This window comes from Sphaeramia orbicularis, chromosome 15 (genome assembly GCF_902148855.1).
Source record: "Sphaeramia orbicularis chromosome 15, fSphaOr1.1, whole genome shotgun sequence".
In the NCBI taxonomy this organism is placed as follows: domain Eukaryota; kingdom Metazoa; phylum Chordata; class Actinopteri; order Kurtiformes; family Apogonidae; genus Sphaeramia; species Sphaeramia orbicularis.
This window is the reverse complement of record NC_043971.1, coordinates 50993614-51137792: the sequence shown is the minus strand read 5'-3', so window position 1 is coordinate 51137792 and position 144179 is coordinate 50993614. Positions and strand designations below refer to the sequence as shown.

Sequence of the window (144179 nt, the reverse complement as noted above, 5' to 3'; positions counted from 1 at the left end):
TTGAGAAACCTGGACAAACAGAGACCGACTCCGTGTGGAAGGATTGAGCTGAAAAACATGGAAAAGGAAAAGTCCAACACAGTCCTAAACATATATAAGAGACTCTGGGATCGATCTGGTTTATGTTGAAGGTCATGAGTAAATCTGTGGAATCCACATCAGCTGTAAAGACAGAAGGTGGAGACATGATAACTACTGCACCTTTAGTGAGAAAGAAAAGAGTCAGCAGTGGATTTGACACCTGAGTCAAACAGATCAGACTGATTAAGAACCTCCTGGATCACAGAATGTTTAACAACGACCACATGATAAAACCCATGAGTAAATGTTCCATAGTGTGTTTTAGAGTAGTTTAGAGTACAGTACAGTACAGTACAGTACAGTACAGTATAGTACAGTAGAGTAGAATAGAGTACAGTACAGTAGAGTACAGTAGGGAAGAGTACAGTACAGTATAGTATAGTACAGTAGAGTAGAACAGAGTAGAGTACAGTACAGTAGAGTACAGTACAGTACAGTACAGTAGGGTAGAGTACAGTACAGTATAGTACAGTATAGTACAGTACAGTACAGTATAGTACAGTAGAGTAGAATAGAGTACAGTAGGGTAGAGTACAGTACAGTATAGTACAGTACAGTATAGTACAGTAGAGTAGAACAGAGTAGAGTACAGTACAGTAGAGTACAGTATAGTATAGTACAGTAGAGTAGAACAGAGTAGAGTACAGTACAGTAGAGTAGAATAGAGTACAGTACAGTAGAGTACAGTACAGTACAGTACAGTACAGTACAGTAGGGTAGAGTACAGTACAGTATAGTACAGTATAGTACAGTACAGTATAGTACAGTAGAGTAGAATAGAGTACAGTAGGGTAGAGTACAGTACAGTATAGTACAGTACAGTATAGTACAGTAGAGTAGAACAGAGTAGAGTACAGTACAGTAGAGTACAGTAGAGTATAGTACAGTAGAGAAGAACAGAGTAGAGTACAGTACAGTAGAGTAGAATAGAGTACAGTACAGTAGAGTACAGTACAGTACAGTAGGGTAGAGTACAGTACAGTATAGTACAGTACAGTACAGTATAGTACAGTAGAGTAGAATAGAGTACAGTAGGGTAGAGTACAGTACAGTATAGTACAGTACAGTATAGTACAGTACAGTATAGTACAGTAGAGTAGAACAGAGTAGAGTACAGTACAGTAGAGTACAGTAGAGTATAGTACAGTAGAGTAGAATAGAGTACAGTACAGTACAGTATAGTACAGTACAGTACAGTAGAGTAGACTAGAGTAGAGTTTTATTGATCCCTTGGGCAGAACCCTCAGGAAGTTCCAGTTCCAGTCGGAACATAAAGACTGAATGTACATATATGAGAAATATTACAAGAAAATAGAAATAACATTAACTAACAGGTAAAAACAGGCAGTTGCACATTACAAAGGACTAGTGGAAATAAGTAATAGAGTAGTAATAATAACAGATAATAATAAAGAAGTAATTATGTTTTAATATGCACAGTATACAGTATATATATATATATATATATATATATATATATATATATATATATATATATATATATATATATATATATATATATTTTAATAACAGCAGAACTACTAATGATAATTATAATACAGTAATAAAGTCATACTAATAATAATAATAATTTTACATATTGACTCTGCATCTGGTTAAACTGTGATTTATTGTAGAGACTAAAATAAATGAAACCAGAGTAAAGAAACATGGAGGATGAGTCCGTGTCTGTGGTTGATCAAGATTCAAGAATTTTATCGTCATATACACAGCAGTACTGAGTAATTAAATTCTTACTTTGCGACTTCCCTTCATATGACTAATGTAAACTAAAAGGAAATAAATGAAATAAACTGTATAGTTAAAACAAGTTAAACTAAACTAAAACACAATAAAGGAAATAAACTGTAAACTAAGCAAAGAAAAATAAAAATGTAAAATAAAATGAAGCGAGTACTCTGTGCAAAGAGTAAGAGTATCACGGTGCAAAAAAATAAAGATTGATGGATTGTGCAAGATACAAAATGCTGTCACAGTAGTAAAATAAAACATAACACACACTCCAAACACAATAAAAATATGAAGTCTTTAAGTCTGATGTGATTATTCTCTGCACTGATGCTCTTTACTACTGTTAAGGTTAAAAATATTAGAAAATGTCAAGGTTTGTTTTATAGGAAATGTCTCAGAACAACTCTGGGGTAACTTTTTTTCCGGAGTTTTGAGTGAGCACCTGAAGGCACCGTGTGTGTGTGTGTTTTGCCCTCATTCCTGCTGCATATGTGGAATTCCTCTCACACAACAAAAGAGTATCTTACATTAACATTTCCTGCTGATACTGTGACCTGATCAGTCGCTTTAAAGGAGCTTTATTCCACACATGGCTGCAGACCAGAGGGGCTGAGCTCATCTGTGACCTGGACAACATGTCCACTGTATGTTGTGGAGCACAAACCTCACATTAACCTGGTCCTCTGAGTTCCTCCTGCAGGTTCTGTCGGTGCAAAGGCCGGGTTTGAGTGACAGCCGTTGCTGTGTGGAGGCAAAGCTGAAGTTGGCACCAGTCGTATGGCACGTACACAGTCTGCAGGAGTCCCTGGAGGAGGGGTTACTGAAAGAGGACGTAATCTGATCAAGAAACCACGCATGAAACATACTTTAATAGCAACAAATGACACCAGACAAACTGAGAAGGCGTCTTTTCTGGCCCAGCTCTGCACATGGGCTGGCCTCAGCACTGATCTACAGTCACATATCCACAAAAACCAATCAGATTTATTATATTCAATGAGACAAACTCTTCTTAGAGTCTGCATTAAAGGTTGAAGAACAAATATGATCCTATTTATGCATTAATAATCATGTTTCAGTAAAAACCAGAGGTGGAAGTAACAGGAGACACAGGTAATTATCACAATAAAAGGTCAAGAAGTGAAGTTTAAAGGCTGATCAAGTAGAAAATGAGACTAAAATGACATAAATGAAAAATAGGACCAGTGGCCCTGTAGCTTACCGGCCAAATTAAAAGCTTTGGGAAATGTATCCAGGTGCCATTTATTATCACCCAGTTATTTGTATTTATTCTATTACAGAAATAGCCCATGTTTTGGTCATATTCCAATCAGATCTGTCAAAAATTCAAATTCCAACTTGATATCATTGATACTTACTGATTCAATCCACTTCCTATCTGTTATAATGGGAACATTTTTCAAAGTTGCACCAAATCCAGAATCAGATCCGGATCAAAATAATTTAAATACCTTGTGCTGACATCATCATACAGAAGCTGTATACCAAGTTTGAAGTCAATCAGAACTGGAGTTTTGGGGAAGAAGACGATTGAAATGTTTTCTCCAGAACAGCCCATGTAAAAGTTTCCATAAGTTCCCGGATCCAGAAGAAGATCCTGATCAGCATGTGGACATTATGTTTTGGTCATCTCCCCATCAGGGCTGGACTGTAGAAATTTACACTGGATATCATTTATATTTACTGAGTTATTGCATCCATCCACTTCCTATTTCTCATAATGGGGAAATTTTTCAAAGTCGCACCAAATCCAGAATCAGATCCGGATCCAAATAATTTCACTAACTTTTGTTGACATCATCATAAAGAAGCTGTGTACCAAGTTTGAAGTTAATTAGAATTGTAGTTTCGGAGAAGAAGACGATTGAAATTTTTGTAACGGACAACGACAGATGACGACAACAGATGACAACGACGACGACAGACGCTGCATGACGACAATAGCTTACAGCCTGTCGGCCGGTAAGCTAAAAACAAGACAAAAACAACTGAAAAGACAAAACTAGTCATTAACAATTTAAAATCTGTAAAAACACACAAAAAATGATGAAAAAGATGTATGAGGCATAAAACATAAGATGAAAACACATCTGTAGATTTTGATTGAATACCTCAAAATAACTAAACTTTAAAAAAATGTATTTGCCAATTTTAAGTTAAATAAAGCCTAATTGCTAAAATAAGGGTAATTACTGACATATAATTACATGGATTCAAATTGAAAGTTATACAATATGTTACAAATTGAAGTAACAATGTAATTACGTTACAAATTATACTTATACATATAATGAGTGGGTACAAAATGACTTTAGTGTGCTTTCCAATAGAATGAGTTACATTTTCTTTAAAAGAAACCTAAATCTGTATTCTTTTACCTTGTACTACATATCCCATGATGCACTTTTATATTCTCAAAGAGTGAACAAGTAAAACGTCAAACCTCCGAAGCTTTTTCGACACCAGTTGTCTGTCCAACATGGCGGAGATGTAACTCTGCTTATACACAATGGTTTAACCACAGAGCAGACAAACATCTTTCTTTTGTTATCACTACAGATTAAAGAGCAGTGACTAAGAGTCCAAACAGAGAGTTTAGAAATAGTGTCGAATCTGCGGCTCTTTTTGACAACCGCTTCCAATCCAAAATGGCGGACCTGTCGCGCTGTGTTGTGTAGCAGAGCGGCGGCTATTAGCTTCAGATGGTGCTAACATCCTCTACGACTAAACAGCGCAATAAACGCGGCGAGTGTTAGCCTGCGTTAATGCATGACACTAAAAATACAACTGTTGTCACCTTGTTGACTATTTACAGTTAACCTAGTAGTTCATTGTGTGTTAGACGCGTTACTGTTACAGTCAGACGAGCTACAGCTATTGAGCTAAGCTAAGCTAGCGTCTGCAGACGTTATCCAGCCGGCTAGCATCGGAGCTCATGTCAACACTGACTAACTGACCAAACGGCTGCTCGTAACCAGGTCTAAAACAGTTCAAGGTGGTTAAAGACATCTCCTCAGATCAGTCATGAATAGACGAGACGGTAGGTTCAGTGCTGAAGTCTCCGGTGTTGTCTGTTTAGATGTTAGCATGTCATTAACCCACTTTAATTAACACAGCATGGTTTACACATGAATCAACAGACGGGTAGATGTGTTCATTATTAGGCTTCTTTTCAAACCTGCACTCTCCTTTTCCTCCGTTATTTGGGCTAAAAATGATGCACGAAAGCTTCACATAATTATTCCCACAGTTCACCGTCAAAACACACCAAGATAAACAGAATAAGGTGTAATGCGACATTACAAGCTAAGAAAACCTTTTACCTCCAAAGTTAATGGGTTAATATCGATTAGTCAACACGTTTCTCTGATTCACCTTTTGAAGAAAGCCGTTGATGAAAAGTGTGAAGATAAAAACTCATATGGACAATTATCTCAATAAATGTCAATTTCAAGGCTCCTGAAGGAGAAACCAGGTGGTTATTTGTGTTTGCCAGTCACTTATAAAACATAAAACAAAAATAAAACAATCTAAATTGACTGTCATTATGAAAATATACCTAAAGTGCAGGAATGTTGTTGATTGAGAGCTTTTATGTCCATTTATATGTATTTAGATGAAATGCTTTACACATATTTTCACAGCATCACAATAAAATTTAAGAAATTAGTGCAATATGAGAGATGAAAGCTATGTAAAAGACATTTTCTTTTTTAGTGGTTTTAACTCGTCATGAGAATGATTATATAATAATTGTCAGTTCAACATTAGAATCAACAGGAGGACAATTAAAGAAAGGATGAGGAATAGATTTTTTTCCATATGTATTGGTGAAAGTATCTCACCCACTTCATATCAGATATTTGAACCTAAATATGATCATAAATATGTAAGGTTGTTTTCCCTGTGACTGCAGAAGTCGAGGTTGTGAGTTCTAACACCACTGTCTGACCCTCCATCAGGTGACGGAGGTTCTCGGAGGAACCATGACACCGTTCAGGACCATGATGCGAGCCAGACTTCACCCGTCATCGCTGCCTTTAAAGGTAACTGCATCCTCAGCAGAGGGAAGGGAGGAAGGGAAACACTTTTCAGCATCTTTAACTGATTTTTTATTTCCAGTTTTCCAGCAAGAACTTGACACCAAACATGACAAATATGAGCGTCTGGTGAAGATCAGTCGTGACGTCACCATCGAAAGCAAAAGGACCATTTTCCTTCTGCACAGAGTAACCAGGTACGGAGCATTTTATGGAAGAGTTCATGTCCTGTTAGGTGTTTTTGGTCGTTTTTCTTTTTTATTAAATGTTTCAATACTTGTGTTTTTTTTTTTATGTGATTCTCCTCTCATTCTGTCTGTTGTGTATTAACTATGTTTTTTGTAAATGCTGCAGATAGAGGGTCCTTCACTCTGACTCTGTTTTTTTACCTGTTGTCAGCGTCCCCGATGCTGAAGACATCCTGAACGAAGCAGACGTGAAGCTGGACGGAGTCAGGCAGAAGATCGGTCTCATCGCTGAGGAGCTGAGAGGAGAAGACATCCACCAGTTTCACAGAGCGTTCACTCCAGGTGAGTCAAACCTTCACCTGCTGGACAAACAGAGTTGAATGAAGGTAATGACACTTACTGTGGTTCTGTCATTTTCATGTAAGATGATGTTTCATTCAGTGACAGTGGGACAGCTGTTCATTTCCATCAATAAATGACTGAAACGACAACACACTCAGATTATTACTACAGACAATATTCCAATTTCTGTTTAAAATACACATATTACTGATAATTTTCTTTCTATTTTCAGCTCAAACAAACTTGAATAAGTATTAAAAAAAAATACAAAAACATAAGAAAAGATTGAGGTTTAGTGTTTTGTTTTGTTTTTTTTTCATATTATCTCCATCTGCTAAGTGTAATACTGCCATATTCTTCTGCTTTTATTAGTTTTTAAATATCTCTTTTCTTGTTTCTGTTTTGGTTTGTTTTACGGTGTTTATACATGAAAAATTGAAAAACACTGACAACTAGATACAGTATATAAATATTACATGTTACATTGTCTATTTCCATCAGTAAAACTAGAAGAATGAAACTAAAACACACTGCAATTATTATTATTATAGACAGTATTGTGATTTCTGTAAAAATACACGCATTACTGATCATTTTGTTTGTATTTTCAGCTCAGACAAAGTTGAATTAGTATAAAAATGCAAGTAAAGACTTAGATTTAGTGTTTTTTTTCTGTAGTATCCCTAAAATAACGAAAACTGAAATAATACCCTTGTCCAGACCCTTTATTTAAACTGCTGCTGTTGTTGGTTTTTTGTGATGGTCTAATGTTCAGTGTGGTTCAGTGGAGTTCTGCTGTGTTTTGTATAAACAGGAACTATGCGTCTGAGCCGTTGGACTTTGTCTCAGAGGTAAATAAAGCTCTGCGTGTGTTTTTCCAAACAGCCGGAGCTGTTTGTCCTTTTCGCTCTGCTCGTCTTATCTGTAATTGCGAGGTGACTGATTGTGTGAGAGCGTGACATCGATACGAGCCTGGATCCGACAGACACGCCCTCTGATAACGGCGTTTCCCCCCAGCGTCGGTATCAGTCTTAAATGTAGTCCAAATGTCTGCGGACTCGGAGGGAAACATTAGCGGAGCGAAGCAGCGCTGTTATCTGGTGGAAGTCGTTTTTAGATTGAGGTCACTCAGAAATCACCACTGCATCCTCCGACGTGACCACTGGCAGTTCCCACCAATTAGACCCTTCATTTTTATCAGCTTTATTAGATTTGGGTCTGAGTTCTGAGGCTGTCGGCTGGACCTGAAGACTCCAGTTCTGGACTGGCTCCGTCTGGTGTTTTTGTGATGTCGGGACCTTTTTAAAGCAGGGACGTTAAAGCAGCGCCTGCCTTTGATCCCAAATGTTTGTTCAAATGTGTCCAACTCCAGTCAGATCCTAATTATCTCTAATCCATTAGTCCAGTGTCAGACTCATTTTAGTTCAGGGGCCACATACAGCCTAATATGATCTGAAGTGGGCCGGACCTGTAAAATAATATAAATAACAGGATAAAAACTTCTAAATAATGTAAACTCTAAAGTATTCTCTGTTATTGAGTGAAAAAAAAGTCAAATTCCATAATGAAAATGTTTACCATCTACAAACTGTACTCAAATATAACATGAACAAATATGAATAACCTGAAAATTCTAAAGAAAAATAAGTGTAATTTTAACAATATTATGCCTCAGTTTATCATTTACACATGTACATTATAATTTATAGATCACAGTGTGCACAAATGCACCAAACATTTAAACAACAGCTAGAATATTATTAAAATTCCACATACTTCTCTTAAGACCTTTCTGGTTGTCCACATTTTTTATAAAAGGGCTCGTCTAAATGTAAACATTTTTGTGTATTTGACTTTTTTTACACTAAAAGAGAAAAAAATGTGATTTGCATTATTTAAAGGTTATTATGATAGTATTTTACTGGTTCTGACCCACTTTGGGTTGAATTGACCTAAAATGATTTTTACATCCTTGATCGTTAATATATTCAGTATAATTTTTGCATTTCACACATTCATCCCATGAGCTGGATTGGACCCTTTGGTGGGCCAGTTTTGGCCCCCGGGCCGCATGTTTGACACCTGTGCATTAGTCTGTCTGTGTTTCTGCACCTGAATCACTTCCTACACACTGAACAACTTCATACATGACTCCATCATAAACACAGTCTACTTGTTTACAGAACAAATCCAAACATCACTCAGGCCTTTTTGGAAATTTTGTCACAAAGTGCATTGTGGGAATATGAGTTCCCTGCAGGTTCAGTTTGTCTGTTGGTGAAGTTGAACCCACATGTGTCCTTTACCTCCATCCACCGACTAGACTCATTCTATAAAACAGCCCTGGTGGACTGAAGTTTACCTCAGAACCATTTGGATAATTTTCTACCAGAATCTGTGAGAAACCACTTTCGCATGGTCGTCATTCCTACAATGCACTTGGTAATATGATGTTTGGGTTTGTTCTGTAAACAAGTGGACTGTGTTTCTGATGGAGTCATCTCCGAAGGTGTTCACTGTGAAGTGATTCAGGTGCAGAGGCACAGACAGACTAATGCAGGGTTTTTCAACCTTGGGGTCAGGACCCCACGTGGGGTCGCGTGGAATTCAAATGAGGTCCTCTAGAATTTCAAGTAATTGATAAAAAAAATTACCAAAAAACATCTGTGTTGAGTGTACAGAGCCAATCCCAATCCATTTCAGACAAACTGTGGTTGTGAAACTGCAGCACTGTGGTTCTGTTTCTCTGTCAAATGTTCATTGTGGTCAGTTTCAGATGCTGCAGCTCTTTCAGAATTCATAGTTTCAGTTCGTGTTTGTTCAGTATTAAAGGTCCCGTATTATGCAAATCTCACTCTGTGACAGTTTTCTTATAGTAGTGTGTGTTGCAGTAGCCTCATTATGAGGTTCGAATTTGAAAACTGTCTGTTTCCTCCCTGCCTTGCTACACCACATTTAGTGAAAATGCTCAAACAGCCGAGTTTGAGTTGGGTCCACTTATGACGACATAAGCGGATTTAACTCCTCCCCCTGACTGTGCCCCCACCCTGGCAAAGCGAGCCCCGCCCTGGCGAAGTACCTCTTAGGCAACAAACATGGCGAAGGCGAGACACGCAAGTTGTGGTGTTGTTGGCTGCACATACCAACGCAAAAGTTTATTTTTGCTCCCCACTTCTGAGCCTCTCCGTAAAAAGTGGCTGGATTCTGTCTGTGATGGTCATGGACCAAACAACATTCCCAAACGCTTGTATGTGTGTGCCCGGCATTTCACGGACGAGTGTTTTTCGAACATGGGCCCATACAGCTCCGGCTTAGCACAAAGACTCCGAATCAAGAAGGACGCAGTACCAACGCTTCGTGACCCAAGTACAAGTGTGGGAGATGTAAGTTCTTATTATTTTTTTGTATCTTTACTGCATAACCCTACATTACGGATAAGCTGGTGGTTGTTGATGTGTGCGTCTAACGTTAGCATGGCAGCTAACATAGCTCGGTTACTGCTGCTAACGTTTGCGTCCCCGTTGACATGCAAGAGCTGATAATATCGAGAGACATTCAACAGAACTACTTTGAACACGGGCCTTTTGTGGTTGGCATCAGTAGAGTTAGCATCAAGCTTGTTAGTAGCTGCCTGCATTAGTGGCGGCAGGCGTCTTTCTGTGTCAGGTCCACGAACCCGACACAACACCGCCGTTTTCCGTCGGGGCTCAATCACGCCTCAAGGCAAAGAAAGCCAGTGTTTGGAAAGACGTTCTGTCTGAGACGTGTATTGTAGACGAGAGAGCCATGGCTTCACAGTCAACATTAGCGCGTAGTACCGCTAGCGGAAGCCGCGTCCTCTCCCAGAGAGGGGAGGGGGAGTGGGCGTGGACAGATGCGTTCATTTGCATACCCGGAAGCAGGCCCAGAAACAGCCTGTTCTGAGGAGGGCTGGTGAGAGGGACTTTTTCGACCGCTGAAACTCCAAAAAAAGGATGATTTTGGGGCGAACAAACTTAAATACTATGTTTTTGGGCTTCTGAGACCTATATGACGTGACTGAAAAATAGCATAATACGGGACCTTTAATTGTCAGCCTTGTAAATCCAAGATGGAGTGACTGTACATATCCTGACCAAAGAAAATCCAAGTCTCCCTTTGTGCAGTAATCTATACCTGGCTTTACTGCCTCCGTCCATAATAATATATATTATATAGACTAAATGTCCTCTAAAGTTGACCTGGATTTGAAACATAGGATAGAAAACTTTTACAGAATCAAAAACTAATCCCCCCCCCCAAAAAAAAAAAAAAAAAATCTCCATTTTCACTGTCTGGGGTCGCCAGAAATTTGTGATGTTAAAATGGGGTCAGGAGTAAAAAAAAAAGGCTGGGAACCACTGGATCTGACTGGGATTGGACACATTTGAACAAACATCTGAGATCAAAGTCAGAAACTGATTTAAATTCATTTAGTTCAGGTTCAACATTCGACTCAATATGATCTAAAATGAGTCAGACCAGGAGAAGAAGTAACATCGTAACCTATAAATAATGTCGACTCCAATCTTTTCTGTTTTAGAGTGAAAAAAGTCAAGTTACTTTATGAAAATGTTTCCATCTACAAACTATCCTTTAAAAATGTGAATGTTCACATTTTTTGTCATTTAAACATTACATCTTAGATTCACTGCAAAACAAAGCGACAATGCATTGGTTTCAGTAAAAACAGATAAAACTAGTCTGTATAAAAATATATAAACATTCATAAATGAATAATCCACATAATAAAATCTATGATGAAAACTATGCTATTTCAATGTTTAGAAAGTATTGAACTGAATATGACACAAATATTGTACAGACTTCAGGGTAAAGTTAGAGAAGCAACAAATTAATGAAAATGAACAAAATAATCAACAAAATGAAGAAAAAGAAAAGAAAACAAACAAATGAAGGAAAATGAACAAAATAATCAACAAAATGAAGAAAAATAAAAGAAAACAAACAACAAATGAATGAAAATGACCAAAATAATCAACAAAGTGAAGAAAAATGAAGAAAAATAAAAGAAAACAAACAACAAATGAATGAAAACAACCAAAATAATCAACAAAATGAAGAAAAATGAACAAAAAAATCAACAAAATGAAGAAAAATGAACAAAAAAATCAACAAAATGAAGAAAAATAAACAAAAATAAAAGAAAACAAACAACAAATGAACGAGAACGACCCAAATAATCAGTAAATGAAGAAAAATGAACAAAAATAAAAGAAAACAAACAACAAATGAATGTAAATGAATTCAATATTCAGTGAAATGTCCATAAATGATCCAAAATGAACCAAACTGATTCAAATGAAAGTGAAATCACTGTTGTGTTTGAGGTGCATTGGACTTTTCAGTGTCATAGATAGTCATGGTCTTCAGATCCAAACCCTGTGACATCCTGATCTGAACCGTCCTCGTCCACGCGTTGTCGTCTTCTCGCCGCCGTCCTCGTCCGACAGCGCTGACCCTCAGACGCAGGTGGACGCCGTCCTCCTCCCACCTCCTCCCGCCTCCTGGTCCGCATTCACGGAGGAGACGCTGCCTTTGAACGCCTCCTAAAGTAAACTCAGCAGAGTCCTTCCGTCCTGCCATTATTGGCTCATTGTTTACACAGGAGCAGAAAACAAACGAGGCTCATCGGCCAATCAGAAGACGCCACAGGAAGCACGCCTTATTCCACGTATCGCCTTCGTCTGTCACCGAGCAGATACGATGAGCGTTATAGACAATAAATGAAGAAAAACGGAAAAAAGACGCAAAGTCAGATGAAAATGAAGAACCACGACTTTACTGATAATTATCACCAGTTAAGACTCCTTTAATGGATGATTTAATTTAACCTGATTTAATCTGTAAAGGAAAATGAGCAGTAGTTTTAACAGACAACATCATATCACTCCTATCCTTGCATCCCTCCACTGGCTCCCTGTGTTTTAGAATTGATTTTAAGATTTTACTGATCACTTTTAAAGCTCGAATGGGCCTGGTCCCAAGTTATATAGAAGAAATGCTAGTTGACTACGAGCCAGCACGCAGCCTTAGATCCTCGGGGGGGCAGAGGGCTCCTGGCTGTTCCAAAGTCGAGGCTTAAATCAAAAGGTGACCGGGCCTTTTCCATCAGAGCCCCTCGACTTTGGAACGGCCTGCCCCAGGAGATAAGGCTTGCGGAATCAGTAACATCTTTTAAATTACTTCTTAAAACACATTTTTATAGACTTGCTTTTATGCGATGTCTGTCCCCTTTTTTGACCTTAATTTTTAATTTTAATTTTTAAATTTGATCCTGTTTGATTATTAACTTGTTCTTACATCTCTCTAATTGTGTTGCTTCTGTTTTAGTGTTTTTACTCGCTTCGTGTATCCTGCTGTTGTGCCCTCTGTCAAAGCACTTTGTAATCTTTGTTTTTAAAGGTGCTATACAAATAAAGTTATTATTTTATTTTTGTCTGATTTTAACCGAAAGATCTACTACTTTTAGATCAGATCAGATTATATTAGATTAGATTAAATCAGATTAGATTAGTGTATTAGTATATTAGCAAGGTCCTGGGTTTGATTCCAACACCAGTCGATGGGGGGTGGGACCTTTCTGGGTGGAGTTTGCATTTTTTCCCCGTGTCTGCGTGGGTTCTCTCCGGGTACTCCGGCTCCTCCCACCATCCAAACACATGCACTGATAGGTTAATTGGTTAATCTAAATCGCCCATAGGTGTAAATGTGAGAGTGATTGTCTTTATATGTTCAGCCCTGCGATGAACTGGAGGCATGTCCAGGGTGAACCCCGCCTTCGCCCATAGGTAGCTGGGATAGGCTCCAAGTGACCCCCCGTGACCCTAGTGAGGATAAAGCGGGTTCAGAAAATGAATGAATGATTCGATTTGATTCGATCACATTAGATCAGATCAGATTAGATTAGATTAGATCAGATTAATTATATTAGATTTTAATCAGATGTACTGAGGCGACGTGTAATAAACTCATTCAGTCAATTCTCTTTAATAGTTACCTCCGCCAAGGAGGTTATGTTTTTGCCAGGGTTTGTTTGTTTGTCTGTCTGTCTGTTTGTTTGTCTGTCTGTCTGTTTGTTTGTCTGTCCGTTAGTGTGCAACATAACTGAAAAAGTTATGGACAGATTTTGATGAAATTTTCAGGGTTTGTTGGAAATGGGATAAGGAAGAAATGATTAAATTTTGGTGGTGATCGGGGGGGGGGGGGGGGCAGACCAGAAAATTTCATCAAAATCTGTCCATAACTTTTTGAGTTATGTTGCACACTAACGGACAGACAGACAGACAAACAAACCCTGGCAAAAACATAACCTCCTTGGCGTGGGGGGGCCCACGGGGGGGGGCCACTGATCAGCCTTGGCGGAGGTCTGCGCTCTCCGAGTGCTTCTAGTTTTAAATACTTTTTCTGTGTTTCGTTAATTTATGTAGAATCTAAAATAAACTGAACTAAAGCTTGATCCTGAGTAAAAGTTGATGAAATCCTGTTGTTTGAACTGATCCATAAAAGATGAAACAAGCGCTGGACGTGAAAATACGACGCTGACATCTATGATTGTGTGAAGGTTCATTTCGTCAACTTCATTGACAACAGTGACTTTTTTGCCAAAAATCATCAAATGCTCGTTTTCTGATCAAGTTTTTTTGTGTTTCCTGAAAAACCTGACAAAGTGACTCAGCTGGTCATATGAAACAGTGTTCATGAACGCCGTGGTGTCAGACGCTCTTCTACTCACCTACAGCTCATCATCTACACAGTGTCGTCGTTATGTCAGAATGTTTTTCATACGTTTGTTTTGAACTTTTTTCCTTTTTTTTTGCATTTCATCAACTTTAGCCATTAACAAAAATACCAAATACACAGTAAGTGTCAGATTTTAACCCTTTAAAAACCAGGTTTACCACAAACTAACATGAGTTTGACGTCTGTTCAGGTCCAGGTTTGGGTCTATGGTTCTGGTTCTGGTTCTAACTCCTTTGGTCTAGTCCAGGTTCCCCTCGGCTCCAGCTCGGACCGTCTCTGACTCCTGATGAGTTGTGTTTGGTTTTTTTTTTTGTGGTTCAGGGATCCAGGAGTACGTGGAGGCCGTGTCCTTCCAACATTACATCCGCCACCACAGCCTAATCAGCCTGGAGGAGATCAATGCCAGACTGGTGTTCATGAGGACGGAGACGCACGAGCACAAGGTACGTCTGCACAACACCCACACTTCCAACAGAACCAGGGCCTTAGACCAGGACCGGCAGACTGGACCGGACCAGTCAAATATAGACATGATGACTTAGAAAGAGTAAGACCATCTTTTTGTCTTTATTTTAGTGTGAAAAAAACTAACATTAAATTAGAAAAAAATGTGAATAACATGAACAACCTGAACTTATTGAAGAAATATCAGTGTAATTTTAACAATATTATGTCTCGGTTTATTATGAACAGAATGTACAGACCCAGTGGATCCACAAATACACCAAACATTTAATAACAGACAGAATATTAGTAAAATTACACTGATTTATATGAAGACAGTTCAGTTTAGTCACATTTTACTGTTAAAGGATAGTTTGTACATGCAAATATTTGTGTCATTTAATTTTACTTTTTTCACATTGAATCAAGAAGAAAATTGGGCGTCATCATTATTTATAGGTTAATATTTATGCTTTTATTTCATCTAATATCACACTGGGGTGTTTGTGGGCCCTGAACTAAAACCAGTTTGACTCCTTTTATGTTTAACGTATACAGTGTCATTTTAGCACTTTGGGCCGGATTGGATCCTTTATGTATTTTAGCGCATTTTTTAATATATATTTTATCATATTTTTTGTATATTTTATCATATTTTTGGTGTATTTTAGTCTATTTTAGCATATTTGTTTTGTACTTTGGCTCATTTTAGTACATTTTGTGTATTTTAGGATATTTTTGTGCATTTAAATGTATTTTTTGTGCATTTTATTGTATTTTAGCATATTTTATTGTATTTTTTATGTATTTTAGGATATTTCCTTGTGTATTTCAGTGCATTTTAGAACATTTTACTGTATTTTAGGATATTTTTGTGTATTTAAGTGCATTTTTATGCATTTTATTGTATTTTAGTGTATTTTAGTGTATTTTTAAAAGTATTTTAGTGTATTTTAGCAAATTTTCTTTTGTATTTCAGTGGACTTGAAAACATTTTAGTGTATTTTAGGATATTTTAATGTATTTTTTGAAGTATTTTAGTGTATTGTCTTGTGTATTACAATGCACTTTAGTGTGTTTTAGGATATGTTAATGTGTGTTGTTGTTTTGTTTTTTTTAAGTATTTTAGCATGTTTCCTTGTGTATTTCAGTGCACTTTAGTACATTTTAGTGTATTTTAGGATATTTTGTTATATTTTAGCATACATTTTTTAAGTATTTTAGCATGTTTCTTTGTGTATTTCAGTGCACTTTAGTACATTTTAATGTATTTTAGGATATTTTAATGTATTTTTTTTAAGTATTTTTGTGTATTTTAGCATGCTTTCTTGTTTATTTCAGTGCACTTGAGTACATTTTAGTGTATTTTAGGATATTTTAATGTATTTTTTAAAAAGTATTTTAGTGTATTTTCTTGTGTATTACAGTGCACTTTAGTGTATTTTAGGATATTTTAATGTATTTTTTGAAGTAATTTAGTGTATTTTCTTGTGTATTACAGTGCACTTTAGTGTATTTTAGAATATTTTAATGTATTTTTTTTTACAGTATTTTAGCATGTTTCCTTGTGTATTTCAGTGTACTACATTTTAGTGTATTTTAGCATGTGTCCTTTTGTATTTCAGTGTATTTTAGTACATTTTAGCGTATTTTAGCATGTGTCCTTGTGTATTTCAATGCACTTTAGTACATTTTAGTGTATTTTAGCATGTGTCCTTGTGTATTTCAGTGCACTTTAGTACATTTTAGTGTATTTTAGCATGTGTCCTTGTGTATTTCAGTGCACTTTAGTACATTTTAGTGTATTTTAGCATGTTTCCTTGTGTATTTCAGTGCACTTTACTACATTTTAGTGTATTTTAGCATGTGTCCTTTTGTATTTCAGTGTATTTTAGTACATTTTAGTGTATTTTAGCATGTGTCCTTGTGTATTTCAGTGCACTTTAGTACATTTTAGTGTATTTTAGCATGTGTCCTTGTGTATTTCAGTGCACTTTAGTACATTTTAGTGTATTTTAGCATGTGTCCTTGTGTATTTCAGTGCACTTTAGTACATTTTAGTGTATTTTAGCATGTGTCCTTTTGTATTTCAGTGTATTTTAGTACATTTTAGTGTATTTTAGCATGTGTCCTTGTGTATTTCAGTGCACTTTAGTACATTTTAGTGTATTTTAGCATGTGTCCTTGTGTATTTCAGTGCACTTTAGTACATTTTGGTGTATTTTAGCATGTGTCCTTGTGTATTTCAGTGCACTTTAGTACATTTTAGTGTATTTTAGCATGTGTCCTTATGTATTTCAGTGCACTTTAGTACATTTTAGTGTATTTTAGCATGTGTCCTTGTGTATTTCAGTGCACTTTAGTACATTTTAGTGTATTTTAGCATGTGTCCTTGTGTATTTCAGTGCACTTTAGTACATTTTAGTGTATTTTAGCATGTTTCCTTGTGTATTTCAGTGACTTTAGTACATTTTAGTGTATTTTAGCATGTGTCCTTGTGTATTTCAGTGCACTTTAGTACATTTTGGTGTATTTTAGCATGTGTCCTTGTGTATTTCAGTGCACTTTAGTACATTTTGGTGTATTTTAGCATGTGTCCTTGTGTATTTCAGTGCACTTTAGTACATTTTAGTGTATTTTAGCATGTGTCCTTATGTATTTCAGTGCACTTTAGTACATTTTAGTGTATTTTAGCATGTTTCCTTGTGTATTTCAGTGACTTTAGTACATTTTAGTGTATTTGGTTTTGTGATTGGCTCGTTTCCAGACACAGGTAGAAACAGATTATTGTAAGTCGACCTGGCCCAGGCAGGTGGGCTGGTTTTACTCATGCGGTCTGTCCTCTGGTGGTTTACCTCTGGTCCAGGGTTCGTGTGAAGCCCCGCCTCTCAGTGCCCAGGTGCTGACCTTCCAGGTGACGCCCTCAGACTACCTGCTGGGCGTGGCCGACCTCACCGGGGAGCTGATGAGGATGTGCATCAGCAGCGTGGGCAACGGCGACATCGACACGCCGTTCCGCCTCAGCCAGTTCCTGCGGCAGATCCACGACGGCTTCTCGTACATCGGGAACACGGGTCCGTACGAGGTCTCCAAGAAGCTGCACACGCTCCGTCAGAGTCTGGGCAAAGTGGAGGACGCCTGCTACACCCTGCGCGTCCGCGGCTCCGAGATCCCCAAACACATGTTGGCCGACGTCTTCTCCAGTCGGACGACGCTCATCGACCCCGACGAGGGAGTGGTGTAGGTCCCGCCCACTCCAGGATCACCCTGGGTTACGCCCTCTGTACTGACACTGGAACCGGGTCTCTGTGGGCGGAGCGCCGGGTCGGACGACAGCCAATCAGGACCATTGAAGAGAAAAAAAATGGAGTAAAACATCCAGAGTCAAGATCATATGTGAATATTCTGTGAAGTTAAAGACGGACGTTTATGAGAATCTGCAGGAAAAATGACTGAGACTGACCTGAGATCAGTCTGAAAACCTCTGATATAAATTCACTTCCATGGTTCTGTTTTCTGATGTTAGTCTCATAGAATATTCATGGTTTTTTCTATAAATTATGACGTTAATCTGAATTTTTTGGTGAAATATTTCAGTGAAGCAGCTCTGAATATCTGAGATTAAAGTCATAATTCTACTGGAATATATGTTTACTGAGGTCATTTAATTTTACAAGAAAAAAGTCAAAACTGAGCTGATATTAGTGTCATTCAGTCTTAAATTTACTGTTAAAGAAAAAAGGATTATTCATTAAAAAAAAAAAAAAAACCTGCAGTTTGAGTTTAGAAACAAGTTTTATCTCCGAATATTCACGTTACTGACAGAAACTACATTTTTTTTCTTGTAAATGTTTCATTTTTTTCTTCAAAAATTTACTCGTTAATCAGATCATCAGTTTTTCTTCTACATTTTAATCTGATCAAATCTAAACTGAATTTTCTGATGATGGAAAAACATGAACCAAACCATAAAACCAGGATGTGTTTCATCTGCGAATGTTCACTTTGTTCCTCCTTAAACACTGATGTTAAGTTTTTTCTCCTTGTGTTTTTTTCCTTTCATTGAGCTGGTTCTGGTTCTAGTACTGGTCCTGGTTCTAGTCCTGGTTCTGGTTCTGGTTCTAGTCCTGGTCCTGGTTCTAGTTCTGGTTCTAGTCCTGGTCCTGGTTCTAGTCCTGGTTCTGGTTCTGGTTCTAGTCCTGGTCCTGGTTCTAGTACTGGTCCTCGTTCTAGTTCTGGTCCTGGTTCTAGTTCTGGTTCTAGTCCTGGTCCTGGTTCTAGTCCTGGTTCTGGTTCTGGTTCTAGTCCTGGTCCTGGTTCTAGTACTGGTCCTGGTTCTAGTTCTGGTCCTGGTTCTAGTTCTGGTTCTAGTACTGGTCCTGGTTCTAGTCCTGGTTCTAGTTCTGGTTCTAGTCCTGGTTCTAGTCCTGGTCCTGGTTGTATTCCTCCTCCAGATGGCGGTCCATTTTAGTTTACATATGTTCCATTTGTTCTGTTGCCGTTGGCAACGGCTCTGTGTCTTTTCTCTGATTTTCATCTGATGACTCCAGTTGTTTTCTTGAATAAAGGTTTTGTGCCAAATCTCCCATGATTCCTTGCGTTGATAATATCTGAGTGTGTGTTTTTACATCCGTCCTCTATTGTGCTCTGATCATCTCAGGTGAGGCCATCAGCTGCAACAGCCCCTCTAACCAAACAACAGCCCCTCTAACCAAACAACAGCCCCTCTAACCAAACATCAGCCCCTCTAACCAAACAACAGCCCCTCTAACCAAACATCAGCCCCTCTAACCAAACAACAGCCCCTCTAACCAAACAACAGCCCCTCTAACCAAACAACAGCCCCTCTAACCAAACAACAGCCCCTCTAACCAAACAACAGCCCCTCTAACAAAACAACAGCCCCTCTAACCAAACAACAGCCCCTCTAACCAAACAACAGCCCCACCAACCAAACAACAGCCCCTCTAACCAAACAACAGCCCCTCTAACCAAACAGCCCCTCTAACCAAACAACAGCCCCTCTAACCAAACAACAGGCCCACCAACCAAACAACAGCCCCTCTAACCAAACAACAGCCCCTCTAACCAAACAACAGCCCCTCTAACCAAACAACAGCCCCTCTAACCAAACAACAGGCCCACCAACCAAACAACAGCCCCACCAACCAAACAACAGGCCCACCAACCAAACAACAGCCCCTCTAACCAAACAACAGCCCCTCTAACCAAACAACAGCCCCTCTAACCAAACAACAGCCCCACCAACCAAACAACAGCCCCTCTAACCAAACAACAGCCCCTCTAACCAAACATCAGCCCCTCTAACCAAACATCAGCCCCTCTAACCAAACAGCCCCTCTAACCAAACATCAGCCCCTCTAACCAAACATCAGCCCCTCTAACCAAACAACAGCCCCTCTAACCAAACAACAGCCCCTCTAACCAAACAACAGGCCCACCAACCAAACAACAGCCCCACCAACCAAACAACAGGCCCACCAACCAAACAACAGCCCCACCAACCAAACAACAGCCCCTCTAACCAAACAACAGCCCCTCTAACCAAACAACAGCCCCACCAACCAAACAACAGCCCCTCTAACCAAACAACAGCCCCTCTAACCAAACATCAGCCCCTCTAACCAAACAGCCCCTCTAACCAAACATCAGCCCCTCTAACCAAACATCAGCCCCTCTAACCAAACAACAGGCCCACCAACCAAACAACAGCCCCACCAACCAAACAACAGCCCCTCTAACCAAACAACAGGCCCACCAACCAAACAACAGCCCCACCAACCAAACAACAGCCCCTCTAACCAAACAACAGCCCCACCAACCAAACAACAGCCCCACTAACCAAACAACAGCCCCACCAACCAAACAACAGCCCCTCTAACCAAACAACAGCCCCACCAACCAAACAACAGCCCCACCAACCAAACAACAGCCCCACCAACCAAACAACAGCCCCTCTAACCAAACAACAGCCCCTCTAACCAAACAACAGCCCCTCTAACCAAACAACAGCCCCTCTAACCAAACAACAGCCCCACCAACCAAACATCAGCCCCTCTAACCAAACAACAGCCCCTCTAACCAAACAACAGCCCCTCTAACCAAACAGCCCCTCTAACCAAACAGCCCCTCTAACCAAACAACAGCCCCACCAACCAAACATCAGCCCCTCTAACCAAACAACAGGCCCACCAACCAAACAACAGCCCCAACAACCAAACAACAGCCCCACCAACCAAACAACAGCCCCACCAACCAAACAACAGCCCCTCTAACCAAACAACAGCCCCTCCAACCAAACAACAGCCCCTCTAACCAAACAACAGCCCCTCCAACCAAACAACAGCCCCTCTAACCAAACAACAGCCCCTCTAACCAAACAACAGCCCCTCCAACCAAACAACAGCCCCACCAACCAAACAACAGCCCCTCTAACCAAACAACAGCCCCTCTAACCAAACAACAGCCCCTCCAACCAAACAACAGCCCCACCAACCAAACAACAGCCCCTCTAACCAAACAACAGCCCCAAAGCCGAGTTTGAATGAATGATTTACTCTTATTCTGTTACTGTTAAATTTGACTTATTTTGACTATTTCAGTATTTCTCTAACTTTTTACAGTGGAGTTTCCCCTGAAATAGACTTTTTACCCCCAACTCTCACTTCAGCATTTTTGATTGAAAAAAAATTAGGCAAAAAACATTTTTAACTGTAATATATAAAAAATAACACATTTTTAAATAAGTAAATTTTGTGCAAAATTTTAAGTGAAAAGTTCCCTCTTTCATTCATAAGGAAAATTAAAAAAAGGTCATTAATTAATGAATGAACCTTTCATCAACAAAAAAATAATTATCTACTCAAATAAGCTCATTTTGAATAATATCAAATGTAAATGTTCTTCAAATGTTACCAAAGTTAATAAAACTATCATATGAATGTATTTATTGTGTTTTATATTTCAGCATTAATTCTCATTATTTATTTTGTATTTAGTACATGATGACTTATTTAATGGATTTTTCCAAAAAAATGTCAAATACCCCCTGGGCTTCTTCCAAGTACCCCTGGGGGTACATGTACCCCACTTTGGGAACCCCTGGACTATTTTAATTAAATAATTATCAGTGTTTTGATAAATAAAGTATCTGAGTTTAGAAAAATTTGATGAAATGTTGAAACAGATTTTATTCAGTGTTTTGATTTCACATTTAATGGTAAAAGATTGACAGTAACATATGACTAAATAATAATCGTGTTCCATTTGGTTTATTCATTTGGAGCCACATTAGGGCCATGGACCACCAGTCGAACACCATTAATCAGCATTTTATGTCAAAATGTCTCTGCATTAAAATATAAATATAAAACCTGGGTTTAACTTCATATTTAAATAAATCTATACTTCATCACAAAAATCACTTATTAATCCAAGTTTTCTGATCATTAAACATCAGTTTTACTGTTTAAAAACTAAATACATGGATCATGAACCTGATAAAACCTGTATTTGATCCTAATGTTCATGTTTAATCTGTTTGATATTTTCTGTTTATGGTGAAGGTGCGACACCTGGTGGTGAATCTGAGAACTACAGGAACGTCTGGTTCTGGTTCTGACCCAGTTTTTCATCCAGGACTCGACAAAGTATCTAATTATTTTATATAAGTGATGAGTCATATTATAGAGGATTAAGTTCATCCTCAGTTTGACTGAATATTTCACTGGATCCAAGTAGAATTTAATCTGATTACTTTCAATAATGACTTCATTTAATCATTTAATAAAAATAAATAATCATATATATATATATATATATATATATATATATATATATATATATATATATATATATATATATATATATATATATATAGTCACTGAATCACATCAGTCAGACGTTCTTTAGTGAAAACACGTAAAAAAAAAAAAAAAAAAAAAAAAAAAAAAAAAATCAGTTTTCTTTCTGTTTTAGTTCAAATGTTACTGTTCATGATCTGATTATATCCATTGAAACTGGTTAAAATTTAAGCAAAACATGATTTAAATGTAAAAAATGTTGTTTAAACTACATTCAGTCTATTTTATGAACTAAATGTTCCTTTTATTTTTGTATTAATTTAACGTGGTCTCATTTTTCTACAGACAATAAACTTTGTATAAAAGGAAAAAACTGACTCTACTGCAGTATTTACATCCTACAGCCATAAATCAAACCTCATTATCTGTTTTTTATTTATTTATTTATTTTTCATTTAATTCCACTGTTATTTTTACTTTCTTGTTAAATGTGAATATAATGACGTCTCTGAGCATCATTTACCTGATGGATAATCAATAAAAAATAGAGTTAAACCAATAAATAAACCGATAACAGTCTGATATGAGTAGACACTGCTCCCTAGTGGTGAAAACGGGAAACTTCACCTGTCAATCAACCTCCTATTGTAACCACAGAAGAAGAATCTGACAGAAAATCAGAGACAGAAGAAGAACCGTCACAGACTCCGAACTAAACCCACAGTAGAGGGTTGTACTTTTACAGCAGTACTTCAGTGTATGAAGTATCTGTACTTCACTGGACTCCTTCTGGTCCAAACACTGATGAACTGAATAATGAAATATTTAATTTATAAAAACATTAGTTTCATTTCCTCGACTAAAAACCTCTTATTATTTTAGAATTTTTTGTTAATTGTATTAATTGTTTTAATATCTTTGTTCACTTTTCTTGATTTTGTTAATTTTTTCACTTTATTACCTTTTATTTTACAGATTGTTTTATTTTTTTCTTTATTTTCTTGCTTCCTTCGTTCATTTCTGTTCATTTTGCTGATTTTTTTTTTTTTTTTATGATTTCTCTTCATTTGGATGCAGTGATGCTACAAACGACAAATTGATCATTTATTGATGATCTGAATATGATCCTTTAATCCCAAATATGATATTTTATGTCTTTTCGGTTCAGATTCATGTGGAGGTTGTTGTTGATCAGGATGAAGATGAAATGGAATAAATGTTCATTTCTGTTTATTGTTTCATCATTTTTTTATATTTTGTTCTTTTTGTTGCTTATTCTGTAGATGAAGTGAATAAATTTAATTCAGTGATAGACATATGATGGTTAGGATTAGTGGTACTAGTTAGCAGTGGCGGCTGCTCGTCTTTCAGACAGGGGGAGCTCATTGTCGGCTTACATCAAAAAAACGGTAAAGTTGTTTAAACATAAATTCGTCCTTCGTTCCTTTTTAAGAAACTGGTCAGTGACCTTATCGTACCAAGTAAACAAGAATAAGTTGAAATTATGTTAAATTGAAACAAGGAAGTACAATGAGTGTGTTTTATTTACAGTGCAAGAAATGAACAAGTAATTTGGTAGTGGTTTCTCTGATTTCACAGCAGAATGTGTGACGGTATTAAACTGAACTGTGTCAGTGAAGGAGGAGATCTGAAAACAGCTGTCAATCAAACCGGATTCAGCCTTTCGACCGATCCTCCAATCAGCACGTGGAAGCTCACTGTCCAGCCCGGCCGAGCTCCGCCCACAGCTCCATTCACCCCCAGAGACGCAGAGCGTCCGGGGGCGGGACAACATCATGGCATTTATTCAATTAGCGTCCAGTTTAGAGTCAATGAAAAAACCAGTTCCACTCAGTCCCACTGAAGTGCATGGACGCTGAGCGTCTACGGACAAATGCACTGAGCAGAGATGGAGGAGAAAACAGAGACACGAGAATGGAGAACTGAACAACATCTAGTCCACTGATCTGGGATCAAACTGATTCTGAACCAACTGGTCTGAGAGATGAACATGTTCCAACACATTTGGAGTCAATGAAATGAAAACAACTGAACAGATGTGAGCATTTAATTTCCGTAATTTTAGGGGAAGCTCAGCTTCCACTGCAGTCTGACAGAAACACCTCTGCCAGGTAGTACTAGTATTATTATTATCTCTGTGTTAATGTTTTGTCTGTTTTCATTTTCTGTTTTGTTCTGATTTTTCTTTCTTTCTCACATTCAGACCTTCTTCTCATATATACATACATATATATATATATATATATATATATATATATATATATATATATATATATATATTCAGGGTGGGGAAGCAAAATTTACAATGAACATTTAGTTGTTTTTTCTCAGCAGGCACTACGGCAATTGTTTTGAACCCAAACATATTGATGTCATAATCATACCTAACACTATTATCCATACCTTTTCAGAAACGTTTGCCCATATGAGTAATCAGGAAAGCAAACGTCAAAGAGTGTGTGATTTGCTGAATGCACTCGTCACACCAAAGGAGATTTCAAAAATAGTTGGAGTGTCCATAAAGACTGTTTATAATGGAAAGAAGAGAATGACTATGAGCAAAACTATTATGAGAAAGTCTGGAAGATACTATTAAAGAAGAATGGGAGAAGTTGTCACCCCAATATTTGAGGAACACTTGCGCAAGTTTCAGGAAGCGTGTGAAGGCAGTTATTGAGAAAGAAGGAGGACACATAGAATAAAAACATTTTCTATTATGGACATTTTCTTGTGGCAAATAAATTCTCATGACTTTCAATAAACTAATTGGTCATACACTGTCTTTCAATCCCTGCCTCAAAATATTGTACATTTTGCTTCCCCACCCTGTGTGTATATATATATATATATATATATATATATATATATATATATATATATATATATATATATATATATATATATATATATATATATATATATATAAAATTTATTTATTTATTTTTTTTACTGACTACTTTATCCATTTTTGGTCATCTTCTATATTATCAAATTCATTTTCTCATTTTTGTTCATTTTACATATTGTTATTTATTTATTTTTTAAATTTTACTCCTTATCCATGTTAATTAATATTACTAATTATTTTATACATTTTGTTCAGATTTGCACATATTATCTACTTTTCCCATTTTTGTTCATTTTATTAATTTAACACTTTTTTTTTCATTTTACATATTACTTTGTTCTGTTTTTTTCATTTTCTTATCTTATTCAGTTTAGCTCATGTCACTGATTATTTGATACAGTTTTTATTCATTTTACGCATTATTTAGCTTTTTTATTCACTTTTTTTTTGCATTATTAGTCCTTTTTTTGTTCTCCCTTCTACAGATGTTTGTTCTTTTATTTTCAGTCTTTTTTTTTTTTTTTTATCAGACACATGTTGAACTGTTTTTCTGTTTCAGATTTAACTCCTCCTGTTTGACTTTTTCAAATTCATGGAAAAAAAAAACAGAAACTGGTTTAAAAAATATAACGGACTCAGAGGAGGAGGACCAGGTCTAAGGAAGACCCGGTCTGGAGGAGGTCCTGGTCTGGAGGAGGACCAGGTCTAAGGAGGACCAGGTCTAAGGAGGACCCGGTCTGGAGGAGGACCCGGTCTGGAGGAGGTCCTGGTCTGGAGGAGGACCAGGTCTAAGGAGGACCAGGTCTAAGGAGGACCCGGTCTGGAGGAGGTCCCGGTCTGGAGGAGGTCCCGGTCTGGAGGAGGTCCCGGTCTGGAGTGGAATTCCTGCCCACATCGCGGCTCCGTGACGCACGACGCGCAGACGGATGTGGACCTGGACCTGGATGTGGACCTGGACCTGGATCTGGATCTGGATTAACGCATCAGGCCGATGAGCGGGTTTACCGACACCGACTCCGGACCACACAGCCTGGTTCTGACCCAGAAGGACCCAGCTGGACCCCAGCAGGACCGGGACCCGCTCCAGTGGACTACTTTCGGGTCTGGGGGGTTTGTTTGGGACTAAACCGGCTCCTGGTTCGGGCTCCACGGCGGAAATGAGCCCAGCGGTTCGGACCCGGACTCCTCTGGGTCCCGGGTCGGTCTGAGTCTGTGTGGGACCGGGTTCTGACGGACCGGGGGTCTGGACCGGGTCGGGGACATGTTCTCCGGACTCATGGGGCTGGAGGGTCCGAGGATCCGGATCGAACCCAAAGAAGGTAAAAAGCAGAGGTTTATGGTCCAGTAGAGTCCGGACCGGGACCGGACCAGGACCCGGGTCTGTACTGGACCAGTCCACATCCAGAACCAGGACTAAGGTCAGATCTGATCCTTTTCTTTAAGTTTAGAGGCTGGTTTGAGTCCAAAGTCAAAGAAAAGAGGATTTCATGAGTTCAACTTTGAACAGGTTCGGTTCGGAAAAAAGTTTAACAATAAACCGGAAGTAAAAGAACAAAACAGCTGACTCTGATGAGTTTTATTAGAATCTAATGATAATAAAGTGGAATAAAACACACAGACCACCAGGACCAGATCCTGCTGGTCTAGAACTTACTCAGGTCCTGGTTCTGATGGTTCTGGATCTTGGTCCAGTTCGGTCCAAACCTGCAGAACTTCTGCATCACAGGTTGGATGAGTTTGGAAAAGACAGAATCAACAGCAAATGGAACACATTTAACTTTAAATGAGCCCATTTTCCAGGTAAAAGATTCATGTATGGGTTTAATTTGAACTCAGTTACAGAGGTTTGAGTCAGTTTCACAACTTTATAAAAACAAAACAAAAAACAAATGAATGTTTCTGAAATAATAGAACAATGTGATATTTTCACTCAACAGTGTTTTAATGCAAAAAAGCAGAAACGTGTTCAGTTCTGGTTCTGAGAAGAATAACAGAAAACATCAGGTCCAAGTACCAAACCAGGTCCAGGTCCAGGTTCTGGTTCTGGACCTTCACTGATCACCAACTGTCCTCAAAACAAAACCATTAAAACCAACACAATGGTTCTACGATAAAACCTATAAAGAAAACGTTAAGTAACAAACCTACAGCAGAACCAGAACCAGTAAAACCACCAGAGTGTCCCCTAAAAAAACAGTGTTTTATAAAGATGATGTTCTGTGTCTGCTGATAGTTTACATTATAGCCCTGTTAGCTTAGCCTTGTTAACGTAGCTCTGTTAGCTTAGCTCTGTTAGCTTAGCCTTGTTAACATAGCTCTGTTAGCTCAGCTCTGTTAGCTTAGCCTTGTTAACGTAGCTCTGTTAGCTTAGCTCTGTTAGCTCTGCTCTGTTAGCTTAGCATTGTTAGCTTAGCCGTGTGTTTAAATTGAACTCCCCTCTGTTTTCTGTTGGTTTGTGTCAATCTCTGAACTACAGATCAGTTTGAATCCAACAAACATGGTCAGAACTGTCAGTTTAGTCTGAACCACGGATCAACAAACAGAAACTTAGTAAAGATAAGAACATCCCATAATAACTGTGTGTCCGTTCATAAGCCTCAGAGTCAAACTCACCTGTGTGGAGTCGACTTTTATCACGTCTTTTCTTTTCCTCTGACGTTTGTCTCTTAATGGTTCTCATCCCATCTCATAAAAGTGACTCCAACCAATACGTCGGCATTTTTGGCAGAACTTCATGGATCTTTAATATAAAGACAATGAGGAGGATTTTATCTAATTTTTAAAAAATGTTTGACAGTATAAATCGTATGTATAGACACTTTCATTCTGTGGTTCATCTACAGGTGTGATGAAGCTAAATACTTTATGATTATTACAATTAATTACAGTTGGTAGCGACGCCCCTGGGAAAAAAACACAATTTATTAGTGTTTAAATGTTCAGGTTCTGTATGTAACACCAGTGGACACGATGGGTTCCACACCAAACCTGAAATGAGTCTGAGACTGATGAAAACCCTACATGTGTGGATTAGAAAAAACACTGGGATCCACACATTGAACACAGTGTCTTTATTTAGAAGAGCATTTACACACGTTTACACATCTAATGCACTGAGATTTAATGTCCATATTTGGGTCCTATTTTTGGACCCATTATTTGATTAAATACTCATTAATTATGGGACGACTCAGAGCATGAGGATAATTTGTTTTGCATTTATATGAGGTCATCATTACGTCCATCCTGGAGTAAATCTGTCTACATTTACCTTTTATTATTGGGTCTACAAAGATGGAAAAGTGACAGATACTAAAATAAACCCAGTTTCATGGACAGACCCACATGTATCCGTAGAAATAGAACACATAGATGCCTTAAAGCTGTTTTCAGACATTATCACATCTACCTCCTGCTCTTGAATTTGATGTTTATTGTCGTAACGTCCTGTTTGCTGTGGTTCTGGTCTTGGTTTGGGTCTGGACTAAACTCCAGTTCTTCAGTTGGTACTAACCTCTGGATCTGGTTCCATCGATGTAGACTCTTGAATCCAGTTCCAGGTCTGGGTTTTTCCTCCTGGACCAGTGATAATTAGGGCTGTTAGAAAATACCAGTTCTGCAATATATCACAATATTTCATTTCACAATACTGTATCGATATTAAAAAAGTACTGTATCAATATTTTTAGGTATTTATTCAAATGCAGATATTGGAGGTTCATTTTTGTTTTTTGTTTATATTTTATTTGTTAGTTAACACTGTTTTATTAAATAATGGTTATTTCAATCATCCTAAAAGCACTTTTTACTGTCTGAGAGGCAGATGGTAGTTCCTTCGTTGGGACAAAAATACTGTTCTGATGTTAGTTGTGAACTAATAGAATATGAACATTTGAACAGGATCTGAAACTGTAACGTCTGAAAAACAGAATTTCAGTTTGAACACAGGAACATTTTGGGATATAACATTAGATCCTGTTGTGATCAAATAAAAATGTCTTTAGTATTTGTGCAGATTTCTGGTGGAATTCAATTCTTCCAGGAAATAATCATTTAAAAAAAGAAACAAACAAAAAATTACCTCTTTAACAGTATCATGATATATTGTGATATATCCTATCGTGATCCTAGTATTGTGATTTGTATCGTATCACCAGATTCTTGCCAATACACAGCCCTAGTGGTGATGCTGAGTCCTGTTGTGTTGCCGTCATGGATGATTTGCATATTTTACATTTGTTCGGCGTCTGTGGTGCAGATTTTTCTGGTTTAGGACGACGTCTGTACACGTTACATTAAACTCATGACAGTCTGAGAGTAGGAATATATTCACCTGTACTGAAGCCCTCAGGTCCTCAGGACATGGTTCCAACAGACAAACTGAAGGTGACGTGTGGGTTTTATTTGTGTTGGATCAAACATCCAACAGGTAGAAGTGGACCACAATTCTGAAGGGTCTCCTGTCGAAAAACCAGTTTAAGTCAATGATCTTAATGGAGCTGTGTTAAAGTTCAGACGACGAGGAAGAAGACGATCAGTCACAAAAAAAGAGCAGATATAGATAATGACTGGATTAAACGTCTGATCAGAGTCTGTTTATATCAGATGTTTTTACAACGAAACAGGAACAGAAACAACAGGACGAGTTTTACAGTAAAACCAAGAATAAACCCAGGTCACATATGGACTACTAACAGGATTCATGTTAATTAAGTGTGATAAAAGGATAATATTCAGTTTAATGTCAGCTGTACCAGTTTAATAAAGTGAGGAACTAGTTCTAAACATGTGAATCATTTTAGTGACGAATTAGAAAAACGGATGTGAAAAGGAAAAGTTTACATCATAACAGGGCGTTAGTGTCTGTCTGTTTATAGATTATATTAACATTAACCATTTTGCAGAGTTTGCTGTTTGACTGTGTAGCTAATGTTAGCTAATGCTACTTTCAATATGAGCTGTTTTTAAGCTAATGAAAAAGTTTTATGTCGACATCCAACAGTGACATTAATGTAAATTTAAGCATATTTGAGTATATTCATCTTGATTTTCAGAGTTTGTAACTCTTAGTTAATGTGTGGGTTTTATTTTTATTTTTTCAGTCAAATTTGTGTGAATGTATATGAAGACAAGAGGCTAATTTAGCTAGTTAGCCTATCTATCTATCTATCTATCTATCTATCTATCTATCTATCTATCTATCTATCTATCTATCTATCTATCTATCTATCTATCTATCTATCTATCTATCTATCTATCTATCTTATTGTCATATTTTCAGATATTAACATTAACCATCTTGCAGATTTTAACTGTTTCAGTGACTGTATAGCTAATGTTGGCTAATGCTAATTTCAATACTAACTGTTTTCAAGCTAATGAAAATGTTTTGTTGACATCCAACTGTGTCAAAGTAATTTTAAGCATATTTAAGTATTATTTTTTTAATCCGTTTTCTTGCCCGTTTTTATTAATTTTGTCTTATTTTTCACTAATTTTGCTGCTTATTTTTTGTCTTTACACATTTTGCTGCTTATGTTTGTTCATTTTGTCCCTTTTTTTAAAAAAATTCATTTTGTGAATTATCATCCATGAATTTGTTGTTTTTCCCTCTATCTACCCACCCATCTGTCTCTCCTTTTCTCTAAGTGTCTTTTTGTAGTTTTTATTCCAGTTGAATCCAGCCTCAGTCTGGTTTGTTCTTCTGTTTAAAGGACGTTGTTGTGCATTAACAGTTTCATCATGTTGTGGTTGAATCCTTCGCCGTCATGGGGTCAGGCTTTATTTGTGCGTTTCCTGTCAGATCAGTGGACGCTGCGGTCACCACTTCATCCTCATGGTGTTTCTTCCTCTTCCTGTTTCGTCCTCCTGCCTCTCGCGGATCTGCTGATGAGTGTTTGCTTTCGCTCAGTTTGTTCCTCAAACGTTTGTGTTTTTACGAGCTGGTGTACATTCCTCTGCTCTGGAGGCCTCAGGAAACACTCCCCTCCTCTGGGTCTGGACTCCGCTTCTCAGACGCTTTATCTGGATTTAAGGTTTTATCTGTAAGAACTCAACCTGGTCTGACCTTTGACCCAGAGCTGGACAAACATCAGACACCAGTTCAAGCTGAGTTCATCCTTAAACCGTCGCATCTTTGATATTTTTCTGTTGTTGTGTCTTTTACAGTTAATTCACCTCCTCCAGTCACTGTCAGCACGACCAAAGATCAGCCTCCAACTGTCTGAGTTTTGGTCCTGAATGACTGTGATTTATGGGTTTTATGAATTATAAAAGACACAACAGATGAACAAATATGAAAATGAAGTAACGACCGGCAGCTGTCCACTCAGATTTACAGCTTATTTTAAGGAAACTGTCCAACTGTACATGAACGACTTTACATTTACTGCATCGACTCCATTAAACCAGAAAAAAGTCACAAAGTTAAAGAGTCAAACTGGACCCAAAATGAAAAGAGTTTTAATGGATGTAAATGTTGTTTTGGATTTTATACAAGAGATCCAGACTGTTTTTATTAATTTCACTGCCGATAAAACTCATCTGGGTTTTTGTGTTAGGGTTAAAAGTCTTGTTCAGATGGGTCTGGATCGGCTCAGATGGGTCTGGATGGGTTCACATGGTCCGGATCAGATCATATGGGTCTGGATCAGTTCAGATGGGTCTGAATTGGCTCAGATAGGTCTGGATGGGTTCAGATGGGTCTGGATCGGTTCAGTTTGGTCTGAATTGGCTCAGATGGGTCTGGATGATAGTGATAGTGTTTATTCTATACTTCCATAAATGTTCTAGTTCAGTTTTCTGTGCATCAGTTCCATCCATGCGTCTCCCCCTACTTCCCCCCTTCTCCCCCAGTCTCTCTCTCTCTATTGCTCTCTCTTTTTCTCCTCCTTTACCCTCTCTCTCTAACCCCAACTGGTCCTGTCACTCGTCCATCCTCCTCAGTCTGGCTCTGCTCCAGGTTTCTGCTGTTAAAGGTACTTTGTGCTTCCTCTGTCTCCACTCACTAGTGTTTGCTCCTGGAGGATTCTGTTGGTTTCTGTAAACTGGCTTAGAGTCTGGTTTCAACCAACTCAATATGTAAAGTGTCATGAGATAACTTTTGTTATGATTTGGTGCTATATAAATAAAATTTGATTGATGGGTTCACATGGTCCGGATCAGATCAGATGAGCCTGGATCAGTTCAGATTGGTCTGGATCAGTTCAGTTTGGTCCATATTGGTTCAGATTGGGTCTGAATTGGCTCAGATAGGTCTGGATCGGTTCAGATGAGTCCAGATTGGTTCAGTTTGGTCTGAATTGGCTCAGATGGGTCTGGATGGGTTCACATGCTCTGGATCGGATCAGATGGGTCTGGATCAGTTCAGATTGGTCCAGATTGGTTCAGATGGGTCTGAATTGGCTCAGATGGGTCTGGATTGGTTCAGTTTGGTCCAAATCGGTTCAGATGGTCTGTGAGGGTTTAGTTCATGGGTCGGTATCCTTTAGGCTACTATCTCTAACAGCCACTTTTGGACAGAAATAGATTTAAAAAACTGTCTGGAGCTAAAACATATCCTTATATGTTTAACCTCAAAATGGCGACTGTTTACAAATCTCTTTGGTATTAGTTTATACTGAATATATGGATGTGAGTTTTGGTGCATTTACAGAACTACACTGAAGTAAACGGTGACATTTGTCATTATTCTAACTACTAACAGGTATGTGAAGGTTTTCTTTGTGTTGAAGTGAACAGATGAAAACCTTCACATTCTACTTTTACTCTTGTTATTTTTATCCATTTGGTGTCATTTACTTTTTAACACCTGCATAAACATCAGAACCACTTTATGGTTGGAACAATAACAGCAGAATGAGTGAAAACAAGTGTTATTCATTTCCAAATGTTTTTGGACGAAACCACATGGAGCCTCTTGAAAAGGGCCTCAGATCCAAAAGTGGTCCCGGAGCCACAGGTTGAAACCCCCCCCTCCCGGTTCAGGGAGAAAGTCGTCTGAGTGTTTCCTGTTTCTTGTGAATTCCTGGCGGACAGTTTTAGCTCAGATCCTGACAGGAAGTGGATCAAACCGACTGGGCCACGGTGTCGATGACCTCATGACCATGTGACCATGTGACGACACAATGGACCCAAGGCTTTTCCTTGTGCAATTGAAGTATGGTGAAGCTCCGCCCCCTCTCCATGCAGAGTTTTGACCGCAGCAGATGGCCAATGGTGGCGTTGGGTTTCTGATGGTTCTGGAACAACGACCACATCTGCACAAAAATGTTAATGGAGCAGAATGAAACCTGAGCGGTGGTCCCAGCAGACCCTCAACACCATCCTGTTACAGACCCCCCCCTACCACACACACACACGCACACACACACACACACACACACACACACACACACACACACACACACACACACACACACACACACACACAGACTCTAAATCCTTCAAAACGTCCCCACGTCCATCCATTCGCTCCATCTTCCTCCATGGTCACATGGGATGGTTTCATGGTTTCAGGCTGACATCACCAGGGGTCACGGGGGGTCGATGGCGGGGTTTAGGGGGTCTTTATGTCGGTCATAGGCTGTTTGATGTTTTACATTCCAACCAAAACCAGAGGAAATAAAAGCATCTGACAAATACAAGGTTATTTTTTATAAACATGAGATTATTCACCAGGTGTATATGAAACAAGCACAAGAAAAACAAGAAAAACATCAGATTCACAGATGATAAAAGGATTAAAACTGTTCAAAATGAAATGATGAATTAAATCAGAAAGAGCGAAGACACGTCAACAGAAAATGCAAACTCCTGGATTCAGTTCAAAGACAGAAATGACAAAAAGACAAAATAAAACATGAAATAAAAATGAGTTGAAAACATTGTACAAGATGCAATGACACAAAAATTACATTAAACATGACAAACATAACATGCGTGCAACCCTCAGCCTGACTTATCAGGTGCACTACTGCCCCCTGTGGACTGACTTATCAGTACATGCCAAAGTTTTTGGACAGATGGACGGACGACCAACTGATGACAGTACCCTGCAGCCATTGTGGCCGAGGGTAAAAATTAGATAAAAAACATAATAAACAAAATTATATTAAAGACAAAAATCCCACATAATAGAAAAGACACACAAAAAAATTACATAAAAGATGCAACAAAATTTATGTAAAAGACGTAACAGGACAAAAATGACATAAAGGGGACTAAAATGTCACAAAAGACATAGTAAGACAAAAACAAACAAACAAAAAAGACGTAACAGGATAAAAATGATGTTGAAGACAAAACATTTCATTACAGCTCCCAAAAATGGTGTCAAAGAAAATGTAAAAAGACGGTAATTTGTTATTTTTATCGATAGAACTCGACAAACATTGACTAATCTCAGAGGAAGAACATTCAGTTCTGATCATCATGAAAGAAAACCCTCAAATATTTAGTTTTATTTGACGTCGTGTCCTTTTCCATCCTGAAGATTAAAGGAGATGTTATTAAAATCAGATAAAAGGAAAAAGATCAGGAGATGTAATTAAAACTACTGTGATATGATAGAATATTGTATGGCATTAATCCTCATTATTCCATTGATCCAGTTTGATGCAGAATCTGAGGGGTTTGTGTCATTTATCTGTGGTTTTATCGTGTGTTAAATAATGTTAAAACATCTACGATCGTCTTTTCCAGGACACAGTTCCTCCACAGTTTTAGTCTGAGCCTCGAATAAAGATCCCACTGTTTCCACCACAAAAGTTGATCTGTCAGAGTATCTGTGTGTGTGTGTCTGTCTGTGTGTGTACTGTGTCTGTGTGTATACTGTGTGTGTGTCTGTGTACTGTGTGTGTGTCTGTGTGTGTTGCAGTGTGTGCAGTCAAAGTGCAGCTGTCCACAAAGCCTCTGTTGAGTCCTAACCTTTCAGCTCTTCTCCTCCGTCCTCCACATTATTTCTATTGAACCTTGAGACGCTGCAGCAGGTGTTCATGTCTCAACACAAACTACACTTTATCATCCTCGTTTTAGACTCAAACGCTTGTTTTTTGACTCATTTTATTATATCTGGTTAAAGCCGTTATAGTGAATCCTTCATGTGAACTGATGCTAATGTTTCTGTTACTGAAACTGAACCCACATATAAAACACATGATTATCTGCTGTAATTAAAGACACATTATCCAGACTCCACACTACACTGTGTTTATTCTAACACTAAGTCGTGAGTTATGAGCAGCGCTAGCGATGGGGCTAAACATTTGCATAACAACACAACCCAAAACTGGTGAAAACAAACATAGAATACACTGTTCAAACAATATGTAGTTAAAAAAGTGATGAACTCGTCTTCACACGTAAACACTCATCATTTTGAATAATAGTTTGTTTAAAATGTTGCAGAATGTTAGCTAAGAAGGTTTAACTCTGGATAGTGACATTAGTTTCTGTATTTTGTCTGTTAGTTGTTAGCTTACTATTGGTAATCCAAGGTTAAGGTTAAAATAACACCATCCTATTTAACTTTAGCTAAATATAAAATTGAACACAATATTTGCTAAAAGTATCCTGAACCATGTTGTATATACTGTGCATGTATTTTGTCTGTTAGCTGTTAGCTTACTGGTAGCTAACACAACATCATTTTAATATAATGTTTGCTTATAAAAAGTGTAATGTCTCTGGACACATTAGGATTAGTTTTCTGTGCATGTATTTTGCCTGTTAGCTGTTAGCTTAGTAATACCTAACACAACATTATTTTTAATATAATGTTAGCTTTTAAAAAGTCTAATGTCTCTGGACACATTAGCATTGGTTTTGTGTACATGTATTTTTCCTGTTAGCTGCTAGCTTACTGGTAGCTAACACGACATCATATTTAATATGATGTTAGCTTTTAAAAAGTATAACGTCTCTGGACACATTAGCATTAGTTTTTTGTGCATGTATTTTGCCTGTTAGCTCTTAGCTTACTATCGTTAAGTTAAGCTAAGCTTAGGGTTAAGATTACATCCCTAGTTTTAACATTATTTTAGTCAAATATTTAAGTCTGGTAAAATGTGTCACTAATGTTATTTACTGTTTGTAGTTAAAACAGTATAGAACCAGCAATTTGGCATGCTAACTGCTAACAGGCTAGTAGTAAGCTAACCACTAGTATTACACAATCATATTTGTCAGTAGGTTAAAAGTGTCAGGTTCTGGACTCTGACATTAGCTACTGTGTGTATTTTGTTTGTTAGCTGTTAGCTTATCAGTACCTGTTAGCAATTAATTTACTGGTAGTTAGCTGATGGGTAACATTACACTAAGATATTTATCAGGAGTTAAAAAATGTCCGTATGTGGACACAGGCAGTCGTTCCTGTTGAAATATTTTACGGATTAGCTGTGAGCTTATCAGTTAGCGTACCGTTGTTATTAGCGTTAGCACAGTGTTAGTTTAGCATTACGAAGGTAAAAGCTACTGATTAGATGAAGATGTGAAGGTAATTTACAGTTACATGTGTTTCCATATAATCACGTAACAGCTTTTTACTCTGCAATGTTGTACTGTTTTTGTCTCTCGATGTAGATAAGTAGATAAATAAATAGATAAGTAAAATAAACAGATAAATAAATAGATAAGAAAAATAAATAGATAAATAAATAGATAAGTAAATAGATAAATAAATAGATAAGTAAAATAAACAGATAAATAAATAGATAAGTAAAATAAATAGATAAGTAAATAGATAAATAAATAAATGGATAAGTAAAGAGATAATGTTTTTAATGGAACTGCAGAGACTCAGACTGACTCATTTCCATCCAAACCCTTCGTTTATTTCTTTGACTTATTAAACCACTGTACTGACATTTCACTGCTGTGGGTAAAGCTCATGATGTTGCATCAGTTCAACAGGAAATAGAAGTTTTTCTTACATTAAATGAACATTGGCGTCTGTTCAACCTTTAACAGCAGTCGTGTGGACAAACATTAGACCAATAAGTCAGTTTTCATGAATGTTAAACGTCTTTTGTAGCTGTTTTTCAGTCTAAACTGATGGATGTGGTTATGTTCATGTTTATGTTCATGTTCTGGCTGTTGTCATGAACCCTGTTCACATGGCGACCGTGTTGACCCCTCCTCCGCTCAGGGGCGGGGCTTCAGATGACGTGGACGCTCTGGTATTTCCAGCAGCTGGAGGAGAATCATGGGAAACGTCCCACAGCTGCCCCAGATTTCACTCAGTTCACATCGAATGAGAAACAGACGCTGTCGAATCTGATCTCATGTCAGAGATTCATCAGTTAACAGTTAAATATCAAATTAATTTACAAGTACAATGGAAATTCATTAGATTATTTCTTTTAGAAAAATATGTTGAATATCAAACAAGTTCCTACTTATTTGATTGATATGTTTTTTGTTTTTTTTTTTACCATTTTGTTAATTTTTCACAGATTTTTCCTTATTTCGTTGATAAGTTTAGTCATTTTACTGATTCTCTCCCTATTTTTTGGCTTATTCTTCATTTTGTAAATTATTTTATTTGTCTTGGAGAAAATACCAAGTTATGTGAAGTAGATCTGTGACAGAATGGATGTGTGGATTTTGGTTTGATGGTTATTTTTCATCATTTCTCATATTATATAAACTAAACAACTATAAACAATTAACTGTAACTGCCATCGTTACATCCAGACCTAACTGTGATATGAAAATAGAAAAACTACAGATTTTTCTCTAAATTACTTCCTTAACTCCTTAAAACCTGACATGTCATCGCTGACGCACCCTGTGCAGATGCAGTTTGGATGGTTTAACTCTTTCACTGTGTAATTGGAAAAGTTCCAACGGTTTCTGAAAGCTGAGACGTTGTGTTTTATAGGTTTTATTGCATCATTATGGTGATTTCACTCATGTCTGTACTTGAAGCTGGAGAAGAAGCAGTTTTAGCAGAATGAGAACACGAAGTGAATTGTAAATGACGGCTAGATTTTGAAAGATCTTTTGTTTAAAGAAGTAGAGTTTGGTTGTGATGTCACAATATTTACATTATTGATTATGATGTAACCTACGTGCTTTTGTAATTGGTCCAATTACCACTGGGTTCTGGTGCCGTGTTCTGTGATCGTCTGTTCTCTAAGCTCCGCCTTCATCTGGTCGACAGGTGTCAGAGCGTCGTTGTCTGGGGCGTCCAGCGGCAGAAAGAGGCTCCACCGTAGACCAGGATACATGAGGGGGGAACCGTGGAGAACCCAGAGCAGCCCGCATGGACGGGGGGAGGAGGAGGATGACGATGAAGGGGGAGGGGCTTGTATCAGAAACGGGAAGTCTGGACGCCACTCGAACGTGACGGAGAACCAGTCGATGCCCCCAACCTGCAGCTCATGGACTCCGCCTCATTCTCCTGTGAACTTCAGCGCCGTTAACGGTGCGATGACCAATCAGACTGAACTCAGGTTAAGCCCCGCCCCCCAGTCGGCCGACCCTGGCGCCGCCTTCAGCTCCAGCTTCAGTTTCATCCGACAGTCGCTGATTGGTATCCAAACGGCAGCAACAGAGACACCCAGCCAGGCGACCAAAACGCCCCACACAACACCATCGGCCGCCAAGAGCCCCGCCCCCACCCAGACTCCGCCCTGGTCCATCAGGGAGGAGCCTCTGCCGGGGGGCAGGTTTTGGCGGGAGTGTCTGTGGGGCGGGGCCACCTTGCCGGACTGCGACTCGCGGTCTGAGGACGCCGAGCTGACGTCGTCACTGTCGGTGGATTCTGACTCCGCCTCCTCTGTCACCTCCGGTTACGAGAGCGCTACACCCGCCTCCGACCACGGCTGGGAAAACCTGCTGAAGAAGTACGACGGCGTCCTGCAGGACTGTCTCCATAACAACCGCACTCACACCAAGGTGGGCGGGGCCATTGTAGACTAGAACCTTTAAAACATGTTCATTGAACTGAGACAAAGAAAAGAAACTCATGAGGTTATGACAGAACAGAAAAGAAGAGCTGACGATTATATTAGTTACTGATTATTTTCTTTGATTTGATTCAATTAAACGATTATTTGAATCAGTGAAAAAAATAATAAATATGTCTGAAAATAACAAACAACTTATCCTTCATTCCAGAAGCAACTGAAACAACAACAAAAAGTATAAAAGGATATTGAAAAATATCTATATCGAAATAACAACAACAACAACAGTATAAAAGGATATATATAAATATAAACTCCACCAAACCAGTCCAGTTCCATCTCTAACCTTGAGTCTGTCAGTTCAGTCTGAAACGCATTTGGATCCAACTGAACATGGAACTAACGTCCAACTGGCCTCATGTGCGTCACAATAGGCGTCCGTGTGAAACAACAGTGGAACCAATATTTAACAACAGCAATTAAACAACAGACAATTAAAGAAATTAAGCTTTGTTTCAGGAAAATTGTAGTTGAATAATTTTTTAAAATCGATTTGAGTCAATTAATCGATTAATTGCTTCCACTTTAGTACCAATATTTCACCATAAAAGTACTTAAACATATACTATGGAGTCAGGAAACTGGAATTGTACAAAAAAGTGTCTCAGTAACTGCATTTTCCTCTGAGGACAGAAAAAAATAAAGAAAATGAAGAAAATAATTAATTAAATGTACAAAAATGGGGAAAAAAATCAACAAAATGAACAAAATGCAACAGTGTAAAAGCAGAAATAGATACATACCAACAAAATGAGCAAAAGAACAAAAAAAACCTAAGAAAATTGACAAAAATTAACAAATTGATCAAATGAATGAATAAAAAAAAAATCAACAACTTGGAAAAAAAAAAAAAGAAAATTCAACAAAATTAACAATAATCAATAAAACCAAGAAAAAAAATCAACAAAATGAACAAAATACAACAGTATAAAAGCATAAATAAAAATATCTATAGATATAAACATCTAGTGTAATCAAATAATTTTCTTAATCAGTTCAAGTCGATTAATGGATTCAGTTTAACAGAAAACTCAACCACGAAGAATAAAAGCAGAACAGAAGATAAAATTAAAAACAAAAGGATGAAAAGAAGCAAAATAGAAAAGATTAAAAAGAGCAAAACAACAAACACTGAACAAACAGGAAATAAACCACATAAACACAGAGTGAGTTTAGCCTGAATATGTGGAACACTTATTCCAATTATGACACAAATTCTAGAAATATATATATAATAGAAGCAAAAATATGATCATTATCCTTGAATATTTGTTCTAAAAACTAGTATTTAACTTTTCTACATGGTCACAACATTTCACAGATCTAGAGGTAAAATACTCAGCTGCTATTCTTCTTCTTCTTATTATTATTCTATGTAAACCCAGTGGTGTTGGGGTTTATTTCTGTTGTCGGTTCATTTGTTCTAGTTGTTTCTCAGGCTGCTTTTGTTGACTAAGTATCACTTTGTCCTGACGTTCGTTGACCTCTACTTCTTTTTTTGTGGTGTTAAAGAGCATCGGCCTGGTTTCAGTTGCTGTCATATAATAATAGCAAAAATAATAATAATAATCGTATTTTATTCTAATATATAGTTAGTGTTTGTTGTTGTTTTGTCAGATCGAGTGGATGATGTTGAAGCTGCAGAGGCTCCAGCAGAAGGCTGTCCTGGATGACGACTACGATGCAGGTGAACTGGACTCTTAGTTTTTCATCTTGTGTTTTGTCTGTAACTTTTTTTTTTTTTAACTTTTTTTTTTGTATTTCATCAATTTAAGCCATAAACATAAATACCAAATACACAATAACTGTCATATTTTAACCCTTTAAATGACATGTTTATAATTGAAACAAACCACATATTATTGCAAAAAACACAACTTTTTTTTCCAATATTCTTCATTTAAATTGTATTCGTTATTTTTTTATTAGTTCCTCTGTCATATGTCAGTGATTAACACCAACATTGGTTCATATTAATATTGTTTTTGGTTCTAGGTCAAATGTTAAATGTGTCAGTGTGTATTTTGGACTCATTCGTAGAAGAGTTTTAATGTAGGAATTTAACACGGTTTATTATGGGATGGTTTTAGTGGATGGATCAGAAGTTAAAAAATTAGACACAAATGAACAACTGTTGAATTCTGACCTAAAACAAACTGTAAAATAATCTGACCTTTAATAAGATCAAAGTGCGTATAATCCGCTCACCCTGATACCAGAAGGTTAAACGCTGCTTTTATTGAATTTCTCACTAATGACGTTAACTGTGATCAGCTGACGCCTCATGTTCATTAGAGCTGAATTAAAGTGTTTTTATGTCATACACAAACCAAATTCACCCGAAACACGACAAAAAACCCCACACAAACTGGATTTTAACACAAGTCTGAAACAGTAGAACTTCATTTTTCGACCTGTTTTTGGTCCTTGTGACAAACATCTGAGATCAGCGATTATTCGGGTCAAGCTGTCGCACACAGACGTCACATGACTCTTTGACCTTTGACCGTGAACAGATCTGATGAACGGGTAAAGGTCAGGTCGGGTTTATTTACAGATGCTGAGTTTGGAAAAGCGCTGTGTTTAGTGTCAACATTACATCAGTAGTTTTAACATTATTTAAGTCAAATAAATGTGTCCCTAATGTTAGTGACTGTTTGTGGTTTGATTAACCCTTTCATGTATGACGTCCATATGTGAGGACACACAGTTGAACTGACTTTCCAAAGGGTTGTAATGGTACTATAGTCCAAACCACATGGGTTCAGTCTGTATAGACCACAGGTGTCAAAGATGCGACCCGGGGGCCAAATCTGCGCCCCCCCTGCCAAAGATTCCATTCCGGCCTCGCAGGATGAAAGTGCAAAAATTAACCTGAACACTCCAGGTTGTCCAAATCATTTTGGTTCAGGTTCCACATACAGACCAAAGTAATCTACAGTAAAAAAAAAAAAAAATAACAACACAATAACCTATAAATAATGACAACTACAAATTTTCTTTGTGAAAAATTATGTGGAAAAATTTTAAGTGAAAAAAATAACATTACACTGTGAAAATATTTACATTTACAGGGTGGGGAAGCAAAATTTACAATATTTTGAGGCAGGGATTGAAAGACAGTGTATGACCAATTAGTTTATTGAAAGTCATAAGAATTTAAATCTTCAAATCATATTTTACTGCATTTCTAACGGGCTTGTTGTCTACCTCAAGTTCAATTGCCATTTTTCTCATGGATTTGGTTGGATCCTTTAGGATTTTGGATTTGAGAGCTTTAATAAAAGCTTTGGTACGTTTTTTGTTGCTTCCTCCACTTCCAGACTTTCTGGTAATAGTTTTGCTCATAGTCATTCTCTTCTTTCCATTATAAACAGTCTTTATGGACACTCCAACTATTTTGGAAATCTCCTTTGGTGTGACGAGTGCATTCAGCAAATCACACACTCTTTGACGTTTGCTTTCCTGATTACTCATATGGGCAAAAGTTTCTGAAAAGGTATGGATAATAGTGTTAGGTATGATTATGACATTAATGTGTGTTTGGTTTCAAAACAATTGACGTAGTGCCTGCTGAGAAAAAACAACTAAATGTTCATTGTAAATTTTGCTTCCCCACCTTGTACAAAACTATTCTTTCACATTAAAATGCAAATAAAAATGTGCAATTTTAACAATATTCTGCCTGTTACTAAATGTTTGGTGCATTTATGGATCCATTGTGATCTGTACTTGTGTTAATAATAAGAGATGGAATATTGTAGAAATTGTTCAAATTTTAGTTCCAAACTCCAAAATTTTAACAATATTCTGCCTGTTACCAAATGTTCATGTAACACTGTGTGTAAATGTACATGTATAAATAATAAGTCAAGGCATAATATTAGTAAAATTGCACAAAGTTTTCAAATGAAATTTCTGTTTTTTCCGGTTATTCACGTCTTTTTTATAAAATGTAAATATTTTCATAATTTAATTGGGATTTTTTTTTTGTACTAAAACAAAAAGAAAAACTTGGATTTGTCATTATTTATAGGTTAAGTCATTATTTTACTGGTCTGGCCCACTTGAGATCAAATTGGGCTAAATATGGCCCCTGAACCAAAGTGAGTTTGGCAGCCCTGGTATAGACCCTCAGACAGACAATGAACTAAAGGATCATCTGAGTTGGAGAATGTGGACTGATCTGGGATCTGATAAAGTGAACCTCCTCAGACCCAGACATGGACATTTACTGTCCACGATTGGACAAGAATTTCACAGCTTTATAGAACCCCCCCCCCCCCCCCCCAAAAAAAAAAAACACAAAAAAAACAAACAAACAAACAAACAAACAAACAAAAACCTGTCCACTGCAAAGGACATTCCATAAAAAATTTAAAAAATGCATCTGAAAAAAACTGTTGCATTGTTATGTTTCCAATATCAGCAATTATTGAATTAAAAAAAGCCAAAACTATGACTAATACCTTCAGATTAAAAAAAAGATGACTTTGATAGAAAATGGAACAAATGGATTGGATTTAAAAACAAAGACATCAGCACTGAAATGGTCATGTGATGCCCTTATTTTCCCTTTATTCTATTATTTATGGATATCTTTTGTTGAATACTGTAACCCTCAACTGGACTTGACGTACTGTTTCTTGTATTTTATGTTCATGATTAGGGGTGTAAGAAAATATTGGTTCTGCAATATATTGCGATATTTCATTTCACAATACTGTATAAATATTAAAAAGTACTGTATTGATATTTTTAGATATTTATTCAAATGCAGATATTGTGGAGGTTCAAGTTAGTCTTTTTGTTTTTCTTTTTTGTTTATATTTTATTTAACACTCTTTTATTAAATAACATTAGTTCCTTTGTTGGGATTGCACAAAAATAATGTTCTCATGTTAGTTCTGAACTAATAGAATATGAACATTTGAACAGGATCTTAAACTGTAATGTCTGTAAAACAGAATTTCAGTTTGAACAGAGGAAGGTTTTGTGATATAGTATTAGATCCTGTTCTGATTAAAAAAAAAAAAAGTGTTTAGTATTTGTGCATATTTCTGGTGTAATTCAATTCTTCAAGAAAATAATCATTTAAAAAAAGAAACAAACAAAAAAATTGCCTTTTTAACAGTATCATGATATATTGTGATATATCGTATCGTGATCCTAGAATTGTGATTTGTATCTTATCACCAGCTTCTTGCTGATACACAGCCCTATTCATGAACATATGAAAAAGAAAAAATTTAAAAAGAAAAAAGAAAAAGTAAAAAAAAGCCAAAACTTGTCCTTTCCTGGGTCTCAGGAGGTTAAAAATCTTCTTAATAAAACCATGTTTTTTAAAAAAAAATTTCAAAATGCACTTCAACTTGAGCCTAATTTTGAGAAATAAAATCAATCTGAAAAAAAAGTCTAGATACTTTTTTCCTTATTCATGCATGAAATGGTTAAACAGTATAGAAGCAGAGATCTGTTATTTAGCATATGCTAACAGGCTAGCAGTAAGCTAATGGCTAATAATACACAATCATTTTGTCAGTAGTGAAAAATAAAAACAGGTTCAAACTGTCGGATTGTGGACTGATGTTAGCTCCAGTGTGTATTTTGGTTTTTAGCTGTTAGCTTATCGGCACCTGTTAGCATTAGTTTACTGTTCGTTAGCTGACAGGTACCGTGACACTGTGGACAGTTCCAGCTTTCAGACTCAAATCCAGTTTATTTACAGACGTTATTCGACCTGTTTTTGGTCCGTGTGACAAACATCTGAGATCAGTGATTATTCGGGTCAAGGCGTCGTACACAGACATCACATGACCCTTTGACCTTTAATGTTCCTTCAATCACATGAACAGATGTGATAAACGAGAAAAGGCCAGTTCATTAGGTACAGGCTGAGTTTAGAAAATGGCAAACTTAATAAGTCTGAGGCTCAGAGTGTCTTCGAGGAAAAGGTGGTTTCATAAGTAGGAAAGTGTGTCATGGTGTTTCACTGACGTCTGAACACTGACCAGTTTGACCCAGTTTCTGAAGAACTGGACCACGTTCTGACCTTTTATGCACAAACTGATGTTAAAAATAACCTGAGTTCAAGTGGAAATAAGTCACATTTACATCCAGGTGAACGTCGGTTAATGCACATATTCAGTAAATCTGCAAAAGTACATGTAAACCCACGTGTTTAGTGTTAGTAGTTATTATAGATTCATATTTTAACAGGTGAAGTGAAAATACAGTGACTTTATGAGGCTCCTGCACTGCAAAAATCTAACTCTGACCAAGTGTATTTTTCTCATTTCTAGTCCAAATATCTGATCACACTTCAAATCAGACAGAATCACCTAAAGAGGAACTTTTCAGTGAGATATAAGAACTGATTTATAGACAATAGATCTGGAAAATCAGATTGCTTAAATCAGGGCTCTCAAACTCATTTTCTTTCAGGTTCCACATTCAGCCCGATTTGATCTGCAGTGGACCGAACCAGTCAAATAATAACAGAATAACCGATAAATAATGACAACTCCAAATTTTTGTCTTTATTTTAGTGCAAAAAAGCCCATTCAATTATGAAAATACTTACTTTCATATACTATCCAAACAAAAAAGATGTGAACTAGAAAAGCACTCGGAGAGCGCAGACCTCCGCCAAGGCAGATCAGTGCCCCCCCCCCCCCCCCCCCCGATCACCACCAAAATCTAATTGTTTGTTCCTTGTGCCAGTATCAACATTTCCTGCTGAAATTTTCATCCAAATCTGTCCATAACTTTTTGAGTTATCTTGCACATGGACATACAGACAGACAGACAGACAAACCAACGCTGGCAAAAACAAAACCTCCTTGGCGGAGGTAATAACCTGAAAAAAACTGAAATTTCTGAAGAAAAATAAGTGCAATTTTAACAGTATTATGCCTGATCTGCCTTGCTGGAGGTCTGCGCTCTCCGAGTGCTTTTCTAGTTAAATTTTTTATTTTTTTTGCTCCAAATTTGTTGAAAAAATCTGATTTTCCAGATCTGTCGTCTATAAATCAGTTCTTATATCTGACTGAAAAGTTCCTTTTTAGGTGATTATGTCTTATTTTAAGTGTGATGAGATATTTGGACTAGAAATGAGAAAAATACACTTCTAGTGTGTTCTTCGATGTTTGATTCATCATCAGTTTTGTTGGAAAATAAATGAACTTATTGTGACTAAAGCTGAGCTGAAACTGTCACATGTAGGATTTCATAACCATGGCCTTTGACTTTTATGAGTTTTACAAAAAAAAGTAAAATTACATGATGCAAATGTTTATATCTATAAACTATTTTTTTAAAAGAACGTAAATAAGTAAAGTAAGTAAAGTAAAGTAAATTTTATTTATAGAGCACTTTTCACAGACAGAGTCACAAAGTGCTTTATCAATTCAAATCAGAATCAAATTAAGTTTACAGAGACCCAACAGAATCCTTCAGGAGCAAACACTTGTGATTGGTGACAGTGGCGAAGAAAAACTTCCCTTTAACGGGCAGAAACCTCGAGCAGACCCAGACTCCTGAAGGATGGCTGTCTGCCTTGACCAGTTGGGGTTAAAGAGAGAGAGAGAGAGTAAAGGAGGAGAAAAGAGAGAGCGATAGAGATATAGAGAGACTGGGGGAGGGGGATGACACATGGAGTACGTTATGATGAATACATAGAGTGTAATCAGTCTGTGGTGGTCCTGGGTCAGGTGGGAGACTAAAAAGCCTTTTTGAACAGGAGGGTTTGGAGGTGTTTCTTAAAGCTCTCTACAGAGTCCATGGACCGTAGGTGTAGAGGCAGGTCATTCCATAGACGTGGTGCCACAGCTTTAAAAGACCTGTCACCGCGTGTGCTAAAACAGGTCCGTGGAACCATCAGCAGGTGCTGTCCTGAAGACCTCAAGCTACGAGTCGAGCTGTAGGGCTGGATCAGGGAAGCAATGTATGCAGGGGCCTGGCCATGTAGGGCCCGGAAAGTTAGCACAAGAATTTTGAAATGAAGACGATATAGAACAGGGAGCCAGTGGAGAGATTTAAGGATGGGAGTGATGTGGGTTCTCCTGTTTGTGCGGGTCAGGAGCCTGGCAGCAGAGTTCTGGACAAACTGTAGACGGGCCAGCTCCTTCTTGTTTAAGCATGTAAACAGGCTGTTGCAGTAGTCTAAGCCAGAAGATACAAAAGCGTGAACGATCATCTCGAGCTCATTTGTGGACACCATAGATCTGAGTTTGGAGATGTTGCGTAGGTGGAAGAAACAGTTTTTGACTAGGTGTTTGGAGGAGAATTCTAAAGACATGTCCTGGTCAAAGATGACACCCAGATTCCTCAGTTTTGTCTTTACCGAGGAACTCAGGTCTCCAAGGTGATGTTTGATCCCTGGGATTGCACTATCCGGGGCAATGATGAGGGTCTCAGTTTTGCTGGAGTTCAGCTGGAGGCTGTTATCATTTAGCCACTGCTTCAGCTCTGACAAGCAGTTGATTAAGGAACTCAGTTTGTGGGGCTCAGAGGAGTTAAAGGAGCAGTATATCTGGATGTCATCCGCGAATAGATGATAGGAGACATCACTGTACTGTCGGATAATGTGGCCAAGTGGGAGGACATAGAGTAAGAATAGGACTGGTCCCAGGACAGAGCCTTGGGGCACACCACACAGTAGATCCGCTGAGTCAGATTGGAAGTTGTTTATTGACACAGTGAAGCTTCTGCCGGTCAGGTAAGAGGAGAACCAGTCTAGCACATGACCTGACATCCCTACCAGGTCCCTCAGTCTCTCAATCATTATGGTATGGTCCACTGTGTCAAAGGCCGAGGAGAGATCTAGCAGGACCAAGACCGTGGATTTCCCGGAGTCAGCCTCCATCAGGATGTCACTAGACACTTTTAATAGTGCGGTTTCTGTTGAGTGGCGTTGTCTAAACCCAGACTGAAAAGTGTCATAGATCTGGTGTGTCTCCAGAAAAGCTGTAAGTTGTTTAGACACTGCTTTCTCAAGGATTTTGGCCAATAGGGGGAGCTTTGAAATGGGCCTGTAGCTTTTGAAGTCTGTGGGGTCCAGTGTGGTTTTCTTTAGTTTAGGTTCTATGATGGCCTGTTTGAAGGAGCTGGGAAACAAACCAGTTGAGAGCGACAGGTTAAAAAACTTTGTGACCCATGGTCCAATAGTGTCAAAGACACCGACAAGGAGCTTATGGGGGAGGATGTCTGCAGAGTTGGAGGAGGGTTTCGTTTTGGATAAAAGTGCTGAGATGTCCTCCAGTGTCACAGGGTCGAAAGAGGACCAGGTTTGCAGAGGGGGATCAGATAGGGTCAGACGGCCAGAGGGTGGTGGGATATTGTGTTTAATATCCCTGATCTTGTCTGTGAAGAAGTTTAGGAAGTCATTGCTGTCAGCTTTACAGAGCACGGGGGCAGCAGGGACAGCAGGGGACACAATGGACTGGATTGTGTCAAAGATTACTTTGGGGTTTTTCTTGTTTGTGGCTATAAGTTTGTGGAAGTAGCTGGATCTTGCCTCCTTAATCATTTTATTTAATGAGGTTATGAGATCTTTAAGATGTAACCTGTGTACTTCCAACTGGGTTGATTTCCAAAGACGCTCAGTTTTGCGACAAGTTCTCCTTAGGTTTAAGATGTTTTCCTTTATCCAGGGACAAGACCACTTACGAGTGACATTAGTTTTCACGGGAGCCACCTGGTCAAGAATAGAGCTGCAGTGTGTGGAGAAGCACTGGATAAACTCATCAACATCGGGACACTCATTAAGAAGACTAGGGTTAAACAGGGCACGGAAATCCTGGGCTGTGGACTCTGTAATGATCCTCCTCTTGGCCCTTCTAGGTGCAGGCTTGGGCTCAAGAGGCACACATAAGTCAAAAAACACACCACAATGATCACTCAAGTGGACATCCTCAACACACACATTTGTGACGTGTAAGCCCAATGAGAAAACCAGGTCCAGGGTATGTCCTTTCTTGTGGGTGGGGCCAGATACATGTTGTTTGAGGTTAAAAGTGTCAGTCATGGCTAAAAGTTCCATTGCTGGGCTGGATGAATTGTTATCGATGTGCAGATTGAAATCCCCAAGAATTAAAACCTTCTCCAGTTTTATTATTGATGTTAGGAAATCACTGAAATCGCTTAAGAAGGCACCAGCAGGGCCAGGGGGATGGTAGATTAAGAAACAGTAAAACACACTGGACGAGCCAATCTTGATCATTTGTGACTCAAATGAGGGAAAGTCATCGGTGCTCATCCCTCTGCATATGTATTTGTCTTGGTGCACTACAGCAAGGCCACCGCCCCGGCGACAGGGGCGGGGCTGACCAACAGCAGAGCAGCCAGGAGGGCACAGTTCATTTAAATGAATGAACTCCCCATCCCTTTGCCACGTCTCCGTCAGGAATAATGCATCCAAGTTCCTGTTGGTAAAAAGCTCATTTAGGGAGAAGGATTTATTGGCAATGGAACGTGCATTTAGTAATCCAAACCGGCTAGGTGGTGGTGACATCATGGTGTTCGTGTCCGCTGGGTGTAATGGGATTTGTGTCAACCACCTACGATGCCTTTTAGCAGAGTGAAACCCCATACGAGACCTGGATATGACAGGAATGGGGAAGAGCAAGGCAGAGGTGTAGGCTGCTGGAGATGGGGAAGGAGAAGAGGAATTCACTGAGGTGGTTAGTTGACAGGTGGACAGTGAGGGCCTGGGAGAGGAGGACAGATCAGTTGGGGTGTTGTTTATTCTCACTACAGATTTTACAGGAGACTCTGAACGTGGTGATATTAGATAACATGAAATAACATGAAAAACCTCAAATGTCTTAAGAAAAATCAGTGTAATTGGACCAATATTCAGCCTCAGTTTATCATTTCTACCTGTTCATTCTAACGTACAGATACAGTGGATCTACAAATACACACAACAGTTAAGAACAGACAGAATACTGAATGTTGGAATAATTACACGGATTTATATGAAGACAGTTCAGGTTGTTCATGTTTGTTCAGATTATTCACATTTTATTGTTAAAGGATAGTTTGTACATGTAAATATTTTCATGTAATTTTACTTGTTTACACTAAAATGAAGAGAAAAGTTTGTTTGTCATTATTTATAGTTTATTCTGTTCTTATTGTACTGGTTCTGATCAAGGTTATTATCATTAACGAAAACTAATGAAATGACGAAAACTAGAATTGAAAAAACATTTTCGTTAACTGAAATAAATAAAAACTATAATTAAAAGAAAAAACGATAACTAACTGAAACTGTATTGTGTGTTTACAAAACTAACTAAAACGTATAAAAATTATGGAGAAAATTCCCTTCGTTTTCGTCTTTGTCAAAGTTGGATTGATATAAAATCGATTTATTTCCCTCAAGCAATTTTAGCTACTGGCACCATACAACACTTGACGGTCCGTCACTTGTGTTCACTTGTGGTTTCCAGTCATCTTCTGGTCCCCACTCTACCTGGAAACATGGAGACTAAAGTTGGGAGAAAGCAGCAGAGTCCTGTCTGGGATTTATTTGAATACGACAACAGAGAAGAAGAGAAAAGATATAAAGAAACTAAAACTAGACTAAAACTAAGCATTTAGAAAAAAAATGAAAACTAATAAAAAACTAGCAAACCTGCTCTAAAAACGAATTAAAACTAACTGAATTAGAGAAAAAAAAGTCAAAACTAAATAAAACTAAACTATAATGAAAAATCCAAAACTATTAGAACCTTGGTTCTGATCCACTTCAGATCATATTGGTCTGAATGTAGAACCTGAACTAACATAATTTTAAAACCTTTTATTGTTAATATCTTCAGTGTAGTTTTTGTATTTTATAAATTCATTAATGCTTGACACCTCTGATCTAAAGGTAACGTTGGTCACACAACCCAGGTCTGGACCTGGTCCGGTCTGGTCTAGACCCAGGCCTGGAGTCTTTCCTCTGTCAGTGATCGTCTGTTTTCTGACCGGTTCCTGGTTCCTGTTTCCTGTTTCCTGTTTCCAGCCGAACGCTTTGGGAAGAAGCTGGAGGAGTTGTGTGTGGAGCGTGGAGCTCTGAGGCTGGGTCTACCCTCCACCCAGCCCAGCGTGGCCCAGTTCCTGCAGCGCCTCCTACAGGTGGTGCACGGCGCCCTCCAGAGGACGGACTGCACCCTGCACAGGTCGGAAAAAAGCCCAGAAAAACTTTTACAGGTGGTTTAAGCATTAATGCACTTAAAGGAATGAGATTTACACAAAAATATGCTTTTATACACTGAAAATAAATAGAAAAAACAGATTAAAAGTAACCTAAAATAATTACATTTCCCAAATATTTGATAGTTTTTTTCCTATTTTTATGTAGTTCTTAACAGAAGTGGTTTCATGTGTTTTTAATCACCAGTTTTACAGTGTTTGTGATAAAAACATGAACCTAATATTGTCTTTTAAGATCTTTAGCTGTGATTATTAAAGAATAATTTAGTATTTACACTTGTAATTTGTCTGTTTAATTTATTCTCAGATGAACACAATGTTTCAGTGTTTTTATCTTATCGAATAAGAACTTAAATTATGATTTGTGTTGTTTTCATCTTTTATTAATCATTTAAAACCATAAATAACCTTCTGGTTTCTTCCACTTTATCTTAGTTTTATTACATATGGTATTATATTATATTATATTATATTGTATAAACATATTATAATATAATAATATATTATATTATAAATAGAATCATATCGGGTTAAACAGTTCAGACTCTCAGTAAATTTTATTTATTTATTTATTTTTTAAAATCAGGCTCTAGTTTGATGTTAGATTTAATTAAAGTCAAACATCCCGATGAACAGAATGTCATTCAGTCATATATAATAAACATCTGGACAAAATAAGAAATGAATCAGCAAAATTAACACAAATGAATAAAATCACCTCCTCTGTCTGGAAATTCACCTTTTTCTCATAGTTTACAAAAATCTGAATATAAACCTGACTCTCTGGAATAAAACGTCTATTTCTCAATTAAATATTTTATTATTGATGTGATCATTTTTTAATCATGTTTAATCCTTCATCAGCTCTGGGTCAGATTTACAGTTAAACCGGTTGAATCTAGTTTCTAAGCCTTGGTTAATGTTCATTTTCTCTATGTTTTAATGTTTGAACCGAGTCACAGCAGCTAAAAATAACCGTGGCAACAGGAAATAAAGCAGGTGGAGTCTGAGCGGAACATCCTGAAAACCTGAAACAACAGCAGATTCTTCCATTCGACCTGGTTTCACTTTCAGTTGAAGGTTTTATCGTCACTTTAAAGGAGTTTAAACGCTGCTGTGAAAATACTTAGTTTTAGTTCAGTTGTTTTGAGTTTTATTTCAGTTTGTAAATTGACTTAAACCTGCTGTTAAAGGGTTAAGTCAAACCTTCGGTCCATGTTTGGTCCATTAAAGTTCTTCTATAAAAGACTGGGTTTGTGTGTTTTCATCCTCAGAGACGTTCCTGGTCCAGATCCTGAAGCAGGTGATTCATGTCGCAGAGATCGACTGATCCACGAGAAACAAATGGTCGAGGTACAAATAATATTAGTACGATTTAATCTAATGATTATAACAAGTCGAACCTAGTCAGTCTATGAGTCCCTCCCCCATTAAAACCCTTAAAGATCTACACACCAACTCTGACTATTTCATTTGTTTTAGTCTATTTTATTATTTTTTTCTTCAGTTTGTGGCTGATTTTGTTCTTTTTTTTCCACTTTATTATTTTGATGACTTGTGTTCATTTTGCTACATATTTTGTCCTTCTTTATTTTGCGTTTTAGTCTTTTATTTTTGATGTTTTTATTTTAACTGATTTAACTGCATGATAATGGAAAACACTGACCTGGGAGGATCTGTCTGATGTGTAACGGGTCAGAAGGTTTTAGTCCTGATGATCCTCCCATGACCCCATGACTGAAGTTAAACTCCTCCATTTGGAAAGTATGAATCAGGAACTCATTAAAATGACTAACTTGGTGGTTTTCTGCACATGAGGTAAAGACATAGAGGATGAATGTCAAACTCTACATCTGAAGAACATAAATGTGAATAAATCAGGTGTCTTCAGACTCATCCTTTGGAAACTGAACTAGAACTATAAAATAAACAATAAAATGGACAAATACAGTAGCAAAGTGACAGAAAATTAACAAAAAGTAGTAAGATAATCAACAAAATGAACAATAACGAGAAAAAATACAGCAAAAAGGAACAAAACATGAAGGAAATAATCAAAAATATCAACAAAAGGAACAAACGTGATCAAATATTGAACAAATTAATGTAAAAATTAACAAATGAAGCAACAAGTTTAAGAAAATGAACAAAAATGAAGCAACAGAACAAAATTAAAGAATCAGTAAAATAACTTTAAAAAGTTGAAAATAAACAAAGTAAAGTGAACACAACTATAAATCATGAAAAAAATTATTTAAAAAAAATCAACAAAAAGAACAAATATGAGCAAAAAATAAACAAATTCATCAATTAAATGAAAAAAAGATATAATTATGATATAATATGAAGCAACAAAATGAAAAAATTATCAACAAAATGAACACAAATTTAAGTATATATAATAAAACCTTCCTGTGTGAACACTCCTATTCTTAACTCTATTATATGAGTTTATGATATTTATTGATTATGATGACCTGTTGACCTCTGACCTGGTACCTGCTGACCTCTGACCTGGTCCCTGTTGACCTCTGACCTGGTACCTGTTGACCTGTGACCTCTGGCCTGGTACGTGTTACCTGCTGACCTGTGACCTAGTTCATGCTGACCTCTGACCTTTGACCCGGTACCTGTGACCTGTACAGGTGCAGATCGCTGAGCTGCAGCAGACGCTGGCGGAGCTGACGGACCGCGGTCGGCGTCTGGATCAGGAGATCCAGAGGGAGGAGCAGCGGGTGGAGGCCGAGGAGCTGGAGGCGTCTGTGCTGAAGACCTGCACCCCGGACCAGCTCCGAGACCTGAGCCGGACCCTGCGGGACCTGGTCACCTCCGAGAACCGGACCCAGATCAGCGTGGCTCCTCCGGCCTCCACCGTCAGGTCGGTGTCATGGTGGATTGAACTGGTTTCAGATCAGAATAAGAGCAGGAACGTGTCAGAGTGGTTCAAACTGTGGATACGTGTGTTTTTAAACAACCTCCAATGGGAAGGAAGGTGTCATTAATATTATATAATATAATGTAATATAAAATAACAGAGAATAATATCATAAAATATAACATAATATAATAAAATATAACATAGTAAAATAAAATATAATATAATTTAATAAAATTTAATAAAATAGCATGTTGAATTAAATAAGAATCTCAATCAGTGAAACTAAATGAAAAATACAACATACGCAACAAAATGAACAGAATAACCCTGAACTAAACCCTGAAATGTACTTGAGTGATATTTGAGCCTCATGCTGTTTCTCTAAACTCTAAATATGTCACTGAGCCCGTTTCCATCCAAACTAATACTCTGATCAGTATCTGATTATTATTGATCATGTAAACAGTCTAATCTGGTCTGTTTGATCAGATAACAACAGTAATCTGATTACAATAAATCAGATTAACACACCTGGATTTGTCCCAGTCCTCCCATGTCTTCATGCATGTAAACAGATTTATCTGATTTATTTAGTTCTATTACATCTGAACATGTGGAAAAAATATTAAAACAGAAAACAATGAAAAAAGTGACGTAGGAGACAATGACAGGAAATTTGATTCTGCATCACTAGAATTAAAACAAAACTTAAAAAAAATTAGTAAAATAATGAAAAAATGAACAAAACTGAACAAAAATTTTATAAAAAAAAAAAAATCAAATGAACAAAAACGAATGAAAGTTGATTTAAAAAAAAGAACAAAAGTTGTATTAAAAAAATAAAAAAGGAACAAAACCGAACAAACATGGAATAAAAAAAATGAAGTAAACTGAAAAATAATGTAGTAAATAATGAAAAAAATGAAGAAAACTTAACAAAAATTGTTTAAAGCCATGAAAAAATGAACAACACCAAACAAAAGTTGATAAAAAAAATAATAAATTATCAAAAGTTGTTTTTAAAAAAAAAATAAAAAAGGAACAAAACCAAACAAAACTTGAGTTGAATAAAAAATTAACAAAGCCGAACAAAAATTGAGTAAACTAATGAAAAATGAACAAAAGCTGAATAAAAAAATTCCAGAACAAACCCAAACAAATATTGAATATAAAAATAACTAAAATGAGTTAAACTAAATAACATGAGTTGAAGACAAAAACAGGAGGTTTGATTCTAATTTCTACTGGTTTCAACTCTTTTATCTGTTCCTGTTTTAAGTCTTTTTAATGTAAAACAGTCGATGGTAGAATTCCAGCCCATCCTGAGTCGATCATGTCAGAACCCACCTCTGGGTTCATGTCCTCTGGGTCCTGCAGTACCACCGGCCTCCAGCAGGGGCTGCTAAAGCACTGCCTCAGGGTTAGGAAATGACGAGAGGAGATCATCTGACAAACACAGAAACAAACTAGAAAAGCACTCGGAGAGCGCAGACCTCCGCCAAGGCAGATCAGTGGGCCCCCGTGGCGCCCCCCCCCCCGATCACCACCAAAATTTAATCATTTGTTCCTTGTGCCAGTATCAACATTTCCTGAAAATTTCATCCAAATCTGACCATAACTTTTTGAGTTATCTTGCACACGGACAGACAGACAAACCAACGGCGCCAAAAACAGAACCTCCTTGGTGGAGGAAACAACACAATTTATTCTGACAGACCACTTTAGAAAATTAAAACAACAAGAAAGAATCAAAAGAATAAAGTGATTTTGTCAAACACTACCAACAAAATTAACAAAAACAGCAAAAATTAACAACATATTCAATAAATCAAACACAAATACATAATACATGAACAAAATAATAATAAAAAATCAACAAAAGTAAGAAACATGAGCAAATATGAACAAATTATTCAAGAAAATAAACAAAATAAGCACCAAAATAAAAAAGAAATGAACAAAAATGAATAAAATAATCAGCTAATTGAACAAATATTAGCAAATTAATCAATAAAAACACAAAATAAAAAGAATTAAGAGATTAAAAAATAAGCAACAAAATATTAATCAAAAGGAAAGAAAATGAACAAAAATGAGCAAAATCACGATAAAGTGAACAAAAATATATAAAACATGAAGAAAACACTTAAAAATATCAACAAAAGGAACAAATATGAAAAAAATAACTAATGAATCAATAAAATGAACAAAAAGCAACAAAAACTAGAAAATATTTTTTAAAAATAAGGACATAACATAATAACGAAAATACTAAAACAGAACAGTCATTGTTTGCAGATAAAAGTCAAACTATGAAAAGACGTTGAAGTTAAACTTTCACATGTTGATTTCAGTTCATATTCAGACAAACAGGTTCAAACCCAGACTCAGTGGTTTAATCATGTGATGTCTGTTGTCAAAGCCGTGGTCCGCGGCCCGTCTGTAGGACGGACCAGCGTCCTTTCATTTACTGTCCTTCAGCGTTTGTCCTAAAAGTCTCCGTCGTCATGGTGACCAATTCCCTGATGTCCTCTTCCTCTCTGTGGATTTTTCCTCCTTGTTTTTTCTTCATTTCCTTTTAGTTTCCTCTTCATGTCCTTATAGTTTCCTCTTTGTTTCCTTTTCATTTCCTCTTCATTTCCTTATAGTTTCCTCTTTGTTTCCTCTTTGTTTCCTTTTCATTTCCTCTTCATTTCCTTATAGTTTCCTCTTCCTTTCCTCTTCGTTTCCTCCTCATTTCCTTATAGTTTCCTCTTTGTTTCCTCTTCATTTCCTTATAGTTTCCTCTTCCTTTCCTCTTCGTTTCCTTTTAGTTTCCTCTTCCTTTCCTCTTCATTTCCTTATAGTTTCCTCTTCCTTTCCTCTTTGTTTCCTCTTCATTTCCTTATAGTTTCCTCTTTGTTTCCTCTTCATTTCTTTTTTGTTTCCTCTTTGTTTCCTCTTCATTTCCTTGTAGTTTCCTCTTTGTTTCCTCTTCGTTTCCTCTTCATTTCCTTATAGTTTCCTCTTTGTTACCTCTTTGTTTCCTCTTCATTTCCTTTAAGTTTCCTCTTCCTTTCCTCTTCATTTCCTTATAGTTTCCTCTTTGTCTCCTCTTCCTTTCCTCTTCATTTCCTTATAGTTTCCTCTTCGTTTCCTCTTCATTTCCTTATAGTTTCCTCATCCTTTCCTCTTCATTTCCTTATAGTTTCCTCTTTGTCTCCTCTTCCTTTCCTCTTCATTTCCTTATAATTTCCTCTTTCTTTCCTCTTCATTTCCTTATAAGTTCCTCTTCCTTCCTTCATTTCCTTATAGTTTCCTCTTCCTTTCCTCTTTTTTTTCTTATAGTTTCCTCTTCCTTTCCTCTTCATTTCCTCATAGTTTCCTCTTTGTTTCCTCTTCATTTCCTTATAGTTTCCTCTTCCTTTCCTCTTTTTTTCTTATAGTTTCCTCTTCCTTTCCTCTTCATTTCCTCATAGTTTCCTCTTTGTTTCCTCTTCATTTCCTTATAGTTTCCTCTTCCTTTCCTCTTCATTTCCTTATAGTTTCCTCTTTGTCTCCTCTTCCTTTCCTCTTCATTTCCTTATAGTTTCCTCTTCGTTTCCTCTTCATTTCCTTATAGTTTCCTCTTTGTCTCCTCTTCCTTTCCTCTTCATTTCCTTATAATTTCCTCTTCCTTTCCTCTTCATTTCCTTATAGTTTCCTCTTCCTTTCCTCTTTTTTTTCTTATAGTTTCCTCTTCCTTTCCTCTTCATTTCCTCATAGTTTCCTCTTTGTTTCCTCTTCATTTCCTTATAGTTTCCTCTTCCTTTCCTCTTCCTTTCCTTATAGTTTCCTCTTTGTCTCCTCTTCCTTTCCTCTTCATTTCCTTATAGTTTCCTCTTCGTTTCCTCTTCATTTCCTTATAGTTTACTCTTTGTCTCCTCTTCCTTTCCTCTTCATTTCCTTATAGTTTCCTCTTTGTCTCCTCTTCCTTTCCTCTTCATTTCCTTATAATTTCCTCTTCCTTTCCTCTTCATTTCCTTATAGTTTCCTCTTCCTTTCCTCTTCATTTCCTTATAGTTTCCTCTTTGTCTCCTCTTCCTTTCCTCTTCATTTCCTTATAGTTTCCTCTTCGTTTCCTCTTCCTTTCCTCTTCATTTCCTTATAATTTCCTCTTCCTTTCCTCTTCATTTCCTTATAGTTTCCTCTTTGTCTCCTCTTCCTTTCCTCTTCATTTCCTTATAGTTTCCTCTTTGTCTCCTCCTCCTTTCCTCTTCATTTCCTTATAATTTCCTCTTCCTTTCCTCTTCATTTCCTTATAGTTTCCTCATCCTTTCCTCTTCATTTCCTTATAGTTTCCTCTTTGTCTCCTCTTCCTTTCCTCTTCATTTCCTTATAGTTTCCTCTTCCTTTCCTCTTCATTTCCTTATAGTTTCCTCTTTGTCTCCTCTTCCTTTCCTCTTCATTTCCTTATAGTTTCCTCTTCGTTTCCCTCTTCATTTCCTTATAGTTTCCTCTTTGTCTCCTCTTCCTTTCCTCTTCATTTCCTTATAGTTTCCTCTTTGTCTCCTCTTCCTTTCCTCTTCATTTCCTTATAATTTCCTCTTCCTTTCCTCTTCATTTCCTTATAGTTTCCTCTTCCTTTCCTCTTCATTTCCTTATAGTTTCCTCTTTGTCTCCTCTTCCTTTCCTCTTCATTTCCTTATAGTTTCCTCTTCGTTTCCTCTTCATTTCCTTATAGTTTCCTCTTTGTCTCCTCTTCCTTTCCTCTTCATTTCCTTATAATTTCCTCTTCCTTTCCTCTTCATTTCCTTATAGTTTCCTCTTCCTTTCCTCTTTTTTTTCTTATAGTTTCCTCTTCCTTTCCTCCTCATTTCCTCATAGTTTCCTCTTTGTTTCCTCTTCATTTCCTTATAGTTTCCTCTTTGTTTCCTCTTTGTTTCCTTTTCATTTCCTCTTCATTTCCTTATAGTTTCCTCTTCCTTTCCTCTTCGTTTCCTCTTCATTTCCTTATAGTTTCCTCTTCGTTTCCTCTTCATTTCCTTATAGTTTCCTCTTTGTCTCCTCTTCCTTTCCTCTTCATTTCCTTATAATTTTCCTCTTCCTTTCCTCTTCATTTCCTTATAGTTTCCTCTTCCTTTCCTCTTTTTTTTCTTATAGTTTCCTCTTCCTTTCCTCTTCCTTTCCTCTTCATTTCCTCTTCCTTTCCTCTTCATTTCCTTATAGTTTCCTCTTTGTCTCCTCTTCCTTTCCTCTTCATTTCCTCTTCGTTTCCTCTTCGTTTCCTCTTCATTTCCTTATAGTTCCCTCATCCTTTCCTCTTCATTTCCTTATAGTTTCCTCTTTGTCTCCTCTTCCTTTCCTCTTCATTTCCTTATAATTTCCTCTTCCTTTCCTCTTCATTTCCTTATAATTTCCTCTTCCTTTCCTCTTCATTTCCTTAAAGTTTCCTCTTCCTTTCCTCTTTTTTTTTCTTTATAGTTTCCTCTTCCTTTCCTCTTCATTTCCTCATAGTTTCCTCTTTGTTTCCTCTTCATTTCCTTATAGTTTCCTCTTCCTTTCCTCTTTTTTTTCTTATAGTTTCCTCTTCCTTTCCTCTTCATTTCCTCATAGTTTCCTCTTTGTTTCCTCTTCATTTCCTTATAGTTTCCTCTTCCTTTCCTCTTCATTTCCTTATAGTTTCCTCTTTGTCTCCTCTTCCTTTCCTCTTCATTTCCTTATAGTTTCCTCTTCGTTTCCTCTTCATTTCCTTATAGTTTCCTCTTTGTCTCCTCTTCCTTTCCTCTTCATTTCCTTATAATTTCCTCTTCCTTTCCTCTTCATTTCCTTATAGTTTCCTCTTCCTTTCCTCTTTTTTTTCTTATAGTTTCCTCTTCCTTTCCTCTTCATTTCCTCATAGTTTCCTCTTTGTTTCCTCTTCATTTCCTTATAGTTTCCTCTTCCTTTCCTCTTCATTTCCTTATAGTTTCCTCTTTGTCTCCTCTTCCTTTCCTCTTCATTTCCTTATAGTTTCCTCTTCGTTTCCTCTTCATTTCCTTATAGTTTCCTCTTTGTCTCCTCTTCCTTTCCTCTTCATTTCCTTATAGTTTCCTCTTTGTCTCCTCTTCCTTTCTCTTCATTTCCTTATAATTTCCTCTTCCGTTCCTCTTCATTCCTTATAGTTTCCTCTTCCTTTCCTCTTCATTTCCTTATAGTTTCCCTCTTGTCTCCTCTTCCTTTCCTCTTCATTTCCTTATAGTTTCCTCTTCGTTTCCTTTTCATTTCCTTATAGTTTCCTCTTTGTCTCCTCTTCCTTTCCTCTTCATTTCCTTATAATTCCTCTTCCTTTCCTCTTCATTTCCTCATAGTTTCCTCTTTGTTTCCTCTTTTTTTTCTTATAGTTTCCTCTTCCTTTCCTCTTCATTTCCTCATAGTTTCCTCTTTGTTTCCTCTTCATTTCCTTATAGTTTCCTCTTCCTTTCCTCTTCATTTCCTCATAGTTTCCTCTTTGTTTCCTCTTCATTTCCTTATAGTTTCCTCTTCGTTTCCTCTTCATTTCCTTATAGTTTCCTCTTTGTCTCCTCTTCCTTTCCTCTTCATTTCCTTATAGTTTCCTCTTTGTCTCCTCTTCCTTTCCTCTTCATTTCCCTATAGTTTCCTCTTCGTTTCCTCTTCATTTCCTTATAGTTTCCTCATCCTTTCCTCTTCATTTCCTTATAGTTTCCTCTTTGTCTCCTCTTCCTTTCCTCTTCATTTCCTTATAGTTTCCTCTTCCTTTCCTCTTTTTTTTCTTATAGTTTCCTCTTCCTTTCCTCTTCATTTCCTCATAGTTTCCTCTTTGTTTCCTCTTCATTTCCTTATAGTTTCCTCTTTATTTCCTCCATCTTTCCTCTTTGTTTCCTCCTCTCGTTGAATTCTCATTTACTTCCTCAGAAGCAGCTGTCGACTTTGCGCCTCCTCGTCTGAAGTTAATGGGTGTAGAGGCGTTGCCGTGGAAACCCTCCGTCTCGCCTCTCGTTAGTAAATCATGTAAATTGTGCTCGTCACCTGGTCGGGGGCGTGACCCTCCATCTCAGGTGTAATTTGATATCTGACAGACTCACGGCGGCGGAGACGGCGTATTCGTCCGCTCTGATTGAGAAGCGAAGTGAGGTCGGCGTGGGGTCGCCATGACGACGGCGTTGGCGTTCTCTCTTCTGCTCATTGGTATTAGATTAAAGGGGGGTTTGGGGCGGGGGGGCTGATGTTTACAGACAGTGTTTTCTGTGACTCATCCTGTAGCATCGGCTTGAATATGAGGAAAAGGCCAAAGTGATGGTGAGATACGGTTTCATCGTCTCATTCATTCACTTCTGTCTCTGAAAAACACGATAACGTGACCTTCATGTTTATCCTGTTTGTTTGTTTACAGTCGACACGTGGAATTATCTGATCCAACATCCGATCACATGGTTATGAATAAATCTACAATATTTACACCCAAAGTCTGGACGGAAAGAATAAAAACCCGTCTGCGATGAAAGTTATTGATGTTTAAAATAAATAAGAATATGCAGATGTTGAATCCTGCCCCATTTTTACACCAGTTTTTGTTCTGATATAGAAATGTTTTAGTACAGAGGATGATCGGACGAATAATGACAACTCAAAATGCTGAAAAATAAACAAAAATCTAGAATATATGAAACAGAAACAAAATAATAAAAAAGCCCCTGAAGGAACAAATAGAGTAAATTCATCTAAAAAAAATGAACAAAATCAGCAACAAAATAATAAAATACAAAAAAGAATTAAACAAAATCCATAAAATTTAACAAAGGAAGAGCAAAATAATAGAAAATGAACAAAAAGTAATAAAATATTCAACAAAATAAACAAAAATGACCACAAAATCAACATAATAGTCAAAAAAGTGAACAAATATGGATAAAACGTGAACAAAATAATTAAAAATATCAACAAAAGGAACAAATATGAGCAAAAATATTAGCAAATTAATCAATTACCAAAAAATGTAACAAAAGAAGCAACAAAACAATAAAAAAATCAATTAAGTGAATAAAAAATATAAAAATTAACAAAATAATAAATAAAATACTAAAGAAATGAAAAAAAAATCCAAAACAAATCAATCAATAAAACTGAACATAGGAAGCAACAAAATAATAGAAAATGAACAAAAAGTAATAATATTCAACAAAATAAACAAAAATGAGCACAAAATTAACATAATACTCAATAAAGTGAATAAAACTGGATAAAACGTGAACAAAATAGTCACAAATATCAACAAAAGGAACAAATATGAAGAAAAAATGAGCACATTAAAGAATTTAACAAATGAAGCGACAAAACAATAAAAAAATTCATGTGAATAAAAATATAAAAATGAACAAAATAAGAAAAAAATGCAAAAGAATGGAAAAATCAATTAAATGAACAAAACGTGAACAAATGAAGCAAAAGAAATGATAGAAAATGAACAAAAATAATCAAATAATCAAAAACAAAATTAACACAACTTATCAAAAATTAACAAAATATTCCAAAAAGTTTATGTTTATGTTTATGCATTTGGCAGAAAAAGTGAACAAAAATGTATAAAACGTAAAGAAAATAATCCAAAATATGAACAAAAGGCACAAATCTGAGCCTAACCTGATCCATTGAACTGACTGAACTCATTCTGTTTGTTTGTTGTGTTTATTTATTTTCTTTGCTTTTGTCTTATTGATCGTCTTCCACAGGTTAAAGGATGTGGTTGGTATTTATTCGACAGGACGTTTTCACCTGTTCTTATCTTTCCCATGATCCTCTGGGGCTGTTGTCCAGTGTTTTTTTCGTCCAGTGTCTGATGCTGTGTTTTTTTTTTCTTCCAGACTCCAGGAACAAGAACAGGCTTTGAATCTGTCCATAAAGGAGGCCACGGCCAAAGTAAGACTCACTCAAGGGTTTGGTCCGAATTGTACATTTTTTGGATTTTTTTTAATTTTTATTTTGTTAATTTTTTTTTCATTTTTGTTGATTTTGTTGAATTTTTTGGATAATTTTTGTTGATTTTGTTAAAAAAAAAATCTTTTTTGTTGATTTTATAGAATTCTTTGGATAATTTTGTTGATTTTGTTAAATAGTTTTCATTTTTGTTGATTGTTAAATTTTTTTGTTTTATTCAGTATCTTTTCATATTTGTTGATAATTTTGTTCATTTTTTAGGTTTTTCTTTGGATAATTTTTGTTGATTTTGTTAAATATTTTTTCCATTTTTGTTGATTATGTAGAATTTTTTGGATAATTTTTGTTGATGTTAAATATTTTTTCATATTTGTTGATTTTGTTTAATTTTTTGGATAATTTTTGTTGATTTTGTTAAATATTTTTAATTTTTGTTAATTACTAATTTTTTTTGTTTGTTTTATTCATTATCTTTTCATTTTTCTTGATAATTTTGTTCATTTTGGTTTTTTTTTGGATAATTCTTGTTGATTTTATGATGGATTTCAATTTTGTTTTTGTCTGTACTGTGGGGGGGCAGTGATCAGCATCTCAATCATTTTGTTTCCGAATTACAAACCGGGTGATTTTTTTTCCCCGCTAACATCGTTGTCGATAGATAGATTTACTTTATTTATCCCAAACTGGGAAATGACAGACTTCAACAAACATAATAACGTAACATCGCTAACATCGTTGCGGTGGAGATGATGCCTCTGACGGCTCTAGTTTAGTTCATTTTTTCAGTTTATATTTAATCATATCATTAATATTCAGTTAAATTAAACTGAACAGAACCAGGTGTGTCTCGGTTCTAGTTGAATTTCTTGAACTTTTATTTCACGCGTCTGTATGAAGTAAATACTGTGAGAAAAACCAGAACAAGATGTTGTCCGACTGCAGTCATCCTCAGAGCGGTGCATTGTGGGTATTGTGCGTAGGGGCAGATGGCGGCTCGGCGGGTTCTATCTGGACCATCAGATCCTCAATCCCATCATGCCCCTGACATTCAGCCTTTTCTTCCTCTCTGACATTCTAACGGCGTCTTTTATGGAGATTTCCCATTTGGCCGTCCGTCCACATAAAAGGCGGCGTGCTGCGTTTTTTTCTAAAGGTTATGGACCAGGTAACGCACAACGCTCCGCCGCTGCCGACACCATCACAGCGCCATAAACCTGTTCACTCTGGTACGATGAGTGTCAGAGGAAAATGAAGGTGGAATTGGAAATGAGCAGTGCGTCCTGTGGGAACCATGTGTCGGCAGAGGTTCAGTTACTCACCCCCCCCCCCCCCCCGCTCTAACTGCCCCCCCCCCCCATCCTCTGTCTCCCCAGGTGGTCATGAGTCAGAGGCTCGGCAGCAGCCTCCGAAGGAAAGTCAGTGAAACCGAAACTCAGCTGCTGGCGCTGCATGAGGCCAAGCTGGCGGCCATTTCAGGTTCAGACACACACACACACCCCCCACCCCAAACACACACACACCCCATTAGCTGCACTTAATTACCCCATTAACCCTCCGCTATCAGAGACCCTTTAACCACCTAAAGCCGTTGTAATGTCACAGTGTTTTTCATACAGTTTTTTTTTTTTTCATCAACTTGAGCCATAAACAAAAATGCCAAATAATCAATAACTGTCATATTTTTAACCTTTTAAATGACATTTTTAAAATTTATTTTACCTTGATTTAACTAGGAAGTCCCATTGAGATTAGGAATCTCTTTTTGGTGTCAGCCATACAAAGTCCAAACAACAAAAAACACATACATGAAACACAATAAACAATAAAACACAATAACAACTATTCAACCATAATGAACCAACGAAAAACAGTGACATTCCTCCTTCACTGCGTTCTCCATGATACATGTTTGGAATGGAAACAAACCATATTTTTTCATGCAAAAAACTTTTTTTGTTCTTCAATATTCTACATAAAAATAGTATTTTTTTTTTTTTTTTTTTTCCATCCTGTCATCTGTCAGTGATTAACACCAACATTGGTTCATATACATCATTATTTTTGGTTCTAGGTCAAATGTTACATCTTAAATGTGTCAGTGTATATTTTGTACTCACTTGGTAGAAGGGTGTTAGTGTAGGAGTTTAACACTGTTTATTATGGGATGGTTTTAGTGGATGGATCAGAATTTAAAAAAAAAAAGTCTTGACAAAAACTAAAAACTGTTGAATTTTGCCCAAAAACAAATTATGAAAAATAATCTGAACTTCAATAACAGGAAGTGTAAAGTGTGTATAACATACTCACCTGGACACCAGTGTTAAAGTGTGTATAACATACTCACCTGGACACCAGTGTTAAAGTGTGTATAACATACTCACCTGGACACCAGTGTTAAAGTGTGTATAACATACTCACCTGGACACCGGAGCATTAAAGTGTGTATAACATACTCACCTGGACACCGGAGCGTTAAAGTGTGTATAACATACTCACCTGGACACCAGAGGGTATAAGTGTGTATAACATACTCACCTGGACACCAGAGGGTATAAGTGTGTATAACATACTCACCTGGACACCAGGGGGTTAAAGTGTGTATAACATACTCACCTGGACACCAGGGGGTTAAAGTGTGTATAACATACTCACCTGGACACCAGAGGGTTAAAGTGTGTATAACATACTCACCTGGACACCAGAGGGTATAAGTGTGTATAACATACTCACCTGGACACCAGAGGGTTAAAGTGTGTATAACATACTCACCTGGACACCGGAGCGTTAAAGTGTGTATAACATACTCACCTGGACACCAGAAGGTATAAGTGTGTATAACATACTCACCTGGACACCAGAGGGTATAAGTGTGTATAACATACTCACCTGGACACCAGAGGGTATAAGTGTGTATAACATACTCACCTGGACACCAGAGGGTTAGAGTGTGTATAACATACTCACCTGGACACCAGAGGGTATAAGTGTGTATAACATACTCACCTGGACACCAGAGGGTTAGAGTGTGTATAACATACTCACCTGGACACCAGAGGGTATAAGTGTGTATAACATACTCACCTGGACACCAGAGGGTATAAGTGTGTATAACATACTCACCTGGACACCAGAGGGTTAGAGTGTGTATAACATACTCACCTGGACACCAGAGGGTTAATGACTGATCTGCTGGTCCATGTGAGTGTAACGGCGTCCTGTGGTTTCCAGGTAACGACTTCAGCAGTGCCAAGGCGCTGAAGGCGGAGCTGAAGGCGGTGTATGTGGAGCGGGACCGTCTGGAGGCGTTGGCCAAGAGGCTCCACAGTCTGAGCGCCGGCAGCAGCGGCGACCTGGTGTCCATGAAGGAACAGCGGCGGCAGCTGAGGCACGAGCTGGACCACAGGACCCGGCAGCACGGTGAGGCCGCCGCCGCCGTTTACACCGCACACACTAGAGTTAGTCTGAAAGACAAGAGGAAGTCAAAGCTTTTCCAGGGTGTGGTCGTGGATCAGGTGTGACATGAAACAGGAATCAGTGAGTTGAATAAACGAATGTGGAGTTAATGTGGTCAAAAACTGAGATCAGGAAGGGACGTCAAATATGGAGGATCTATGCTGCCTTCAGGTGCTGTGGGGAAGATGAGCTTTTCCACTTGTGAATTCAAAATTACCAGTGTGTTGTGTTGAAGTGCTTTTATTGCTGTAGAGAAATGAAACTTGTTTAAAACAGGTTTGCACATGTTTATTCATCTGACACAACTTTTTTTTGCACATTGTTTATAGTACAAATGTGTAAAATCATCAGGTAACAGCAGTCGAACGTTAATAAAACCATCGTTTATCGTTGGCCATGAATCCCTCATTGCTTTCCACCATGTTGAGAAGGTCAGAGGTTATTTGACCTAATTTTTTCCCCCATTTCTCCAGTGGAAAATATGATGTGAGGGGGCGTTCATAACTAGTATTTCCCATAATTCAACAGCACGTGATGCTTCAGTTCTGGATCAGAAACAGGTGCATAGATGATACTTTTCCATTTCCACCAAAATCAGAGAAATCTTCAAGTGCCTGAATGGGAAGATTCTAGAAATGTCTAGAATTAAATGGTTTAAATCTGTACAAACTTTTCCTTTTCCTTCTCAATAGTTTTTCTCTTTAACTCCATCTACAGTCCATCTGTTGGACGTGGTTGGACAGATGAATGTTCTGGTTAAACACTGTTTTTTTCCTTTCACTGTTTTCCCCTCTTTCATTTCTTCAAACACCTCCTGGTCTTTTCCATATTTGTTCATCTCCATAAACCTGTGAATCTCCTGTTAGTGTCGTCGTGTTTCTTCTTTTCTTTAGACTCTTCATCTTTAAAAAGGTGGGGTCACCATCTGACCTTTGACCTGGATCTACTGTGTAAAAGTGGCTTATCTTTTCCGTTGTGTTTTTAAATCCCTTTTGTCTTGTCATATTCATGTGGCTGTGGCGTCTCATGTTCGTTCCATGTGACTTCCCTCAGAACAAACCCTACGACCCGTTCTGGGCCCCGTCCCTCAGGTTGAGACCCTCATAGAAACACTGATCCCATTATTTAAAACTGCTGTGTTTTTCATCTGCCTGGTGAGTCTCAAACATGTTTGTTGTATATTTTCCTAAAAGGAGCTCGTCATTCTCCTTGAACGCTCCTCTAAAATATCACTCCAGCTGTGAATTATGGGAACACTTTGAAAACCCGGTCGCTCTTCATGTCGTTCCACGCGGTGAGGACATCAACCGGCGATAACTTTCCTCCCAAATGAAAGGGAAGTGATCTGCTGTCAGTGGGGACTCGGCATCAAATGAGTTGGCAGCAGGATTGGCAGGAGTGGAAGGGGGGGGGGGTTCAGAGAGGAGGAGGGGGGGGGGGGGGCGGGTGGAAATGAGCTTTAGATTGTGTGAAGTAGCCAATTACCTCCCAGCCACTCAGTGCAGACATGATGTATCAGCGCCGGTTCAGACCTGAGTGAACGCTGCTTAAGAAAAGAAACGCTCCTGCCTTTTTTCAAGGGGAGTGGAGGGTTTTTTCGGGGGGGGGGGGGGCTATGGAGAGCTAAATGGATTCTGACGGCACCACCTGCAGTGCTACTCTCTCCAGTCCATCAGTCTAAAAAAGGTCACTTCACTCTCTGAGGCAGCGAGGGGGGGGATTGCAGTGGAGGAACTGGGGGGTCTGGGGGGGGGTGATGAGGCTGGACCCAGTCAGTCCAGGTCCAGCACCAGAGCCCCGAGGCCCACATTCAGCCGTATCATCCCTGTTATGAAGATGATGAAGGCCTGAGGCTGTGTTGTTAGTGCTGAGCTTTTGTCTGAGCTTTAATGCAGAACCTGCAGCCGCCACTGGAGGGCAGCATTTCCCCACCGCACCACCAGACCTGGACCAGGCTCTGAGAGGGGTGGTGGGGGGTGGACTCATCTGGAGGATTCACTGTGCAGTATTTTCTTAGACAATGCAAGCATGGTCTAAAAACAATCTAATCTGTTCATTATTTCCTAGATGAATCAATTTAATATTTGTCAAAAAAATGTCTGTTGTTGTCTTTTCGGTCCCAGGTGGCGCTCTCACAGTCCACATATTCAACTTAAAGCTTCAATGGGCAGTTGTGTTAGGTTGTCATTGTTCATAAATTCCTCTTCATTGTACTGTAATCCAAGAGTCTGAGAGGAAACAGGACTTCCACGTCCGACTCTGGATTCTGTTTATGGTGGAAAATGTCAAATAGAAGCAGATTTAAGCCGATTCATAAAAGTAAAGAACAGACGAAACTAAACCACAGAACCAGCATCTGTATAGACGGAAGTCACACTGAACATAATCAGATGGAATTTATGGAAGTCATAAATCCATTTACTTTAACGTCATGTCGACTCTGATGTTTGCATCCGTGCATTTAAAACTGTTAAAAGTCATAGAACTGAAGTCCCGCCCACTGGACCTGACCTAGCCAATCAAGTCAATAATATTCTGATCCTGTTCGGTTTGTGTTTTCATTTACATATACAAGGTTTGTCAAGTTAAAAGATAATTAAACAGGTCAAGAAAGTCAGTTTGCGGTAAAATTAAACACACGTCACCAACAGGAGGTGCTGATTTGGCATGTTTTACATCAATGTTTTCAAAGACTGAGGAGTAAAAGTACTCTACAGGTTTACTGGTTCCGGTCCAGTTAAGTGATTCTGGTCCAGTTTAACAGTTCTTGTCTGATTTAACAGTTCCAGTCACACTTAATAATTCTGGTCTGTTTAATGGTTTAAGTTGGGTTTAACAGTTCCAGTCTGGTTTAACGGTTCCGGTCTGGTTTAATGGTTCCAGTTTTATTAAGTCCAGTCCAGTTCCATCCACACTAGTTTCAGTTTGACTAAATCCGGTCCAGTTCTGTCCAGACCAGTTCCAGTTTTATTCAGTCCAGTCCTGTTCCTTCCAGACCGGTTCCAGTTTGACTAAATCGGGTCCAGTTCCACCCACAGTGGTTCCAGTTTCATTTGATTGAGTCCAGTTCCGTCCAGATCAGTTCTAGTTGTATTAAACCCGGTCCAGTTCCATCCAGACTGGTCCCAGTTTCCCTGTATTTCCTGTGGTTTGTGTAGATTTAATGTGTGTGAGATACATTGTGTAGACGACTAAACTTCTAAATATCTTTATAAGCAGATGAAAGACTATTGTACAGAACAGAACCACACATCAGCAAACAGGAAAATAATGAACTTTTCGTATTAGTCTTCAAGAGAAAAACAACATATTAATGGAACTCTGAAGGTTAAGACACTAAATCCAACACATTAGAGCAGAAAGAATCACTGCCCATGCACTAAATATACACATTATCGCAGAGCAATCATAACAGTGCACTGAAATACTGTAATAAACTGACTGGAGAACAATTCAGACACAAATGTAAGACTATAGGATACATTTTCTTATTGGTGAATTGATAGATAGATTACTCTTTTGTCTCTGTTTACATATGCATTTGTGAATTATGTTGTTGGTTGGTTTGGAAGACGTTAATGTTCCTGAATGAACTTTTTAGACATTTTATGAATTAGATACATCGTCTGAAATCCATTCAAACGTCATTCACTCCTCAGTCTGTTTTTATTTATTTATTTATTTTCCAACCAAACACTAATCCAGTCTATCCTTGATATGTACAGAAATTTTGTGTTTTGTGTGGGAATTTAGTGTATGTTGAAGGATGGGGTGGGGGTGGGTGGGGGATTATAAATTAAACTTCACCCCACTCCTTTTCGAATGTTGGACTTTCTTTTATATAATCCTTTTGCTGTTTGGTTTCAGTGCTAATTCCAAATAAACAAACAAAATACACACCACTTTGAATTGGCATGTTATTTGTGCGCATTATAAGCTTCATATGTTCACGCTATTATTAACCTCTTGTCCAACCTGAATTGATGCGTCAAATACTGTTCACTGAGGGTGAAGGTTACATGAACCGGAGATCTTGGTGGAAATTGACATGCGATCAAATAGCATTGAATAACATGTGACAGGTCAAAAATGTGTAGGTACAGCCCGACAAATGCCATAAGAAGTGGCGCCCCATTCCACGAGCTCGGTTTTAGTAGATGAATATTTCCAGTTCGTGTACATTTTTTGTTCCTCTGTAGAATTGGGCCGATACGGGGAGGCTGCTGAAGGACAGCTTTATTCACTTAGGGTGGTGTTTATTCAGCTCCTTCAGCTTTAATAATGAGGTGGAAAATGACTCCATTCAAGCACGTGTCTGGACCAGAACAATGGAAGCGCTGACATGCAGATGCTGAAGCCGCTTCAGTGGAGTCAGGTGGAGAAACGTCACCGTGTGGGAACAAACGCCGCTTTAATGACTGCTTTAGCGCTGGATGCTCAAATGCTCAAGTGGGCGACACAATATGGCAGCGGCACATTTCCCCTTCGCCGCCACCACCGTACAAGGGGCTCATTAAACTGTCATCCTATTGGGTAATAAGGGGCTGGCTGGCGCTCTCTGAAACTGATAGTCCACAAACACCACATTAGCATCTGTGTAGCTGCAGGGAATTAGAAATAAATGACGGATTCAAAGCCACGGCGGCTTCCGAGGAATTCTGTTACACGTTTATGACACTTTATGTCCATCAACGTACAAATGGAAAACAGCTGCTGAAAAGATCTATTGTTAAGGCAGGAAGTGAAGGCAACACGACCACAAAGACCTGTTCAGACCTGGTGTAACGTCATCTTCATCAGCACCGAGGACGAGTCTGCGGGCATCCAAGTTCGTTTAATCAGGTTGTCACCGAAAAATATCCAACTCCGATGAACAAATATCTGATTTATAAGAGTTAAAAGTTCTACCTTTAGAGTTTAGTGTTTGCCATGTAGAGTTAAAAACCATAAATAACCTTCTTTTACATTGTTTTATTCAATAAGAATCCAGATTTATTTAGAGTTAATGGAAGAATTAAAAGACAAAATCAGAGACAGCGAGTGTTAATGCGTTTAATTAGGACTTAAATGGTTTTAGTCATTTCTGTCTTGTTGCATCTTTTTATTAATAATGTAAAACCAATAATAATCATCTGGTTTCTTCAGTTTTGACTCGAGGCCAATAATGAGCCTTTAAACCGTAAATAAATAATGGAGAATAATCTTGAAAATGAACAAAAGTAAACAATACAATCAATATTTTGTTCATTATTACTTAATTTTGATGATAATGTTAATTTCTGTTATTTTTTCATTTATTTTGTTCATTTTTACTAATTTGTCTTAATTTTGATGATTTTTTTTTTCTATTTCACCAATTATTTTGATCATTTCGTTGATTCTATTGTTGACATCTGTTCCGTGTTAATTTTGGGGGGAATTTTTCTTCACCTTCTTAAATATTTTATTCATCTTTGCTCAGATTTTTGCCCATTTCATTTACTTAGTAAATTTCTGTTTATTTTATAGATTTTTTTGTTTTTAAGTTTTTGGTCATTGTTCTTCGCTTAATTTTTTTTTATTGATTATTTTGTAAATTTCTGTTAATTTTGTTAATTTTGTATTTTTTTGTTCACCGTTCTTCACTTTGAGCATTATATTTTGTTAAAACTGATGATTTTTATTTTTATTTTGTTGTGTGAAGTAGATGTGAAGAGACAAAATGTACTTGTGTTTTTGTCATTCGTCATCCATCCATTATATCTAAACGTATGTCCTACATGGTCCCACATGGACCATATGGACCCACGTGGGACCAGATGAGTCCTGGTGGTAGATTTCCTCTGTGGGACCTGAACATGTGCAGCTGGTTTTTAATGTGAACACTTGAGGTCAGATTTCTGTGGATGTTAATGTGTCTGCTTCAACTGCTTCTCTTCAGCTCATTGAACGTCTGTTTGGTGGCGTTGGGGGGGTTGGGGGCTGGTGGTGGTGGTGGGGGGTTAGGGGTTAGTGTTGGGGGGGCGGGGCAGTTCTTCAGGCCTGGGAGCCATTCCATCCTCTAATTGCCGCTGGCATGAGAGCTGATGAATACCAGATCCATTATGTTCAAGGCCTGGTTCCCTGCTGAGAGTCTAATTCTGTCCCTGAGGGAGGTGTGGAGTGATGCGAAATTTACCGATAAATAATTGAAGAGCTGAATAAGACGAGTAAATGACCCCCAGGGGTGAGGACGTCTAAAACGAGGAGCCACCGGCGCCATGTTCCTCCTGATTTATCCAAATGTTCTAGTGATTCTTGGTTAATGGGACTGTTTGTATGCAGGCGATGCATTCAGGACCAGTCAGGTCATTTGGAAATGATAAACCAGCGGCTTTAATTAGAATCTGTTGAATGTGTCGTCACCGCTGAAATTCAACCAGTGTCTGAGACTGAAGGCTGAGATTCAGTCCTGAGTCTGGACCAAATAAAACACTTAATGTCATTGTGGAAGAACACATTTTCACCAAAACAATAGATCGCATTTAAAATAATCATGAGTTGCAGCTTTAGGTGATGAATCTGTACCAGAGTCTGTTTCCACGCAGACACAACAGTGGTTACCCCTTAGGGGTCTGAGCCTATTTTGGTCGTTTTTGCCTTTACATACTATACAAAGAAATGTTTACTCTACCCATGTTTGGGATCTTTTTTTTCTCAGCACAACTTCATCTGTCTCATCTGTCTATTATTTTTTCACTTTAACCTACTATGTCAACACAAAAGGACAAAAAACACAAAATATACAATCTAATTTGAAAAATGTATATAATTTATTGCATAAATAACACACAGATGCTTAACGGACCTTTTCAAAGACTTTAAAAGTGAATATTGGTTCCAAATATTAGGTATATAAAATGAAATTGTAATAAATTAAAACTATCCTTAAATATTTGACATAAAAGCAGATCTTTACATAGGCGTTTTCTACGGTTTTCTCACCCCCCCGTTTCCGCATCCGGTTCAGGTGGGGGTCATTCTCATTTTCATCCTTTCTCGTTTTTCTTCATTTTCATCTTTTCTTGTTTTGCTTCATTTTCATCTTTTCTTGTTTTTCTTCTTCATTTTCATCCTTTTGTTTTCCTTCTTCATTTTCATCCTTTTCATCTCTTCCATTCTTTCACTATAATCATTGTGATGCTGATAATATTTCCGTCCTCATCATCTCGGCCTCGGTGTAAACGTATCATCATCCAGCTGATGTTGTTTCCCAGAGGCTCCAGAGGATGAGACGTTTGTTTAATGGAGGACGAAGACGAGGCGGTTGGAGACACATTTGGAATCTGAGCATTTTCGGTTTCAGATTAAGTCATCAGAGGAAATGGGAGTTTGTCGCCCTAAGCCCAAAGCGCTGACTTCCCACAAAAACCTGCTGTTGGTGTTCAGTTCCATTTGTGTCAGATGTGTTCTCTGCTCATCGGTGGAACATAGAACCCATCCATCCACATGAACGTACAGATGCTCCGGGCGCTGTTTGTCGGTGCGAATCCCCTCAGTCTGTCGGTGGTTCCGGCTGTAACGTGCACAGGCTCAGAGCATCATGGGTGATTTAGAGCGTGTGCGTGGCGGTCCGTGGTGGCGGTCCATTAGCTGCCGTTCAGCGCCGTGTGCTGACGGAGCGTTTGTGGAACCTGCTGCTCTCAAACAGCCCAGCTCAGCTTAAATACATTAATCACAGTCACTGGCTCCAACTCATTTACGAAGACACCATTCCTCTTGTGCCTTATTACGCCCAGGCTTTTACAACACGCATATCGGCGCTGCTGCGTTGGCACGACGACGCCTCCAATTTGTTTGACAACACGAAGGTCTTGCAGATGTCGGTGCTTTTATTGTTACAAGGCAATAAAGGATATACTGCATTATTCACTTTCAATTAGAGCGCTGCTCAAACGCTCATAATGCAGCAGCGACTCCAGGCCTGACGTTCAGAGCCGCTCATTAATACCCACAATTCATCAGTGGAGGCTCAGCGGTTTGTCTGTTTGAGCTGGAGATTCAGCGTTTTCATCACTGAGCTGATAAATGGACGGAGAGGTCAAGTAGAGGTCAACCCATGGGTTTAAGGGTGTATTCACACCAGGAAAGTCCGATAGTCCACTTGCTTTGGGCCAGACCAAATGTGTTTTTTCTTTTTTTTTTGGTGCGGTTCACTTTCACATTGTACATTTTTGTTAGTGGACCAAAATCTGTAAACCAAACCTGTGCTGAGGTCATTCAGCCATTGGAAAGAAATGAGCAGTGTCGATTAAAGTGCGAAGTCCAAAGTGAAAGGAGAGAATCATGGAAATTTTGCGTGCTGTTTTTGTTATAGTCATAGCGATATGGTTTTTACAGATGCAGATGTTTGCACAAATGTTTGAGCAGCAAGAGCGTTTGATGCAATGTCAGGTTTACAATACTGTAGAATTCATTTCTCAACGACAAAGACGCAGACAGTCGGCTACGGAGGACAGCGCTCATGTGCACATCATGTTATGACTGTTGAGCTTATTCTCGCAAGACGTAACAGGTCTGAAGTGTGAATTCTGCTAGTATATCACAGACTGTTCTCCAAAAGCATTAGTGCTCCGTACTGCTTACCTGTGTGTAGCTATCCTATATCACCGTTCAGTTTAGCCAGGTACAGAATTCCTTAACGCAGGTAAAGTTTGCTGGAGGTGATGAAGTCGTTTATTATTTTTCTTTTCAAGCACAACAGACAAATCTAACCGGAGTTCTGAAAATGAAATGTCCACATGTGACTGTTGTGCATAAGCACTGAATCCAACCCATACCCACACTGAAGCTCGATTACCGGGAACAGAAACCAAAATGATACTGGCTTTGACATCTGCCTTTCTACAGTGACAATATGAACTAATAATGCACCATTTACACAATGGTAACAAAAAAAAAAAACACAACTGTGTCGGATCGGGTCCGGGCTGCTTTCACACCTCAAACGAACCGCACCAGGGTTCGTATGGAACCACGCTGAGACCACCTCTTCAGCTGGATCTTGGTTTGCTTGTTTGGTCCAGAACAGAGTTCGGTGGTTTTTATTCGCACCAGCACGAAAGGTCCGAACCAAGGCAGCAAACGAACTCTGGTCCGTTTTAAACGGACCAAACAAGGCAGGTGTGAATACACCCTAAAGGTCCATCAGGTCCATCAGGTCCATCAGGTCCTACAGGTCCATGGACCTCCACTGAAACACATACTCATCTGAGACTACAGCAGAAGAATCTGGATTCAAAAGAACAAAAACAAAGGAGTAAATGAAGAGCGATGAGTCAAATTCATCCCAGTTGAGTGGAGTGGAGTGACTCTGGTGATGCAGCTCTGAATTAGTGTTGCTCTTTTTCGTTGTCAACGAAAATTATGATGAAATATCTTTATCAACAAACCTTCATCATGTGATGAAAACAAGACGTAACGAAAATGGTGGTCATGTGATGATAACTATAATTAAATGTATAAGTGTTGTTGACTAATAAAAACGAGTCTAAATGTAGTTTACAAAACAAACTGATAAAATGTTTCTTCATTGTCGTTAACGAGTCGAGTTGAACTGATGTTATAATTTTTAGTTGCGTTACTATGACATTGTTTTGCATCATTTCTCTTTCCTTTGCTGTACCACATTCCCTTTTACAGAATCTGTGCAGATGCAAACGATGTCAGGACGCTTCACTTGAATTCACACTGGTACCATTATTTAGAAGTTCTCTATGGAGGCCATGCAACTGTGGTGTAACTTAACCACCTTTTATTTATTTAATTTTATTTTATGTTTGTAGGTTGAATCCTGTGCTCTCTGGGTTCTGACATAAATATGTTATAATTCAAAACAGAACATTTTCAGTGTCCGACCCTTGAATGGACATGGGTCTGCCCATCAAACTGGCTTTATTTTAGGATCTGTCACTTTTCCATCTTTTTAGACTCAATAATAAAAGGTCCAGGCTGATGGAATCAAACTGGTTTAGGACTGGGACACAGACTGGACCGGTCCAACAGAACCTGACCCAGTCCAGTGTTTCACTTCCAGATGAATCTGAAATAAACTGACCCTTCGTTTGTGACTGAGTGTGGTCCTGGATCCTGGTCCTCAGTGATCTGGTTCCTACTGGGTCATGACTGGTTCTAGGACCAGTTCTACGGACCCGTTTATGAATAGGGCTGTGTATTGGCAAGAATCTGTCGATGTGATACAAATCACAATACTAGGATCGTGATACGATATATCATGATATATCATGATATATCATGATACTGTTACAAAGGCAATTTTTTTTTCTTTTTTTCTTTTAGATTATTTCCTGGAAGAATTGAATTACACCAGAAATACGTACAAATACTAAACACATTTTTATTTGATCAGAACAGGATCTAATGTTATATCACAAAATTTTTCTAATTCTCCTAGTTTCCAAAGGAACTAACATCTGCCACTCAGACAGTAAAAAGTGCTTTTAAGATGCTTCAAATAACCATTATTTAATAAAACAATGTTAAATAATAATAAATAAGATATAAACAATAAAGAAAACCAAAAAAACAAAAATGAACCTCCACAATATCTGCATTTGAATAAATACCTAAAAATATGGATACAGTACTTTTTAATATCGATACAGTATTGTGAAATGAAATATTGCGATATATTGCAGAACTGATATTTTCTAACATCCCTGTTTATGAACCTCTTGGGCCTTTTTGTTCATGCGGCCCGGTTCTGGTTCTATAAAGTGTTTCCATCGGTGGTGGTCCAGGAGGTTGGTTTCCGCTGATTTCCATGGCGACCGTCTGCCTTTCACATGGACGTTTGCGTCCCTCACACCGTGTTCTTTCTAAACCGGTCTCTGCTTCTGACACGCTCGCCTCCATCCAAACTCGACTTAATGCCCTCCATGTTTTATTCAGCGCCGATTCCCTGGCACGCTGCTTAACCCAGTCGGCTGAATAGAAGCCGGCGGGGGACGAGGTGTCAGGTACGATAGCATCTGCAGCGGCAATTAGACGCCTGGAAGTCAGTGCTCTGGTCTAACTGCTCCACATACGGGGCCCTTCACCGCCACCGCCGCCAGAACGATCTGAGTGAACGAGTTTGGCCTCTTTGGACAGAAACGACTAGTCTTCAGCTGCGAAACAAGAATCTAAACAGACTGTGTATGTCATCTGGAACTTCTCAGAATCAGAACAGTTCATTCATCCAAAGGTGAAACGATTGTCTGTTAGAGTCGCTCCATTCAGGTTTAATAAAAAGTATGAGGAGAGAAATGACATCAATACAACAAAAAGAAAAAAAGAAATGATATATATTATAAAAGGGAAGTGGTCTGTGTGGGTGTGTGTATGTATGTGTGTGTAGGTGTGTGTGTGTGTATGTGTGTGTGTGTATGCATGTGTGCGTGTATGTGTGTATGTATGTGTATGTGTGTATGTGTGTGTGTGTGTATATGTATGTGTGCATGTATGCATGTGTGTGTGTGTGTGTGTGTGTGTGTGTGTATGTATGCATGTGTGTGTGTGTGTGTGTGTGTGTGTGTCTCAGTCATCACACTAAATCCGTACACAGCTGACTGCTGCAGTTTGTCATACTTATGGATTTTTGGTCAGTGAACACACTAGTGAAAACGGTCAGATGATTGGACCAACATTTTTGTCTTATAAGCATCTTTCCTTTTTTTTTTTTTTTTTTTTTTTTGATCAGTGACACTTGTTTTATGCTCAGTTATTCATATCTCTTTTTTTTCTTTTTTTAAACCTGCCACCGTCTTGTAAGCATCTTAAGTTTCACCCCACCCCCCCGGTCCATGGATCCGTGCCTACATCGCTCATTGTTATGGTTCACCCCCCCTCCCCTGGTCCACGTGCGTACCTCATTCATTCTTCCATTCACGCCCCCCTCCCCCAGTCTGCGTGGATCAGTGTGGTCTGCAGGTGCGCCTGTATGCCAGTGCATCGATATGTGCCTGCTGTCTGGATTTAGATAACAGTCTAGTCCAGACTGACTAATATGACACAGTCTAATTTAAATGCAGATGCTTCTGCTTAGGCTGTTAATAGGCTACAGAATGTTTTAAAACAGTTGACTTAATGAGCTTCTAACCAAATTGGGCTGTGAAGGTTCAGGTGAAATCCCAGACAAGATATTAGGAACGGACTCTCCATGTCTAGGTTCACTGGGTATTTGTCTGTTCTCTTTTTAATCAGCTGTAGGTACAGTAGTCTGAATTCATCCAATAAGGGACTGTACGCCACAACTAGAACTGACTGACACTGTCCTGAAAATGACTGGCAGGGGCATGAGACCATATTTGGGCCATATATATTTGCATTGTTAAGGTATTTTTGGGATCATTCATTGGTATTTTTGGGATAATTCCCAGCATCCTCAGCTCTGGGTCATTGAACACATCATTAGGACATAATTTCACCTTTTTAACAGATGGTTTGGTTTCAGTCGGAGGCTGTGACTGGTTATTCCTCATCAGTGAATAAAAGTAACAGGTCATTTTCTTGTGTTTTTGTTTCCAAACAGAAAACAGACTGAAAGAAAAACACGACCAAGTACATCGAACTACTGGAGGACAGATTACACAGGTACGTCCATCTGTCCGTCCACCTCCAGCTGTTACATAAGCAAACAACAAAGACATAATGGACAAAAATATAAAGAGATAAAAAACAACATACCTGTAGCCTCTGACTTCATGACTTAATGCTACTTTTCCTGATTTTGATTGAATAAGAGATGCAAAAAAGGATGAAAAAATTATAAAACTGACAGTCCTTTCACAACTTTAACTCAAAAAGTGAGTTCAGTTTGATTTATAATAATAATAATAAAAATTATTATTATTATTATTATTATTATTATTATTATTATTATTGGGGTTTTTTTTCAACAAAATGAAACAGATGTAAAAGTCAGTTGTTCGTGGTTTTAACTCCTGATCAGAACATTTCTTTAACCCTTAGCTGCATAAGTGGGTCAAAATGACCCAGTCAGGTTCTGTTATTATAGTATCTTTGTGATAAAAAGTTATTATTTCATATTCCAGGGATTCCTCAAAAAACATGTTGTTGACATCATACCATTTAAATTTTAAATTTACACTTTTATAGATTTGATGTAATAATAGTTTTTGTATGACTACCCAATGATCAAAATTAAATATAAGTAAAAAATATTTCAAAGATTAAATAATTGTTTTTTGACCAAAATATAATACAAATGATTATTTTAACTGGACAAAATGACCCAAGTGTCCTAAAAACACACTGATGTTAACCCGGGTCATTTTGACCCATTTCAGTTTCAGTGGAAGGTCCAGACACTCAGGCATCAAAGGGTTAAACCTGGACGTAAAACAATTTACATCTAAATATAAATAAAGGTAAGTCACTGTAAATAAAATGATCATCACACAGAATAACCAATGTCTTGAACCGATCGGATCCAGAACCTTAAACCCGTCTGAACCAGAACCTGAACCTCCGGTTGACACACTGACACACATTCGTGGCGTGTTGGTTTACACACTTGAGGCGTCACGCTGTCTGCTCGTGACGGTACGGTACCTCGTCGCTGATGGTTGGCACAGTGACAGGAGGGGGGAGGGGGGAAGGGGGAGGAGGAGGAGGCAGATGAGGACCGGTAAGATGTCTGGTCTCCGTGAGACGGAGGGTGTTGAAAAAAACCAATTATCTCTTCCTGCTAAAGATGAGAACAGGATGTTAGAGGCTGGAAGTGTGTCACCAGAACAGAAGACGCACGGCGCCGACGCTTGGCCCACGATGGAGACGCTTCATTAACGGCCTCCTGGACCCGCACACGTCCACAGAGACGTCCACACACTGGGACGGATGGCATGGACGTCATTGAAACACTCGACGTTAAGAAAGGAGCAGCGCCGGTGTTTGTTCCCCAGACGTCAAACCTGCGCCTTCACCCATCATCAGTCACACCTCCGACAGACGCCACCTCACATTTCACCATGCTATTAGCACCTCCACCCGCTGCAGCTGGTGTTAGCCCAGACGCCGGCGCACAATTAACATCAAACATTCCCGGGTCCTGGTCGTCGGTTTTGAGTCTGAAACGTGTGGTCACAGTCTCGGTGTGATGTTCAGGGTCATCCGGTTCTTCTGAACATGGGCCGGGTTCAGGGATGAGGAGTCGGATCACGTCCGCCTCAGTTCTGATGTTTAGTGGACGTCACGTCCTGGGGTTGAACACAAGCAGCTGTTGGTTCTGAATATTTACTGTGGTCCACTGTTTCCATTCAAATGTCCACATGGAGACATAAAGACAGCAGAGGATGGGACGTCCTGTTCATGTCTAGTATGTGTTTGAGATGAAGATGCACCTGAAACATCAAATCCAGGTGAATGAACCAGTGAATGACCTGCAGTAGATGGACCTCAGCACCAGGACCTGAGATAGACCAGACCGGACCGGACCAGCGTGATGGACAAATCCACATCATGTAAAGCACAGGTGTCAAACATGTGGCCCGGGGGCCAAATCCAACCCACCAAAGGGTCCAATCCGGCCCCTGGGATGAATTTGTGAAATGCAAAAATTACACTGAAGATATGAACAATCAAGGATGTTCAAATCATTTTAGGTCGATTCAATCTAAAGTGGGTCAGAACCAGTAAATACTATCATAATAACCCATAAATAATGAAAACAGAAAATTTTCCTCTTTGTTTTAGTGTAAAAAAAAAAAAAAAGTAAAATTACACACAAATGTTTACATTTAAAGACTAACCTTTTACAAAAAATGTGAACAACCTGAAACTTCTTAATAGAAGTCTAGAATTTACCAATATTCTGTCTGTTATTAAATGTTTTGTGTATTTGTAGATCCACTGTGATCTGTGCGTTGTGATGCACATGTATAAAATGATAAAGGCGAATATTATTACCTCCGCTAAGGAAGTTGTTTTTTGCTGGAGTTGGTTTGTTTGTCTGTCTGTCCGTGTGCAAGATAACTCAAAAAGTTATGGACAGATTTGGATGAAAATTTCAAGCAGATGTTGATACTGGCATAAGGAACCAAATGATTAAATTTTGGTGGTGATCGGTGGGGGGGGGGGCACTGATCTGCCTTGGCAGAGGTCTGTGCTCTCCGAGTGCTTTTGTAGTTAAAATTGCACTTATTTTCTTAAGAATTTTCAGTTTGTTCATGTTATGTTCAAGTACGTTTCGTAAATGTAAACATTTTCATATGGAATTTGACTTTTTTTTCCCCTCAAAAACACAGAGAAAACTTGGCGTTGACATTATTTATACGTTCTATCCTATTATTTGTATGGTTGTACTGGTGCCGGTCCACTTTAGATCATATTAGGCTGTATGAGTTTGACACCCCTGATGTAAAGAACACACTTCAACAACCAACACTGAAGGAAACACCACTTATCCACAGTGTCCACAGGTTGGAAACCCACCAGTTTCTAAAAGTGTTCATATTTTCCTCTTGTTGAATTGTGAATGTTGTTAAATTTACATGAAGAAAATGAGCAAAACGAGCAGTGACCTCATGAATCAGAATCCAGTTTTCAATCTCCATGTAAAATGTTCAACTTCAGAATGTCCAGTTTCCTTTTATTGTATTATTTATGGATATCTGTTGTTGAATACTGTAACTGTCAACTGGCCTTGCTGTAATGTTTGTTGTATTTTATGTCCATGAACATGTGAAAAAGAAAGAAAAAAAAAAAATTGGTGTCCTCCCCTCCTCGGACTCTGTGTGCCAGGCGGCCCCCCCCCCCCCCCCCCCCCCCCCCCCCCATAGCCATTAAACTGATTCATATAAACTCAAAACAGATAGTAACTGATACAAATACATGACTACAAATATTAAATTATTTAACTTATTGTTGTATTGTGACTGCCTCCGCCACTACTGCCGGCCACAATAATACTAGCAAATTAGGCTACTAGTATTATTATTATATATTTTTGTATTATTACCAACAATTATTATGTCCCCCCTCACTCCCCCCTCTCGCTTTCTCTCTTTCATGCACACCCCCCTCTTCCCCTTTTTCCCAATCACCCCTAACCAAGCTATATTGTTCAGTGCTCTTACATTTATGATCTTTTTCATTCTAATATGATGTTGTCGTTGTTGTTTGTCAATACTCTGTCGCTGTTGTTTTTTGGTTGTTTGTTTATTTGTTTGATTTTCCTGTGTTTATGTGTTGTTGTTGTTTTTCTGTCCACATTGTCTTGTTAACTATCACTAATAAAAAAAATTATTCAATGTCAAATTTCACCCTAAAAACTAAAAGGCTCAAACATTCGTAGCCTCTTTTTCTGACAGTGTGAACAGATCAGACCTTTAATCGAATGCTGTGACAGTAAATGCAGGTTGACGTGGACGTTGCTGCGAACCGTTGCGTTTTTTTTTCCGTAAATACGACAGCAAAGTGAACTGAGTCATGGCTGAGGACCGGCTTTGGCATTTAGTGGAATTAGCGATTGTCAAAGCCCCGTCCCTACGGAGGCTGATTCATACCAGTGCATCTCCACTGGAGAAGAGAAGAATAACAAGGGCAGCGGCGCCCAGGGCAGGGGGCGGGGCTTAGCCATTCTTCTATTGTTTTTGCCAAGGAAGGTTGGAGGCAGTGGCATTAGGACGGACAGGAGACTGAGTGGAAAACAAGTGGAGTTGTTATTGTGTGTATATACATACACACACACACACACACATATATATAATATATATATATATATATATATATATATATATATATATATATATATTATATATATATATATTATATATTGTGTGTGGTGTGTGTTGATGTAAATTTTATGTGTGAGTGTATATACAGATATTTTATTTTTATTCATCCTTGTGAACATAGGTAATTGTATATTTTTATGAGTGGATGTATATGAGGATGGAGAAATAGTATATAGCTTAAGTAAGTTAGAAGTGTATGTGTTTTGTAATACTTTGAAAACTCCTTCAGTGAAAAAAGGTTATAAAAAAGAAAACAAGTGGAGTTGAGTTTAGGTCTGATGGTCCAACAGACGGCGGATTAAAGCCAAACACTGGCTTCAGTTTGTTCAGGTTCAACAGAATGAGAATTAAATGAAAAATGTAGGTTTATGTCTTTTCTTGTAAAATTACCACATTATCATTTGATATGGGTGGGGGTGTATATGAGGTAGATGCTCCAGAACACTTCTGTGCTTGGGTTTTTTTATGTTTTTATATGATAGGTAGAATACACTTTGACTTTTAATTCTACTTTCTTTTTAATCTAATTTATTCTTAGCTGTTTACACTCTGCATTTATTTACTTATTGTTGATGTGGTATGACTGGTTCTGTGGAGCGGTGACTGGATTTGGAATTTCCCTTGGGATCCATCATTAAGTAAATCTCTCTATATCATCAGACAATATCCAAATTTTTTTCTCATAATTTTTAAACTTCCTCAGAACATTTCAGTATTTTTTCTCTCAGATTCATGACTTTTATCTCAGAGATTATTCAGATTTATTATCACTTTCATCTTGAAGGTTGAGTATTTCTATGAATACTCTTTTTCCTGTTCAGTTTTGTCTTTTATTTAAATAAATTTTCTTTTTGGTTTTCCGTTCATTCAAGGACATCGTCATTATCTTTGTTTTCGAGACAATGATCAACATTCTTCAACTTTATCTGACATTAGTGGATCAGTGACTTAATCAATAATGAATATAATAAGTATTACATCATGTTCTGTATCATAGTTTCTGTCATGTTTGCATGACATGAACAGGCTGTATGTCAGATTACCCAAGATGCATATTACCGTTCAATAGGGGTGTAAGAAAATATAATTTCTGCAATATATCGCAATATTTCATTTCACAATACTGTATCGATATTAAAAAGTACTGTATCGATATATTTAGGTATTTATTCAATGCAGATATTGTGGAGGGCTCATTTTTGTTTTTTTGTTATACCTTAATATTATTTAACTCTCTTTTATTAAATACTGTTAATTCCTTTGTTGGCATTGAACTAAAATACTGTTCTGATGTTAATTCTGAACTAATAGAATATGAACATTTGAACAGGATCTTAAACTGGAATGTCTGTAAAACAGAATTTCAGTTGAACACAGGAACATTTTGTGATATAACATTAGATCCTGTTGGGATCAAATAAAAATGTGTTCAGTTTTAGTGCAGATTTCTGGTGGAATTCAATTCTTCAAGGAAATAATCATAAAAAAAAGAAAGAAACAAAAAATAGCCTTTTTAACAGTATCATGATATATCGTATTGTGATTCTAGTATTGTGATATGTATCGTATCGCCAGATTCTTGCCGATACACAGCCTACTGTTCAACACGTGGCATGCTGTTTGACGTCCATTCCTGTCTGCAGTTATGGGTGTCCTGGTCTGGTCCGGATCTGGGAGGCGGACCTGGAGGCGTGTCACCTGTTCTTACGAGGCCTTCAACTGAGGACGCCGAGCTGCAGCGTTGTCGATGACGTGGACGACCTCCATATGGCGGCGGCGGCGGTGGACACCACTCAGCCGTGCACCAAAGACGAGGAGGAGGACTGTGCCATGCTGACGGCCTTGGGGGGGCGTGGTGTCCTGAGGCCAACCTCCAAAACTCAGAGTTCACCAAGGTAACGTAGCAGGAAATGTCACGTTAACCACAAACCGCAGTTATTCATGTGTTACACAACTGATGTGACTGACATTCAGAGCCGAGGGTCGAGGGCTTACACGGAACGCCGCAGTCGCTGGAGGTCATGGAAAGAAAAGGTTAAACTGAGAGGAAGAGGTTAATAAACTGTAAAACAGAAGTGAACTGACTGAGAGGCAGCCAACAAACACTGTAAAAACCACAAAAAAATAGAATAAAAAGATGAAAATAACAAAAAAAAAAAAAAACTAAACTGAATGATCATCGTCTTAAAGTCATGTCAGACTTTTTCCTACGTTAAACGGTGTGTGTTCGGATAAAACACAGAACATTAAACCACTACAGTCGGTCTGTTGTTATGACCATCTGCTGGTCACATTTAAAACATTAGCATCATTTACTCAAACCTGCTGAAGACAGAAAGGACAGGACTCTACAAATGACTTAGAAATACATCAAAAATTACACTATATAAGTATTTAACCCTTATACACCTGTTTGAACATAACTGTAGTTACAAATGACCACATCTTAATTTTAATGTAAAACTTTTCTCAGTTTAGCAATAGGTGTTAGCTTATGCTAGGAAGCTAACTGTAGTTGTTTATCATGTACCATGTTTACTGTATGTGTTAGCTTATTACAGGCCTGTGGGTAGCATACCCGTAGTATGCTAACACATAACAGGCAAAATACAAACACAGTAACTGACCTCAGTGTCTTTAGCTAATATTCGGTTAAATTATCACTTAAAGCTGCGTATAACTTTCATCACATCTGTAACTAGGGATGGGAGTTGAGAATCAGTTCATTTGAGAACTGGATCCCAGTAACTCGATTCCTTGGAACCGTTTGCTTGCCTGCTTAACGATTCTGCTTATTATTTCGCCTTCGTTGCACATGCACGATGATGTCATGTGTACGCTGCATTGTTTAGGTCAGAACGTAGCCAACATGGCGTTGCAGGCAGAAACGGTCCAAACAGATCACACCAGGTCCAAAACAGACACCAGGTCCAAACAGATCACACCAGGTCCAAACAGATCACAACCAGGCCAACAGACCACACCAGGTCCAAACAGATCACACCAGGTCCAAACAGACCACACAGGTCCAAACAGATCACACCAGGTCCAAACAGACCACACCAGGTCCAAACGACACACCAGGTCCAAACAGATCACACCAGGTCCAACAGATCACACCAGGTCCAAACAGACCACACCAGGTCCAAACAGATCACACCAGGTCCAAACAGACCACACCAGGTCCACAGGAACACTGTCAAAGCTTCCATTTCTTCTAAAGGGTGGAATCCCTCCAATCTGTTCAAACATTTGTCCACAGCATGTGATTCATTTACGGAATGTCATGTATTTGATTCCTACTTAGCGACGCTTTTGAATCTAGCGGCAGAGTGAACACCAGGCTGTCATCCGGGCCCAGTTCTGGTTCCGGGACACAAACATCGTACCCCCTCAAATACAAGTTTCTGAAGGTAGGGGAAAGGAAATGAGGTGCACAACAACGGGAGACGAGCCGAGTCGGACCGGCAAGAGAGGAATTAGTAAAGCGTCTTTAGTGCCCCCCCCAAACCGGGCCCGGTGTCACCTGTTCTTATTATTTGTACATAATGTATATGTTATATTTTCTGTGCAGATGGAAATGTAAAAGACAGTTAATGCAAACACACTTGTTTGTACTCTTTTATTCCCTCATCCAATGAGAATCAATAACGAATCGGATCGATAAGCAAAATCGATAATGGAATCAGAAATGTTAAATTATGATCTATTCCCATCCCTATCTGTAACACACTTTACACTTCATGTTATTAAAGATCAGATTATTTTTCATAATTTGTTTTCAGTCAAATTCAAAAATTGTTCATTTTTGTCTGTTTTTTTAAAATCTGATCCATCCACTAAAACCATCCCATAATAAACAGTGTTAAATTCCTACACTAACACCCTTCTACCGAGTGAGTAAAAATATACACTGACACATTTAACATTTGACCTAGAACCAAAAATAATAATAATATGAACCAATGTTGGTGTTAATCACTGACATATGACAGGAGGAAAAAGTAAAAAAAATAACTTAATATAATTTTAATGTAGTAAATTGGAAAAAAAAGACTTTTTTTTCAATTTTTTGCATTTGAAAAAACTGTTTCCATTACAAACATGTCATTTAAAGGGTTAAAATCTGATGGTTATTGAGTGTTTGGTATTTTCGTTATGGCTCAAGTTGATGAAACAGAAAAAATGTGAAAAGTCAAAAACAAACTGTGTGAAAAACATTGTGTCGTTACTGCGACACTGTGCAGATGATGCGCCGCAGGTGGTTCTGAAGGTTAAGTGGTTTGTGTGCTTGTTTAATGTGAGTTGTGTATTTGTCTGATTGTTGGTTTCTTCGTTTCTCTGAAGGCGTTTGTTCTAGAGACAAAAGCATCAGTGGATCCTCTTCAGTCTGTAGGAGATACTTTAATAACAGGAATAAGTCCATCTGCTTTGGTTCTTTGGTCTATTTTCTGTTTCCTGATTCTCCTGCTCGTCTTTTGTTCGTCCCGTCGTCTTACTCGTCTGCGGTTTTTTCAGTCGGTTCATTCATCTGATGTCAGAATAGAAACCGTAGTGGATGAGCGCCGTTCTATTAGCGCCGTAGCTCCGAGGTTTTTCCACTCCAGGGATACGTGGGCGTTTGGAAACACTTCCCCTCCACACGGTCCGGACTGAGGCGTGTTTTTCTGCCTCAGTACCCGTGTTGGGCGTACGGGTGTGTGTGGTGTGTGCATGTACGGCGCGTGCATGTGCAGGCGTGTGCGTGTGCAGGGGTGTGCACGTTCCATCCTTCAGTGGGTTCAGGTCCACGCCTCAGGCCGGTTCCTCTTCCTCCACCCACGGAGTCTGACGAGCCCGGGCCGACGACGGAGCGATGCCAGCAGACGCGCAGAATCCACACAGGCGTTTTATGGAGGAGTTAAATATCCACGGGACGAGGGGGCGGGGCCAGGAAAACACAAAAAAAAAACACACAACGCAAATCATCCCAATGAAGCATCAGCTTTGTCTGGAGCAAGGTTCTAATAGTTTTGGATTTTTCATTATAGTTCAGTTTTATTTAGTTTGGACTTTTTTTCTCTAATTCAGTTGTGTTTTAATTCATTTTTAGAGCAGGTTTGCCAGTTTTTATTAGTTTTCATTATTTTCTAAATGCTTAGTTTAGTTTCTTTATATCTTTTCTCTTCTTCTCCGTCGTCGTATTCAAATAAATCCCAGACAGACTTGCTGCTTTCTCCCATCTTTAGTCTCCATGTTTCCAGGTAGAGTGGGGACCAGAAGACGACTGGAAACCACAAGTGACGGACCGTTAAATATCATATGGTGCCGCTGGATAAAATTGCTTGAGGGAAATAAATCAATTTCATATCAATCCAACGTTGACAAAAATGAAAACGAAGGGAATTTTCTCCATAATTTTTATATGTTTTAGTTAGTTTTGTAAACACACAATACAGTTTCAGTTATTTATCTTTTTTTTCCTTTAATTATAGTTTTTATTTATTTCAGTTAACGAAAATTTTTACAATTCTAGTCTTTGTCATTTTGTTAGTTTTTGTTAACAATAATAACCTTGGTCTGGAGGATGAGTTTGGTCAAATTATCACATAAAACACCCAGAAAACAGTTGAATATTCAGTTGTTTGATTTCATTTCCCTCCTGCATGTGTAGTTTACAGCGTTTGGAAAGTTCAAACTCATCTGTCGTGTCTGTTTTTTAACCAAATATTTGGGTTTTTTCAACTTTACATCAGGACCAAAATCATCTTTTGGGATAAAGAGCTGACATGTAATATGATAATTCTAAATATTTGTGGCCATACATAGATGAACTGGTGCAGATCTGTGTTTTGTCTAATTTGTTACTACTCTGAGTTTTCCGATGGTCCTTAAACACCCCATAACTCCACTCTGCTTCGTCGTCTTCTGTTTTTATTATATTTTCTGAATTGCATGGATCTATACTGTTTTCCTTTTGTTTCTCTCTGCTTTTCTTTCTCTGCCCAACCTCAGCCCTCCTAACATTCCTCCAATGCTCAAAAGCCCCCCCCCCCCCCCCCCAATCTGAGCCTCAGGTAGAAACTCAGTGTTCAGCTTCGATTTCACTGTATTTTTGCAGGAAAAACACGTTACTTATCAGAGATTCAATGAAACATGAATGAAAAGACCTTTAAACCTTCTCATACATTTATCACAGAAACTAGAAAGGTTTTCCACCATTTCTGTCTCGTTTGGTCATTCATGTTTTCATCTTTTATGGCGTTTCTGTTGTTCTGTTTTAATTTTTGGCATGTTTATCAGCATTTTCATGTCATTTCATTTTTTTCTGGTGTTTTGTTTTCTCCTTCTTCATAGAAATAAGGATCATGACCTTTTTCAGGACATGAATAGATGTACAGATCTATAATATCATCCACCGCAGCCGTTAATGCACTTTTCCATTCAGTTTCATTCACATGTGAACGCCTCCTCTTTTTCTTCTACTTCTATAACATTGAAGGACACACATCTCAGTGGAAGTTTTATTTTAGCTCCAGAGTGTTTTTGTCTCCATGCCTCAACCAGAGGAAAATATGGAGACAAATAATGTCAAAGTAAGAAAAGATGAGGGTTCAAATCTGCACCTGTTTCTGACCTGGTACAGGCTAAAGACACTGAGAGGTCGTTCAAGTGTGTATTTGTCACGTTTAAGTGTGTATTTGTTGTGTTAAAGTGTGTATTTGTCGTGTTCTTATTGTCGCATTAAAGTATTTGTCATGTTCGTGTGCAGATTTGTCGTGTTGTGTGTACTTATCATGTTAAAGTGTGTATGTATTGTGTTAGTGTGTATTGTTGCATTCATGTGTGTATTTGTCGTGTTAATTTGTGCATTTGTTGTGTTTGTGTATTTATTGTGTTAGTATTTGTTACGTTCATGTGTGTATTTGTAGCGTTAAAGTATTTGTTGTGTTCAAATGTGTATTTATTGTGTTAATTTGTGTATTTGTGTTCCTGTGTGTATTTGTTGTGTTGATGTGTGTGTTTGTTGTGTCATGTATTTCTTGTGTTCATGTGTATTTGTTGTGTTCAAGTGTGTATTTGTTGTGTTCATGTGTATTTGTTGTGTTCATGTGTGTATTTGTGTGTTAATTTGTGTATTTGTGTTCCTGTGCGTGTTTGTTGTGTTCATGTGTGTATTTGTTGTGTTCATGTGTATTTGTTGTGTTCATGTGTATTTGTTGTGTTCAAGTGTGTATTGTTGTGTTATGTGTATTTGTTGTGTTCATGTGTATATTTGTTGTGTTAATTTGTGTATTTGTGTTCCTGTGCGTGTTTGTTGTGTTCACATGTATTTGTTGTGTTCATGTATGTATTTGTTGTGTTAATTTGTGTATTTGTTGTGTTAATTTGTGTATTTGTGTTCCTGTGTGTATTTGATGTGTGTTTGTTGTGTTCATGTGTTTGTTTCCTCGTTAGTGAACAGGTCATTATTATTGTAGAATACTGGATGTTGTTGCGGTCCAGTTTCAGTTCCAGTTTCAGATCCATTTAAACATGTTTTCACTCATTCATCAACAGTTTTATGACGATGTGAGTTCAACCAGTGTTTGTTTTTTTGTTGCAGAAACTGGAGGAGTTTTTGTTCTGCATGGAGGACACTCATCCAGAGGTGGGTGTGGCTTCACAATCAGCTGATTTGACTCAAATACACCAAACACACAACGGACCAAACACCATGAATTAAAAACACAAACGCAGGTTCTGTCTCAGATCAACTAGAAAACGACTTGGTATCAAAGTCTGGTCTTGTATTAAAGCTGGTGTGGTCTTGGTTCTGGTCCGGTCCTGTTCTGCTACTAAACCTGGTCTGGTCTGGGTTCTGGTCCGGTCCTGGTCCGTTTCAGTATAATTCCAGTGTCGGTGTCGTCAGTTGAATCAATGTTTCGACCTTTACTTAAACCTGAACCGTTTACCCTCCTAGACTCTGATCAATAGGACTGTGATCAATAGGACTGATCGATCAGACTGTGATCAATAACCGTGGCTCACTGGTTTAAATAAAGCCCCGGTTGATCCTGGTGGATCTGATCTGCTGACTCAGACTTCCTCCTGTTTTATCTGGTCCTGGTTTTACACCGATAAAAACCCGACACTCGAACGGAAACGAAAACACATTCAACTCCACAAATACTGGTTTTATTTTCCACCTGAAGATATTTAACCATTAACGGACGACGACGCCACGTGGATAAATAATTAGATAGATCTGAATCATCACTATGTAGAAAAATATATAGAAAAACTACAAAGAAAGAAAAATATAGAAAAACTACAAAAAAATAGAAAAATATAGAAAAACTAAAAAAAAAAAAAAAAAAAAGACAAATATAGAAAAACTACATAAAAATAAAAAACTAGAAAAACTACAAAGTAATAGAAAAATGTAGAAAAACTACAAAAAAAATACAAAAATACAGAAAAACTACAAAAAATACAAAAATATAGAAAAACTACAAAGAAATACAAAAATATAGAAAAACTGCAAAAAAATACAAAAATATAGGAAAACTACAAAATAGAAAAATATAGGAAAACTACAAAAAAAATACAAAAATATGAGAGAAATGACAAAAAAATACAAAAAATATAGAAAAACTACAAAGAAAATACAAAAATATAGAAAAACTGCAAAAAAAAAAATACAAAAATATAGAAACACTACGAAATAGAAAAATATAGGAAAACTACAAAAAATACAAAATATGGAGAAACTAAAAAAAAATACAAAAATATAGAAAAAATACAAAGAAATAGAAATAGAAAAAAATAGAAAAATGCAACTCTATACAACAGATAAAAATATACCACATACAAGGATATAAATACAGGTAATGTAAGATATATACATAGACAATATAGGATATATACAGGTAGATTGTCATGGTACTGGGTGTTCTGGGGTCCATAGTGGACCCGGGTCATGGTGGTACCGGTCCTTTGTGTCCGGTGCAGATGCGGTGGCGTTGGGCTGCAGGAGCAGAGCTTCCAGCGAGCAGCCGTCCATAATTAGAACAGGGCCCTCAGCAGACACAGTGTCCTAGATTCACCACATTTATCAAGCACACAGAACACAAACACACACACACAAACACACACACACAGACACACAAACCCACACACACACACACAGACACAACACACACACACAGACACACACAAACACCACAACACAACACAGACACACACACACACAGACACACAACCACACACACACACACAACAGACACACACACACACACACACACACACACACACACACACACACACACACACACAACACCACACACACACACAGGTAGAAAATACCAACTCCCTGCAGCTCCGAGGTGTCAGAACAATCACCCAGAAGTCACGTCTCCGGTCTGTGTCCGCGAATAGCTCAGCTCGTAGATGATGTAACCGTACACCAGCGTGTTCGAAGACCGGCCCGGGCGCCGCGCTGCCGCTGCCACGATGCAACCGGCAAATTAACCAGGAATCAGAGCCACAGGAAATGAGTGTCACAGAACACACCGGGCTTCAGTGACAGAACAAACACACAATTAGAGCGCCGCTTTGTCCCGGGTCACGTGGTGGCGTCGTCGTCGATACAAGGCGGTGGGGGGGGGCCTGTGGCAACGACGTCGATACAAGGGGGGGGGGGGGGCCTGTGGCGACGACGTCGATACAAGGCGGCGTTGGTGGGGCGGGGGGGGGCCTGTGGCATTGTTTGTTTGCAAACGTCTTGAGCGGATAGCGCCGTGTTTGAGGAGATGATTGATTCAACGCTTCACAGCCTCCAGTCAGTCTGAGGAAAGTCAATAGGACCACAGGACACAACGGAGGAGCTCAAAAGCAACACAGCAACGTCCAACCACAACACGGCAACATCCAACGGAACACGGCAACATTCAACCGCAACACAGTAACATCCAACCACAACATGGCAACGTCCGACGCAACATCTGACAGCAACACAGCAACATCCTACTGCAACACGGCAACATTACATGAAACCATGACAACATTCAATGATGCCACGGCAACATCCATCAACGACATTTAACGATTCCACAGTAACATCCAACGAAACCACAACAACATTCAATGATACTACGGCAACATCCAACGACAACATCCAACAAAACGCAACATCATCCAACGACAACATCCAACAAAACTGCAAAACATTCAATCATACCACGGCAACATCCAACGACAACATTCAATGATACCGTGGCAACATCCAATGAAACCACAGCAATATCCAACCCCATCCCACCATCCATCGTCACCATGACAACATCCACAAACTTGGGTTCACCGGCCGAGGCGCTCAACACCTCTCAACTTTTTTGGAACAAACGCCCCTTTTCGTCATAACCCTCCTAACCCCCTCAGAATTTTTTGTTGCTGCAACCGGTGGGGGGGTCGCAGCCCTCCATAACAAGTTGTCAACCGGGGATGGGGGTCGGGGCATAGAGTGCTCCGTAACAAGTGGAGATGGGGCAAGGGGTGGAGCTTATGAGAGGAAAGGGGAGGGGGCGTGGAAATTAACCACTGACATAACATACAGCTTAATATTGATACTTATACAGACTAACGCCCCCCCATTTCAGTCCCAGCACCCCCTCTCAGCTTTCTCATTCCAAACGCCCCTGGAGGGAGGTAACGCCCCCGTTGATAAACACTGATCTAGATGAAGTAAAGTCCAAAACCATCTGTAGTGCTTCTGTGACCTGGGTCCAATCAGAGTTTATGATGAATCCAACAGATGTGGAAATAAAACTGGATCAGAGTTTAAAATCCACAACAGGCTTACTCTAACCCATATTATACACACTTTGCACTTCATGTTATAAAACAGGGGTATCAAACTCATTTTAGTTCAGTTCCACATTCAGCTAAATTTGATCTGCAGTGGGCCGAACCAGTAAAATAATAACATAATAATATATAAATAATGTCCACTCCAAACTTTTCTCTGTTTCAGAGTGAAAAAAGTAAATTTACATTATGAAAAGGTTTACATCTACAAACTATCCTTTCAAAGATGTGAATAACATGAACAAACTGAAACAATAAGTGTAATTTTAACAATATTCTGCTTCAGTTTATCATTTCCACATGTACATTAGAACTTACAGATCACAGTGGATCTACAAACACACAAAACATTTAGTAACAGGGAGATTGTTGTTAAAATTGTACTTATTTCTCTTAAGACATTTCAGGTTCATATTTGTTCATCTTATTCACATTTTTTTGAAAAACTATACTTTGTTTTAGTGTAAATACATGAAAATATTTACATTTAAAAGGAGAAAAAATTGGAGTTCTTAATACTTATAGTTATTATGATAGTATTTTACTGATCTGACCCATTTGAGATTGAATTGTTCTGAATGTGGAACCTGAAATGAAAGGATTGTAATATCTTAGTGTAATTTTTGCATTTCACAAATTCATCCCAAGGGCCGGACTGGACCCTTTGGCGGGCCAGATTTGGCCCCTGGGCCACATGTTTGACACCTGGTTATAAAAGGTCATTATTTTTCACAATTTGTTTTCAGTGAGAATTTAAAATTTGTTCATTTTTGCCAGATTTTTTTTAAAATTCTGACCCATCCACTAAAACCATCCCATAATAAACAGTGTTAAATTCCTACACTAACAAGTGCGTACAAAATGCACACTGACATATTTAATATTTGACAAAAAATAATAATGCATATTAACAAATAGTGGCGTTAAACATTGACATGTACCAGGCATCCGAAATAAATGTAAACACAGTAATCCAATATTTATGTAATATATTGGAGGGAAAAAAGAAAAGATTTTTGCATTAAAAAAATAGTCTGTTTCCATTACAAACATGACATTTAAAGGGTTAAAAATATGGCAATTATTGAGTATTTGGTATTTTTGTTTGTGGCTCAAGTTGATGAAATATAATGAAAGTTAAAAACAAACTGAAGGAAAAATAGAGAGGTTAAAAAAAAGAGAGAGAGACGTGTAATTGTACCAATATTCAGTCTGTTATTAAATGTTGTGTGTGTTTATAGATCCACTGTATCTGTACGTTAGAATAAACATGTATAAATGATAAACTGAGGCTGAATATTAAGTATTTATTTTTTTTATTGGACCGTCTTCTCTCTGTTGCACTTTGAGATCCTGCAGAATGAAAAGTGCTTTATAAATGCAATTTTTATTATTATTATTATTATTATTATTGGTACAATTACACTAATTTTTCTTCAGACATTTCAGGATGTTCACGGTTGTATTTACCTTTTTTTAAAGGTACACATTTTCATTGTGTAATTTGACTTTTTTCACTCTGAAACTCAGATAAATGTCTGTATTTGTCCTTCATTTCTCAGTTATAATGACAGTATTTCTTGGTCTGGATATGGATCCTGAACCAACAGGACTTTGACACCCCTGCTGTAGAGTCTGGGGCTCATCCCGGTTCAGGTCTTCATCACTGTTTCCTCGTCCTCATTGTTTGTCTGTGTTGTTGTAGGACGTGTGCAGTGATGCCGACGCCACCGCCGCCAACCTGACGGAGCAGTGCGAGCTGATCAGCGACCGCCTCATGACCTTGGAGGATGAGTTACAGACGGCGATGCAGAACCGGGACCAGACCCTGGCCCATATCCTTTACCCCCAAACGGGAACCTTCGATTTCCTCTCCGCGCCGTGGCGTATCGTTGTGGCTTAATTTCCTCGTGACATTGCGACTCGTACAAAGTACAAATCCGCAGTGGTTTTGGGCCCAAGGGGGCGGGTCCACCTGTCACCGTGGAAACCCAGCCGCTCTTATCTGACGTTATGAAGGGCGTGGAGATAAATCTGGATCAGAGCAAGGTTAGAATAGTTTGGGATTTTTCATTATAGTTTAGTTTTATTTAGTTTTGACTTCTTTTTCTCTAATTCAGTTAGTTTTAATTAGTTTTTAGAGCAGGTTTGCTAGTTTTTATTAGTTTTGTTTTTTCTTAATGTTTAGTTTTAGTTTAGTTTTAATTTTTTTCATATTTTTTCTCTTCCTCACCGTCGTATTCAACAAAATTCCATACAGGACTCTGCTGCTTTCTCCCAAGTGTCATATGGTGCCGTTAGCTAAAATTGCTAGAGCGAAATAAATCGATTTCATATCAATCCAACATTGACAAAGACGAAAACGAAGGGAATTTTATCCATAATTTTTTATCTGTTTTGTTAGTTTTATAAGCACAATACACTTTCAGTTAGTTATGATTTATTTTCTTTTAATTATACTTTTTATTTATTTCAGTTAACGGAAATGTTTTTTCAATTCTAGTTTTCGTCATTTCATTAGTTTTCGTTAAAGGTGCAGGAGACTTTCGTGAGCAATTTTTCATCCAATCTGTCAAACCTCAGTCATATTCTCAGTATCATGAATCTGTAAGTCTTTCTGTCCTTACTCACCTGAATCTCTTGCATTACGGTGAACAGTTTCTTAGTGCCATTCACCATAAACAAAACCTTTTGTTTACAAACAGAGCCGGGAGGGAACTCGGGCATCTGAGGAATTTTGTCGCGACGTGCATTGTGGGAAAGGGAGGTTGTGCAGCCGCCTGGCAGCGGCAGCACAACTTTATGTTATCATATGGATGAAACATGACGAGAAAACGGCTGGAGGAATATGCACAGAGGGAAGGGAGCTCCTGCCGTTTCCGCATCGTGTCTGTTTCAGGTGCCGTTGTCAGGTGGCTGTGTGAGCCACGACAAAATTCCTCAGATGCCCGAGTTCCCTCCCGGCTCAGTTTGTAAACAAATGGTTTTGTTTATGGTGGATGGCACTAAGAAACTGTTCACCGTAATGCAAGAGATTCAGGTGAGTAATCACTGAAAGACTTACAGATTCATGATACTGAGGTTTGACAGATTGGATGAAAAATTGGTCACAAAAGTCTCCCGCACCTTTAATGATAATAACCTTGGATCAGAGGTATCGGTCCTGATAGGCGGGGCGAGGCGGTCCCAGTCCAAGTGAACCCGTCACCGGCCTCAGATTAAAGCAGATAGAATGACGGCGGCGTGACGACTCGGCGCCGTCGCCTCACCGCATCCATCCTCCTCCACTTCCACTGGAATCAGGCTCCAAGGAAATTACAATATCCACGATAATGGCTCCGATGAAACCGCTGGAGCTGATTACAGGTCACAATACATCATTTTCTGCACTAATTAGAACGCTGATTGGAAATAGATTAGTGTGTTTTCCTCGCTCCACTTTCCCCTGGACTCCGAGGCTTATTAAGACGGATAGACGAGGCCATATTTCAACTGCAGAATCAGGAAAATGACCAACGACACAGATTCATTCAACTCTGGCTGGGTCAGACTCAGTCCGTCCAAAGTGATGAAGAGCTTCATGCAGCTGCAGATTTAAGGCCTTTACACCCAGATAAATCACTATTTGTACAGTTTAGAGGCTAATGTTCGGTCCAGATGGAGATTTATAGATTTAAGTAGTTGAACTGATCTAAATGAACCAGCATTTAATAGTGGAAGAATCAACAAGTATTTGATATTTAGATGGAAAAGTAGATTGCTGGGACTGAATATTGGTTTTAATCAATTTAGATGAAGTGAAATGTGGAAGTTAGAGCTGGAAGATATGATCGAAAAATTAATTATGTTATGGACAATTTTAATCAATTGTTTTCTGACCACAGGATTTATGATGCAAAGATAAAACAGTTAATTTATTACAGCAATCAAACATTTTTTGATGAAAAAAACATTTCCAGAAGAATAAGCTCCGTTTAGTAGTTATTTACAAATCTGCAATTAATCTAAATGTCAGGCATGTTTCTCTAATCTATGTATACACAAAAAACTGAAAATACAGAACTACAGAAGAAAACAGGAACAACAAAGGAAAACTGGAGCAAAATGCGTGAAAAAGGTTAAGCCTTATTATATCAAAAAGAACAGAAACTGTGAGACAGAAGAGTAGACAACTTTCCGAAGTGTTCATAAAAAGGCCTCATGTTTAGTGACCTGTGAACATGTGTGTTTGAACTATAAACTTTATATAAGTCAATTTATGAGCCGTCATGAAGTCAGTAGTCGTCCCCATCTTGCCGTATTTGGACAAAAGGGGCGGAGCTGCAGGAGCAGGAGGAGCTATGGGTGAGCTAATGCTAAATGCTAGCCTTCAAATTGAGTAGAATGATTGGATTCATCAAACACTGAGTAATAAACAAGGTTATCGTTAACGAAAACTAACGAAATGATGAAAACTAGAATCGAAAAAACATTTTCGTTAACTGAAATAAATAAAAACTATAATTAAAAGAAAAAACAATAATTAACTGAAACTGTATTGTGTGCTTACAAAACTAACTAAAACGTATGAAAATTATGGATAAAATTCCCTTCGTTTTTGTCTTTGTCAGTGTTGAATTGATATGAAATGCATTTATCTCACTTGAACAATTTTGGGTGGCGGCACCGTACACCACTTCATGGTCCGTCACTTCTCGTCACATGTCATTTACAGTCGTCTTCTGGTCCCCACTCTACCTGGAAACATGAAGACTAAAGTTTGGAGAAAGCAGCAGAGTCCTGTCTGGGATTCATTTGAATATGATGGAGAAGAAGAGAAAAGATATGAAGAAACTAAAGTTAATACTAGAACTAAACTAAAACTAAGCATTTAGAAGAAAACAAAAACTAATAAAAACTAGCAAACCTGCTCTGAAAACTAATTAAAACTAACTGAAATACAGAAAAAAAATCAAAACTAAATAAAATTAAACTATAATAAAAAATCCCAAACTATTATAACCTTGGTAATAAAGTCAAAGTTTAACATGTTACAGTGCAGCTGTCAATCACACCTGTCAATCACACCTGTCAATCAAAGCCCAAAGACTCAAGCTGATCTAAAATCTGATTAATGAATCAATAATTTTCAGATCACATATTAAAGGGTCCAGAACGAGTCCTGGACAAACATTGCTGACTTTTTAGAGAAGCTTAAATAAATTTTAAATAAATTAAAGTGTATGTCTATGTGATCCAGGGCTTCATGGAGCCCCTAGTGGACGTCAGTGGAATTACACTGAAGCCACTGAAGCCAAGGCCATGAACCCTCATCAAATCTCTTCCATGTGGGAGTTTTTCCATCTGTAGATGTGACGGGTTCAGTCGCTGCAATTAATCCAGGTCCTTTTTCTCTATAATTCCTGAATGAATCCACCGCGCCGCGCCGCCATCCAAACATCCAAACCAGGCTTTAACGTCTGCAGGTTTCATTCAGTCTGTTTCCACCTGTGATGACAGACTCCAGTTGTCAGGGGTCAGTCTGGGCTTTTCCACGTGTCGGTGTGATATCAATGTGTCATGGTGGTCACAGACGGACGCCGCCGCCGCGGCCCGTTTCCCTCTGCCACAGTCATCCTGTCCTTACGTGTCATTCATCTGGGCTTTTTGAAGTCGTGGACATTTGAGGATGCTGCGGATACGGGACTCTGGGACGGTTTGTGTGTAAACTTAGGATGTGGATGCTGTTACCATGGCGACTGGAAGATCAAACCTGCCATTTCGAGGCTCTTAATTGATTTCCTGCTCTCGGCACAAAGAGGTGGACGGTGGAAAACCCTGAGTGAACTGAACGAACCGCCGCTGAGAAACCAGCGTTTTATTTAGAGATGGTGAGCAATAAATGAACAACACGCTTTATCATTAAGGAAAATAAATCTAAACCTGCCTTCCCCAAAACGGGCTGAAGAAATGTTTGAATTTGGACAAGTCACAGTCAAATCAAAAATAAAATGAAATAAAAGTAAGTTGAATTTATAACACTTTGCATCTGTAACTGCTACAGGACAAGATGCACAAAATCAAAGCTGTAAAAACTATGAGACACAATTAGAATGAAAAAACACAGAAAACTAAGAATTTATGTATAAAATATACAACAATACTATGATTAGGGCTGTGTATTGACAAGAATCTGGTGATGCGATACAAATCACAATACTAAGATCACGATACGATATATCCCGATATATCATGGTACTGTTTAAAAGGCCATTTTTTGTTTGTTTGTTTCTTTTTTTTTAACATTTCCTGGAAGAATTGAATTACACCCGAAATCTGCACAAATACTAAACACATTTTATTTGATCAGAACAGCATCTAATATATCACAAAATTGTTCTAATTCTCCTAGTTTCCAAAGGAACTACCATCTGCCTCTCAGACAGTAAAAAGTGCTTTTAGGATGCTTCAAATAAACATTATTGAATAAAACAGTGTTAAATAATAATAAATGATCTATAAACAATAAAGAAAACAACACAGCCATATCTGCATTTGAATAAATACCTAAAAATATCGATACAGTATTTTTTAATATTGATACAGTATTGTGAAATGAATAATCATGATATATTGCAGAAATGATATTTTCTAACAGCCCTACTGTAAAGATGTCAGGTCTGGAAAATGCAACAAGATGAAAATGATGAAAAGAGCGACCAGAACAAAAACACAGGTAGATCCCGAGTCTGTGATTTAATGTGTCTAATTAAATTATCTATAAAAGAAGCAAATGAGATGGAAAATGATGCAAAAGCCCCAAAAGCTGAGCTGGAGCCTCCGATGTCATGATTTAATGCTTGTTTTGTTCATTAAATTGGATCATTGAACACTATTAGTGATAAAAGGTTGATTCAGTGTCCGAATACATGATGTAAATGAAGTAAAACAACTGAACAGAGCTTTTGGTTTTTTACGAGTTTTAACTGAAAATATGGACAAATACAGGGTGTCCGTAAAGTCTGATCCCACTGTGATTAAAAACACAGATAACCCAATGTGATATGACTCACGTAAATATACACGCCACTTTTAATTGGCGTGTTTTCTAGGGGTGTAAGAAAATATCGGTTCTGCAGTATTTCGCAATATTTCATTTCACAATACTGTATCAATATTAAAAAGTACAGTATTGATATTTTTAAGTATTTATTCAAATGCAGATATTGTGGAGGTTCATTTTTGTTTTTCTTTTTTGTTTATATTTTATTTATTATTATTTAATACTCTTTTTATTAAATAATGTTAGTTCCTTTGTTGGGATTGAACTCAAATACTGTTCTGATGTTAGTTCTGAACTAATAGAATATGAACATTTGAACAGGATCTTAAACTGTAATGTTTGTAAAACATCCTTTCAGTTTGAACACGGGAACATTTTGTGATATAACATTAGATCCTGTTGTGATCAAATAAAAATGTGTTTAGTATTTGTGCAGATTTCTGCTGTAATTCAATTCTTGAGGAAATAATCATTTTAAAAAAAGAAGCAAACAAAAATTGCCTTTTCAACAGTAACATGATATATCGTGATATATTGTATCGTGGTCCTTGTATTGTGATCTGTATCGTATTGCCAGATTCTTGCCAATACACAGCCCTAGTGTTTTCTGTACGCATCATAAATTTTCCATGTGTATGTTCTCGCCACGTCAAACACACCGCACTGAGGGTTAGGGTTATGTCAACTGGAGATTTTGGCGTAAATTGACACACGGTCAAATGGAGTTGAATAACACACGAAAGGTCGAAAATGTGTACGTATAACACGCCAAATGCCATAAGAACTGGTGTGACATAGAACACGATTTCATGAGCTGAGTCTCCATAACCACAGAGTACATGGAAATAATCAGATGAACAGATTTCATCCACTGCTTTTGTCATAAATGTGTTAAATCTTTGAGACTTCGTGGACGCGCTGTAAAATTACCTCCTCATCAGGAATCTGAGTTGGGGTGTGTATTGGCAAAAATCTGGCGATACAATACAAATCACAATACTAGGATCATGATACAATATATCACGATATTGTCAACAAGGCAATTTTTTTAGTTTTTTTTTGTTTCTTTTTGAAAAAAAAAAACATCCTGGAAGAATTGAATTACACCAGAAATACGCACAAATTTTTTAACATAACATTTTAACAAAATTTTAAAAATTTGATCACAACAGGATCTAATGTTATATCACAAAATTTTCCTCTGTAAAAACTTAAAATTTAAATTTATTAAATTTAATTATTATTATTATTATATAACATCAGAACATTATTTTTGTACAATCCCAACAAAGGTACTAATATCTGCCTCTCATACAGTAAAAAGTGCTTTTAGGATGCTTCAGATAACCATTATTTAATAAAACAGCGTTAAACAATAATTAAATAATATAAAAAAGAAAAGCAAAAACAAAAATGAACTCCGCCATATCTGCATTTGAATCAAAACCTAAAATATCGATACAGTAATTTTTAATATCGATACAGTTTCGTAAAATTAAATATTGTGATATATTGCAGAACCGATATTTTCTGTCTAAATCTGAGGGTGTTTGAAGTGTTTTAATGGAAATTGTAAGCTTCATCCTGTTTCTGTCCATTTTCCCGTTTGCATGAGCAGCTCTTTAACGGCTGCTTAATTATGAATGAGGACAATCTGTGTCCGTTCACTCAGTAAACCGGCCCATCAGTCCCATCTGCCACCGCCGCCATCATCGCCACCGCCGCCGCCCCTTTGATTCGCCGCTTAAACTGGACACTTGCACCATTAATTGGAGTTTCAGTGCAGGTTAAACAATCTCAGCCCCGTTTATTGATCGTTTATGAATAATTTAGGGGGCGGTCTGTTTGCCCGGCCCCCCGCTCGGCAGATGAGATGAGCTCATGAATAGAGAATAGGAGGGGTTAAATTGTGATGACTCCATCAGGTCGTGGCCGTCGTCTGATATTCCAGTTAAAGCTCGTGTGGGTGCGTTTGTTTCTTTGACTCCTGCTGCACAGTCACTAGAAAAGGAGGTTCAGGAAGTCAAAGCCACTCTGCAAACCATGATGGAGCAGCTCCGAGAGGAAGAGGAGGACGGAGAGGACGAAGAAAAGCTGCAAGAAGACGACCTCATGACTAACGGCGTCAAGGAGGAAGAAGAGGAAGAGGAGGAGGAGGAAGAGGAGGACCAGTACTTCAGTGACAGCTGGGACATATGAGCAGGTTTTAAGGACTTTTACTGTAAAGACTCACAACAGATCAGGTTCCACATACGGACAAATATGAGCTAAAGTAAAATAATAACAGTGAAAAAGTGAAAATACAGCATGAAAATGTTCACATCTACAAACTGTCCTTTAAAAAATATGAACAACCTGAAATTTATCTGGAAAAATAAGTGCAATTGTACCAATATTCTGCCTCAGTTTATCATTTCCACATGTTCATTCTAATGTACAGATACAGTGCATCTACAAATACACCCATTTAATAAGAGACTGAATGTTGGTACAAATACACTGATTTATATTAAGACATTCCAACTTATTCATATTTCTTTGTGAAAGGATTGTATAGAAATGCAAACATTTTCATCTCATCTTACTTTTTCACACTAAAACAAACACAAACATTTGTATTTGTTATTATTTATTGGTTATTATATTATTATTTTACTGGTCTGATCCACTTTAGATCATAGTGGCCAGATTGGACCCCTTTGGCGACGATGGTTCAGACTGAAGGTTCTGGGTTTTATCCCTCTAGTCTTTGGGTGAACAGTGTAAGGTTATGATCAGAGAAAAAAATAAAAAACGACAGACAGAAGCTAACCTCAGACATGTGGATAATGACAACTGCAGGAATTAGTCTGATCCCAACATTATATCTTGATGGTTCACTCTCAGACCAATAACTATCAGATTTATCAACAGGCCAATATCGGACACTGTCTATTGAAGGGAGACATATGTAGATGATGACAACTGCAGGAATTAGTCTGATCCCAACATTATACCTTGAAGGTCATCTCTAGGTGTTTCACTCTCAGACCAACAACTATCAGATTATCAACAGGCCGACATTGGATACTGTCTATTAAACGGCGACACATGTAGACAACTGCAGGAATTAGTCTGATCCACAAACATTTGCTCTGCTGGTTTTTCTTTCCGTCATCCAGTGTCAGGAAGTTCTTTCCCTTCATTCTTTTGTGGATTTGTAGAACCACCACAGATGTTTGAGACCAGTTTGGACCTGAAAGACGATTTTGGATCAGACTAATATGTGGCCTTTATCACCGTCAGCGTGTAACTCTTCAATCCTCAGTTTGAGTTTCTTCTTTTTTTACCCAGTGATACTTTTACACATTTGGTCCAAAGGATTATTTCACATTTCAGTTGAATCCAACTGTTTAGTTTGATCCAGATGTTAGTCAGTGTTCATGTGTCCTTAACCCTTTAACTGCCAGCTCAACCATATGGTTGAGTTACTCATCAGGTTCCTTATCAGGTTCCTCTTAGTCTGGTAGTTAAAGGGTTAAAGTGCATTTCTGTTCCATTTCTTGTTTATCTAGAGGTGGTGAGCGGTAACTGCAGGTGTGTGTGTTTTGTCATTAGTCACTCATCAGCTGATCCTGTTGTATTTACATCGTTTCTGGTGATGATTTTCCTGCAGACACGGTCATGAAACAGGAAATCTAAGGGACTCTGATCTAATATCACCAGCAACAGAACAACGTAAACATCTATTTAAGTCTGTTTCATCCATTTAAAAACTGAATCATGTTAAAATGAGGTGAATATTATCGACAGGACAACGTCAGATACAGTTGTCTATTAAAGGGAGACAGACGGTGACGACTGCAAGAATTAGTCTGATCCCACGTTACACCTTGAGGGTCATCTTTGTGGAATTATGAAGGATTTGGATAAAACGTTCAGTAAAAGACACTTTAATGGACGTTTTCTGGATAAATGAAGTGAGGACAGACACAAACCGAAGTTTTTTTCTCTTGTTTTTTTTGTTTTTACGTCTGACTTGATGTGATTTTGTTGAAAACATTTGTCACATATTCCTTACTTACGGAGTATTTATCATTTTACTGATTTACAGCTTTAGAAATATTTCTGGCTCCACTGTGATGAAAATACTTGACATTTGTCAAAAAATGTGACACAAATGTTTTACTGTGTTTAGAAATCTGGCAAAAGACGCATGAAATGTTTGATTTACAGACGAATAAAGAAATAATCTGTTTTTAAATGAACAAATAATACAGTTATCACAAAAACAAGTGACATCTAAATGAAGAACATGTGAAAAATGTGGAGTTAATATTGAACAGAATCTGAGAAACTCACACTGAACACATTCTATGTAACGTCACAGTCTGTTTCTAAAGCTGCATCTATTGATAAACTGTTGATTTCAGTATTAATGGGTTTGAAGCGTTGGACCAATCGTTTACTGGGAAAACAAGCACATAATGAAGTAGGAAAAGCTGACTTTTAAGGTGGACTTTTGTATGTTTTTGTACGACTGAAGTGTGATTTTTGTTGATGAAATAACTCCTTTGTGGTGCTCCAGAACTTTGACTCAACTTGAACTTTATCTTTGTGTGAAAAATGCAATAATTTACGACGGCAAATCAGGGACAGACAATAAAAGTTTCAAACAGAAGAAGATGTTTGAGAAAAGACGGAAAGTTCGAGATTAACGTTGTAAAAATTAACTTATTTTCAGATGAATCTTTGCTCGCTAATATATGAGCAAAGATTAAAATATTAAGTCATGAATTAGTGAGAAATATGCGACTGAAGTTGAAAATTCACAAGAAAAAAAAAAAAATTCCAAAATCTTGTAAAAGTTCAGTTTTTTCCTGTTAATTTCCGACTATAATATCCGATATTTTTCTGCTAAATTTACTGTTTTGTTCCGTTTCGTTGTGCAGCTTTAATCTTGAACATTTTGAACTTTGTATCAGAAAGAGAAAATATTTAATATTGTGAGTTTTTTTTCTCCTAAATTAACCACTTTATGCTACATAGGTTTTTTAATGAGCAAAATGGAGATTCTTCTGTCGTAAGTATACGACAGCGTATTAGGGCCACAAAAGAAAATAAAAACACTTGTCACTACGAGAATAAAGTCCTAAATTATCAACATAAAACCTGTAATTTTATGAGAATAAAGTCATACAAAAAGAGTTATAATTTCAGGAGAATAAAGTCAGAATATTTCAAGAAGAAAGCCATAATATTACGAAAATAAAGTCATAGTTTTAAAAAAAATCATAATTTAACAAAAATAATGTCATACTTTTATGAGATTAAAGTCGAGACTAAAGTCATAATATTACGAGAATAACGTAATTTAAAAACAGGTGGAAAAATATCACAATTTACAAGAATAAAGTCATACCCACTCAAAAACTTGGAAGATTTTGATAAGTTCTACTTTCATTTGGGGTTTACGCACAAAGGCCAAACACTGAGCCTATTAGCCCCGCCCACCATCAACACATTAGCATTAGTCGTCCGCTCCAACAGGAGTGAAAGTTGATGCTTTGTTGCATTCGCTGTAACTGGAAACTCTGTCATCAACAAGGATTAAGGCGCAAGGTTTATAAATGCTGAGTTTTTATCGCACTATTGATAATTTATTTCCAAAATATTATGACTTCAATCTCATAAAAGTATAACATTAATTTTGTTAAATTATGAGGTTTTTTTTTAAACTATGACTTTATTCTCATAATACACTCAAGGACAAAAGAAACGCACCACTTTCATTTTCTCAGTTTTTTCAGAAATATGACACTTATTGCAAAATTGCAAACTACAATGAGTTCAGTTCTATTCTGAGTCCAAATGAAATGATTGTTTTCCTGGTTCCAGTTGATTTTGATTAGCAATAAGAACTGGATTTGTGTGTTCCTCACCCGTGTCTGCTCATGAGTGAAACTCACAGATGAATTGGACCTCTCCTCAATTGTGCACAACCATTCCCTATAAAAAGACACTGAAATGGACCAAAAACACATTTGTCCACAATGACACCACTACTGCAACCGGAGAGAGACGGGGCCATTGGCATGTTTCAGCTGGACGGAGCAGACGGGCCGTAGCCAGGCTGTTTGGACTCCACCACTCTACCGTTGGACGCCTTGCTGAGCGTTACCGCACCACCGGCTCCTCCAACCACCGTCCCAGATCTGGTCGACCACAGGTTACAACCGCTGCACAGGACCAGGACAATCGGCTGTCACATCTACATGACAGGTTTCAGCCGGCAATGGCCCCGTCTGTCTCCGGTTGCAGTAGTGGTGTCATTGTGGACAAATGTGTTTTTGTTCCATTTCAGTGTCTTTTTATAGAGAATGGTTGTGCACAATTGAGGAGAGATCCAATTCATCTGTGAGTTTCACTCATGAGCAGACATGGATGAAGAACACACAAATACAGTTCTTATTGCTAATCAAAATCAATCAACCGGAACCAGGAAAACAATCATTTCATTTTGACCCAGAATAGTATTGAACTCATTGTAGTTTGCAATTTTGCAATAAGTGTCATATTTCTGAAAAAAATCATGAAAATGAAAGTGGTGCGTTTCTTTTTTCCTTGGGTGTATTATGGCTTTCTTCTCAAAATATTACAACTTTAATCTCATAAAAGTACGACATTTATTTTGTTAAATTATGAGTTTTTTTTTTTAAACTATGACTTTATTCTCATAATATTATGGCTTTCTTCTCGTAAAATTACGACTTCATTCTCGTAGTGACAGTGTTTTTATTTTCTTTGGTGGTCCTAATACGCCGTTGTATAAATGAACCCTAATACGCTGTGGTGTTTTGTTTTTTTAATGTTTTCTGCCTTTTCTGCCTTAAACTCATCCTCTGAGTTAAAGTTGGATGATTTTCTTTTTGTCTGCATGAAGGAAACGTTAAACTGATCCATGAATTTGCTCCAACTGCTGTTTGTTTTAATATTTGATGCTTGGTTTTGTTCCGTTTCGTCGTTTCCTGTGGTCCGTTCAGTGTTTTCATGTGCGATGCAGCTTCATTCCTCCGTCCGGTGTCGCATTCCCTTCTGTTTCTTCTTCTGCTGATGCCTCGGTGCCTCCTGGTCTTAAATGGGTCGTAGACGTCAGTCCAGTAACGGGGGTCCAGTGGAGGCTCAGATAACTGGGACACCAGCTGATGGAGGAAACAGTGCTGATGCTGTTCTGGCCCAATCTGCTCTGCCTTGGTTTGTTATATTGGTGGGTGGGTCCTTAGGGTCCTGGGCTGTAAACACATCTGACACCTCAGGGTTTGTGTCACAACGAAAAGTGAATTCTCCATGTTTCAGCATCAGACAGCGAACCAACACTGAAGCTCCGCCCCCAAACGACCACAGAGGAAACACGATGAGACATTTATGGACGTTAAATAAAGTGGGACATTTTCTGTCGTCTGTTGTTTTTAACCACAATAAACATGTTTATGTCGAATGTCGACGTCTGTAGTCGGTGATTTTAAAATATTCGCAAAAGACATTCCGCCCACTTCCACCCCTCCCCCTCAGCCAATGCAGACCCCTACCCTAATGTGTTCTAGACCAATAGAAAGAACCCAGACCCACAGACAAACCAGGTCCACGAAGACCACCAAACAGAGAAACCCTGGACCAGGACTAACCACGGTCTGGAGTAAACCGGGTCCATGAAGACCACCAAATAGAGAAACCCTGGACCAGGACCCACCATGGTTGGAGGAAACCGGGTCCATGAAGACCACCAAATAGAGACCCTGGACCAGGACTCACCACGGTCTGGAGGAAACCGGGTCCATGAAGACCACCAAATAGAGAAACCCTGGACCAGGACTCACCACGGTCTGGAGGAAACCGGGTCCATGAAGACCACCAAACTGAGAAACCCTGGACCAGGACTCACCACGGTCTGGAGGAAACCGGATTCATGAAGACCACCAAACCGAGAAACCCTGGACCAGGACCCACCAAGGTCTGGAGGAAACCAGGTCCATGAAGACCACCACAAAGAGTAACCCCGGACCAGGACCCACCACGGTCTAGAGGAAACCAGGTCCATGAAGACCACCAAATAGAGTAACCCCGGACCAGGACCCACCACGGTCTGGAGGAAACCGAGTCCATGAAGACCATCAAACAGAGAAACCCTGGACCAGGACCCATCGTGGTCTGGAGGAAACCAGGTTCATGAAGACCACCAAAGGCCCTGGTTCATGGTGGTTGTGCAGGATCTGAGTCCTTTCCATACTTAATCAAACTGGAATAATTATTGTGCAGATTCAGAGCCTGGAGGACAAACACAGACACGTTTCCATTAAAAGATACTGAAACATGTTAAATTATCGCCGTGACGACAGTAAAACTAATGGGTTTGTGTGCAGATAAAAGCAGCCAATCAGGACTCATTTAAAGACAAAACAAGAAAAACCTACGAGGTTCATATGATTTTCACTGAACTAACAACAGGTTTGGAGTTAACCTGGTCTCTGGTGGATCTGGTCCTGGGTTTTTAACTGAGTTTACAGTTAAACAGATTTTATTTGATTTTACTGAAATTAGAACAATGACAATATAAAAAAGTCATAAACTGTATCCAATATTTGTGATGTCAGAACAAGAACACCACACCTGCACTCACATGTACACACACACAAAAATAAAAGTGGGGGGGGGGGGGTCCTGCCTACGTTCTTCATATTAAAGTGCTGCCAAATTGAATAAAATAACTTTACATTACCTTTTAGTGAAAATGTGATTTTCTCCACATGTAAGTGTTTCATAATATCTTTGACCAGAGCCTGATGAGTGGGAGGAGTTTTGTTACAGATTCAACTTTAACTGAACTTATCTGTTTGGTTTCTTTCTAACATCAGTGAACCCTATGTTCATATATATTTACTTCAGTCGTTCGTTCATTGTGGTGAATCTCCAGGTCTGTTTTGTCGCTGACTCATATTTGTCTGTTAAACGTGTCAAAAGTGTTTAACGTCAGCGTGTGTTGGTTCTAAATGTGTGTTTTCAGGAGCTCATGACCTCATTCTGTCTAAACTCCAGATACTTCAACATAAACACACTCAAAAAATGGACATTTTAGCAGATGTCACCTGTTAGCATGACACATGCTCTGGTCTGGTCCACCTGAAAAACTACTGGACAGATAGATTTTATCAGATAGATTTGATCATATACACTGTATGTCATCAGATAGATTTTATCACCTGTCTGTTTGGAAACTGCCCTAATACCATCTGTTGGAATCTCTTCTAACTGTAAATTATGCAAAAAAAAAAAAGAAAAAGAAATAAACATTACTGCATTCTCAACATTCTTAGGTAAAAGACAAATACTCTTAAATACTTTCCCTAAAACCATCCTCATGGCTTAAAGACCTCATGCTTTTTTAAATTTAGAGAAGATTAAATACAATTTGAGAAGTCAGCCATCAACATGACAGTAGTATGAGGCTCTATGGGTAAATACTTAAAAAAAAACATCAGACACTATATAAACTACAAAAAATGTTTTTAGTGCAGTTTTTCCCATACACACATTTATTTTCTTTCTTTTTCCTGTTTGGTGCATTATATACGCGTGTACTCTAATAATATTAATACCATTACATATCTATATCTTGCGTGTAAGATGTAATTGTGAATAAGCAGATTTGTCGACTATTAGGCTGATTTATTTATTTTTCTTTTCTTTTTTTCTTTCTTTTTTTTCTTTTATTCCCAATTTTTTTAAATTTCTACCTTTTTTGTTCTATGAGTACTTTGCCATTTTTATTACTATCATTAAGTATGTCATGTAGGACCAAGGGTGGGACACGCTTAATGCCTCTGAAATTCAATATTCAAATGTTCAATGTAACTTAAATCTGCACCAAAAAATGATAAATAAGTAGGAAAAAAAAAAAAAAAAACCTGGACACTTCACCTGAAAACACCACATGAAAAAGTTAAACAAACGTGGAGTTTATTTAATCTGATCTGAAACGGTTCAGCATTCCCAGTTTGGGTTGGTTCTGGGTTCATGGGTTTGGGTTGGTTCTGGGTTCATGGGTTTGGGTTGGTTCTGGGTTTATGGGTTTGGGTTGGTTTTGGGTTTCTGGGTTTGGGTTGGTTCTGGGTTCATGGGTTTGGGTTGGTTCTGGGTTCATGGGTTTGGGTTGGTTCTGGGTTCATGGGTTTGGGTTGGTTCTGGGTTCATGGGTTTGGGTTGGTTCTGGGTTTCTGGGTTTGGGTTGGTTCTGGGTTCATGGGTTTGGGTTGGTTTTGGGTTTCTGGGTTTGGGTTGGTTCTGGGTTCATGGGTTTGGGTTGGTTTTGAGTTTCTGGGTTTGGGTTGGTTTTGGGTTTCTGGGTTTGGGTTGGTTTTGGGTTTCTGGGTTTGGGTTGGTTCTGGGTTCATGGGTTTGTATTGGTTCTGGGTTTCTGGGTTTGGGTTGGTTTTTGGTTCATGGGTTTGGGTTGGTTCTGGGTTTTGGGTTTGGGTTGGTTTTGGGTTTGGGCAGGTTCTGGGTTTATGGGTTTGTGTTGGTTCTGGGTTCATGGGTTTGTGTTGGTTCTGGGTTTCTGGGTTTCTGGGTTTGGGTTGGTTCTGGGTTTCTGGGTTTGTGTTGGTTCTGGGTTCATGGGTTTGTATTGGTTTTGGGTTCTGGGTTTGGGGTTGGTTCTGGGTTCTGGGTTTGTGTTGGTTGGGTTCATGGGTTTGGGTTGGTTCTGGGTTCATGGGTTTGTGTTGGTTCTGGGTTTCTGGGTTGGGTTGGTTCTGGGTTCATGGGTTTGTGTTGGTTCTGGGTTCATGGGTTTGGGTTGGTTCTGGGTTCATGGGTTTGTGTTGGTTCTGGGTTCATGGGTTTGTGTTGGTTCTGGGTTCATGGGTTTGTGTTGGTTCTGGGTTTCTGGGTTTGGGTTGGTTTTGGGTTTCTGGGTTTGGGTTGGTTCTGGGTTCATGGGTTTGGTTCTGGTCGGTTTGGTTTACGGGTTTATTCATTTGTTTGGGTCGGTCGGTGCTGCTGAGGAATGGGATGGGTTTTTTTAGCCGCAGACATCGATTACAACTTCGACGTCCAGGCAGAAAACAGACAGTGTGGGTAATTCCTCTGGAGGGGTGGGGTGGGGTGGGGGGTAGTGACATCCAAACAGTCCAGGCCTGGTTCACCTTGCCCCCCCCCCCCCCCCCCCCCAGGGGACACGGCTGTCACTGAGCAGCTGAAATATCAGCCAGCGCTGCCATCCGTCCCACTTAGTCTCAAGAGCAGACAGGGACCACACGGGGGGGGGCGGGGGGGGATCGATACCTGTGATGGATGGAGCTGGATGTCTTCAGGCATGAGGCAGGGGGGGGGGGATGAGAACTGCAGTGAGTGAGGAGGGGGGGGGCAGTGCCATGGGGGACTGGGCTCAGGGTGCTCCAGTCTCTACAGCTGCCAGTGTGTGTCCTAATGAGACTGAGAGTGTGTGTGTGGGGGGGGTTTGGGGGGGGGGGGCTGGTACTACTTCTTGGATAAACCCTCTGGTCCTGATCCTGGACACCAGACCTGAAATGGAACCAGTCCTGACACCTTTACACCAGTCTTTCATTCAAATCTACCTCAGACCCAGATCTGGAAACCCGACGCCTCACACCTGAGACCGGGCCTTCGTTTCCATAGCAACCAGACTGGCCCTCAGTTCCATACCAGGTGTTCACGTCAACCCCACCTCCGATTAACACCTGTTTCCATCACCTGTCGACGGCATTTAAAGGCACAGGAGGTCACATGACCACTGCTGTTAGTAAATAGACAGACTCCGCTCCTCTCTGCTTCACGAATGACAGACAGAAAGAGAGAGAGAGGCGGTCGAGTGAGCAGCAGATTGAATGGAAGAGATGGGGACTATGATCATGTGACTTTATTGTTTGATGCTTTGCCTTTAGAAGTAAGTCATTGACCGCCTCATTGAGAACATGGAGATGATTCATCTACTTCGTACACGTTACACATGTTTGGTAATTTTTTGTTTCACATTTAAAACCAAAAACAGCAAAAAAAAAAACTGAGAAAGAAAAAAACATATTTGAAAAGGATGTTCGGTCAACGCTACTGTGAATACATCGACATGTTTATATTCTATTCTAGTTTATTCTTTATACTTATTAATTCCTATTCCATTTTGACCTTTTTTTTTTTTTTTTTAAAGACATGGCTAGGTACAAGGTAAGAGAAACCGTACTCACTCCTCTGTTCATTTAGTCAACTGACCCTAAAAAAAATCATTGAATCAACACTTTAAATCTGTTTTAAATACACATGTGACTTATTTATTTTATCTACCGGTTGTGTTTTAGAGGTTTTTATCCTATTTATTGTATTGTTTTGTATCTGTTTTTATCAGTTTAATTATATTATGTGTTTTAGTCATATCTTTGCGCAGCTCGTGTCATTCTAAATCTGTTTAATAAATAAACTTGACCTCTACCTTTACGACTAAACGCCGTTCTCTGTCTGTCACGTGTTGTTCAGTGGTGGTTTTGTTGCTCTGTTTGACGGTGGCGGCGTTCTCCACTGCATTAGCCGTCATTATTCTCAGTCTGAAACACAGAACAGGTGGATTATGAGGAGGAATGATGAAGAGTTTTGAGACTATTTGTGGAAATGTTCCAAACAGCAGTGATTCACAGTGAAAGGACAGAACATACGACATGTTCGACCCACATACGTGACCTTGGAGCTGATGTTTCATCATCACATACAGACCTGATGATACGACAGTGCAGCTCAGAGCTCCTTTTCCACCCTCAAATCAAAAAGTATCTATCTAAATAAAAGGTTGTTTGAATTCAATTTACTCCACACTATTTTGAATACAGAGCATTTTATTACTTTAATTATTCTGAATGTTCTAGATTTTGGAAATGACCATAAGAAAACAACAACTTTAAACCCACAAATAACTGATGTTCAACAGAAATTAGTGACTATAAAAATTCCACCTACAGCCACATGATTGTATAATGTATTAACTACCTCCACCAAGGAGGTTATGCTTTCATCGGGGTTTGTTTGTTTGCCTGTTAGCAAGATAACTCAAAAAGTTTTCGACGGATTTTGATGACATTTTCAGGAAATGTTGATACTGGCACAAGGAACAAATGATTAAATTTTGGTGGTGATGGGGGGGGGGGCTGATGGCTCTGAGTGCTTTCTAGTTTAGGCATGTCTTAATATGACACAACTGGTCGACAAAAAAAAAATAAAGGCTTGACATTTCAACATTTCTTACATTTTAAGCTCTGACAACATCCTCTGGATACATGGACAACAACAATAACAATAATAATGATAATAATAACAGTAATAAAAAAAAATCATCATCATCATCTCTTATTGTGCCAATGCTGAATCCTCTCTTGTGCAGTGCTATTTGCTTCCTGAAGGTCTTGGTCGGAGCAGTGAAGGCCAACGGGCACCAGTGTAAGATGTGTTCCGCTGATTGGTCCACTGAACCGCAGGGGTGTTCAGGGCTGGGGGTGAACCCCCACTTGTGGCAGTTGTCATTAGCTCAGCCAACCTTTACTTCTGCCCTATTCAATACAACCCCATCCCTCCTGGAGGGGGATGTTCCACTGGACAGGCTTTCTTGGATGCTCAATACTGCTTCATTTTGTGGCTGCTGGTCATTTTAGTGCTAATTAATAATAATAATAATAATAATAATAATAATAATAATAATAATAATAATAGCAAGAAGAATTTGTCAACATGTCACTGGAAATTATTCCTGTTCCACTGTGATCCAATGGTGAAAAGTGTTGTTGCAAATATGAGGAAAAATCTGGAAAATTTGTGAAATGAAATGCAGAAGAAACAGAATATGTTCAGATGTGTGAAACAGTTTTGCATTTATCACATCCTTTATTATAAAAGGGAAGTGGACTCTGTGTGTGGCTGCAGTTTGTCATACTTATGGATTTTTGGTCAAAGAACAGACTAGTGAAAACAGTAAATTAATAGGACCAATATTTTGGGAGATATTAGTAATTTTGGAATACAATGGCCTCCCAATGACCAATCACGCTGCTTTGCTCAGAATAATAGACTCATCACTGAAGTGGGTTACCTAGCAACAGATAAACAATAGGCCCGTGTTGCCATGATGTCAAATTTCTGGTGCAGAAACAGACATGTCAGCTGAGAGGTTATTCAACTGAAAATGACAGTGGAATTCACCAAGAAAGAAAATAAATCTGGAACTGGATCTAGAACCTGTGGGGAACCACGGGTCAACGGGATAATTTTAAGTATAGCGTATAGTAAAGCGTCTGCCAAATACATAAACAAAACATAAGTATAAGATATTCTTACAGAGCTGCACAGAGGGTATAAATAAGTGAAAAATAATTAATATTAAAGGACACGTTTAAGGACCATCAGACTCATAGTCATAATCATTTCACACATGTACAGTGTGTATGTGTTTATTTTCATTATGGGAAATAAACCAATGAGAGCAAAATTTCTTACAGTTATAAACTTGGTAAATTTAATCAGAATTATAGTTTTGATTTCATGTTGTTTCCTGGTGATTAAACTATAAATACCAGATCCAAACAGAAACCAGATGCAGATATTATCTACATGTATGAGATCCTTCTCTGTCTTACTGTTACTTCTGTTGCTTTAACCTTCCAGTATCCACACTTTATGTCATAAAAGATCATAATAGTTTTCACAATTTAAGTCAGAATTCAAATTTGTTAATTTTTTCATGATTTTTAAAATTCTGACCCATCCACTAAAATCAGCACATTGTAAACTGTTAAATTAGTCCAATAACACTCTTAACCAATGTTGGTGTTAATCATTGACATATGTCAGGATGAAATAAATAAAAATAATAATCCAATTTTTATGTAGAACACTGAAAAAAAAGGGGAAATTTTTGTGGGTTTTTCTCGCTGCTCCCGTGTGTGTGTGTGTGTGTGTGCTGCCCGGAGAATAAGAGGACCTTTAAAGCAAGTTAGTTTCACTTTCACTCCTGCTCGGACAATGACGCTATCACCCCCCCACACACACAATCACATAATCACGGAGCTACAACCCCCCCCCCCCGGACTGCTGATCCCCCCCCATCTTATAAAGTATTCACCCCCCACACACACACCCATGTCCATGCACTTCCTGTTTACCTCACAGTTTCATTCTGCCAGCAGGCCTGGGTGTTATACTGTAGGGGAGATGGGGACAGTTGTAACACGGGTCAGTTGTTAACTCTTGCAATTGCTCCAATCAGGAACAACTTAGGACTCACCTAATTCACTCTGCACATGCTCAGTTTAGTCCTTAGTCCACATAAGAAGTTGTAGTGCTGTGAGGCAGACACATCAAAATTTGTGAGTGAAAACAGAATTGTGTGCTCAGTCATATTTTTGCTCTAATTATTTTTGTGATTGCATAGTTTGCATTTGAAAGTTGTGTCAATTATATTTGTGAGATAAACAAAGATTTATGCAACTGTTTATCCACCTGTCCACAATTATCTAATATAAGATTATTATATCCTGTGTAGATCAGTGTTCTTATTCATATATCGGCCAATGTATCGGTTTATCGGCCAGTATCAGATATCAGCCGATATATAGATATCAGCTTTTTTTAGCCCCCAATATCGGTATCGGCATCAGCCCCAAAAATCCCATATTGGTCGGGCTCTACTCTCAACTCACCATATATTTTCATTAGTAAGTTTGTTTTTTTTTGTTTTATTTTTTTTTATCAATTACTAATTACAGGCGACCCCAAGGTTGGAAAACACTGGCTTAGCATCAGTGAATCGATGAAGAGACGTTGGAGACGACAGCATGCAGCTGATATTCCGGTGAAACTCAATAGTCCAGAAAGTAAGGTAAAAGAGTATGAGTTATTGAGTATTTGGTATTTTTGTTTAGGGCTCAAGTGAATGACAAAAAAAAGGTTAAAAATAAACTGTATGAAAAACATCCTGACATTCCAAGTGCAGATTCTGTTCTTCAGGTGTCCAGAAGGACCAGAGGTTAAATAAACTCCAGTGGGGAACCGTCGGTGCATCATCCTAAACCTGTTATTAATCCTTCATAAAACCACATCGAAGGCTGTATTTTGTCAGAGTTTGGTGATAATTGTCCATGTGGATTGATGTCCAAGCGCCCTGTGGCCTGTGCACGTTTCACAGCCGTGCATGAGCCGTGCACTGGCGGCCTCTGCAATCAGGCCCGTTCACACTTGATGAAATGGTTTGTGAAAAGGCCACCTCTTCACTTTGTAAAAGTCACCTTCCATATCTTCCAATCGTAGGAGTCGGCTGTTCTTCCAGCTCCGTTATGTTATCTTTTACAAGTGTGTCAGGACCAGCTTGACATTTGTAAACACTCACTTTATCTTCCTATTCCCTCCATGCAGCATCTTTATGACCCAATCAGATACGGCTGCCGTCCTTCCTCTGCCGCCGCCTTGCGCCTAAATGCCACCGCGTCTCATGTAACTCCTGTAAATGTGAGCAGACTTTGAAGAACACTGCTGGGCTGATGTAATAGTAATAAAAGTACAATGATGAGTGGATCCTGAGTGGACGTCTGCCAGTGGGTCCAGACTCAGTGAGTGGGTGAGAGGCAGCGTTAATTAGACTCAACTGGAGGTGTGAAAACAACCAACAGTCCTCCCAGCATATTGGAAAATCTTCAGTCTGCAACCTGTTGTGGTTTTAATGAAGGAGCAGGAAGCTAATTTTAGCCCAGATTCCAGTGACTCCCAGTGCAGTGGACGGTCCAGGCCATATGCTGCCGCTCCGACTATGATGGGAAATGATACGGAGACTAATTACAGGCCGTTGCGCTGGCTTCCACCCGATGGGCTGATTAGTGATATTTAAACCACAGCAGCCTGTTGACACATTGGCCTTTGGAGGATTTGTGAGACGCACAGTAACAGTAACAGTAACAGTACAGACATTAATCAGCCTGTTTTTACACACATTCACTAAAACTCAATCAGGTCTGGAAATCAGAGTAATTAGACCTAATCAATGTCCAAATGAACAACAGACACAAAAAAACCCCATCATAATACATTACAACCCCCCCATTTGGTTTTTCTTATAATAAAGCACATTCCAGGCAGGTTTTTGAGCCCGTAAGAACATGACTTCAAGCCATGACTCACAACCTTTGTAGCGTTCCAGGCAAATCAGGCCAAACTACCTGAGGTGGTAGTTCACTGTAAATAAACCATCATGGTGGACCATACGGGCTTATGCTCATTACAGTCATTTCTATCCCAGAGATGTTTGCTCTTTGCTTATTTGAGTGAAACAGAGGAGGAAAAACAGCGCATAAGGCAAGAGAAGCTGTTCTACCTTTTATGTTATTTGTGTATTTGGATACATATTTGGCATTAATTTATTCTTGCCCCAACGCTAGAGCAGCTGCTGATTATGCAGAACATTTGTGGATAAATTACATTAGAACAATACCTTCTTTAATAAACAGTTTGCATAAACACCACATCCATGGGGGCCGCCATTGTTGTTTCATGGGCTATGTGATGTCAGAGCGTAGAACTGGGAGTACATGGATCTAGTACGAGTTCACGGGTGGGAAGTCATGGGTTTGAAATATAGAGATCTAGAAAAGCACTCGGAGAGCGCAGACCTCTGCCAAGGAACATCAGACACCTCCACCCCCCGATCACCACCAAAATTTAATCATCTGTTCTTTGTGCCAGTATCAACATTCCTACATTCGTCCAGCAAACAGAGGCCAGAGGTTTGTATGTGATGTGTTAGGAGCGACATGCACCACAGATGTGTTTATCATGACCTGCAGTGGTTCCAGATGTTCCAGATGTTGCTCTTGGTCTAGACTGAAACTGGGTCAAGACCAGGTGAGACTGAGATGCATCTACAACCACAAAGATCCACACATGTTCACCGTGGGTCAACGAGTCCAGTGTGGTCCAACGTGGTCAGTATCATCAGTGTGGTCCAATGTGGTTTCAGTGTTGGTCCAATGTGGTTTCAGTGTGGTCCAGTGTGGTTTCAGTGTGGTCCAGTGTGGCCAATATCATTCAGTGTGGTTCAGTGAGGTTCAACATGGTTCAATGAGGTGCAGTGTGGTTCCATGTGGTCAGTATCGTTCAATGTGGTTCCATGTGGATCTGGTGACAGAAGGTCAGAGTTGAGCTTAACAGTATTTCCAGTGAAACAGAGTCCTGGCGTCCTATGACAGTTCTGTCTAAACGTTCCTCCACAGCCTTTTGTGTGTTTGACTTATCAGTGTTTGACAGTACTGAACAGAGAGTGTTGCATTGTGGTCCGGATTGTTCTGATATTGAATATATGTTGCAGACTCTAAGACCATGTTGTTCATTCACCATCATGGTTGAATCTCCAGTTGCTCATACAGTTCTGATCGGGGTCATGATGAAGCTCCACACCTTCAGGATGTGACCTTGCTGAGGGGGCGGAGTCCAAAACTTGCTCTGGTAGCAGCTAATGTAGCATGGAGCGCCTCGGAGACACCGGGCGTGTGCCGTCAGTCATTTCCATTAACGCTGACTGGGAGCCAATGGAGACATCAATCAGAGTGAGGATGCTGGCGTTGAAGGCATCATGTGACACCGTGCTATGGCGAAATGTGACGGACGAAGATGGATGGCACATGGAGACGCGGGAGAAGAGAAGAATTAGCTGAAGGGAATGAAGAACGAGTGCAAATCGGATAAATGTGGTGGTGTTTGTGTTTGTAAGTGCTTCTGATAATGAACCGGACATGACAAAGGGTTTTTACTGACGGACCCAGTTTGTACCTGAAGTGGACAGACAATGAGTATGACCAAAAGGGGCTGATGGTCGGGCCTGGGTCGGACCAAATTGGGGGGGGGGGCTTTATATCGGACAGTAATCACACATCCACGGTCCATGTACAACCTCGAAGCACAGTTGAATTCCTTCCATGACTGAGCTCGTTTTGTGATTTACTTTTTTACAAATCAGTTTTCCCCTTTTAAATGAATTGAAATATAATAACTTCAATGCCAAAAACCACCCAAAAATCCTTTTTTAAAACAGAAAAATACTCCCAGTTTCCTTGTACGTTAGCGTCTGTTCTATGTGGATCAGAACCAGCTGAATATGTGTGGTTGTCAGGTTCCTGTTTCTATGTTCCAGTCCTGGTTCTGTTCTATGTTCCAGTTCTGTGGTCTGGATGCACATCAATCTAACTATAGAACTGGGCGGGACTTTCACTGGAGAACTCAACTCATCCAATCACAGTCTAGATATGACTTCCATCAGTGATCAATAAGAACTACACGGATATCTGGAACCATTTACATGTTCTAAACCATCAACATATGGACCAGTAGAAGGAAAGGAACATTTTAATATTTCAAAAATTCATCAAAAATTTAAAAATATATATATATTAACATCTCAAAACTGTGAACAAACTTTTCACACACTGTCCTAAAGACGATACATATTAAATTTGAAATTACTCCGACTGTTAGTTTTGAAGAAGTTTGTTGAAATGTAGACACTGGTGACCTTGAGTTTGACCCTTCAAGGTCACTAAAGGTCAAAGGTCATGGATCCAAATGAAAGTCCATATATGACTTCTGTCAATGATCAATAGGAACTAGACTGATATCTTTAACCATTTACATGTTCTAAACCATCAACATATGGACCAGTGGAAGTAAAGGAACATTTAGAATATTTAAAAAAAAAAAAAATCGTCAAATTCAAAAATCAACATTTCCCAAAACTGTGAACAAACTTTGTTGACATTGTTCCAAAGAAGACACATTAAAAAAAATCTAAATGAATCCAACCGGCAGTTTCGTCGGAGATGATGTTTGAAGAAATTGCTAACGAAGACGATGTCGGACTCAACGCCTTCATGATAGTTCATGGTCGATCGGTCGGTGAGATAAAAAGCGCAGTTAGAAAGAAAACAATTATAAAAACATAATAAAACAGAATGCAAAAGAAATAAACTGGTTTTATTATTTACTTTAAAGATGTTCCAAAAATGTTGTGAACATGTGTCAGACCATCATCATTAAAGGAGCTGCACGACCTGAACTGAACTGGTCTGGAGGATTTTTTCAACTCAATCAGAAACCTCTGATTTTGAAACGTGTGTGTTCAGTGCTGACTAGCGGCGGCTAGTATGAAACTCACTCGTACTGTGGACTTCCGATTGTATTTTAAGACGAAAACACTTGTAAATGACTAGGGATGTAATGATATGAAAATTTCATATCATGGTTATTGTGACCAAAATTATCACGGTTATCATTATTATCGCGGTATTATTGAAATTGTGCTCAAAATGTTCAAAAAGTACTGATACACACACTGAAATAATTTCACCAAGCTGTAATTTGAAAAAAACAAAACAAAAAAAAACAACACCAAAAAAGCCAAATAAAATAACTGGCACAATGTACCTTCTGTTGCAGAAGCATTCAAATATTAACCCTTAGTGGTCTGAGCCTATTTTGGCCGTTTTTCAGTCCTTTTGATTTTGCCTTTATATACTATATAAACAAATGTTTACCATACCCATGTTTGGTATCTTTTTTTTTTTTTAGCACAACTTCATCTACCTCATCTGTCTATTATTTTTTTCACTTTCACCTACTATATCAACATAAAAGGACAAAAAACACACAAAAAATACATAAAATCTGATTTGAAAAATGTATATAATTTATTGCATAAATAACACACAGATGCTTAACAAACCTTTTCAAAGACTTTAAAAGTGAATATTGGTTCCAAATATTAGGTATAGAAAATCAAAATTGTAATAAATTAAAACTATACTGAAATATTTGACATAAAAGCAGATCTTTACATAGGCGTTTCTCCGGAAAGGTGCGGTAATCAAACACAGTTATTATGATAATTAGAATTTAAACGGTAACACTAACCGTTGGCAATTTTACCGCGGTTTATCGTTATACCGGTAATTGTTACATCCCGATAAACGACCCGTACTGTGAGGTTCTACAGCACTGATAAAACCTTCTGAACATGAACAGAACTGGTTTCCTGTAGAATGACACAGCGAATCCAAACCATGCCCAGAGCCCCGCCCTCTGCTGGTCGGAGGCTGAAGTAGGTCATGATGCGGTCAACACCTGAGCCAATCACACGGCGTCTACGGGGCCGGGGCCGGCGCTGTGTGGATGAGAGCGGCAGGTGTCTTTTCAAAGGGTCTATAAATAGGCGCTGTGCTCGAGGCGGCGGCAGCTCCGCCTCCCTCTCAGCGTCATTAAGCCCAATTGGACGGTAATTGCTTGTAGCAGAGCAGTCGACCGCGGCGCTGATGGATGGAAGGAGACGACAACGGCGCTATTTTTAACAGGATGAGGACGACGGCAACAGGAACAAACCATTTTCTAATCAAGTGTTCCATTACAGGTGTAGCTCAGCTGCCCCCATTTCCATATTTAATACATTTATTCATGAATTTAGAGGCAAAACAGTGGAACTAAATGGAGCCGTGTTGGATTATACGACTAGTATCAGTAATCACTGTGTTATTGTTGGAACACAATGAGTATCTGCTGCTTCAACATGTGAACAGGATGGTGATGAAATAAGAGCAAAAGTACAGCAGCAAAACAGTCCAATATGGAGTAAAAGTCAGAACAGAAGAACATACGGTAGAAACACTGATGCTTTACTGCAGGAAAAGTACAAATAATATTAAATACATTTCAAATAAATTTAATTTGATTCTGATTTGAATTGATAAAGCACTTTGTGACTCTGTCTGTGAAAAGTGCTCTATAAATAAAACTTACTTACTTACTTACTTAATATTACAATATAAATGGTACTATTTAGAAGGACCATTTGGCTGAAAAGATGCTATTTTCTGATTATTTTTGTTTAACTGTTCTTCATTGTTAAATTTTCATGACAAATTAATAAAAACATTAATTGAACTGTTTTAAAGTCTTTCATCATTTCATCCCTGAATGAACAGATGAAAACATACATGTTTGTGAAAAAACCTTTAACCTAACACCTGACAAATAACCAATAACTATGTGACACCTTGACATCTTATTTACTGTTACCGGTTGATATTTTCAGTTCGTCTTTGTCATTATTTCTCCTCGGAACAGACTCATTAAAAGACGACACATTTTCGATGTTCACTGCCCGTTTTGTCTCATTTTATCTTTCACATTTCTATTTCCGCGACAAATAGTGTAAACGACTCTATTCATCACAGTAAAGCAGCTGAAACTGACCTTTTAATTCAACTGTTTGGTTTGGAGTTTGACCCTTCACGGTCAAAGGTCATGGACCCAAATCAAACTCCATATATGACTTCCTATCAGTGATCAGTAGAGATTATATTGATATCTGTAATCATTTATATGTTATAAACCATCAAAACATGGACCATTAAAAGTAAAGGGACATTTTGAATATTTAAAAAATTCCCCTTTTCCCATAACTGTGAAAAACCTTCGTAGACATTGTCTCATGGGCACTACGTAAAAAATTAAAATGAAACTGTAGTTTTTTTTTAAAATATTAAAAATGTGCCTTTACCTACACTGTTCAGTGTAATATCGGTTTTTGTTTATTTGTTTCTGCCGTTGGTATAAAAAGACGTGAAGACACAGATTTTCCAGTAAAATGTCTGTACAGTTGGACGTGTTCTCTATACTTTCATTTCTGACTGAATTCATAGTTTTTCTTAAACTGCAGAAAAACAAACAGTGAACTGATCTGAGTTTGACCTCCTGTAAATACTTTCAGATGGTGACAGACAGTTGGGTTTTGTCCTTGTGCGCTCGACCTTGTCCAGTCCAGAACATTATGAATTAAAGAGGCTGCGTTCAAAGGCAAATGTTTAATCAAAAAAAGAAAAAAAGAGTAAACTAGAAAAGCACTCGGAGAGCGCAGACCTCCACCAAGACAGATCTGCCCCCCCCCACCCCAATCACCACCAAAATTAAATCATTTGTTCCTTGTGCCAGTATCAACATTTCCTGAAAATTTCATGAAAATCCATCCCATAACTTTTGAGTTATCCGGCTAACAACAAACAAACAAACAAACAAACAAACAAACAAAGCAAAGTGATCACAATACCTCCTGGTGGAGGTAATAATGCAAAAATCTAAATTCTCAAACCATGAACAAACTTTGTCAACATTGTCCCAAGGAAGACACGTAAATAATTTTAATTGAATCCGACCAGTAGTTTCATTGGAGAAGATATTTGAAGAAACTGGTAACCAAGACAACGCCGCTTCACAACTGCTCATGGCCAAATGGTCAGTGAGATTAAAACAAATAAAAAAGAAAAAAAAAAACAGATGTGATGGTCGACAACTAGCGTCACTACATCAACAGGTGACGTCTTAATATTCCCAAATTAGTCCTAAAGTGGACAAACTGAACCCATTTAGTTCAAACGGACTCATAAGAATCACTATAAACCAGGGGTCTCAAACATGCGGCCCGGGGGCCAAATGCGTTCCGCCAAAGGTTCCAATGCGGCCCAAGGGGTGAATTTGCAAAGTGCAAAAATTCCACAGTCCAGGCTGTGGAACTCATTTTAGTTCAGGTTCCACATACAGACCAATATGATCAACAGTCAAATAATAACAGCAGAAGAACCGACAAAAAAGAATGACTGCAGATTTTCTTCTCGGTTGATGTGAAAAAAAATAATATACATATGTCTATAAATAACAACAACTTCAAATTTTTGTCTTTGTTTTACTGCAAAAAATCACATTAAATTATGAAAATATTTACATGTGCAGCTATCCTGTAACAATTAAATGTGAATAACCTGAACAAACATGAACAACCTGAAATGTCTAAAGAAAATTCAGCACAATTTGAACTCTTTTCTGCCTGTTCCTCTGTTTAGTGTCTTTGTAGATCTGATCCAGAATGCACATGGACAAATGAGAAGTTGAGGCAGAATATTAACATTATTATTAATGTTGTTAAAATGGCATTTATTTTTCTCAAGAAATTTCAGTTTTTTCAGGTTATTCACATCTTTTTTGTTTGGATACTTTATAAAAGGAAGTATTTTCATATATATATATTTTTTTTTTCTTCTAAAACAAAGACAAAAATTGGAGTTGTCATTATTTCTAGGTTATTCTGTCATTATTTTACTGGTCCGGCCCACTGCAGATCAAATCGGGCTGAATGTGGAACCTGAAAGAACATGAGTTTGAGAACCCTGATATAAATGACTGAAAACACACCGACCCCGACAGAACACTAGAGTTAAAGGGTTCAACCTTCTATTTCTAACATATAATACACGTTTACAACCACTGCATATGATCCTTGATAAAGTACGTTAGTTGATATTACACAAACTGAACTGAAATAATGAATCATCCAAAACTGGAGATAATCCACACATCCGCACCAGCAGCTCTTCACCCAGTTAATGTTCCATCTGAAATAACTGAAATAATCCCATATAATCTGCTAGTTATGTTTTTAAGATGAGCCTTGTTTTATTGAAAGCACAGATCAGTGGAGCTGTGCTGATTACCGATCGATTCATTTAAATTATGTCGATAGTTGAAGGTAGATGATTCTGTCCATTTTTATTCTGATATTTTTAAAATTCATTACATTTTCATCAGTTTTTTTTCTCCATTGTCTCAAACAGGAGGAATCGTCTATAAAACCAAATAATTCACCAGGGGAATAGATGAAAGTAACTGTCAGTTCTGAATATTTGTGTTCAAGGTAAAACCTGTTCAGATGTATGTGTACTGATGTGCACATACTTACTAGGGCTGTAAGAAAATATTGGTTCCGCAATATATCATGATGTTTCATTTTACGATACTGTATCAATATTGAAAAGTACTGTATTGATATTTTTAGGTATTTATTCAAATGGAGAAATGGCGGAGGTTCATGTTTTTGTTTTTTGTGTTTCTATCATTTCTATATTCACATGGGTATTTTTGCTCTGTTGTTTGTATACTAAAAATGTAGTATTTTTATGTATTTATACATTTTTAAACTGATAACACTGTTTTGTTAAATGATGGTTATTTCAATCATCCTAAAAGCACTTGTTACTGTCTGAAAGACGCAGATGTTAGTTCCTTTGTTGTTATGATGATTATATGATTAAGGGACTGTAAACTATGCATTCTTTTCACAACTAATAAAATATGAACATTTGAGAAGGGTCTTAAACTGTAATGTCTGTAAACATAATTTTATTTATTTATGTATTATTTTTAAGAAAATTTAGTTTTTATGGAAGAAAGTTTTGGGATATAGTATTAAATCCTGTTCTGATCAAATAAAAATTTGTTCAATATTTGTGCATATTTCTTGTATAATAAAATTTTTCCAGGAAATATTCTCTTAGAAGAAGAAACAAAATAAACAAAAAATATCGCTTTGTTAATATCGTATCGTGGTCCTAACAAGGTTCTAATAGTTTTGGATATTTTTAGCTTACCAGCCGACAGGCTGTAAGCTATTGTCGTCATGCGGCATGCGTCATCCGGCATCGTCTGTCGTCGTCTGTCGTCGTCTGTCGTCGTCTGTCGTCGTCTGTCGTCGTCTGTCGTCCATCACAAAAATTTCAATCATCTTCTTCTCTGAAACTACAATTCCGATTGACTTCAAACTTGGTATACAGCTTCTTTATGATAATGTCAGCAAAGTTCGTGAAATTATTTGGATCCGGATCTGATTCTGGATTTGGTGCCACTTTAAAAAATTTCCCCATTATAAGAGATAGGAAGTGGATCAATGCAATAACTCAGTAAATATAAATGATATCCAGTGTAAATTTCTACAGTCCAGCCCTGATGGGGAGATGACCAAAACATAATGTCCACATGCTGATCAGGATCTTCTTCTGGATCCGGGAACTGATGGAAAATTTAACATGGGCTCTTATGGGGAAAACATTTCAGTTGTCTTCTTCTCCAAAACTCCAATTCTGACTGACTTCAAACTTGGTATACAGCTTCTGTATGATGATGTCAACACAAGGTATTGAAATTATTTTGATCCAGATCTGATTCTGGATTTGGTGCGACTTTGAAAAATTTTCCCATTATAACAGATAGGAAGTGGATTGATCCAATAATTTTGGCCGGTAAGCTACAGGGCCATTGGTCCTATTTTTCATTATAGTTTAGTTTTATTTAGTTTGGACTTTTAGTTCTCTAATTCAGTTAGTTTTAATTAGTTTTTAGAGCAGGTTTATATCTTTTCTCTTCTTCTCTGTCATATTCAAATAAATCCCAGACAGGACTCTGCTGCTTTCTCCTAACTTTTGTCTCCATGTTTCCAGGTAGAGTGGGGACCAGAAGACGACTGGAAACCACAAGTGACGGACCGTTAAATATCACATGGTGCTGCCAGCTAAAATTGCTTGAGGGAAATAAGTCGATTTTATATCAATCTGACATTGACAAAGACAAAAACAAAGGGAATTTTATCCAGAATTTTTATACGTTTTAGTTAGTTTTGTAAACACACATTACAGTTTCAGTCAGTTATCGTTTTTTCTTTTAATTATAGTTTTTATTTATTTCAGTTAATGAAAATGTTTTTACAATTCTAGTTTTCGTCATTTCATTAGTTTTTGTTTACGATAATAACCTTGGGTCCTAATATTGTTATTGTATCGTATCGCCAGATTCTTGCCAATACACGCCCCTAGTACTTACAGGTACTTATACCAATACTGCAGTACTGGAGTATTAGTACGTGTGGGCTCTGAGGATCAGACATATTTGAACAGATTCCTTTCATTAATGTGGATTCCTGGTCTGTGGGAGCATGAGTGGCAGGTTATTTTTCACCTGGCTGCCTCACCTGTCGTACAGTTTGGTGGGTGACAGTGAACACCCCCCCACCCCCCACCCCCCACCCCCCAGCCCAGTCCTGCAGATGGGCCACTCTGCTGTCCTGCAGATTGCACAGGGACATGCTGAGCAGTCATAGTAGCACCATACGGACTGTGAAATGCCACAGAGGAATGGAGGGAATAGATGAGCTGGTGCCATGGCAACGGAAACAAAGGGAGGGAAGCGGAGCCTCGTCTCCCACGGCGACCGTTCATGCTCTTTTCGAGGGTTTCCCTTATCACCGAGAACAAGATGTTCAGCGGGGATGGCAGTTCATTACCGCTGGAGGCTGCGCTCGGATTCCAACATGAGCACCGACGCAAACTAGCAACGGACACACAATGAGCCGAGCACACGCGCACACACACACACACACGCATGCTCACAACCCGATAAAATAATGAACCTCACATGAACCGTTTTATTACAGATGAGTATGTAATCAGTGGACGGAGGAAATGTGATTCACTGGATCCTGAGTTTCCTTTTAATGCAGTAGTTTGGGTTCTGTCGTGTTGTCGTGGCGATGTCAAAGCTTCTATTCAAGCTAAAATATTATTAATGGATCAATAATTTACAGATCAAACATTCAGACCAGGGGTGTCAAACTCATGTTGGTTCAGTCAAACAGGCCTGAGCAGTACAATAATAACAGAATAAGTTAGAAATAATGACAACTATAAATTGTACTTTTTGTTTTAGTGCTAAAAATTAAAATTAAAGTATGATAATGTTTACATTTATAAACAAGGGGGATGACAGTAAGGGCACATCCCCAAAATCCCCCCAATCCTCTGCTATACATAAATCTATCCACGATAACTGTTGAACAATCAATAGGAACTCAGTTTGAGCTCCATAGACCTGATAATGTCAGAATAATGGTCAGAACGCATTTAACCCCAAAACTCCACTTAGTGACTGAAAATGAGCCCACATGAACTGTGGATGGTAGAACATGGACATTTGGAAGAACATCAATATGAACCACATTTGATCTCAATCAACCTATTGTTCATGATTTATATCCAAAAAACTGATATTCAACTACAGCGCCCCCATGTGGATGACTGATAATACTGATAGAAGCTGAAATCTATAGGGTTCTTCCACTGTGTTGATTACCAAGGAGAAGAAATCCAACCACATCTGTCCGAGTTATTGACAAAACACCAAGGAGATCCAGCGGCGGCGTTCAGGGTAAAACCAATATATCCCCTAAACTTGATTTTGGAAATAGAATTATCCTTTCAGACACAAAAAAAGAAACAACCTGAGAAAAATAAGTGCAATTGTACCAATATTGTTCCTCAGTTTATCATTTCCACTCGTTCATTCTAACATACAGATGCAGTGGATCTACACATACACACAACATTTAATAACAGACTGAATATTGGTCAGAGTTTAGATCTAAAATGAGTCTGACATCGTTGACTGCAAAGTGCAAAAAATTACACTGAGGATATTAACAGAGTCATTCCATGGGCTGAACCGGACCATTTAGTGGCCGGTTTTGGTCCACGGGCCATATGTTGGACACCCTAGTATGAGGGTCCCTAGAGGGTCTGAATAAAACCAATGACCAGAACAGCTCCAGGAAGAACAGGACTGAGTGTTTCTATAGAGATGTCCATGGGAGCATGGGCTTTATGGAGCAGCCCCTAGTGGCCGTCAGTGGAATTACACTGGAACGGAACGATCTAAATAATAAAACTCCTGGGTTTGACAGTTTTATCGTCACTGAGCTGAGATTCAATAATCTCCTTTTAGATTAATTTGATTTAAGGTGAGTGAGACTTCTAAATGTACGTCTGGTAGCATTTACAGACTATAGGAAATCAAAGTTCTGATCCAGTCCCAGGTGGGGGTTGATGTGATTGACAGCTGTAGTACCCATCACTGACCAGGTTCAGTCAGACATTACTCCACTGCTCTACTCGTTCACAGCTCCTCCATCCACCACATTCTGTCTTCAGGTTTTGGATTATTCATGTTCAACTCCAGCTGATGTCGCTTTAAACAGTCCGAACAAAATCCCCATCGATGACACCGAGGACCTAATGAGCCACAGAAATGGGAAATAATGCGATGTCCGGGGTCCAGACAGAAGTCGTTGCCATGGCGTCCATGACCCCGGTTTGCCCTCGTCCAGATTCCCCCCCGAGTCTCTACAAAGGGCTGTTCAAGTTCACTTCCTCCACTGAGGGGGGGTTGTAGGGGGGGACAGGGGGGCCGGCTGCTTTTGGAAACCCCCCCGGGGAGATGCACCAAAGTGACCCCGTGGCTGTGCCGTGGACAGGACGCCACTGCCACTGCCACCACCGCCCGTACAGTCATAAACTTCCGACTGTGTGTTTACAGAGTCCGTCCTTGAAACGCAGCCTCTTTAATTCATAATGTTCTGGACTGGACAAGGTCGACGCACGAGGACGAAACCAACCGTCTGTCACCGTCTGAAAGTATTTACAGGAGGTCAGACTCAGATCAGTTTGCTGTTTGTTTTCTCTGCAGTTTAAGAAAAACGATGAATTCAGTCACTTAGAAATGAAAGTATAGAGCAGGGGTGTCAAACTCATTTTAGTTCAGGGGCCACATACAGCCTAATATGATATAAATTGGGCTGGACCAGTAAAATAATATAAATAATAGGATAAGAACTTATAAATAATGTCAACTCCAAAGTTTTTTTTGGTTTTTGAGTGAAAAAAGTCAAATTCCATAATGAAAATGTTTACGTCTACGAATCGTGCTTTAACACAACATGAACAAATCTGATCAACCTGAAAATTCTTAGGAAAAATAAGCGCAATTTTAACAATATTACACCTTAGTTTATCATTTATACATATGCATCACAACTTACAGATCACAGTGGATCTACAAATACACAAAACATTTAGTAACAGGCAGAATATTGGTACAATTCCACATACTTCTCTTCAGACATTTCAGGTTATTCATTTTTTTTGTAAAAGGCTAGTCTATAAATGTAACATTTTTGTGTAATATAAATTTTTTACACTAAAACAAAGAGAAAAATTTGCCTTTCTCATTATTTATAGTTTATTATAATAGTATTTTACTGCTCTGACCCACTTTAGATTCAACTGACCCAATATGATTTTAACATCCTTGATTATTAATATCTTCAGTGTTATTTCTGCATTTCACAAATTCATCCCAGGGGCTGGACTGGACCCTTTGGTGGGCCGGTTTTGGCCCCCGGGCCAAATGTTTGACACCTGTGGTATGGAGAAACACGTCCAACTGTACAGACGTTTTACTGCAAAATATGTTTCTTCATGTCAATGGCAGTGTAGTGTCAGTGCCACCTAGTGGCGTATAGAGAACTACAATGAGGAAACCGGATGTATAGAGGGAATTGCAGAAGCATGAAGCAAGCAATAAAAGCAAGTTAAATGCGGTCTGGACTCCGAGTATTATTACATGCAAATATGCCAGTATAAGAACACTACATTTAGCGACGAGGATGCAACAAGGTACAAAGTGTTATGGATTATCTCCAACAAAGAAGTAAAGAACCGCGGAAGAGTTTGGAAAAAGGAAAGGTGAGCGGAGCTAAGCTAACCCAGTGAGGAACGATATGGCTCTGAGTTTACCCGCGGTAGCGCCATTTGATGTACTGTCCGACCCAGGTACTGTTGGGGTGCGGTGGGAAAAATGGATTAATGGATTCAAACTTTACATCACAGCGTCAGGAATACGAGACCTTTCGAGGAAGAGAGCTTTATTGTTGCAGTTAGCCGGCTCGGAAGTCCAGGATATATTCTCCACACTAGATGGGACTGGAGATGATAGAGATTATGAACTGGCACTGGAAAAGTTAAATACATATCAAACCGCAGAAAAATATTCCCTATGAGAGACACGTGTTTTGGCAAGCAGAGCGAGCACAGGGGGAGTCCATGGACAATTTTGTGAGCAGACTGAAAAAGTTGGCTGCTACGTGTGAATTTGGGGAAAACCGAGACGACTTCATACGTGATCAAGTGATTGACAAGTGCCATTCCAACGCGCTGCGGAGACGGCTGCTGCGAGAGAAGGATTTGACTCTCGACGGACTTCAGGACATAGCGAGGTCGATGGAAGCAGCAGACCAACAAGCAGCCAAGATGGAAAAGCTGATTATTAACGCAGTGGATAGCAGACCAAACAGCAGCACTAAGAACAGAATGGAAAAAGGAAGACAACGTTTTTCTAAATACAAAGACAAGTCTAACAATAAGAACTATACAGCAAAATGCTACAGATGCGGCCGCGAAGGACACAATGGCGTGAATGCTCCATCACGCAAGGTAAACAGTGCAATAAGTGTGGCAAAGAAGGGCATTTTGCTAAAGTATGCAAAATGAAAATGCTAAAAGTGAATCAAGTGACAACTAGGCCCTCAGCAACGACTGACAGGCATGACAGTGGAAATGGTGATGATGACCGTGTTTTCACAGTCACAACTATACGAACTGAGATGTGTGATGGACATGATCAAGAATGCGTGTTTGCAGTTACAAACAGCTCTGATAACGGGGAATTGTCTATAGTAATTAATAGCCAGCCTGTCAGAATATTAATAGATTCTGGAGCTTCATGCAATATTGTGGACATAGAAACCTTCAGGTACATACAGGCGCGGTCAGACATATCTGTAGATCTGAAGCAGACTGATAAGAGAGTGTACCCTTTTGGGTCTAAGATACCACTTGCAGTTAAAGGCATTTTTGCAGCCAACATTAAAGCAGTTGATGGCTCTGAATCAGTTCGAGCCGACGTGATTGTAGTGAAGGATGCACCAGTGTGTGTGCTAGGGAGGAAGACAGTGATGGCATTAGGGCTCCTCCACATAGGACCCATTACACACATAAACACAATCCAAACAGAAGATACAGGAGCATTAAAGTCTGCACTGCAAGAGCAATACAAAGAATGTTTTGTAGGTCTGGGCAAACTCAAAGATTTTCAGTTAGAGCTCCATGTAGACACTAGCATCAAACCTGTGGCACAACCAGTACGCAGACTGCCATTCAGTGTGAGGAAACAGGTTGAAGAGAAACTGAAACAGCTAGAAGAAATGGATGTTAATGAGAGAGTTGAGGGACCTACTCCGTGGGTGTCACCCCTAGTTGTAGTGCATAACAGCATGAAAGAAGCGAGGCTGTGTGTTGACATGCACAGAGCAAATGAAGCAATAGTTCGGGAGCGACACCCCATCCCCACCATAGATGAGATACTGGAGGACATGAATGGGGCTACAGTTTTTTCAAAGTTAGACCTGAAATGGGGATATCATCAAATTGAGCTAAAACCTGAGTCTCGTACTCTGACAACATTTGTGACACACACAGGACTATGGCGCTGCAAGCACCTGATGTTTGGTGTATCATCCGCTCCAGAGATGTACCAACACATCATTGGACAAGTGCTCCAAGGCATTCCAGGAGTCCACAACATCTCTGATGACATCATTGTGGCAGGAGACACCAGACAAGTGCATGATGAAAGACTCCACCAAGTGTTGAGAAGGCTTCAGGAGAAGCAGCTGACACTCAACAGCAAAAAGTGTGAATTCTGCATGACGGAACTGCAGTTTATGGGTCACGTCCTTTCCAAGAATGGCATTGAGCCAGCAAAATCCAAAGTAGAGGCGGTGGAAAATACACGCCGACCAACAAATGCAGCGGAAGTACGGAGCTTCTTGGGGCTAGTCAGCTACTGCGGCAGATTCATCCCCAATCTGGCGACCACTGCTGAGCCTCTAAGAAGACTCACGAAAAGTTCAAGTAAATGGACATGGGGAAAAGCTCAAGAATCAGCATTTGTGGAGCTAAAGAAACAGTTAGCTAGCTCACATGCTATGGCTTATTTCAATCAGGAGGCTGAGACACACTTGATTGTAGATGCTAGTCCAGTTGGGCTGGAGCCATTATGAGCCAGAGGCAAGCAGACGGTGCACATAAACCTGTGTACTATGCCAGTCGTGCTTTAACTGATGTAGAGCGGCGTTACTCTCAGACAGAGAGAGGCGCTTGCCATAGTGTGGGCATGTGAAAAATTTCATGTGTTTCTGTATAGCAAGGATTTTGTAATAGTCACAGACCATAAGCCACTTGAGACAATCTACTCCCCAAAGTCAAAACCACCAGCAAGAATTGAGCGATGGGCATTGAGATTACAGCCATATACATTCAAGGTAATTTACAAACCTGGACCCCAGAACGCAGCTGACTCGTCACGGCTGACTGTCAGCCCCCCTACAACCACTTCTCTGGATGACGACCACATTTATTGTGTAACTGCACTGGCGGTGCCAAATACATTCAGTCCAAAAGAGCTGGAAGACATGTCAGCCAAGGACCCTGTACTGACCACTCTGAGAGAGAGTATAAAAAGTGGAAACTGGCGTAAAAGTGATGCTACATACAAGCAGATACAAACAGAACTGTCGACTATTGGAAAGATGGTGTTACGAGGCACCCGTATAGTCATGCCACAAGCTGCACAAAAACGCACCCTGTTGTTGGCTCACGAGGGCCATCAAGGAATTGTAAAAACAAAACAAAGACTGAGAACAAAGGTGTGGTGGCCAGGAATAGATCGAGATGCAGAGATGATGGTGAAATCCTGTCATGCATGCCAACTAAATGGACCACCACCGCCTCAAGTTCCTACAGTTAGAACAGAACTTCCAGTGCGGCCGTGACAAACACTTGCTATTGACTTATGTGGTCCATTTCCATCAGGAGAACATCTCCTTGTAACAACGGACTATTATTCCAGATGGGTGGAGGTGTCTGTGCTTAAAAGTATCACATCAGCAAACATAATCAAGGCTTTGAGACAATTTTTTTCAATTCACGGGCTCCCAGAATGCCTTGTAACAGACAATGGTACTCCTCTCATTGCAAGTGAATTTCAAGCATATCTGAAAGAAAATGGGATAACACACAGACGCATTACTCCATACTGGCCTCACGCGAACGGAGAGGTTGAACGACAAAACAAAACACTCTGCAAAGCCATTCGCACAGCGCATGCAGCTGGAAAAGACTGGCATACTGAACTGCAGACGTTTCTCATGGCTTACAGAAGTACTCCACAGTGTACCACTGGATGTAGTCCTGCAGAGATGTTATTCAAACGCCAAATCAGGACCAAAATGCCTGAGCTTTCTGGTGCTCAGCCTACAGATGGACTTGATGACTCTGCAGTCTGCTCCACTGATGCTGTGAAAAAGGAGAAGGGCAGAGTGGATGCTAACAGAACCAGAAGAGCGACTGACAGCAGAATCCAGCAGGGCGACATGGTTCTGCTCCAGCAACCCAAACGAACAAACTGTCTACGACATATGAGCGGGATCTATACACAGTCGTGGACAGAAAAGGGAATTCTGTTGTCCTTCATAAGGATGGCAGGCAGATCATGTGACATGTGTCATTTGTGAAACTTTGGATACAGCCACAGTTTGGACTTGGGACTACACAAACTGGTGTTGAGAGTAACGAGTCACACAGCCAACCAGTTACAACTGAAGTGTTTGACAGTGAGGCACATTGTCAGCATCATCCTCAACGAGCCAGACAGCAACCTGCTAGTCTGAGAGACTATATAACTTAGTGAGACATTGCCATAAAGGAGCAGAATAACCTCCGGCTTTGTCTAAATGGCAGGGCAGTCTACCCCTAGCCATTCTAGGAAGTTAAGGTTCTTGTTTGTGAAAAAGAGTTCCAGATAAAACTGTCACCGTAAACTTTGGGTTATGTTCATAACAATGATATTCAGTAGTGTTGAGACATTAGTTATGGAAAAAAATGAGTTTTAAGGAATAAAGTTATATGAGTAATGGGAGACATTTATGTTACGCAGGTAAAACAGAATTATATTCCGAATGTTGAGTATTGATATGATTTAGCATTCAAGAAAAGGAGGGATGTAGTGTCAGTGCCACCTAGTGGTGTAAAGAGAACTACACTGAGGAAACTGGATGTATAGAGGGAATTGCAGAAGCATGAAGCAAGCAATAAAAGCAAGTTAAACGCAGTCCGGACTCCGAGTATTATTACATGCAAATATACCAGTATAAGAACACTACAGGCAGGAACAAATAAAACAAAAACTAATATTTCAAGTCAGAATATTACCATAAGTACTCCCAGTGTCCCTGTACGTCAGCGTCTGTTCTATGTGGATCAGAACCAGTTGAATGTGTGAGGGTGTTAGGTTCTGTTCTATGTGGATCAGAACCAGTTGAATGTGTGAGGGTGTTAGGTTCTGTTCTATGTGGATCAGAACCAGTTGAATGTGTGAGGGTGTTAGGTTCTGTTCTGTGTGGATCAGAACCAGTTGAATGTGTGAGGGTGTTAGGTTCTGTTCTGTGTGGATCAGAACCAGTTGAATGTGTGAGGGTGTTAGGTTCTGTTCTGTGTGGATCAGAACCAGTTGAATGTGTGAGGGTGTTAGGTTCTGTTCTGTGTGGATCAGAACCAGTTGAATGTGTGAGGGTGTTAGGTTCTGTTCTATGTGGATCAGAACCAGTTGAATGTGTGAGGGTGTTAGGTTCTGTTCTGTGTGGATCAGAACCAGTTGAATGTGTGAGGGTGTTAGGTTCTGTTCTATGTGGATCAGAACCAGTTGAATGTGTGAGGGTGTTAGGTTCTGTTCTGTGTGGATCAGAACCAGTTGAATGTGTGAGGGTGTTAGGTTCTGTTCTGTGTGGATCAGAACCAGTTGAATGTGTGAGGGTGTTAGGTTCTGTTCTGTGTGGATCAGAACCAGTTGAATGTGTGAGGGTGTTAGGTTCTGTTCTGAGTCCTGTGGTCTGGATCAGTAAAGGCACAATTTTAATATTTCTAAAACCCACTGGTCACATACGTTTTAAATGTTTGATGTATCTTCCTTGGGACAATGTTTGTCCAAAGTTTGTTCAAAGTTTTGAGAAATTTGGATTTTATGACGAATTTTTGCAAAATCCAAAAATGTTCCTTTCCTTCTACTGGTCCATATGTTGATGGTTTATTACATGTAAATGATTATAGATATCAATCTAGTTCCTATTGATCACTGATAGAAGTCATATATGGACTTTCATTTGGGTCCATGACCTTTGACCTTCAGTGACCTTGAAGGGTCAAACTCAAGGTCACCAATGTCTAGATTTTGACAATCTCCTCCTAAACTCCTGGTTGGATTCATTTCTAATTGCTTATGTATCTTCCTTGGGACAGTGTCCAGAAAGTTTGTTCACAGTTGTCAGAAATTTAGATTTTTTTTTAAAATTTTGAGACATTTTTGAAATATTAAAATGTTCCTTTCCTCCTAATGGTCCATATGTTGATGGTTTAAAACATGCAATTGTGTTCATTTTGTGGAATTTTTTCCTAATTTAATTGATATTTTGTCAATTTTGTGGAATTTTTTAAATTAATTTTGTATATTATTTTATTCATTTTGTCGATCATTTTGTTCAGTTTGTTCCGTTGAATATATAAATGTTCCTTTCCTTCTACTGGTCCATCTGTTGATGGTTTAGAACACGTAAATGGTTCCAGATATCAGTCTAATTCCTATTGATCACTGATAGAACTCATATATGGACTGTGATTGGATGAGTTGAGTTCTCCTCCAGTGAAAGTCCCGCCCACTTCTATAGTTAGATTGATGTGCATCCAGACCACAGAACTGGAACATAGAACAGAACCAGGACTGGAACATAGAACAGAAACTGACCTCACACATTCAACTGGTTCTGATTCACATAGAGCAGACGCTGACGTACAGGGACACTGGGACTATTTTTAATATTATGTTCGCTTTGATAAAATCATTGTAATAAAAAAGGAACGCATTGTTTTAATGTAAACCTACAAGACATTTAGTAATAATAAAGTCTATAAGACGACGGGTCAATGGTTCAAAAGGCCTAAATACCATAAACACGTGGATTAAAACATGGGACACGCAGCCTGATTACATATGATCTATATGATCAGGGTTAACCTGGGGTTAATGAAGATTATGGAGGTTTATCGTACACGTTAGGGATCGGGTGGCGAACGTGTACCGGCCTTAACCTGGACGGAATTAATGCCCTTCGTGACAAGGCAGTGTTCAATCCTGTAGATATTAGTATATTAGTATTTTAATATATTAATATTTTATGCATCAATTTGTCTTTGGGTGTTTGATGAAAATTTCCATTAGTGAAAAGCAGTGAAAGTGAAAATATACATATAATGACAGTTCATGACCTCAGTTTAGTATAAATGTTATAAACTAGAGCTAAACACACAACTACATTTATTGACATAAGTCTGGTTTTACTGGTCAAAGACATTAATACACACACACAAAATTATATATATATATATATATATATATATATATATATATATATATATATATATATATATATATATATATATATATATATAATTTTTTTAAATATAATAATAATAATAATAATTTTTATATATAATTGATATATATACACACACTGAAATAATTTAACCAAGTTGTATTTTGAAAACTAACTAAATAAATAAATAAATGAATAAAATTAAATAATAGCCACAAGTTTATATATATATGTGTATATATACACACACAGACGCACACACAGGATTAGTTGTTTTCATTATTTTGTGTTTTTTTTCACTTTGTCATTTTTAGTTTCTTGTTGGTTTCATGTTTTATGTCTTTTTCATTGTTTTCGTTTTAGGTAATTTCATCACTTTTTCCTCTTTTTGTCGTTTTTTGACCTTGTGCTACTTTTAGTGCTTTTACAGTTTGTCTCTTCTTGAAACATTTTAATTTTTTTATTCTTTTCTTTTCAAGGTTGTTTGGTGTTTTTGTCTTCTTACTGTCCTTGTTCTCTACAATTTTACAGATTCTTAAGTCACTAATGTCTTTTGTTGCTTTTATTATTGGTCATTTCATGTCTCTCTCATCTTTGTGTTGTTTTTCTTTTTCTAATGTTTTTAGTGTTTTTATATTTTTGTCTCTTTACATAATTTTAGTAATTTTCTCTTGTCCTTTGGTCTTTTTGACCATTTTATATCATTTTTATCTCTCCTACTCTTAAATAAACCTGTATACTGAGTCACATTCATCATTTTTTATATCTACATCTCAGTTGGACGTTATGGGAAAACAATTAAATCTTGATTTATTTTTTTTTTATGTTATGAAGAATATACAATCTAATTGATTATTGTTTGTCTACATCAGTGCTGTTAATCTCATTTTAGTTCAGATTCCACATTCAGTCCAATGTGATCTGAAGTGGGTCAGACCAGTCAAATATTAACAGTGGAAAATGTAATATGACATTATGAAAACGTTTACATCGACAAACTATCCTTTAAAAAATGCAAACAACATGAACAACCACGACCAACTCAAAATTTCTTAAGAATAAGTACAATTTTATCAATATTCTGCCTCAGTTTATCATTTATACATGTTCATTCTACCGTACAGATACAGTGGATCTACAAATACACACAACATTTAATAACAGACTGAATATTAGTACAAATACACTGATTTATATGAAGACATTTCAGGTTGTTCATATTTGTTATGAAAGGATAGTTTGCAAATGTAAACAATTTAATGTAATTTTTAATTTTTTACAAACATTTGTATTTGTCATTATTTACGGGAAATAATGTTCTAATTTGACTGGTTCTGACCCACTTTAGATCATATTAGTCTGAATGTGGAACCTGAGCTAAAATATTTATTGTGCAATTTTTGCATTTCACTAATTCCTACCATGGACTGGATTGGGTACTTTGGGGACCGGTTTTGGCCCACAGGCCGTATGTTTGACACCCCTAATCCAGATGAAGAGAAAACTAAATAATGTTTAATCCAAGTGTAATTTACATGTAACTGCAGAATAAATACATCAGAACCAAACTGGTTACATTTTGAGTTCCAGAGGAATGAGGTTGATTTTGTGACTTAGTGTTTTTTTTTCTCCATTTTCAGGAAGTAAAACCTTGTCAAATCGTGTTAATGTGATGAATGTCCCGCTCGTTTCTGCACCGATGGCGGTCCCATCTCCGTCCCGGCCCGGGTCCACAGCTCCAGCCTCATTAAACTCATGGACACAGAGTTTTGTGAAGCGTCTGAGCTTCAGGGCGAAGCGGTGGGATGTTTTAGTTATCGACTCGGTAAACACGCCACGCCTCCGTGTCACTGGGCGTAAACGTCCAAACTAGGGATGTAACGATATGAAAATTTCATCACATGGTTATTGAGACCAAAATTATCAGTTATCATTATTATCATGATATTGTTGAAATTGTGCTCAAAATGTTCAATACACACACTGAAATAATTTAACCAAGTTGTATTTTGAAAACTAGCTAACTAACTAACTAACTAAATAAATAAATAAATGAATGAATAAAATTAAATAATAGCCACAAGTTTCTGTTGGTAGAAACATTTAAATATTTACATGTAAACAATCAAATATACAAATGTGCATTAAAGATGGAACCTTATGGTCACAGTTTGACCATTTTCCAGATCAAGTTTGAGTTGTTTAAGTTTTTTTTAGATAGAACGATAGAACGATCGACAGAACAATCGATAGATCGACAGAACGACAGAACGATAGATAGAACAATAGAACGATAGATAGAACGATAGATAGAACGATAGAACGATAGAATGATAGAACGATAGAATGATAGAATGATAGAACGATAGATAGAACGATAGAACGATAGAACGATAGATAGATAGATAGATAGATAGATAGATAGATAGATAGATAGATAGATAGATAGATAGATAGATAGATAGATAGATAGATAGATAGATGAAATGTGCACTACCATTAGTTTTCAAAGTATGGTAATTAAACATGATTATCATGATAATTAGAATTTAAACGGTAATACTAACCATGGGGAATTTGACTGCGGTTTATTGTTATACTGGTAACCGTTACATCCCTAGTCCAAACACGTTTAACGTTGGGAAACGGGCCGAGCAGAGACAGTGTCGTGACGCTGCGGTGGACGTATAATCCCCTGTCCTGTGATGAGTGTGGATGTTCGATTCGAGTGGATGCCAGTCTGCTTCCAGCTTTACGCTTCCATTTCATTTGGATAATTCAGGAGTGTCACACAGACGTAGGCTGCTGGGACTGCGGCGTATGATTAATAACAGCAGCGAAGGCCTGAGACACAAACGCCACAGAGCGCCGTTATGCTGTGGCTGTATCTCCTCATGTTTACGGACACTCATCCCGGCCTCCCTCTGTTTCCTCCGTCATCCCCGTCCTCTTCTCTGTGCTTCCACTTAGATTCCAAATGGCACTGACGCCCTGGGGCTGCTCTTCATCATCCGTTTGTTCTGTTAATGCTGCGGCTCTGAAAAGGAACGGACCCTTAAAGCCAACCCACCGAGCCCATCCTGACACATTTATTCAAACGCTGTGTGTCTCGGGGCTCAAAACTGCTATAAATAGTGTGTTTGTCCGATACTATTTTGGTGTGTGTTCATGTGTCCAGTAACAGAGCATCCAACACACACACACTGAGGCCGGGTCAGTGTGATGGAAACCTGCTAATGCACAAACACAAACGCAATGAGGAGTCACACAGAGGTCGACTCAGTGATCAATTCCACTAAAGAGGCTCAGTTAATACCAGTTAATACCAGGTCAGAGGGTCCACGTGTGTCCAACAAACCCGACAAACTCACAACAGCATCCTCACATTCAGACGGGAACGCATAACAGGAGTTTAGGACCGACACGATGTGATACAACAAGACAAGATTCGACGCTTTAAGATGTGATACGATACAATACGACACGATAAAATAACTTAAGATAAGGTACATTAAGGCTGTATTCACACCTGTATTCATAGAGATGGACGACAACACGATAAAGACACGTCTAAAGGATTCTGGGCGGTGAGTGGTGAAAACCTGAAAACAGAGTCCAGAGAAGGTGTGCAAGTCTAGTGTCCTCTGAGGTTTCCTGATTTACAAAATGTGAAAAGGTGATGATGTCATTTTTCTGCCAGTTGAGTAATGGAGCTGTAAGTGTACGAACCAGTGGACAGTCTGTCCAGGTTCAGGTCCAGGTCCAGGTCCAGGTTCAGGTCCAGGTCCAGGTCCAGGTCCGTGTCCAGGTCCATGTCCATGTCCAGGTCCAGGTCCAGGTTCAGGTCCAGGGCCATGTCCAGGTCCGTGTCCAGGTCCAGGTCCAGGTCCAGGTCCAGGTCCAGGTCCAGGTCCGTGCTGTTACGGAAATTTTGCTCTGCTGCTGGTGAATAATGAAATAGAGACATCTGCCAGCCGACAAGATTTTATTTCTTTGCAAAGAAAGGTCAGTTCTGCACACGAGTGGCGTTTGTGAAGAAAAGACAAAGAGTTTCTCACAAGGTCCACCTTTTATAGGGTGAATCGCATTTGCAAGTGACACCTCCAGTCTCCTCAGAGGGCCTTTGGATTGAATGATGAACTCAAGGCTTTAACCATCAGTCACCTTTTGTTACCTTGCAAGAAAATTTACACACAGTAGAGGGATTTAGGTAAGGATATGGGAAAATTAGCATGCAATGGGGGGTATTCGGGAAAGTTAGCACGTAGTGGGGGGTATTCGGAAAAATTAACATGCAATGGGGAAGGGTATTCAGGAAAGGATATGGGAACCAAGAAGGGAATCAGATAAAGAAGTTAAAATTCCATTACAGTGCCCAGGTCCTTGTTCAGACCCATGTCCAGGTCCAGGTCCGTGTTCAGACCCATGTCCAGGTCCAGCTCCGTGTTCAGACCCATGTCCAGGTCCAGCTCCGTGTTCAGACCCATGTCCAGGTCCAGCTCCGTGTTCAGACCCATGTCCAGGTTCAGGTCCAGGTCCATGTCTAGGTCCGTGTCCATGTCCAGGCCCGTATTCAGACCCATGTCCAGGCCCAGGTCCAGGTCCAGGTTCAGGTTCAGGTTCAAGCTCAGGTCCATGTCCAGGTCCAGGTCCATGTTCAGACCCATGTACATGTCCAGGTCTGTGTTCAGACCCATGTCCAAGTCCAGGTCCACGTTCAGGTTCAGGTCCAGGTCCAGGTCCAGGTCCGTGTCCAGGCCCGTATTCAGACCCATATCCAGGTCCGTGTTCAGACCCATGTCCAGGGCCAGGGCCATGTTCAGACCCAGGTCCAGGTCCATGCTCAGTGTGTTTCTTCTGTCAGACACATCAGCGCCGCTTCATTAAACTGAATGTTTCTGCTGAAGATGCAACATGGAACCCTCCAGAGACTGAAGAACATGTTCATCCAGTCTGATGTGGACCGGACCGACACCAGCTGGAACACCAGTGGTTATTTATGTAGACCATCTGGACACCAACACACTAGTACTTGAACTCAGTGGTACTACAGCAGACACTAGAACCTCTGCAGTAGTTTGTACACAAGCACATGTTCAGACTGTAGAGTCCACTGGGCTGTTAATGGGTGTCAGTAGGTTCTGGTTCTGGTCTCAGTTCTTCCTCAGCTGTGTCCATCTCCTAAACTGGGTCATGTTGACATAAATAGGTTTCTTTATACATCGTCCACTGGGATGGACAGAACAGATGAAGGACTGACAGCAACACCTAAAAAAAACACTGTTGGAATCAAAACACACACACACACACACACACACACACACACATACATCATCATCATCATCACACTCATCATTTTTGTTGATTATTTTGCTGGTTTTCTTGATTATTTTGTTGATTATTTTGGTTATTTTTGTTGATTTCTTTCCACTTATTTAAGTTGATTATTGTATTAATTTTGTTGATTATTTTGTTGTTCAGCTG

The 144179-nt window shown here is 38.5% G+C and overlaps 2 protein-coding genes and 1 long non-coding RNA gene across 3 annotated transcripts; 2 read left to right on the top strand and 1 right to left on the bottom strand.

The window, feature by feature from the left end:
• The first annotated feature begins 4344 nt into the window (after positions 1–4344).
• LOC115433834 (translin-associated protein X-like) lies at positions 4345–18402 on the top strand. The gene is made up of 6 exons (XM_030155378.1): positions 4345–4894; positions 5817–5900; positions 5977–6091; positions 6294–6424; positions 14528–14649; positions 17517–18402. The coding sequence occupies exons 1-6, from the start codon at positions 4879–4881 to the stop codon at positions 17892–17894; spliced, it is 846 nt and encodes a 281-aa protein (XP_030011238.1). The 5' UTR covers positions 4345–4878; the 3' UTR covers positions 17895–18402.
• Positions 18403–26200: 7798 nt separating this feature from the next.
• Positions 26201–105860, top strand: disc1 (DISC1 scaffold protein). The gene is given in 16 exon segments (XM_030155374.1): positions 26201–26661; positions 38505–39241; positions 40930–40999; positions 51329–51485; positions 52794–52872; positions 54165–54397; positions 63217–63271; positions 64663–64765; positions 66518–66706; positions 79293–79309; positions 79311–79354; positions 85161–85366; positions 85369–85412; positions 91103–91147; positions 96050–96179; positions 103383–105860. Coding segments are annotated over 16 exon segments (2370 nt in total). The 5' UTR covers positions 26201–26603; the 3' UTR covers positions 103586–105860.
• Positions 98866–118956, bottom strand: LOC115433835 (uncharacterized). The gene is made up of 3 exons (XR_003937432.1): positions 118838–118956; positions 104189–104198; positions 98866–98876 (listed from the first exon to the last, which is right to left on the bottom strand). It is a non-coding gene; the product is annotated as an uncharacterized LOC115433835 (long non-coding RNA).
• Between the last annotated feature and the right edge of the window lie 25223 nt (positions 118957–144179).

Bases quoted from the DNA above. Each gene is read 5' to 3' on its own strand.
- LOC115433834 (XM_030155378.1), top strand. The intron at 6,092-6,293 runs GTACGGAGCATT...ACCTGTTGTCAG, and splicing joins CTTCTGCACAGAGTAACCAG to CGTCCCCGATGCTGAAGACA. The intron at 6,425-14,527 runs GTGAGTCAAACC...TTTGTGGTTCAG, and splicing joins TCACAGAGCGTTCACTCCAG to GGATCCAGGAGTACGTGGAG.